The sequence below is a fragment of the Anopheles cruzii genome, chromosome 3, assembly GCF_943734635.1.
Source record: "Anopheles cruzii chromosome 3, idAnoCruzAS_RS32_06, whole genome shotgun sequence".
NCBI classification, from domain to species: domain Eukaryota; kingdom Metazoa; phylum Arthropoda; class Insecta; order Diptera; family Culicidae; genus Anopheles; species Anopheles cruzii.
In genome coordinates, this window is record NC_069145.1 from 26,163,339 (window position 1) to 26,285,490 (window position 122,152).

Below are 122,152 nucleotides of genomic sequence, written 5' to 3' on the forward strand. Positions count from 1 at the left end.
AGCCATCATAAAGCCAGCACTGAGCAGTGCGGCCACCGGTACAGTAACTACCCAGGCGTACACGATGTTACGGAACAAACCCCAGTCGACGGCCTTTTGCTGTGCGGTGACTGCATGATGCGGTGTAGTTTTTGTCGTCGGCCGAGCGTTTGCCTGGCCCACGAACACGACCGAACCGACCTTGCAATGGGTGGTCGAGATGGGTAGACCGATCTTGGACGCAATGAGCACGGTCAGGGCGGCACCAATTTCGATGGTAAAACCACTGAACGAAAAAAACTACTGATAAAAAATTTTCCCGCATAAAAAGAACCGTTTCAAGTCTACTTACGTTGAGGGAGTGATTTTGGTGAGATCATTGCCGATCGTTTCGATCACGCGGCGGCCCCACAGCCAAAGACCGACGGAAATACCCACTCCGCCGTACAACAGAATCAACAACGGCGTTTCGGACTTCTGCAGCACCGAACCCTCGCGGTAGATCATGAACAGTGCTATCAGGGGTCCAATGGCATTGCTGGAATGTGAGGGACGGAACGGAAGCACACCTTCGTATGAGAACCAACAAAAAGAAAAACACTCCCATAAACAGTGATCTCTCAACGTACCTAACATCGTTTCCACCGTGAGCAAAGCTACCGAAGGTTGCCGTAAGTACTTGCAGAAAAGAAAACAGTGCCGACACATCTTCCGGCTCTTCCTCGGTCACCTTGCGCATCCGGTTGTCTTCTTCCGAGCCTTCCTTCCCCCCGATCAGTGGCACTTTACTCGAATTGGGTGACAGCGTCGCACTGATCAGCGGGTGCTCGAGACCAGCGGCAGCTTCAATCTTGCACAGATCCTTCTTGATGTCGTTCCCGGTACCGCTCATTAGCATACTCTGGGGCACTAGCGTGTAGTCGGTGAGCGGAAGCGCGCCGTCGCTCTTCGGACTGGCCGTCGTTTTTCCGTTCTGAAGTGCAATCATAGCCGGCTGCGATTGCTCTCTGTGAAGATGTAAAATTTGCCATTAGAAAACCATGTCGGCCATCAACCTAACAGGATCGCACATACTTTAGCGCTCCGTTGCTCAGCTGGCCCGAGTCTGGCGATTTCGGTGATACTGTCGTGCTGTTGCGGTGGTCAAAGTACGTGCTAAGGTGGAAGCGCCCGTTCCCGTTGAACGATTGATACTCGTCGATAAAGTTCAAGCTGGTCACCGTAAGATCCGTGTTGTCTAGACTTGTTTTGTCTTGGGCGCTCAGTAGGCTGTTAGCTCTCTTCACAAAATCTGGATTGAAGCGGTACGGTCCGCCAGCGCCAACGGTGGGTGACAGATCGCTGGATAGCTTCTTCATCAGCCCATTCTGGGTTCCGCCCAGCTGCTGTGAGGACAGCGAAACCAGTTCCGTGGTTTCGGTGATCGCCGGCAGCGGTTTGCTGTCACCCGTTACCAGCGACAACGGACGCTTCGGCCGACGAGGGCTGCCGTTCGATGAGGAATCGCCGTCAGAGTCACCCAGGGTAAACTCTGTCCTCTGTGTCCCGGCGCCACCATTGAGAATCTTGCGCCTTTGCCAGGGCACTATAAACATCTGGACAAGCACTGCCACGACAGTTCCGACCGTTAGGCTCACGGTAAGCGCTACCCACACCGGGATGCCATCCATATTCAGCACTGCAATCGATAATTGGTTGCGTTTTGTGTTTGTTCTGCGTGAGTGTTAACCGCGGCAGAGAGCGCGGGCGCACCCCACCAATGCTTACGTTTCGGTCCGTCGTGCACGATACTAAAAACATTCACAGCCAGGGTCGCACCGTAGAACAGGGGCAATGAGAGGAGACCGGCCCGAAGCGGGTTCTTCGCGTGGAGGATAAACTTGCGGATGGCCCAAAAGAGCAGCACACTGACCAGGCCACTGAGTACGGGCGAAATGAACCAGGAGCCGATGATCGTGAGCAGCGTGTTCCATTTGAGGCCTTGTGTGCCGCGCGCAACCAGGCTGAAACCGATCGTGGAGCCGACGATGCTGTGCGTACCGGAGATGGGCATCTTTAGGAATGTGGCCACCAGCAGCCACAGGGCCGAGCTACCGAGCGCCGACAGGCAACCGAGCATCAGCTCTACCTCGCTGCCTTTGTACATTTCGACTTCCAGGATACCTTTTCGCATCGTATCGGACACCTTGTAGCCTACGGAACGGGGAAAAAGCGGTTAAACTGCCGGTTCCCTGACGTTTCATGCTGAGGCCTGACTACTCACCTATTAGCACCGCGCCGGACACTTCGCATACCGTTGCCAGCCAGCAAGCTTTGTGTAAGGTGAGCACACCGGACCCGACGCTGGTACCAAACGAGTTGGCGACATCGTTCGCTCCGATTCCGAATGCGAGCACGAACGCGATCACAAATCCGAGGATCACGATCCACAGGATGTCCGGTGCAAATGGATCCATTTTGGTTGTTTTTGCTATCTCAGCAGAGAACAGATGTTCTAGTCTTGGACGTCGCGAATTATTGGAAGATCGACTGGGATCCGGCCAAGCAGATCACCGCGTACGAACGCGGTAAAGTGAGAAAGTGAAGGCAGGAGAGGAACAGGGAGTGTTTGTTGGCTAGGCTGGGCGACTCACCAGAGCGAGAGAAAGAGATACAGAGCGAGAGAGAGACACACAGGAAGTAGTGCTACTTAAGATGCTAAACTAATGCTTTAAGAGACAAACAGAAATTGTCCTTCAATAAATACTCGTCCTTTGGGTCAACCGAAACAACGCAAGGGGCACGCTTTGAGATGTGAATGTGTGCTTTCGTTTGGAACAGAAAAAGAAAACTTTCCCCTTTCTTCAAATATACGAGCCAAACGAACTAGAGTAAGCCAAACTTGAACTTGAATGCCTGCTTCAAGGATGCTGCTGCTGCGCGGGTTTGCAGGTGCACTGCAACGTAATATTAGCTCTCGGTGTTTGCATTCGCCAAAGCAATACCCAAAAACGAAACGAAACCTTCAGTTTGCTCTCCAGCTACGCGAACATACGCCGACACGCAGGACCCTCAGAAGGAAGGCTCTACCAGGGACTCGAACAAAATGCGTAAACTAACCACGTGTCAACCGTGGCTGCTGACGGGTAACAATCTCAACGATTACACCACAAACGCGGACACACAGACACACGTTTACCAAGCTGTCGGTGTGTGGTGTTCGCTCAACTTTAGTACTAAAATTATTAAGTATGTATGGTAGTGCCTAATACTAGTTGATGTACTTGAGATAATCTACCAGAGGGGAGTAGTTAAGTGTCGGAATCGAGGAGACGGTTGGTTTGTCAAACAAAACAGTGTTCGGTGGAGTTAGGGCAATTTAAGTTTTGTATGTTTTTCCCAAAACAGGAAATTAAGTAAGGAAGCTCAAACAAATCGATTCCTAGTATCACACAGTATCACAATGAACCAGATTGTGTTCTTTTTTTATGGGTACAGAAACAGAACAAGGATTTGAATGATTTTGTGATTAGAAACCAACAGATTGGGCAACAATTGAGTGGAACGCTTCGGACTAGAGTGACCGAGGCCGAGTGAAAACGGAAAAGAGTGTAGGTGGGGAAAAAACCAAAAACAAAGAACGAAGATATTGTACTTAAAAAACGTTAAAATTAGTAAATTCTATTCAATGACCACCGACAAACGCGAGGATGGACACGACAGCGTTTACTAACTAGCGTTTTAATTTGACAATATCGGGTAAGCAGAGCTTCGTGAAAACAGCCATCGTTTCGGTAAGCGGTTGTGGGGCGGCTGGTAGTCGATGGTGCTTGCGCGCCAAGGACTATGCGACGCGTCGTGTGCGAAGAGCGTAACCTGAAAGGCCTGCGCGACAGATAGGCCTTAGATAGGCCGAGAGGGATAGGACTCCCTGCTTCTGGTTGGACGGTGCGCTGCTGGCAGCAACCTGGAAACACTTTTCTGACGCCTTACTCTTATGGACCCAGGGTATCTTAGAGCACCGCTCCTCTGCTACTCTCGTCGGCAATGGAAGGAAGGAAGTTGGGAATCAAAACAAGAGGATGTTGGAAATGGCTAACGGCTTTCTTCACTACTTCACGTTGCCTTGGGCGTCAAACGATCAACAGAACCGAAGCGAAGCGTTGCGACCCATCCGGGACACTGCTGAATACGACTGGAGGCCGCTTCTTTTGCTCATTATCTGAAAGTAAATTCGGGCAAAAGGGGGGAAACATTTGAAATTATTTATCTATCCTCGGACACTTTTATAAATCACGACACACTCGAACGTCAGTTATTTTTGTGCACTCGATCATTCGGTGGCGGCCCCATGCAACTTTTACCCACCCGTGGAACTTAAATATAGACGTTGGCGCATAGGTAACCACCGTAAAGGGACAGATGCATCCGGTTTTGCTCGGTAGCAGCCCATAAACAGCACAAAGAAACCGAATCACACCACCAGAGACATATTAATCCCCTATTAGCATGTTACCATTAGCTGCCGGCCGGCTGCTGGCCATTTCAGTTTTCGTCACTCCTTCATGCCGATGTGTTGCTGAAGGTGTTGTTGCCCATTTATCTTCATCGCCGGCAGAAGCACGCTCTGGCTGAAGAAGAAAACTGAACTACCGCGCACTTGCAACATCCGGTACACCCGCAGAGCAGCTGTTGCACCAGGGCAGGGTGGTGCATCGCACTCGACGGACCATGACACGAGGAGCTCTGCTCTGAAGGTCAAGTTCAAAATGGAAATTATAGGAAGCGCGTTGGCGCGATCGGCACGGACAACTATCGTGGAACCCATTTTCCTTCCATATTCTCAACGACTGTCACTTCCTCAGGAGAGGCAATGAGGCAGGAGAGGGTTCTCTTCGTGCTTATTCTTTGTTCCATTCTGAGATTTCGAGAAATTTCCAGAAACGAGTGCAAAGTTTCCAATGGCTCGGAGAGAGGTCAAGGCTTAACACTCTCTTGAGACTATAGAACGATCCGGATCCGATCGAATTGCTCTTCCGTGACGTCCTCAGCGATGGACTGAACTTGAAGAAGCGTTGATCGTTGTCGAAGTCTAATGAAAAAAAAAGGCAATCAGAAGAGGACCAACTGCCGCAACAACGGCGTCAATGTGCGTGAATTTGCCGCGTCCTTGCCGCGGTGTGTTGGTGATCGCGATCGCCGTTTCTTAAAATATCCCTCATGCGGCCCTTTTTTGCGCACATTTGACCTTTCTACACACGCGATCACTTTCGATGATCTACGGCGGTCGGCGGCGACGATCAAGAAGATCCTTCGGTCGCCTGACGGACAGCAGAAGCCACTTAGAAGCCAGTGAGAGTACCACCGCTCCCAATGTGCCAGAGCTTCTCTGCTATCAGTCGACTGATTACTACCGACCTTCGACTGAGGCAAGAATATTTTGCAAATGCACTTAATTAAAAACTGATAGGTGCTCAGTCCATTCGACTATCGATCGCAACTCTGCTGCGCACATTCATGGACTCGCGGCTGTGTTAACATTTGTTTACTAACATGCTTGCGTAATACAACTTCTTCGCTACTGAGATAATTCCTTCGCCATTTCGGGACTTTGTTTTTGCCTCTTGTAATTTGTTTTGATTGTCTGTCCCAACAAACGCAATCCATATGCAATGCACGGTCCCAAAATAAAACGCGTACCGTGATGTTATTCCCAAATTTGGCCAAACAAGATAGCGATGGCGATTCGAACGCTGCCGTCGGAGCGGCGTTGAAGTCCGCCAATCAGTGCCACTAATGGGTTCGTATTGAAACTGTCTGTCCGCTACGATGAAATTTATCTGACCTTCTGACTAGGCCCCGTCCATAAACCTATTTCTGGTTTATGATTCGAACATATATCACTTTTGTAGAGGGTCTTTGGTTTGGTTATTGCTTTGCGATTCTCGATTGATGTTACTCGACCATCTGTACAGCCCCGTTTGGTTAGTTTAATTTCCTTCTGAATAAAAAAACACATTCTGCGAAACCGGCAGCCAACAACAGCTGACCGATCCGTGATGTTTAGATCAAAATAAATAATATCCTTCAACAACATCAACCAGAACGCGGGAGTATTCAAGCATTTCAAAGACACCCTCGAGAGAAGCGGTTTTTTTAAATATATGACCTGAATACAAAGAATGTCCACATTTCGTAGGAACTGCAGAAGCATAACACGAAACGCGCGAGCAAATTTGCTTCCGGGAAACACTTTTAGTTCAACCCTTTGCCGTTGCTCTTGCGTTTCGTTTTCTCTCCGCTGTTTCTTTTCTTTTTTTGGAGGGCGAAACAAAAATAAAACGGAAACTCGAATCGGCGCGGCACCTGGTCATCTTGCGAGCATACGCACACAACGCAGCCAACAACTCCATACTTTTGCGAATTCATGCTTTGGGCGTCTATTTTGCACACGTTTTGGGTCAATGTGGATTATTCGCACCCCGATCTCTCTGTGTGTGGCGTGTTAAGAGAGAGTTGAGGTTCTTCGAGCATCCGTCTGTCTGAAACACTCAACCGCCAGTCGGTTGAACCTTCATGTCATTTCGGACCCACCGAAAAAAAAGTTGTTTGAATATACACGCGAAACGCGATCTTCACTTCCTGTCTTTCGGCCAAATCCGGTTTGACTCAAACCTCACTCTCTCCGACGGCGCCCTACAGGGCTTATAACAAACATTTGGTAACAGATAGACACTCTCCTGATTTTAATAGCTGTCCTTGTCCTGCCTAGTGAATGTCCAACGGAAGCAACATAAGCTTACCAGGCTCGGAGTTTAGCATTTAGCACCCTTGACGGTAAATTCTAGATAGGCAATAAAAGAACGAGTAGACGGTCAAACTACTACGGTGTTCACTTCTTGCCAATCCACCACAGCATCCGACGATCGCGGATCAAGCAAAGAAATTAAAAAAAAACGTAAAACACTGAAGATTCGTTTCATTACCCTCACACCAGTCGGTCACGCTTCTTGGTGTGGCTTCTTCTGTTTACTCTACCTCTTCGCGTATCCGCCACACGATCGCTACAACCTTCCTCTAACGTTCCGCCGATCGGCAGAGGCCGAACAGAACACGGCTAGACGCGACTGCGGGTTATGATGACTATTTTAAGAAACAGTTCTTATCATACGCAGCCGCGCCCGAGGCCGTCTTGGCGTTAATGAAGCTTCTGCCGTGTCACGCGATAGACGGTGCGCTTTCACTACGCTCTGACACCGACACCCAGTGCTCACTGTCTCTTTGGCAGTGTTATTGTTGTCAATTATTTCGCAGACAAAATTCGCGCCTTTGCAGCTTTCTCGGCATTCCCGGGGAATGGGTTAGCATGAGCATGTTTGTGAGCATATGTTTTATGTCGGATCCAGGACAGACCAGGACACCAGTATGGGCTGATAGAATGAACCCACCTCCCTACACGGTCGTCTGGCATCCGTGCATCGGTCACCGGTGGAGACAAAGTTTTGATCATGACATGGTTCTCCCGTTGACACGTCCGTCATCGGATGCCATGAATGTTGTCGTACTCCGTGACCAAGAGGATAACTGTCGTAGAGACAACGGCAGAAGCGACTCTCGTCGTACGGACCATGTAATGACCGTGACCGACTGGCGGTTTCCTATTAAACAACCTGAGATGACGTCAATAGTATTGGACGTTCGTTCCAGATACAGAGATCCCATTTCATCGGTAGGATCACAAGTGCATGTCTTCGAAGAGACCGGATGTCTATCACGGTTTCGTTCGTTTTCTGCACTGCAGCAGCAACCACTTGTCCAATCCCGCACTGTGAAATACTATACAGTAGGCCACCAGACAACTTGCAAATTAACCGTTGAGCTCATCTTCAACAACAGTTGGCGCCACTACCCGCGTAACGAGATTGATGCGGGGTCAAGGATGGATGGACACTAAATTTCATTCGTTTGTTACATTGCCGGGGAGACTTAAGGCTCAAATCAAGGATCTTCTACCTTATGGATTCGGTATACCTACCAATATCGTGATGTCTCAACGACAACGGATAACACCAATCGGTCGGTTCAGAAGGAGAGACCTTCAATCAGCACAGAGCATGCTGGTCATATAGTGGTGCAAAAAATACAAAGTCAAAATGTTCGTATCGCACACAACGTGGTACAGCTGTAACAAAAAAGCAAAGCCTGCTGTACTACGAGAAAACGTGTTAAAGTAAACACCTGAAGGATTCAAGTTTTGTTTTCTTTGCATCTGTCAAACACACCTCATTCCAATCAACTGCCGATAACTGCGTGTCACAGATTTGTTTGTCCTCGTGCCGAAAGTGTGCTAATCAGCCGAGCTACGGGACAGCAGTGTTGACGGGTGGGATAGATATCTTTCATAATTAGTGCCAATATTGTAGCCTAGTTTATGCAGCTATTGGCTGGAACTGGAACTGGAGTGAAACCAACCAGCAATCTTGGACTCCTGTGGACAATCTGAAGTGTAGTTATCGATGGGCAGACGGGCATGTCGGTTCTCAAGAAATCTCCACAAAAAATATTCGATCGCATTTCCAATTAGCTAGATGAATGTGCGTTTTTTCGGTCTATTGGAATCACACATCGCCATTGGCGGAACCGAGTTCGATTTGGAGCACGTTTTTGGTGCGGTGTTCCCGGAATAACGTTGCTTCTTATCGGAGGCAAACATCGAAGATACCGATATCGGGGAGAGATATCGACGAGATATCGAAAACAGGGGCATCGTAATCGAGCCGCAGCCGGAGTGTGACCATATCAAACACGCAGGACACCACTGCGTGAGTATTACCATACCGTGGCAGGGATTTTACGCGGACGTCATTACAATCGCAGTTATCGCGCAATGACTGCACATTAAAACATCAAACGTGCATGACTGCACGACATCTGTCGCCTAATGCGCGGCTCAGATGAACGGGACCCCGACCATGATTCATTATCGATTTATTTGTTACCAATATTTATCTGCACGCCCGTGTTCCGTGCAGCCCACAACGTGCTGTGATCGTTTAAAGGGTTTCAACTCCCTGCCCATGTTTGGGCAGGGTGGTCAGCGTGAGATACGACGGCGATAAGCCTGTAGGGGGATCCCCTCTCTCTCTCAACACTTCAACAAACTTCCTGTATTTGCCCTCGAAACCGGAGGCGGATCTCGGAGCAACTTGTGGCGTGCCCCCCGGATCAGTGTTGGCGATAACGGGGCGCTACCAGCAGTCTGCGACCGTGGACTGACATCAGCATTGTTCAAGTCTTTAGGGTGTCCCGTTCTGCGTGTGGCGCGCGGGCAGTGCCATGGCACGAATGCAAATGTAAACCAAGATCAAGACCAGATTCCAGCCAACCAACCGGTCACAACATCCCAACGAGTACCGCGGCGCAGAACGAACCGAACAGGTTTAGTAGGGTCTGCCCTAGTCAGTCCTGACCGCCCTTCAATCGTGTGCAAATTGATTACCTCCCAACGTGGGCTCAACAGCGAACTCTCCCTCCGATCGCTATATATCAAGAAACACTTTCTACGTCGCGTTTTCAAGGTTACGCGCCCAGTAGTAGCGATACCGGACCGCCTAAGGTAAGAATGGGCCACAGTGGGTTCGCTCTGTCGCCAGGATGGAACAGGAACAAGTTCAGCTTTTCGTACTCGGGAGGTACGCGGCAGTATACCATTATCTACTGTCAGTCGAGTCAGACGAAAAGAATTTTGCAACGCAACCCAGCCGTGTGTTGCGGTCATCTTGGCCACTGGTGGTGCTTGCACCAAACTGACTATTGGACGTGGACTTATGACTGGCCCTAATGCTGGTTCCCAGAAGAGTTTGCCACACTTCGACAGGATTTGGTGACGGGAGAGCCGGAAGTTTATTTTGCAATTTAGATTCAGTTACGATTAATCCTAAGACTGTTAGCTTGACGAAGAACAAGAGATTCAACGATGGGTTTTGAATAATGAGATGGACACTGCTTGATAGCTCGTAATGGCAAAATAAATTTCAATCGGTCATTACGCTCATCACCGCCAAAAATATACACCCCTTGGCGGTACATAATAAAGTAACACACCACCCGAACATCAGTAGGGGCGCCAAATAACCCCCCCAAATAATCTCTCGTGGTTCATATAGTTAAGCGTAATACGATAAATCAGTATCAAGCGGTCGGTATATCACGGCGACAGCGAAACGGGTCGGCAAGGTAGTGCAAAACGAGTCCACCGAGTCCAAATTACGCTGAAACAGCCGCCCAAAAATGAGCCAAGGCGCGGCGCGACGGCCAGAGCGCGGTCAGTTGGCGCAGAACCTGTGGCGCGCTCCTGTTGCGCTCGCGGCAGCTGAACATGACACGGCAATTGAAGGCACGAAGGGTCACGAATGTGCCCCGCACCCGGCCACACCACCACCGGCCGACCGGCCCATGCCATGAGACAGTTCGAATTTCCGCTTTCTTCCCGAATTTTTCGGGTCAACCCCGTTTCGAGCGTTGGCGGACGGACACGAGAGAGCGTGGGTTAGCCGTGGGGAAGAAGCCGCGGTTTCACGCGACATTCGCGTGATTGATGGACGCAACGCGAACAACCCAATCGGCGCACTGGCAGACTGTTTTTCTTGGGAGCTTCGGTTTAATTGCAAACCCAACGCCGGGCCGGGTGAATGTGCTAACTGAAGCGTTTTGCGTCAGCGGTGTCACCCGGCGTGGCGAAGCATTAGAAGCGGAAAAGTCGCCCGTTGTCGGGTCGTTTTTGAAGTTCTGAAGTTTCGTTTTGCTGCTGCTGGCCAGGAAATTGTCCGTTGGTTTGGGTGCTTCCGTCGGGAAGGCACGCCTATCTAGCGGGTGATTTTCCCTAGCCCCGAGCGGGTGATTTTCCATTGCAATCGGGCGAACAAAATGTGTTAATTGTAATCACAAGTAAGTTAGTAAGTAGTAATCACAAAGCACCACAGATCGGCCGACGCCTGGGAGTCGGATCCGTTTTCATTAAACGGAGAGCGGAAAAAAGGGACCGCCAAGCCACCGAGAGGCGGCACATGTTTACGAAACCGTGAAACATTATCACATGCCGGCTCGTGATAATGAACACCGAGAAAAAAAAGCGAGGCAGCACATGTCGTGCACTATCTCTTTCGCTTCCCGTCGTCATCTTGCGCCTGTCGTTACGGGAGAACATGTCAATGAGCGTTGTCCAACAACCGCATGTCGCCGAGTTCTAAGGCCAGCAACTGCCACAAGAACAAACATCCCGGAAACCCCCGGAATCTCATCCCAATCGCGCCCACGATCGCGTGTCACTACCGATCAGCACTGTGTCGCACTTTTTCATTATGTTTATGCAACAACCACGCCATTGTAACCACAACAATTGAGGGTGACTTCAGAACGACCCATCCGGCGGGTGGCATCATCAACAAAATGACATCCGTCATCCAATGCACCCCGCGTGTGTGTGGTTTTTCACTATTGGGCAGCCGAGTGGCGGTTAATAGTTCGTTCACGTCAATCGCGCTCTATTGCGCCATTGTCGTCGCCACCCGGGTGATCGCTAGCCGCAGGCAGGCTGGAAGAAGAATTGCCTCCAGATCGAGCAGATGCAATCGAGATTGCTTTCGATTCACAAGCAGCGCTCCCGGAACGTGCCCCCCTATTCCGCGAGATAAGGTGGTGCCGTCCCGCCTAACGATCGGCACTTAATTCGGTGTACGGTTTCCAGTTTACGTTTCGTGATACACTTCACTGATCCGAAGCGATCGTTTCGACTGTTGCGAAACACTCAGCAACTCGCCCCGAAAACAGCCAACATTATTTGCGTGTTTTCTTTTCTGCGTCTCTGTGTGAGTGTGGCTCGCGAATTTTTTTGCCACATGGCCGGGTACGCGTCACGTACCTTCGCGCCAAAGAGTGCCAAATAGAGTGGGCCACAAAAAATATACAAAAACCTAGCGCACGTCAGCTTACGCCGTAAGGCGCAAGTGACACGCACTTACAGCGAGAAACCACGTGCGCGCGCGTCTCGCCACCGTCATGCGTATTTTGGGAGGCCATTCGGAAGAGCAGCCCACGCACAACCGGCATCTGGCGGGTGGCACAACAGTAGTAGTAGTAGCAGCAGCAGCGGCACGTTCGTTCGCTTACACAACCCGAGGATCTCGAAGGACCGGGAGCTCGAATGATCACTGACTTTGCACCACAAAGCGGAATCGGCACCGAAGGCCGGTTTAGTCCAAACCCTAGACAGAAGCCGACTAAAGTGAGACACTTACGCGATAGGAACGCTGCGCTGGATCCCGGGACGAATCGTGTCACAGAACACAGAGAGTCGAACAACACGTGCAACACGCGATCGGTAAGCACTTCGCTGTCTGCTGATGCGCGTCCGGCTTCGAAGCGTACTCGCGGCCGTTTGCGTCGAGATAACTTTGTAGTAGCTGCTTGATGCTGCGGCCGTTACCCGCTCTAATCTATCAGCGCCACCGTGGAAGACTGAGTTATTCGAGCAGTGTATTTTTGGTTTTATTTAAGAATCTGCTCGACTCCTGACGGGTCCCTCGCGGCCGCGTGTGCAAGCGTACTCCCCCCGCACACCGTCCCACATGTCATGTCGGTCGTAACGGCACAACGGGGCCCACGGACTTGTCTCGTGCGCGCTACACACGCGAAGGCGCGAGTCCGACCGGGAGTGTTGGTGGTATAACCGACCGCACCCGGCCGGTGTGTGTGTTTGTGTGTCGGTCGGCTCGGGGCCAAAAGCCGGTTGAGTGTGCGCGATGGCGCCGCGTAAGCGAATCGCGCAGTCGCGCACCTCCCAAAGACCGGCGGCAAATAAAGCGAAAGCGAGAAAAAAGATTGGCACCGTCGTGGCGCACTTAAAGAAGTAAGACGCGAGACCACGGTAGAACAACGGACGACGGACGGACGGACGGACGGCAAGGTTCACCGCATTTTTTTGGCGGAACACAAAGATGGGTAGCGCGCGCGAGAGAGAGCGAGTGAGAGGATCGTCGTCTCGGGTGCCCTCTTTTACAACTCCACCAGCCCGCTCTGTAGGCCTCCGAAACGTGGCCCAGACGCGCACCGACAGCCTTTCAAGCAGCCGAAGTTGGAAGCTGTTTATGAGCGACGCATCGACGCGGTGTCGCCACCACCACCCGCAGCCAACGGCACAAATATTTGCCGACATACGCAACAACCGTATTCCGCCCGCCCGCGTGCAGCGCAAACCCTTGAGCTCGGGGAGCTTAGCTAATCCACGGCGATCCCGTGCAGCTCGCTCTCACTGAACCGGCCCACGGATGACATCCACCGGTAGCGGAAGTAGGCTGACCGACCGCGGGAGCGGCTGTGAGAGAAAGATCCTGGCCATGGGCCGCACACTCGGCTCAAGAGCAGAGCTCACGTGCGGCTCACATGCTAGCGGAGGGGACCGTTGGACCAGGCCAAAGAGCGCGTTAGGCGGGAAGATACGAAGGTTCGCCGCCCCACACACACACACACAGCACATATCGCGAATTGGCTGCGTCAGCCCGGCGTGAATCATAAACCGGTGCGACCGCGAGGGATGTACAGCAGCCCGTTAGGCGGGCCTCAACTACCTAATAATGATGGCTAACGACCGCATGATATCCCATTTCGAAAATTCCCGGAGTTATAGAACATTTCGTTCTTGCTCACAATTCTTGCATTCTTCTGTTCAATTTTCGTTTAAATTCTTGCTTGAAAGAACGGAAGAATTAGGATTAATAGTTTAGAGGATCACTATTTCATTTCCTTATTCAAAGTTATTCATTCAAAGTCGTACGAGAAAGAGTTACCCTAAGAATCAGACACTGGCGACAATTAATTATAGAAACCGAAAAAACCGAATTAATAAAAATGTATCAAATGAAATAAAAAAACAAAAAAAAACAATTAAAATAAAAAATGCGTCACAAGGTAAAAAGGACATAAGAAACATGACCAAGCATTTTGGTCAATCCATTAAAGATAATGAAAAATGAAGAAAACTATAATAAATTTAAAGAAATGTTGCTTGCTTACATTACGCCCACAGTTTTCAGAAAGAGAATCAAATTATCAACAAACGACGGTTACACGTGCATACACGTTTGCCTGGCTCGTCGAGCTGGAAGAGAGCATGACAGGGTGGAACAGGTTAAGTACTCTAGTGTGCACCCCGTCAACAATTCGAACATTAGCTTCAACATAGACCTACGATGACACGGCAGAATCGCTATTCGAAACAATCACCCATCGTGGCAATTATCACTGTGGACGGTGATCACTGAGTCCGACGGGCCCGACAGCAAAACAGTGATCAACAATCAAACACTGCAACGGGCGCAATCACTCGATGCAACGTGCCAATCAAATGGTGCAACAAGATTTCATGACTGTGTCATGCACGAGAAGCAAAACAGATCCACCTCGCGCCTCGCCGAAAGTAAATAGACAGAAATTGTATTCACATTTCTACTTGGAAAGATATACCGCAAAACCTTGGCATTTATTTCCTGGTCCCCCGTTGGCAAAGCAAAAGAAAATCAGCCTCCAACTCAATTGACGTCCATTATCGTTCATTAGCGGAGACAAAAACGGTCGCAAATGAATTGTGCCAATAAAGCGCGCGAACTGATCGCGATCTGCGCGCGGACCAGACGCTTACGAACGCCGCTAAATTTAGACCGCCGCCGATCGGCCGGACGCTATTTTGTGTGTTGCTAACGACTCCTTCACCGCACGCAATTCAATGCCAGCAATGGTGGCGGCGTTCAACTGACAGCCCGTGTCCAATGACACGGTGATGGAGAAGGAAATAGATGCGAGAACAACGAACTCAGGCGGCTAAGGCTCACACGGCCTGATCTCACTTTTGGTTATGGGGGGGGGCTGACGTGAAGTAGATTGTTTGAGATTCAAACGGTTGAATTATGGTGCTCAAAATGGATTTGGGTCGAAAAAAAAGGAATACTAAAACGATGTGTTTACCAGCGCTCCCCCCAATGTCGACTTTGATCCGAAGCCACTTGCCAGCTTCGATCGCTTGCAGCAATTGGCAGTGTGTCGGATGCTGTCAATTCCCCGAAGACTGCCGAACGGCCGGACACGGCAACTTCGTCCCCGTCACGTTTCGGTCGCGTTTGTTGGCCGCGGAACGTGCGGCTAAAAATATGACACCCCATCAACGGGAGGGGGCATCGGCCAACCGAACATTCCGCCGGTCGCAACCAACCAAAGATCGGACACTTTAATCGATCAGTGCGCCCCGGCGTCCCAATTAGTTGGAATTGAATCACCGCACGAGCGGCCGACGGCCGGTACACTTACTGTAGAGGACCCCCCCCGTTGACAGATGTCGATATGATGCCACTTGAGTTCCCGCGAAAACGAAAATGACAGAGTAAACACACGACACTGCCTCCTTTCTTTCGCTCTGACTTTGTCTTTCGGTAGACCGGTTCCAATGCACGTGGCCGTCACCGGAGATAGTGGTTTTCGAGTGCCGTGAGCCATGTCCGATAGTCCGACACGCGAATTGTAAACAAAAATTTGCCACTCTCGCTATAATTTTTTTTTAAAGATCGACCACCAATCAATGTAGAGGATATCGCTGAGGCTGCATGAGTCGGCATAAAAGGTGCTCTTCGGAGTGAGTTTCAGGCCGGGCCGGGTGACGAAACTGTTCACCATTTTGTAAACCAAACCACAGAAACATTCATGATCACCTCGCACGACCATGACAGAAAGTTCACTTCGCACGTTCCAACATCGAACACCAAACATGTTGTAGGCAGGACTTGCGAAAAAGATCGACGATTGAGTTCATCGTAAGATAGAGCCTAGTCTTGCCATATCAAGAATAACTATAAATAGAACTGCAAAATTGCGTGCAAGCTTAAATAAACATCTAATCGGTAAATATTGGATTTTTTTCATTTAATTACGATCCTTTTTGAAATGATTGTCGCAAATCTGGTGGCTAATACTGATTTTTTTCTCTAACAATCATTTCAGTACTTTGGATAAATAAATAATAATTATTCAATAGCTTCGTTGAATCAAGAATGTTGTCAGAAAGAGCTCCAGGAATTTCAATTTGAAATGTCCGAAGATCGTGGCTCGTCTCGTGACTTTAAACCTGTTGTTTTGAAGCGATTTTAACACATCATCTTCGATAGCGCTGAAGCTAAAACGATTGGGGATTGCAATAAACACCCCACTTCGTACCATTTCGCACCTCCACAGATAACCGAGACTCGAGCCCCTCGGTAAAATCCCAAGTCACCACTGCGGCCGCCGATTGCACGATACATGTTTGGTCGCCTTTGCTGATCCGTCGGTCGGGTCTCGCCCATTCACGGAACTAGTCGCTCCATTTGAGTGACTTGGTTGAGACATTTCACAACTTTATCGAAAAATGCGCCAACTAAGCGAGCCTCCAGCCCCAATCCAGCGTGTACCGTCGTAGTCCGCAGCGCACCTCCGAGCTCACCGGTGAGGCATTCAACTCTAGACTTTACCCTGTGCTAGCGCAGCACCCCTCGGCACTTGCCACCACGGCTACATGATTACAGCCCGGCTAGCAACGGGCGCAAGAACTCTTAGCCGCCGGCCGAGCGCGATCACCGTCACACAGACTATGCCACCAAGGCGGGGGGTCTTATCAACGACCCGCACCCGAGCGCCGACTGTACCACCACCAACCGCGACGTCTTCCGTTTGACATGGCCGGCCGGTCGCCGATACCATAAAGTCAGTTGAAGGTTGTCCGCTACGCGCGGGAATCCATCGCCGCACACAGCATGACGTCGCGATGGGAAGGCACCAACCGGTGCCAAGTTACATCAGCCACGACGAGCCGCGAGCCTCCACGAAAGCATCACTTTCCATGGCGTTTACTATCAACACACACAGATAAGCGGCGAGGGCAGATGTGAAATCAGCTTTGGAGATTTCAACTCGCTGCGCGAAAACCAGTATCACCTCCCTTCTGCGGGAAGACAGCCGGCCCGGCCCGCCCGTGAAGGTCACAGCTTCGCCGAGGTTCATCCGAGTTCGCAGAAGTCGGTGGTCCGCAGATGACGCGTGGGGCACTCCGCGCGCCAGTGTCGTAATCTGCGTGCGTGACCACCATCCACGCGCCAATTCCACTCGCACGGATCACGTGCGGTATGCGTGCGTCAGCCCAGCGTACGCTCGGCGGCACCAGCACACCGAAAGAGCGTGGCCACGATCGGACACTTGCTCCCGCGTCCGGTTGCCGATGGTATGCGGATCGCGGATGGTCGCGTCGGTTCTCTATCCTATGAATGAATGAGTGGTTTCGATTATCGGTGAATGGTTAGTTCACGTTTCGGAAGCAAACGAAGCGTGAAGCGGTTCGTAGCCGTATCATATCTCGTGATGCGGCCGACGGCTTCGGGATGTTCGCAATCGCGATAGAGCCTCCGATTCAATCTTTGGACCAATTATCGTTTTATTTCACTCTACTTCTTTTACTTCTTGTTATTTGTGTGTGGTCGCATATTTACAATGTTGTAAAGAAAACATTCTTTAATATAATAGAACATTTAAATATTATCTTCATAAAATATTTCATGAACACTTTTCCTTTCTCATCTCAAAGGCGTAATTACGATTGTTCGCGTTTTCCTCGAAGTGTCTTGTTTGTTGTGTTTTACGTCAATAAAAAAAAAATTCCAATTGTGTAATTAATTTTTTATTTTCCGTTTAATGAGTTACGGATGGCTGAACCATTTAATTGTCCTACGTTTAGCTCAGCCCCGCCGTTCTCGTTTTCGAACGAGGAAAAAGCGCTAGCACACAGCACATTACAGTGCGATCCGAGCGATTTGATGGCAATTTATGATTCATGAGGCAATTTGTTCCCATTTCAGACCGGGCATTCCCGTCATGCCGTTTGGCAAGCCGGAATCATTCACCAAAATATCGGTGCAGGATTCTTCCACTGGCAACGAGAGGCCCATCAGCAGCAGAGCTTTCCGTCCGCAGATGTGTCCATCGGCATAACCGTATCTTGTTCACCGCAAGGAGAAGGAAGCACGGTCCGACATTTATGGGACAGGCAAGTGCCAAACCTTCACTCACCAGTAATCAAATACCGATCCGTCATCTGGGCGTGGAGGCGATCCGCCGAATGAGTTGTGGTTGCTCGAGCTTGTCGACACCACCTCCGCCAATGTGGCCATGAATATCAGTCGGAGCCGCCGGAGGGTCGAACAGTTTTTTTGTTTTCACGTGTTGTGACGAATATCGAAAGCCCGTAAAACGGTGAACTGATTAGGTATCACAAAATAAGGGCTGTAACCGAATAGCTTCCTTACGCGTCCTTCAATGTGCTGCTTTGTGGCAGAGTAACGGCTGCAAGACATCATTAAGAACCTCACATGCTACGAAGCCAAGTGTAACAGCAAAAAGAGAAGAGCACGGATCAGTGAAGATTCTCGGGAAAGGAGTGCAAAATTTACTCTAGTCGCGATTTGGCATACATTGTTTCACATACATTGTTGTGAGATCTTTAAGATTATCTTCGTTCGGAGTGCAAAAGGTTGTTGCACTTATAATCTAAAACAAGAGTGCATATAATAAACGCTATCTTATGTTTGTTCCTTAAAGAAGAATGATCTTTTGATCCTCATACTCCCCAAATTCATCTTGACCATTAATTACATCATGCATCCAAAGCAGTATCCGTCAGAGCGATTCTTATCGGGCCTCACTCGTGACAGTTGTTAGACTTTAAGGTTTATATTAAAAGCCCTGTTTTGTTATGTTGTTAGATGAAAATTGTTTACCATATAGAATAAATTCGTAATAATCCTACAAACCATCTCTTAGTATCACACTGTTGCTAAGTCTTATCAACAAGTAATGCTGACGAAATGCATCAATTCGTATTGGGTGTGATTAAGCATTGGTTGACGATAGAAGATTGCAGTATCATTACTCATTCAAGTGTAAAAAAGCACGATTGTGAGTTGCAACTCAACACGTGCAATCTATCGTGGGTTGCCACAAATCTGCGTCTCCTTTTATTACTGCATTGTGTCAAATATCAACATGCGTCATAGGCAATCTCAGGTGATCAGAACGATTACGAATCAGAGCTTCGGAAAATGATGTACATATGTTGTAAAGATTTCACAAAAAAAAACCGTGAATCACTGATGATTGCAGTATAAATAGCACGGCAGTCCGTTGCCAAATGCATTCCTGGAACTGTGCGACGTTTTGATGATTGCTCTCAACCGGACAAAAACAGGTGACATTCCATTCGCGCTCGCCACTTAGATATGTCATCGCATTGCAATGTGAATTTACAAACATTACGGGACGTCTTTTTGCTGCACTTTATCTGCGCGGGTGCAGCGAAATTCTCGAACTTGTAACCGCCAACCGAGCAATCGTGAAGGAGGCGGAGCTCTCGGACCATCCAGCATCGGCAGAAATGAAATGATTCGAAACCTTCACCCGTTAGACATCGGACACAGGTTGCTGGACATTCATTCTGTCGCTTCTTCGAACACGACTTTTCACCGTCCTTCGCGGGGATAGCATTTTCAACCTTCGGCGAGAGGGAACCCAGAAAACGCGGCCATCGAGTGGCAATCACCATCCATCACGCGAATGACAACGATCTCGGCGAGCAAAGCAAACTTTCTAGGAGAATGAAAATGTTCAATTTTCAACCGAACCCAGCACCATCACGGTGGTGGTGCATGTTCGATTTACGGAACAGTTCCCCAACTTCGCTCCAACAGCGCTTTCCATCCTCCAACCTTGACCGTACACGGACACGGTTCTAAATTTAAAAACTCCTCGGGCACCCCACTGGCCTAGAAACGGCCAATAACGCTCGGATGGGTGGATTCCGATTTTTTCCACCCAGGTCAGCCGATGTTGTGCCCCGGATTGACACGGTTCTCGTCGCCCTTCCGGAGCACGATGATGACTTCCTTTACCGGACAAAATTAATCATAGCCGAGTAGAAAGAGAGAGACAGAAAAGAGGGTACGCTGCAGCATCCGAAGAACCTTTTCAAGAGAAAGTATTTTCCAAACACATTAACCTCCGCGGGTTTTGAACCACGGGCGAACTTGAACCTCAGCTGAGTGGCGTTCATGGCCCAAGATCATGAATCATGAGACCATGACGTCTGTCACGCCCGTTGAAGGTGGTCCTCGAATGCTCGGCTTGGTTAATGCGTTTCTTGCTAGAACGATGCACAATCAAACCGTTAATTCAAAGTAAATGCAGTCGTATGCACTGAAACGGGGCTCCCCGCTGATCCGCGGGGCACTGTGGATAATGGAGGCAGCAGGATAATTAAATACAGCTCAACACATACAACCTTCGGGCAAATATTATTGTTTGTCTTACACACAGTCATTCGACCGATCTCGACTTAGGACGACTTAGCACGGGAGGTCGGCTCGGAAGTTGAATCAAGAATGATGCATTGCAATGCGCCTTCAGGGGCGAAGGAGATATGCGATTCGTATCATAAACCGGGTGGTGCTTGCTCACCTTGTCGGCCCGGCCGGCCGGCCGATTATTGTTATCGTTTCAGGTATTGGATCTGGTGCGAGCTGAGAGAGTTGGGCGACTATTTGAAAGTGCAGCTAGTGTTACATGAGGAAGGAGTAAAAACATTCATCCTCATTCCAAGCATTTCAACAGTAACAGTGTTTACCAGTGTTGGCCACAGTAAAAGCGGTGCCGCGTGGACCTCACTACCGGATGCAGAATGTGACCGGGGGCCCGGGGCATTTGACAACCGGGCCCCACGCGCACTCATTAATCATGTAGACACCACCTTTCAGCAAGTTTATTCCCAGCCGATGTTGAGGGACCGATAAATTTATTGCTCCTGGTCAACATTGGCCCCCGATAACCGGATCGACGACACGCCCTGTCGGGTGGCGTGACGAAAACGGGCCACACGTTGCCTTGGATCTTGCGAGCCGTAAGACGTGGTGGTCGACAGCCACGGTCCGCAGGTCGCATTTCCTAAACCCTATCTCTATCCATCCAATTGTTTACAGCTTTATAGACTGTAGTCACGAAGTGCCAATGGATTAAAGCATAAAACAGGGACAGACCAACAGAAAATACATCGTCCAGCTCCAGTGGAAGATTAACTCACTTAGACGTTCGATATGCTAAGGACCTGATGAATTGTTTAAGTTCGATAAACCTATAAACAATCGCTAGGCGTTAGGAAGTACAATTATTCAAGCGTTCCGACGATTTTAACATTTTTGCCGTAATCAACACGCGCTAGCTGTGTTAACGTACAAGTTTTAAATATTAAACCCGTCACTTGAAAGCAACACCATAAACGTTGCATAAATTTTGCCAGGTTTTTAAAAACGAAATTCATGTCCGTGGTCTCAAATTCTAAATTATGCCCCATAAACATTGGTCGTAAAAGTAAAAGAAATCATTCTCGGCAAAGCGATATTTATGACACGACTACTGCAGAATGTTGAACTAAAATCCGCCTCACTGTAGGCGCAGCAACAGAAGCAGAAGCAGCAGCAGCAGCAGCAGCAGCAGCAGCAGCAGCAGAACCCCCACTGAACTCAGCGGGGTTTTACAGCAAATTAAAGAGCTAATTCATAATCACTTTGGACAGTGCGCCACTTCGCCTAATCAGCTTTCAGACAGGCGACGATGTCGTCCTTAACGAACTCCCTCTTTTTTGTTGTATTTCACAGAATTTAACCAAACCCGCGTATCCGATCCCTCGATTGGGCTTGTAAAATATGAGCCCAATCTCGGGATCGGTTTATTTCTTCTGCTCAATGACATCAAACCTTTCCCACTACACAGTAATACACTCCTCTCGTTCGCAACACAACTCGTGCACGAACCCAGCAAAACATGGAACAGCCCAGACACGAACTAAAAGAACATCTTAAAAGCTTCTGCGTCAGCCAGCGCGAGCCGTCCAATCGTCGAGGAAACGGTCGAACAACGGGCGCCGGGATAAATGCCAAAAATTCCCCAGTTTCAGAAATAAATCACCATGCGACCCTCGTCTACGTTCGGTGCCCGAAGCGAGCACCAATATCCGTTTACGGCGTGCGTAGGTTGCAGAAAGCAGCATCACATTTTTTTGCACCTCAACCAATCGGTGGTGGCAGATTTGCGCATTTAACGTAATTGAAACGACTCCTGCACGCCGACACTTCGAGGAAAGAGGATCCCACTGAATACCGATAGCTTTTTGCATGAAATTTGCACACATCGTGGTCGGGCGTGGGTCTTCAAGTGTCGAGTATGGACGCCGACAATACTTCGCCCATTTCATTAGCAAAGTTAGGAGGCACACAAGTTTATGCTTCAACTTTTCGCAAACAACTTGCAAATAGCCCCTCGACGAAGGAGGGTGTTCCGATCAACGAAAAAAATAAGGGCTGCATGAGTTACGCTGGACCAGTTTAAGGGGATACCAAGTAAAACGATGATTTATGTTGATCTAGCGAAACGTTATACTTATCCATATTTGCAAGTTCACCATTGACTAACAAGTTCGGCCTTGATAACACAGTTACGAAGCACCGCCGGAGTTCAGCGCTATTACAATAGTCAATTAATGAATTTGCAAAATTCACGTGCTTAAATCAACACTTCCGGGCATGAATACTAACCCACGGAATAAAATTTCCTGAGCCCTGCCCTGACGATGCGAATCATCGATGCCACTGCCACAAATTGATGATGCATAAATTAAAACTTCACAAAACTAAGCGAACCAAGGCTCTTGGCGAGATTGAGAGTGAAATTTTCATCTCCAGTGCCCTAATACTTTAATGGAACCGCGCCTCGAGGAATATCTGCTAAATGTTACGGAGCCATTTTGCAAACAATAATTACCACTTAACATAAAAATCATAAGAACGCCAGGTTATTACAATTGCCATAATCTATGGATAGGATTCTTTAAAATAGGGTGTATTTAAAATATGAAAATTAATTAATAAACGCCAAAAGCGCCATCGAAGGTCGTGTGTACTAGCTCGAGAACTGACTTCTTCGGTCCTTGGCTGGCTTCGCCTTCACTGCTTTTGTAATCACTGGAAGTGCAGCTCCTCCATAGAGAACCTTTTATGTCTGCTGTACATTAGAAAAGCAAGAATGGCAGATGCTCTACACGGCACTCTACGTCTAAAACACCTCACCGAAGCACTGATGGACTTGGAGATGCTACATCAATTACCTTTACCGGAGTGAGTGCTCGACGAAACGCTGAAGGCGGCCAACGGATAAACGAGCAAAGAAAGCACGCGGATCACGTGGCAAGCGTCTGTTAAAGTGTCATTTCACGGACCACAAGAGCGGCGACAGTATTGTGAAAAATAAATAAAGTTTTCTATTGAAAACCATCCACCCAGGCTTCCGTTTTCTGGATACATCGAGCCCGACGAACGATCTTTCCAGCGCAATGGAGAAAGCGAAAAATGTAGCACACCACCGACGGGTGATTGTCAATTTATCGTCACGTTTCGTGCCACCAACCGCGAAGGAATGTGATCCGTACCGGTCAATTGACACACCGACACTCGGGTTAACCTTTAGCCCTTGCTGTCGAGACGATGCTCTTCCGTGGTTGGGACAGCAGCGGGCACGTTATTGTTTCATGTTTTTTCTTGTTTAGATTTTAAATAACACACTTTCAAGTGCTTCGAAAAATATATGATAGGTCTTCCTGTCAACGATGGCACATTTTTTCCGAAGTCCGTGCCGTGCGATCTGAGAGTGAAAACTCTAACGGAAACGATCCAGGAAAGTCTTATAGAATAACAGTTCACCGGTTAGCTTAACAGTGCGAAAGGCACCTTGGCCATTTTCGCTGCTCGTAATATCTGGATGCAAAAACTTTTTCAATTGTGCAAAACAGGCAATTGCCAGTAAGCGTTGAAGTGCTTCTGGTGAATAATAACGCCGATTGTAACCGCACAGATAAACAATGGTTATCTAGGAAGTATTTAGAAAGCAAGAAGAAACAAACACTCCTAAAGCACTTCTTCGCGCACTTCGGGCGAGCAACAAGCAAACAACTTCAACCTTGTGGCTCAAATGCTTGGGTCGGTTTATCGGATTTATGATGAAAATTAGACAAAATCCACCCCTCACGGATATGCCAGCCAGGCCGCCAACAAGAGCCGGAACACCAGACTCGTAATGGCCACCCAACAACAAGGTTATACCGCTCACCTTTACGCGTGAAATATTCTAACAATTCGTGCTCGCGCGGAAACTGTTGGCTCCGGTTCGAAAGCACACGGCCAATATTGCAGTAACAAATTGCACCGTTGGAGCTCCATATTGATTTGGTGTCCCGTGCTGGAGCATTCATGGAAATAAAGTACGGTTTTGTGAAATCGTAAAAAAAAAAAAATCATTTTCTCTATTATCACGTTATGCTATCGATCAACGTGTATGCAAAAAATCGGCCGCATTATCAGCATCGATTAATAGCTTAAAAATGGATAGAATACCATCTCCAGCTACCAGCAGAATACTGAAGGTCAGCCAAGGTAAAAAAGATTGCTGGTAGCTCGGATTACAAGCGTTACAAAAAGTTCCGGCCGCCGGTGTGGAACAGATTCCAGAGAATTAAATATTTATGCCAGCTTTTAGCTGATGGCCAAGTATGATGGACTGACTTTGCTCATTAATATGTAAGCAGCCCGCAGAGGAATCATCTCGAAAAAAACGCTATCCATCCGATCGGCCAATGCAACGTGCGCAACACCGATGTTACCGGTTTTAGCATCAACCGGAGAAGCGAAATGGTCAATGAGTGATAGCATAATAAATATCAAAATTGGCTTAATCTACCTGCAATCATTCGTCGGACTTAAAGGCAGCCATTTAGACTTTCGCCCTTTTACAGGCGGATATGCAGTCGGCAAACAACAACTTAATTTTACTATATAAGTATATGCTCTCGTACAAAATATCGGACAGATAAACCTAAATACGTAAAAGCTATTTTAATCATCATGAGCATAAGGAACGAATTAATGAATTTAGGAACCAATCTTCAAATTTACGTTCGACAAACTTATTTAACCTTTCGCCAACTGTAAAAGTCAATTTCGAACGAAGATAACGTCGAAAGTATCATGCAAACCACAAACTCCAATGGCAAACCAAGCCTAGGGCGCTTTACGACAGAAGAAAAACACCGATAACGAACGAAGCTGAATTTCATTATTCAATCCGGAAATTCTTTACAGGAATTTGCTGTGTCTAACAATGTGCATTGACCCGCTACAGCTACATGTTATTATTTGCCCGAACTGTCGCACGGTCGAGTCGTTGTTCGCAGCCGACACCGTCGATGGACCGTCATGTCACCGTCAAACACACAGCTGCTGGAAAAAAGGCGGATTGAATGTTTTTGATGCTTTCTATGCCCCACCCCACCAGCATCCACGAAGTGCCTGGCGAATATTTAGTTTTCAGATCGAAACGTGGGTGTTTGGGAGCGATAATCGATTGCGACATGATTTCGTCTCGTTTTCACCAAATCCAAGAAGTATCCAAACACGATGAAAATTATGCTAAAATAATAATTTGAAAGTTTCAAGAAAAAGGTTATTAACTCAGAAACCCACAACCAGCGGTAAATCGTTGCTGTTGTGTCTGAACGATTGTTGCGGTAAACCTCCAATTTTATGCAACTTGATGCTGGACGCCAGTAACTTTTAATGCATAAATAACTTTACTTAAAATGAGGCAGATGTCAGGCTTAAATTAGTATATCAATTTCTTCTGCGCACTCACCTGGAAATAAACAAAAAGAAAAACATCGTGAGATATGAAACGGTAAAAGAGTTATAAAAGTCTGCAAACAAAAACGCATCAGTTCTATTCTACATTAAATTCCCGGACACGTTTTATAGAATTCAATTAATAATAGAGGGACTATTCAATCTATTCCTAACGATGTGGTGCCAAAAATGGGCCCGTCACGTGATCATGTGGTTGTTGATATCAAATTATACGTTTGTTGTGTAAGGTCCCGTACTTCAGTTCGCACCTGAGTGTGCTTACAAAAAGGTGAAAGAAAGGGATGAAAGTCAAGCAACGGTCCTTAGTGCACTTGAGTGGTCCCGAAATATCACAAGCCTCGTATACAAGCTCTTCTTGACGCGCCTCACAAGCATCAACTGATCTCATCCGGCGCTCAGCTAGAGCAAGGTCCATTATGAAATACCCTTCTGGAACCAAGACCCGACGTCACCCATCATAATCATGTTTCTGTGCGGTGCGTGTATGCCACTATCCTTTTACTAGCTTTCTCTCTCTCTCTCTGTTCGCGTTGTCAATACAGCAAATATTAGCCTGATGCAAATGACGTTCGTGACAGTGTGTAAAAAAAAAAAAACAGGAAACGGTGTGAAATTATGGCAAATCTTGGGCACGTCGACATTCTCGAATCTCCGTGCGGAAAGCCCAAAACCTGAAAGCGAGTACTACACATCTTGTTCTTTTTGGGCCGGCTGCTTCAAAAATGCCAACGAATCTCAGCACATGGCGACACCAGATGATGATATGTAGCCGCATTAGACGACGTTAGACCGGCCGCTGCTGCCGGAGTATCCTTGACGCAAACAAAACCCTCCAGGCAAGGCAAGGAGCCGTGCACTCTCCGCTTGATGGGTGTGCCATAACCGATTGTATTCGCGGCCAGCGATGCCGACCGGCGAGCGGCTTCCCATATCCTGTCCAACGTCGCTGGCAGCGAGCAAAAAGCGACGTCGCCAACATCATCCATCACCTGCCAACCATTCGGCATCCGAATGGTATCAGGTAGTGTCGGTGAATAGGTTGGCGGCGACGCGCGTGGACATTTGCCGGATCGGCCGGAGGAAAGTTTTGCCTCTATTAATAGCCGCCGAACCGCACCGCAATCTCGCCCATACGCCCGTTCGTCAAAAGCCTTTCGGCGAGAAACCCGTTCGTTACAAGGTGCTAAGCAACGAGGACATTATTAGCTGGGGCCTCCCTGTTTCCCAATGCACGCCGCGCCACCGGCCAGCGACAAATAGCGGCGAATGGGAGCCACATTTCAATCGCTGCATCGCTGACGCAGTGAAGGCCATTCGTCGCTGGAAGGATTCAATCGAGGTTTTTCGTATTAGCCGATGCCGAACCAAATTACCGTTTCATCATTCGCTGCGAAGAAAATGGCTAACGACCACTGCCAGAGGATGACGGGTTTCGGTTGGTTGCCTGGTGTCCTTGAGTTGGTAAAATTGTTACCAAAGCCAATGGACGTTAATTGACGACGAAGGTGGAGCTTAAGAAACGAAGGCACATACCATATATCCGGCTGAAGTGGTTTTGGAAGTGGTTGCTGCTGCGGTTGGGTGTTTAATGTACCACTTCCGTCTCGTGCCGCGTAGCGCAGCCTTCGCTTCGGGGATGCTTCGCAACGACAGCAACCATATCTTCTTCCTCCATTCCCGGATAGTGAGTGTCTAGCTTCGTTTGTTCTCTCTACCGATCGCTCAGAGCATTGCTTACGTTGCAGCGTACTTCCAAGGCGACTTCGCATGATAGTGGTTGCTCCGGTTATAACCATCACGGCGTGGACACTTGCGTCACATGTGGACGTTGCCTGCGTACCGAAGGTCACCGCCTTAAGGTGGCTGTCCGCGGATTTTGTGCAATTTGAACTGCGCCAACGGGAAGCTTTTTGTGGGGAAATGACCACACAGAACTCTTGGGGAAGAGGGTTGAAACTGGCCGAACAATGTCTAAGGTATGTGATTATGTTAACGATAGTACTTGAACTACTAAACGTTTAATGCATCTTCGTTGTGATGAATGGTTTTTAATTCATTTGATTTTAATTCATTTGTTAATTATTTACAAGCTTTCCTCCAACATCATGCTAAAATATTTAGGTTTTGTTAAAAACTAAGGTGGTGGTTGGTGAGCATTTGCCAGTCTTTAGTACATCAGAAACTTCCCTAACTTAGCATATCGATTGTCTGTGGTTTCGAATGTCACGAAAGACGCTTACGATGCAATACATCATTCCGATTTTATTAAGAGAACAGAGCGCGAGGAAAAGAGAATGAGCAAAATAGTAGCAAATTGTGCCCTGAAGACGAGTGACAGGCTTCGTTTTATTTCTGACCTAGTCAAGAACCTGCCCCTTTTTTGCTCGGGAATACATATCTTTCTCGTTGATGCAACTGCATCGCACGATGCGACAGTGAATTTGTTCATGTTGCACCACCTTTCAATCAAAACCTGGATGATGCAGGTACGTTATTGAAGCGCTACTGCCATATGGAATGGCTCCTTCCAACATTAAGTTTTTGTCGTTGGAATTTCATGTGACGTAGGAAATTTGAAGCACACAAATTCGGAGCGTCTATTGGGTGAGGATTCTTCTGTGGCCAGAGTCTTACACTTGCTGGGAAGGGGAAGAACTAAGGATGTGAATGCCAAGAGTTCTCTCATTCACTCAGCACTATTCAAGTCTATTCCTGAGGGAAATTCACTTTGGACCGGATATGTAAATCGAGAGAATTATAGAGCGACACAGTGCTGACCTTTACCCATCGGGTTCGGATCCAAGGTACACTGGGTGAGGTTATTACCATGCGATGCGAGCAAACTATTGTCGATAGCTCGGGGTTCTTGCTTTACCAGGGCACACATCTCATAGCCACATATCAGTTGGACGAATGGCTCCTTCAGCAGAACGTCCGTATCGCACGCATAACTTATTGCAAACTTCGTTCATTAAATTTCTCGAAGCCCGGCGGTCGCCCCGGAGAACCGTTCCACACGTACGCGCACATGCGCCGGATAGATAAAATTTTCGCTAGATGGATATCGTAAGAAATTGTGCAGTCAATGATTAATGCGATTGGAAGCGCAATGCAAGGCATAGTGACATTCCTCGATTTTCACACAAGAAACGGCAATTCCATCAGACGTTTACTTATTTATTTAGCTTTAATTCAATCCTAAAACTTTCTTCTCCAAAAGTCTATGATTAAACACGAACTTCAAATTGGTTGCCTTGTAATTTTATATAAATTATTACTAACAATATTAAAGAACAGCTAAATTCAATGTTTCGCAATTAAAGAGCGATATCATGGGCAGTAAAAGGTACACCTCACCTAACCACCATTAAGCAGGAAGGCCGTACGACACCATTCCCGGCTGTAAAAGATTCTCGATATGGCTCTATCGTAAAACACAACATCTAATCAAAAAACCACCTCGCCTTCGATACGGTGGTTGCTTCTGCTCGAGGAACCTCAAGTGCCCAACAATTAATTTATGAGCCATAAAACTTGAGCTTTGATTTGCTTCCTGAGCATTTCGCGCCACATACACAAGACTTCTACCAGAAAGAGGTGACCACGTCGTCGACGTATCTGCGCCATTGAACCATGTATCGCGAGAAACCAATTCCCAAGCCAACGGCATTAATTACCGAGCCAATCTTTGGCGGGGAAAGCTAACGAGACGTCTGGCCACCACCAATTTATGGCTGATTATCGGCGCGCTCGCATCAGAAATCGCAACGAGCATCGAACCGAACGACGGTGATCGATTTGATACGCTGCCAATACCCGGCGGCGTTGAGAGCAAAGGACCATGAAATTGTAAATCATTTTTTGAGTAGCGCGACTTTTCGAACGAATCGACAAATCGATCAGATCGGAGATTTCGGACTACGGTAAAGCCATCGTTTAACACGTCCGCAAAAGATTGTCGGCTAGCACAGTACAAGGCGTGTTCCGGTTTGAGGATCCGATTGGTTTTAAGAGAGCAATTAGCATTCATCAGCATCAATTAGCGCCCCGGTTGGCTCGGGCTAGCTAAACATCTTGTCAAGGTGGACACAACCTAGAACTGAACGTTTGCACACATTATTATTTAACGATGCGACTACAATGTTAGCTTGTACTAAACCTTGCGGCGGTCGATGAAGAATGATCATGGGAGGAATGCTGCTCTGTTCGTCCTCGATGCGCAGTGCGATTCAATGTCGTAGAAGCGGAGATTTAAGTTGAGAAGTTTAAAGTGTTCCCTTCGTCAAAGCGAAGTAGCGGAAATGCCACCATCAGGGCCAATCACCAGGAAAACACGCATCGCCGGGCATCGGTTTCAAAGTGAATGTTGAAACAAATGTTAACGCTGTTGATGCATATCATTCCCCCCGGGGCCAGGAAAGGACATTTTGCCTCTGCATCGACATGAAGAAGACCCTCGGTGATGAATGTGCATCGTGCGCGCCTCTTTCGAATAGGGAAAATGAAGCTCACAAGCAATCGTGGTCCGGAATCGATGCTCTAGAAAATTACTTCACGGCCAAGACGAACCCGATGTTGAAGAACACATCACATGTCTCAACATCCCATCCAGGGAGTGGGAATTCGCATCGCTCTGCTCCGGTACAAACGATTGCCGACATTCAGGGGACATAAAATGGACCACCAACGCACGGCAGCTTCCCCAGCGTCCACTACCACACAGACACAAACATTTTTTGCTCAAATCTACTCCTTTCGATTAATCTTATCAGAAAGCACTCTAATTGCAAAGCACGTCAACGACGCGTTGGAGTGGCAGACGTCGTGAGCTCCAAGCACGCATCTACTGCACGCTACGTCGGTGGGTTTTTCTGTTTCTGATTTAGTTTGAAATGGTTTGGTTGGTTGCAAAAGGATAAGGCTGACAAAACTAGCGGCATCGGTTGCCAACGTGTGTGCTAACATTGTGCTGGGAAGCTGTGTTTCATTCGATTCAGGTTATTGGGGATTGCAGTTGGGTATTAGAGACATAACCCCGATCTGCAGTACGTGCATTCGCCATCGCATGACACGTCCCTTCGAATCGTTGGAAACTGAATGTTTTTGTCGAAATCCCCGTTCGCGTGTGACGGCAACCGAACGCAGCTGCAGCACGTGGCTGACCCTATTCCACATCCAGTGCGCCAGTGTGGAGCATATTTCACTCTGCTCCAAGCCGCGGCAGCCCACGCGTACTGCAGGCAAACGCTAAGGCCAATACAAACGAACTTCCACTTTCCACAGACACCGAATGCGGAAAAGGAGCAAGGCGAAGCATTCAACATCGGCTGGCCGTATATCCAGCGGTAAGTGAACCGAAAGCTAGACGCAGTACGGGTTGCAGCCGCAGTTCGGTGGCAAATCCTGTCCGCGTAGGCTTCAGAGCAGGAAACGGATTTCGCTGAAGCGACTCCAATCTGTGTTAATTGTGTTGGCAAACCGGTATCGTGCACATGCTCAGCCTGCTACAGATCCACCTGGGGACCGTTGCCCTTGACCTCGGCATTACACAGACCCTAGCTTTATGCTGCCCGTAACCCGGGGCGATGCTGCGTTGGCAACCGAATCCCGCAAAAGTCATCAACAACGTCTGTGGCATACATTTTTATACAGCCACCGTTAATCCAGTTGGAAGAGTTTGTCCACTGTCCAACGAAGGTCCATCGAACAACGCATCAAAGCACCAGCACTAATGAAAACTCGAAAACGAAATAATATATTTAAAACAAACTTCAACAGTACTTCAATTCCAATGAAGCAATTCAAACGTCAATGAATTATGTGCAATTTTTCGAGTAGCGTAACGACACCGGCAACATTATGTTATTTTCAACCTGTTTTTTCATGTTGAGTTCAAGTTCAAAACGCCCACCCTGTCTGTACGGTTCCGCAGCACGCGTGAATCCAAAGGTCACAGACTGAAGTATTCATTTTCCATTGGTAACAGCTCTCTTTCTCTCTTTTTCCAACATTCAACAACTTCACAATAACGAAAGAGTTTCAAATTAAAAAACATGAGCGAACTTGAATTCGTAGAACTCACTTATTAATAAATAACATTCCTTACGCCGACGTTTCGTGTGAAATGTTGCATGAAAAAAGGATGCAAAGTTCATGAAGCCTCTCATGTTGCTGGTTACGCAGAAGAAAAACATTCGTCCCTTTTGAATGGATGATTTTTCCAAGTCAACAACTTTTTCCTATCGAAAAACCTTCATTTGCAATGCTGAAAAAGAATCCGATTCATCGTGAAATATGCAGTGCCCACACTCGTATGTTTCAAATCTTTTCCAAGAGCATCACACTGTCAAAAACTGTTATCGGTTGATATGGCGCCAAAGTGTGAGAGAAGTGGAAACATAATTGCTATTCGTATATCAGGAACTGGACGCCGCCGAATGCGTTGTCGGAGAACCATGAATGTGAGTTTGTTTCAATGTTGATCCTCTTAAGACTTAATTTTTGTAAAAATTGGTAAAATGGGACGTTTTTAAAAAGGTTTGAAGTTTCCTTTAATAAATCGAACGATCAATAAACTGAATAACACTGAAGGGTTGTGCCAACGAAAGTTCCCCAGGAGGAAAGGTGCCTCCGTAACAGTACCTGTGGTTTCGTTGTTACGCTCAAATGGACGTAATCACACGTCACATCGTGGAACTATGGAATGGCGGAGATCGGAAAGGATTTGTTTACAACTTGGCACACGGCACACGTGCGGGCTCTATTCCCTCGCCCCGCAGACTACCGAGCGCCACCTGGCGTCTCCATCGAGGAGAAGTTTCCCATTACGCCCCGTCAATAACGGTGGATCGAAAGCCACCCGTGGTTCATTGCTTGGCTCCCCTGGCTACCAAAGTCTGCTGAGTGCTGTCTGTTCAAATTTCACGCCTCATTTAGCCAAATACTCATCGCAACGATCGCAAATTAATAGCAAATCCAAATCCGGTAAGCCACGGAATTGTTTCACAACCTAACGGTGCGAAAACAGCTACACAAACATTGATACGATGATATCGTTGTACATTAAAAAAAAACGTTTCTTTTATTCCTTTATCATTACACTAATTCGGCAATTGATTATTTGGGATCCCTTGCTGCACTGGTCGCGTGCATTATCCGGTTTTAACTTTCAAGGACATAGCATTATTAATCGAACTTGGAGATCGGCCAGGCAATTAATTCGGACGACTTTTTTCCCGGCTCTGTTTTGACAGCACACCCCGCCCAAACGGCCATCAGTGGGCACGTGTTCAATTCCGTGACGGGCCGAGATATTCGAACGAAATTTGAGTAAGTGTCGAAATTAGCCAAAAAATGTCCGACAATCCGACCGAGCAATGGGGTGGTTAATTTCGCAGTTAACATAGCCAACACGCTTTCGGGTGCCAGTCCGGTAGTTGCGGGTAATTTTTTTTTTTCGTGGACGTTGGTTGGTCGATTCCGCGTCCGTTTCGATGGATGGCGAAATCGAATCCACGAGCACTTAATGTTAATCACCGCAGAGCCATCATTTGAGGTGTGGAACAAAGACTGTTTTTGAATTTTGTTTGAAGTCTGTTTTGAATGTTGAAAATGCTTTCCTTTCTGCGGTGCTGCCCCAAACGACGGCGATTATCGCGCTTCTTATAATAAGATTGTATCTTAAGTTCATGACTGACAAGCGACGAATTGTCCTCTGTTCTGCTGGCCATGAACAAATCTACTCCAAGTGTAAAACAGTTGCGTTCGTCCTGAACTCTAGCATTTGCTCACGTGGCCGTAATGTTTCACGTTCTGTACCGATTGTAAGAATATCTGTTTTCGCGTGCCGTCTTTGGTAGAAAATGGCTATTCTGCCCCGTACGTGTGGCTCGTGTTTTCCCCAGAGGGATGTATTTTTACTGCAAAATGTTGGCTCCGCCAAGCACACGGCTATTTCTGGTCGCCTAATTAAGTGACCACCTCACCGACGACAACGATGACGGGCGGAAGTTTGGCTTTTTTCCGTTTCTCGGACAGTAGCATTATTTATTGCCGGCATGGTCCTCGCATTGTCCGTGTCTACTACATCCGATGCGATGTGATTGGACCCCAGTTCGTATGAGCGGCCTTGCTGCAATGAATTTCAGTAATTAAGGTGTGCTGTCGGGATTGGCGTCGCAAGTCGTTCGCCGTATAGGAGAGTAACGAGCAACGAATTTGTTTTTAAGACGAATTTATTTCGAACCGAAGGATCGGTAAATAGACTGATATCACGAAATGGAACTATCATAAAATGATATTACACTACTCGAAATACCTTCAAATTCACCCCAAAACTCCGTCATAAAGCCCAGCCGTTCCCGGAACCACCAGTTGCGTTGACCGAAAAGCCGGAAAAGCCCCGACAACCATTATCGACATTATGTTGACTCACGTGTCTTCTGTCGGAGGAGCAAAGGATACCCTCTTCGGCACCCGGCTCCCTTCGGGTGGAAAATCCAAACATTCACGAATCGTTTTCAACCCCCCCAAAAAAAGGGCCAATGACGCAAATGCCATTGCGTCATTTCAGAATCCAGGCTTTCTAGTTCCGAGCGTAGGCAGAAGGAAAACCCAACAATGACCAGAAGGCAATCGTTTCGAAAACTCAACGATAAAATTTTTACTTCCATTTTCATTGCGCGACCACCTCAATTACGAACGAGCGGAAACGGAAAAGTGAATCATCGTGCCAACCGATTATGAGTGCCGGTTGAAGAAATTATCGAAATTCGTGCCGCGTCTTCGGCAGTTTGTTTGGTCGTTGGAGACCGGTAACCGATGAAAATGCGGTTGACCCCTGCAACAGACATTTCATAGGGTCCCATTAAATCCCAACCCTTGTTTGGTTGAGCAACTCGCGCGAATGGGCCCTAAATAGTTATCGTATCATGTTGGATCTTTTTCGGTTCATTAAACGGTGCTCCCTTGCGCTCGCAGTCTAATTTTCACCAGTTGCGTAATGTTGGGTGCGTTTTCAGACAGTTTGCTGGAAAATTTGTTGCCATTCAGCGTTTGGCGTTGGGTGTGCTGCAATGAGACGAGGAAGGTACACCCAGAACATGTCAACCGGAACAACGGTTTTTCGTGGCGAAACAGGAAACATTTTGTGGCCTTCAACGGTGAGCAAAAACAACAACGTCAAACGTCAAATAAGTGTATCACCGCAAGAAACTCACCGAGCGAAAGAGAGAGAGAGAGAGAGAGACACGCTGTGGTGCGTGCTGGAAACGTGCGGCACTAGCAACGTGCGCCTACTCGCTTGTTGCCGTTTATCAAAACCACAAGAGAACCTTGTGCAACTTTCTCAAAACTTTCACCCCTCTGTGCCGCCGGAAGCAGGACAAGTGAAGCCATCATCTGTACCGATAAGAAAATACACCCAAAAGAGCATACGTCTAACATGTCCGGAAAATGCATACCGAGAACACGGTCGTGCATCGACAGCTGTTGTCAAACCGTCAAGGTTCACTGTTCCCTGACACTTTCATGGGCATATTCGGCATTTTGGCCCCAATAACTGCATCTTAAACTCGAAACCATCGGAACATCAGATCGTAGAAGGTACCTTTAGTTCGTCCCGGATAGCGGACAATGGTACTGCTTCCGTCGGATTGTTGCGTTTTATCGATTGGGCAATAATCAGCTCGCTGTATCTAATTAGTTTGAACAAACATTGGCCGGGTACGGGATTAACAGCCTAATTCCACGGCGGACGTCGGCAACAGAGCCGACACCAGAGAACCAAGTCGCGTGGCAGCGCGTGGGTTTCAATCCACGCCGACACGCTGTTCTAACCTCTACCACATCGGGCGAACGTTTTTGGTGGGAAACTCGAGGGGCAAGGGCGAGGACATTAGAATTTTCACGTTTCGCATGCGTTTGCGTGCATCATTGGTGACTGACCTTAATCCCGGGGCTGGAAGCGTTGCACATCAAACGTGGCGAGTCCGGGCTGTTGTGCGAAGCACACTTTTCGCACTGCAATTGACCCCGCTGGCAGCGACACTCACACGCGGCACACAACACACGCGTCAAAACCGAGCACACAGCAGCAACGCAGCAACTGTGGTACACGCGGTCCGCAAAATGCACGCCAAACGAGGCTCCCGAAATGCTGCACTGCACCGGACCGATGGATTCGTCTGGGCTAACCGGCGCCAGCCCCGGGTGCTGCTGCCAGTGGTTGCCGGGGAAGGTTTCCGGACGAAGATTTGCCGTTCGATCGATTGCCCACCGTTCCGTCGGCGGCACCGCGTGTGTGTGTGAGTGTTGCGTATGCACCGTTGCTGGATATTATCGGACGAACCTGGTCGTGCTTTTCTCTCCCGCGGACAGAGCCAGATACAACGCGCACACCACGAACACCACGAATAACGAGCACCGAAAAACGCAAAAACGGCACACGGTTCTCCGGGGTCCCCGGACCGCGAGACCAAACAACACAAAACGGCGGCGGTGATCGGAAAAATGACGGCGAAAAGCGCGATGATCTCGCCACGCGACTTTGGGTCGCTCACGCGTCGCTTCGGCCAATCGCCACTCACTTGCCAAGGATCCTGACAGCCGAAGGACGCAGTGCGCCCTTGTGCGAATTGTGCAATGTTTCCCAAAACAAACTGGTTGCGTCGCTAAGCGGAAGCGGGTAGTCCGATGAATGTAAACGAATAAAAATACGTTTGAAAACATGCCAAAGTTGGACACAAATTGTGTTTCATCAAAATATTATGTTCAAATATTTGCTGTATAACCGACATTAACCACACACTGTGCCCACCGTGAGCGACCGAAGGATCTCACGCACTGCTAACAACCTCGCACACCTTCGCTTGAAGAACTCTTGGTCAGCGATGAGCGCCTTCAACTGTCAAACTCGCCTTGTTTACGACAGCCACTGCAAGCTGCATTAAAAAATAACCTGGTGCCGAATAATTCGGTACAGTTTCGTTGAATGAAATAAAGTTTCAAAAAACCGCAGGCGGACACAATGAGTGAAGGGGATAAAACCATGTACGGCACGACGCTCTCGCTGGAATCGATGAAGGTAATTGCCGAAAGCATCGGCGTCGGCAGCCTACCGGATGACGCTGCCAAGGAGCTGGCGGACGACGTTTCATTCAAGCTGAAGCAGATCGTGCAGGATGCGGCCAAGTTTATGCACCATGCCAAGCGGGCAAAACTCTCCATCGCCGACATTGACCACTCGCTGAAGGTGCGCAACATCGAGCCACAGTATGGGTTCGTGAACCCGGACTTCGTTCCATTCCGCTTTGCTTCGGGCGGCGGCCGAGAGCTACACTTCGTGGAGGAAAAAGAAGTCGATCTAACGGACGTCGTGCAGGGAGCGCCACCGAAAATTCCGCTCGAAACGACGTTGCGCGCTCACTGGCTAGCGGTGGACGGGGTGCAGCCGACGGTGCCCGAAAATCCGCCTCCCCTGTCGAAGGACGTACAGGCACTCGATTCGGTCAATCCGGCGCACAAACTGGATAAGACGCACCTTAAGGACACGACTGGCAAGCCGGCCATCAGCAAAACGCACAAACTGAAGAACGTTGAAACGGTGCAGGTGAAGCAGTTGGCCACACACGAGTTGTCCGTCGAGCAGCAGCTCTACTACAAAGAGATTACGGAAGCTTGCGTCGGTTCCGATGAGGCACGCCGTGCTGAGGCCCTTACCTCACTGTCCTGCGATCCGGGATTGCACGAGATGCTGCCCCGTATGTGCACCTTCATCGCGGAGGGTGTGAAGGTAAACGTGGTGCAGAACAACCTGGCGCTGCTGATCTACTTGATGCGAATGGTTCGCGCCTTGCTGGACAATCCCGCGCTCTATCTGGAGAAATACGTATGTAACGCCCTTTTTGTCCCTTACTCTCCGTTGATAGCCAGTTCATAAATCCTTGTTCACGTTTTAGCTGCACGAACTCATTCCCTGTGTGTCCACGTGTATCGTATCGCGTCAACTGTGTATGAGGCCGGAAATCGACAACCATTGGGCGTTGCGTGACTTCGCAGCCCGGTTGATGGCGCAGATTTGCAAAAACTTCAACACCTCCACCAACAACCTGCAGACGCGCGTGACACGCCTTTTCAGCGCAGCGCTGCAAAGCGACAAAACGCCCCTCTCGTCGATGTACGGCGCGCTCGAGGGTTTGTCCGAACTGGGCACGGAAGTGATCAAGGTGTTCGTTGTCCCTCGGTTGCGCTTCATATCCGAGCGGGTCGAGGTGCTACTGCAGGGCACGACAACCATCAGCAACACGGACAAGATCGCCGCCGGTCACATACGGGCGATGCTACAAAAGGCCGTTCCCCCGGTTTTGAAGACGCTCCGTAACCCACCGGATCTGGTGGAAGAGTATAAGCGCGATTACGGGTGCTTGGGGCCGACCTTCCACCAGGGCGTCGTGAAGGCTCGTTCCGCGTCCCCGTCCGGTACGAGTGCACCACCAACAACGGCAACAGGCGCACCACAAGCGACACCCTCATCAGCATCTTCTGGTTCTGGTGGCGGAGGCACGATGGCCGCAGTTTCGTCACTTTCGTCCTCGGTGCCAACGTCGGTGGTTATTACGGGCGCCGTGTCACGACCACAAACCCCGCAAATAGTGTCCGCATCGAAAACCATAGCCGCTACATCCTCCATCCAGCGCCAACAGCCGTCGCAAGGCATTGGGTCAACAATGGTCACTGCTTCTGCTCCATCCTTACAGCAGCAGCCGCAAAAGTTTGTCATCGTTCCGCAGCGCACCAAAAGTCCATCTCCATCGCAGGGTAAGTAGTGTTTGGGGCTGACATCCTCCGTCTACCAAATTCGGCACATATTTGGTTCACAAAAAGTACAATCCCACGCCAATTCCCTTTCCACCTCTGGGGACGTTTGCTCACGAGTAGACGAATTTGTAGGCATCATCCAGCGACCGGCCGGCAGTGGACAATCATCCTCAAGCAACGTCATCCACGCGCTACCAACGAACGCCACCGTCAAGCTGGAACCGTCAAGCGTCGTCGTTGGTCCGAACAGTGTGGCAAACGCTCCCACCGCCAACCACCAGAAGGTGCTCATCATAAACCCACCACAGACCGGTGGCGTAACGACCGCCAATCTTCCCCAAAAGCCAACGTACGTTTCCGGCAGTGTGGCACCGGCTGGCAACGTCAGTGGTCCTAGCTCGTCGGGACTGATGGAACCGAAACCGGAACTGGATGATCTCTCGCACTTAGCTTAACGTCGTTAGCGCACGCGTTGTCGTTGGGAGCAACCAAGAACGAACTAAACGAAGCAGAATTAGACCAACGCCAATCGAAAGACAATCGATGTTCATGTATAGGGCTATAATTGCATTAACTAATATATATTTGACTTATTTTCTTTGCCGCAGCATATCGCCGCCAACCGTTGTTTCATTTTGTTGTGCTAAACTATCTGGACGTAAAAAGGTTGAAATTGTTCCGCTCGCTCGGTGTGTACTTTCGGTTTGTCTTTTTGCTTTTGTTACTGTCGCTGAGGTTGTACCTTATCCGATATTTTAGTACCGTATATGAAATGTTAAGCTTTGCCGTCGGGGCTTCCTATCATATGTGTTGAAACGCGCGAACCACGAGCTCCGTCTCTCTCGCTGCTGGCCGCATTTTGGTCGATGAGATATAGTTCGCTTTGCGTAGCGAAAAATGTGAGCAAGCCGTTAAATACATTTTTAAGGGTTTTGTTTTCTAAATAGACATTACTACAACCGTATTAGTAGGGGAAAAGGAATAGTTTTGATATAGTAGTGTCCTCTACAGCGGGAGAGCGTAAAAAACCGTTGAATGATATCGTTCGAAAGCTAGAAAAGGTTGGATTAAAAAGAGTTCACGACTAAACAGCCGATCGATTGTAACGTAAGCGTAGAAAGAGTCTTGTTGGTGGAAGGAAGAGAAGATGTGTATAGGTTAGCGAATCAGCGTTCGGTGCGGTCAATTTAGCCGCGTGATATCGAAAAGATGCGAATGTTGGTTGCGCTGGTGTCCCAATGGAAGTAGCGCGATGGTGAAACCGTTTCCTCGTTGATGCGAAACTTGCCCGTAACTGCGACAAAAAACAAGGGAGCCGGAGTAAATATCAGACAGGTTAACCGGTGTTTTCCCAACAACTTACTCAACAGCTGTAGAAAGTCGTTCAGCGTTTCCTGATTGCGCTCGGTGCACGCCAGCACGAACTTGCACCGATTGTTCGACAGACAGAAGATGTAGTTGAGCGTCGACAGGAGGGCCGGAAAGAGCGCATGGTCGTACACGATGTCGGCCGCCACGATCACGTCCGGTTCGATGAGCTGTGCCAGGTTCGAGGCACTCACACACTGCCAATCGAGCTCCATCACGCCCACCAACGAGTTGCCACTGTCCAGCAGCAAACTGACGAGCGGGTTGTCGCAGTCCACATTGGCCGCGTTGGGGAAATTTAGTAGCACATTTTCCCGCAGCGTTCCTAGCACCGACGCGTGACAGTCCGACATTACGATGATGGACGGTTCGTAGCACTTGGCCAGATAGATACCAACCAGTCCAACGCCACAGCCGAGCTCGAGAATGTTGCGCCCGTGATAGTCATCGCGATTGTTACAAATGTGCTCGCAGAGCGCTTTCGCCGCCTGCCAACTGCAGAGACCGGTCGTACCATCGGAAACGAACGCGCCCGATTCCTTCAGCGAGATGACACCCTGCCCCTGGGGCAGTTCGTAGTGCTTGTAGCTCAACCCGATCGACGGGTCATCGAGCGGAAGGTCGGTAGCCGAAGGTGACTGGAGCATCGCACAATACCGTTCGTACATTCGATCGTGATGCTCAACGTTCATGCTGGTCAGCTCACCGATTAGTCGCTTAAGGAAAGCCACCTGATACGCTGTGTTCAGTGGGTAGCGCACCACCAGCGGATGATCGATCGTCGCGTCCAGGAGTCGTTCCTGTGACTCCCAAGTAAGATCCTTCAACAGCTCCTGGTGACAGGACACGTTACAACCACGTGGTCGGGAGGGGAAGGGGCAAAAATTAAAACAGGAACACAGAAAGGAGCGAAAAATAAACTTAAAAGGGCGTATCTTGTCTAAGGCGACAAACACACTAAACTAGAGGCACACCCGACCGGGCGGGCTAGTCGTTATTACGCGTTGTTCTCTTTCGACCGCTCACTGGAAGGACCTCGGTACGCTACTCACATTCCACTGGATCGCTCGGACCGGAGTGCAGCAAAGGAATTGCCTGGCCACTGCTTGGATCTGACGGTCCACCGTCGATGAGGATGGTTCCGCTACGTCTGCTAATGATGGATCTACCGCTACTATGCGCTCTGCCGTTTTCATTATTCTATTTTTCGCCTTACTCCGTCCGCTTTCCTACTGCACACCATCGTCCTTGGGTGTCTCGCCGATTTGTTTATGACTGTTACGGTTGCACACCGCGTCGTGCATGATGCCGCCAAACCGGGTGGGCGATTTAATCGATCAGCTAAAGGGTACTGCCGACGGCGGTGGCGGTGGCAACAAACAGCAGCAGGCAACGCTGCAAGTCGCACCCGATGCAATCAGCTCTACTGGCCCACGGGGTGTCTCTGTGTGGGATTCTGGTTTTTTGCCCGAGTGTCGAAGTTTGTTGTGAATTTTTCCTGCGACAAAACGACAAATATCATGCGGTTATTTTTAATTCGGCTTTGCGAATAATAAATCCTGTTGCCGTTCCACCTCCGGCATGCAAACGCGGAAGGTTATTCCTCACGATATTTGCACGTCGTTGTCAAAATTGAACTTAATTAATGTCCCCCACAGGTTTGCTCTTTCGTGGATTTGATTTATCGTTTCGTCGCTTGAACTACAGGAAAATTGGACGCTTGGGTGACGATTGTATTTTTTCGGAATGAATGAAAAGCAAAATAAAAATCCTTACCACCCAACAGGCGTACTGGTGCGGCTGGTCGTCCGTCAATCTTGTTCGGTCTACGGCGGTTGGCGCACTATTTCGTTGGCGTGTGGCTGGTCTTTGTCCTTTTTGGCGAGTCGCTTTTCACTGCAGCCGTGGTGCGCACCGCACCACGCACCTCTTCGCAGCTCAGGACCGCGTGCCCCGGGGTCCTCGTGCACGAGCAGACAACAACACAAAAACTTTTCCCCGGGGAAGGATGGATTTCCGCGCGCGCCGAACTTTTCCTAACAATTTTTTCTCTCGCTCGGACCAAGGGAGCCGCACGGTTCGGAAAAGGGGGGTCAAGAGACTGGAGTTCACCATGTGGGGAGCGCGAAACAAAAACATTTCGGTGCTTTGACAGTCGCTTGCGTGACGCAGAAATTCATTGCGTGAATCGTTGTTTACGCAATGGATTTCAAATGTTTTGAATCGTCTCGTTGCCATTGGAGATTATTATTACTATTTTTTTAACGTATCCTTAAAAAAAATGGCGATTGGACGGTGAACAAGGTTGACGAAGCATGGAAAATGGTCATTACTATTTTCTGATTGACAATTTCTACTGTGACAAATCACCAAAATGGCGGCGTGCTTGTTAATTTCGTGCGAATAATAAAGTAGTAAAATAATTGATTTGGTCGATTTTCGTATGGATTCGGAAAACCGTGGCCGAGAATCGTATATGGGTCAAGGTATATCTAGCGAAAAGATAGAAGGTATAACGTTGAACGTTACGGCTCTTAAGTTTGAGAACTTTTAAGTTTGGTGCACACATGCTATGCTTCTATAAGGTTCTAAGAAACACTTTCCTATTCTGCCGCTCAGGTGTTTAAGGTGGTCTTTTGGTTTGAATAGAACGAAATGGGTCTTTTTTAAGCTAAGAACCACCTGTTACCGAAGGCGTTACGCTGCTCCGGCACATCCCATTGTCTAGTAACCTTGGGCACCAAACGTCAGCTGTGTTGATCCGCAGCCTACTTCGAATATTATCGCTCCTTCACATTCACAGTTTGTCAGAAACCTCCCAAGGCTCGAGTCGCTCGAATTGTGTGTGTGTTTGGTACGTTTTGTTGTGCGTGAAGCGGTTTAGTCTTTTTCTCTTTTGTAACTTGTTTCGTCGATAAATCGTCGCGTTTTTCACGCCTAATTCGTGCTATTTAGGAGACAACAGTTTAGTGGCCGCGCACTGAAGTATCTGCCTTCGCTAACTGCGAACTAAGACTCACTGTTCCTGCCGTGTTTTCTTTTCGTATTGCATTCGCTGCCTGCCCATCGGAATATTGCCCTTTCGATTGATCTTCGCGGGTCCGAGCCGCGGGACATCACCGTCGTTCGGTGCAGCGTTTAATTTTCCTTCGTTGCGTTAAATTCGAAGCATTCTTTCCCTTAGCAGCAGAATTGTAACCCGTGGTGGTCGGTGGCCTTTCGATCGATCGGATCGATCCGGCCCGTTGTGTTTAATTTTTCGTTGGCGTGTGACGTGTGACGTCCACTTTCTCATTTGCACCCCGTCATCTCGTTCACTCTCTTACGCTGTCCTTTTCCTTGCTTTCTTTTGCCGTGTTGTGTGGTCCTGTTTTTGCAGTGTGAGCAATTGTGTACGCAGTGTTATCCTTCAGGTGTTTGCCTGCGACAACGAAGTACCTTAACGACCTGATACGAACCGGCAGCAGAGGAGGTGAGTACTCGAGCCCCTGGCACGACCTGGCGCCAATCTGTTGGTGACTCATCATGTAAACGTTAAACCACCGTATGTGGCGTCGACCGACCCCCCTGACGTTGTGTTGTGGCGCCGGAGTTGTTTGTTTCATCGTTCCGCATTAAGATGTCACTCGAAAGACGGACACGAAAGATGGAGCGTAATCGAGTTCGGTCGCTTTTAATTGGTAGGTCATCGGGTGGGCACCGTGGGTTTCACGGTGGGCCGAGCGCCATACGTGCTAATTTCTCGAAATAGCCCTCCCTCCCGGCGCGCTTCCGGCGCGGAGAAGGCCACACGGAATCAATTAAGACGATGACACGCCTTCAAGGGGGTGAGCGGACTAGCGAACGTACACGTACGATCGTCTCTTGGATGCGATCTTTCGTTGGAAAGTGAGGCGAATTGCAGCAGAATGAACCGTTTCTAGTCAACCGACTTCCATAATAATTCAAATTCAATGTTTTATCAAGGCTTAGAAACAGATAGGAACGCTAAGTGGATAGTTTCCATATTAGATCACTAAAGAGTTTTTGTCTCATAAATGTTTGATGTTTTTATAAAATGTAGTCCTAGATGCTGAAGTAAACGCGATCTGCTCGCGCTTCGTAGTTGAGGATCTCATCAATCATGGTACACCAGAGCAATCATAATGCTCCCACACAAAATTTTATCTTTCTTTTCTTCACCACACCACGCACATACACAGACGTGCGACCCACGTCAGGCGGAACCACGACGAGAACACACTCGAAAGTAGAAAAAGGGTCAACACGATCAAGCCGTTGCAGCCGAAAGGTCGAGCATACGGAAGACGGTGTGGTCGAGTTCTGCTTTTATGTTGACTTTGCTGTTGTACACTGCGGCGCATCGCTGCTGCCGGAACCCACCTTGGCGGGATGGTGTCCGATAACCGGCGGCTCATAAGACCCCCTGGGAGGGCGGGCAGCACATGATCAGCATGATTGCATGGTTGCATACAGGACCACGAACAGGTTCTCACTCACCGCCGCAAGACAAAGGGACTGTTCCGCTCGCCAAGAAAAAGAAAAAAAAGCTGACCTTCAACATCGGTCAGCACATGAGCGTTCTGGCACCAAACGGAACCCGAGCCGACGGCACCTCGGAGTGAAGACGTTTGGGAACCGGACCGGACTCCCGGGGGGGCCACTGCATGATCATCATTCTCGTCAGCTCTCGGACCGTTCTGAGAATTCGCTTTCGAAACCGATTATGTTCCATGCTCTCTCGTGGAGAACGCTCGAGGAAACACAATGAAAGCTCACCATCATCATCATCATCATCACAATCTTCTTACAAAACATCCGGCTTTTGGCAAGGAGAGATATTTTTGGTACCGCTACTCCTGTTGGCCGTTCTGCCGCATGTCGGGCGGTGAGACGATGCTTTATGAAATGCCGTTTTGTGGCAAATGCCCGAATGAAAAAGGCCGCATTTCGGAGAAAGAAGATTTTCTGCCCCTCCCCCCCGCGGGGACCAGAAGAAGAAAAGGCGGACGAAATCGATTTCCTGCCTGCCATTTGGTCGGTGGGAATTTGGAACCGAACGTCCGCATTCGTTCGGCGGGACAAATTTCGTCGGAAAGGAGAATCGTAAGGTAGCATAAAAAATCAAAACGTTAGGGTGCGGAGCTAACCAAACTGCTGTGACTGACCGCTAACAGCCGCGGATCGGTGTCAATGGTAATCCAATTTCCTATATTTTTCCCATGTTTGTGCAACACTAGCCTCCGCCTGCGTAAACTAGTTAACGGTCGCCATGTGAGCAGACGGAGACGGAGAACTAAGATATCCGGCAGCATCGTCGCAGCCGTATCGAAAAGAGAAATGGTAAAGCCGCGGAAAAACAAAAAACAAAACACCGAACACCGCACCGGCGGAGAAGTATCTTGAGAAACGCGGGCAGATAACCGAAAAAATGGAAGCGATCTCCTCGATGGAGCCGGCGAACAAAAGAGCTCCGTATCACCGTCTTTAGGTGGCGTTTCTCGCGCATCGGGCTCGCGCACGAAGGCATGGCCCGCTGGCCTGCACTACAACCTAGCCTAATGGCCCTTGATCCAGTTTCCTAGTGCTTCTTTGTTTTGTGTTTCCTTGCTTCGGTGTGCTTGTTTGTTTTCATTGTTGTCGATGACTGATGTTTCCAGCGTCTTTTCTTCAGCCGTCCCAGCCACCAACGCACGCACATGATGCCCCGGAGAAGCACCACTTGCCCGAGTCGTGGCGGTGCTTCAGCTCGGTCCCGCTCTATCTCGGCGGCCGTCGCTAACGGGCGAATAAGCCGCCAAAGAGCGAGCCCTCTAATCAGTAGCACTTGAAATTATCATATCGTTAGCAAAATGTGCCATATAAATGCCTCCGGTTTCGTCTTCGCCACCGCGATGATGGCCACTTGAGTCGGTCGTCGAAAGGCCTGCGTTGCTACTCCGCCGTGTGGTTACCATACAGCTTGAGAGAGGTCTCATTGCTGTTTTTGCCCTTCCTGCAGGGTTTCCATGACGGCGCTGGCCCACGGTTTCGTTGCCCTGATATGAATAATGGAACAGGCCCCCAGTTCCCAAACCTTCTTCGACTTGGCTTCCAGTTCGTTGTATAACGTTCATAAAAAGTCGTCCCGTACAGTATCATTAAAATTCTTAGTAAAATGTCTTATCAAATTGGTAGGTCACAGCATTGCAATTGCTTTCCAAATGTTACGTGAAATTTGTTTTATGTTGTACAGTAAGCAGTCGTAAACCTAGAAGTAGTGGGGCTGAAGAATGAATCTGTGTTAGATAATACCCTCGCTTCTCTTTATCAAAGGATTGTTGGGCTTGGAACGTCAAGACACGGCGCTAACGGTCCTATCTTAAACGGCGACCGTGGGCCACCTACATTTTATCTTTGTGACGTTTTTTTTTTTCGTGAGAAACAAAGAGCCGTTATTTGAACCCAGTAAAGAATCCGACCCTATGCTTATCATAAACCTTCAGCATTGGCTGCAGCAAAATGCGCTTTCCGCTTTTAGTCATTGTATCGTGCTCGGCAGTCGGCTTGAATCTCCTATTGGCGGGCTCCCATTCTCGCACAATTTATTCTAATTTCTGCGTTTTTTTGCCATTCGCTTTTCAAAAAACCCAAATGTGACTGGCCACGCTCGGTGGCAAATGGCATTAGTTGGTCACACTCGATCGACCACCGTTCGATCGTAAACGGTTTCTGTTGGCATTTTTAATTGCCGCAAATGGGTTGCCGGTGTTGAATTCTGGGAGTTCCAGTTCAGCTCGGAAGGTTATTTGTGGCCGAGACACACAAGTGGTCAGTATCCGAATTCGGGTGGCTAATTTCTGTTTTCGACCATACGGACGGTTCTAAGGCCGCACCCCCCGACCATGGTCGGTTCCGAGACGGGGAGGGCATTTGCTGGTGATGATTACCGAGCAGGTTTTCCTGGGTCAGTTTAAGGTTCTTTTTTTTTCTTTGCGCCGGTTCGATTTTCCTTTCGGTTTCGCTTTTGTTTTGGCCGCTGCTCGGTTCCGCGGCAATGAATGTGCGTTATTTTATAAGTTACGAATCACGTTCGTTGAAGGTGTTATGGAAATGTGGCTCTACTATTGGTCCATAGCTTGGCCGGATTTGGCGCTTGTGGTAATTGATTCCATTCGGATCGAATTACACCTAACGATGGGCTGTAGATAATTAAGTCCAATTTAGTTCTAGGGTCGGCACGTGTGTGTGTTCTTGACGGAGGTTAGACAAACAGTTGCTCGGAACGTCCGGCAGAGAATATAATTTACACCAAATCAATCCGTTTATTGAAGGAAAAATGCAGTTTCATGTAATTGCTCGCTTGATTGCAATTAAGCCAAAATGTTTTTAAATTGAAAGTGATTTGGGGTTTGTTTACTGCTTATTAATGCCAGCGATTAGGTGTTTAAAAAGCAAAAGACCACCTTAGTGCTGAATTTAAAGTGGTTTGTTTGTAGCGAAATTTTAAATGTTGTTTTTGTTTCGCTGGCACCCCGAAAGCCTCTAGAGTCCGTACCGAGATCTCTCTTTCCGACTAAATTGTGTTAGATAACAAAGGTAATACTCCATTCTGCGCACTATCGTTAACCTCTCGATTATTGAGCGAAAGTTTCGTAACTAAGCACCGATCACCAGCACGCGCGGCGGGGCCACGCTCCTAAAACATGACGAAAATGCACTTTTACCGCCGCACTCTATCGAACCGGGCGTTACGCTCGGGGTGATCGGTGCGCAATTCGACACAATTCACATTTCTCTGGAAATTACAGCCCTGACCTCACCTTTCCCGGTCGGCCAAAGGGGGGCGCGATTTTGAGATTGAAGTTGAGATACCAAATTGGCCAACCGGTACCGCCCGCGCGCACGCCCGCGATCGCCGACGTGCTAAACGTCCCCTTTGGCGGCCCGCGGGGAGAAGCGATAAAAGTAGGGCCAGCGGCCATGACTGGTACACCCCCTTTCCCCACCCCAACGTCTTAGATTCCGACCGATTCCGCTGCCCTCTCGTGACCACTAGCGTGCGGCCTAGTGGCCGCAGAAAACAAAAACCTTTCGCTACTTTCACGCACGCAACCGTTACGCAAAGCGATTATTTCGCTTCGGGTGGGCGGTTGATGGGGCGGGCGGATCTGAAGAAAGGTCTAAATAATGTTATCTTAAAATTGGCAGCCTGTGCCTGGAGGGTGGGGACTGCTGTGTGCCGGCTCTTGCGCATAACACGTTGGGCTATTTGGTAATATTTGGGTATTATGATCTTTCTTCTTGCCCTGCAATCCGCTGTTTGCTTTAAATTTAATTTTCTGTTTCTTTTTTAATATTTTGAAGTAATTTATTTTTTATCTTCTTTTGTGTAAATTAATTTTTGAGTGCACAGAGTAAATGGGCAATTTTATTTTTTTAATGTTACAGTTTGCCGTTACGTTGGGAAAGGATATCTTCGGACAAATGAAAGTCTCGAACATGAGTTCGAAATGTCAGTTGCACGTTACATTGTATCGGTTATTGTTTATAGTTCACCATTGGCTTGAACTGAAGGTTGGCAGTCGGCTTGAGCATCGCGAACTCGGATCGCTACTGCCGCGCCCTCCCGAACAAGTGGCGTACTGGGTGGATGGCCAAAGGTCTATTAAACGTTAGGCCTGTGTAGCGGCGGTCGACGGCATCCGGACAAAGTGGATTCGGCGAGGGTCCACTTTCACAAACGGCAGCCTGTTTATGGTCCGGCCGTTGTTTTGGTTTGATCCATCTTGAGCGGCGGAATGAGTCGAGCGAGCCGCAAAGTGGATGCGGTGGATGTTGCCAGCAAACCACTTTTTGCGGGCTGGACACTTGACGCACCCTCGGTCGATGGACTCGGTGGAGGGATCCCTTCGGTGTGATCGGTTTATCCTTTGCGGGGCTGGCCCTCGTTGGTGGGGCAGCCGACCGCCCGAGGCACGGATGTGAAGTATCATTTCCATCTTCTCTCGGCTGCTGAACCTGCTCGCGAGCGTAAATGTTTACCCTTTTCGATGGTTTACACGTTCCAAACTGAAGTGCCTTAATAGCTTACAGTGGCCTCTCGCGTTTTCGTGATTCCCAACTCCAACCGGTGTTTGGCTAGTTGTTCGGTAAACGAATCAGTGTATTGTGTCAATGGGGGGCTTCGTGCGAATTCGAGTTTTCAGTTTGCGTGCAGCAATCGACTTTTCCGCTTGGCAGAAAAATATTAGTTTTTCTAACCATGCTTTCATCTTAAATTATGTTACTGAAATTGTTATTCCAATTTCAGTCTTTGCAGTACTCCAGTCAGGTCAAAGCACACCGCCGTTAGAGTTGTCTCTCCAAGGTCTTATAAACTATCAAATTGCCCTAATTAAATACAATACTAGCCTTACTTTGAGAGCACGCGCTGTTGAGTAGAGCGCGCTGTTGAACCAGTCTAGGCCGTATCCTGTCGCCCAGGCTTATCTGCAGCGCTCACTTTCAGACGGGATCGTATCACTAACCGCGATAAAAACTATTTGCACCCAGCCCCACGATATATCTTCAGTTCCGTTCTGTTCGGAGAAAGTTGCGACAAACTGCGTGTCGCTATTTGTACCGTTGTGGACGTTCTGGCATTACTCACGGGCTGTTATAAACATATACACGAAATCGGCATCCACTAATCTGCGTCATCTCTCTCTCTTTCGCTTTTGTTTCAGACATTTTCTGCTGTTTACCGAGACGAATCTGGCCTCTCGCGGCGAGTACGGTTCCAAAACCCCTGAAATCTCCCCGCATCAACGGGGTTGCACCATAACGCGAAGAACCGTGGAATCGAACCGGCCGCGTCCATCCGTGTCGTCGTGTTGGCTGTGTCGAAATTAAAGTTGATGTTGGCTAATCCCGTATTCGGTAAGTCCGTCCAGTTCCCGGTTTGCAGGAAGCGGTTTGTTGTGGTGCGCGGAGTTCGTCGGTCCGGTCCGGCAGAAGCAGTTGGCGCTCGGCCAGTGCCAGTGCTGTCGTTAGTCAGTTCATTAGCGATGGGAATTGATTGATTCGATCTCACCGGACGGCGGACAGTCCCGACCGTCGGGCGAGCGATAAGCGAGGGTCGGTCCAGATGGTTGCAAACTAAACCTCCGTAAGCCGGATCGTGCTGCTCGGCTAGATTTGACTCCGGGATCGTTGATTAGCCATAATTGGACCGTGGATCGCCTAGCGATCTTTCGTCGACGGTCGGTTGGAATAAATTTAAGGCCCGAAGATTAAAATTAATCGTGGCGCGAAGGCAGGTTGGCCGAGCCCCGTACGTGCATTCACGAGACGGGTACGGGTACGGGCTTATGTTTATAGATTAAATTTGGCCAACGGAGAAACGTCTGAATTTAACTGATCCGAAAAATTTGGGCATTTCACAGCCACCTCCCGTTACGGCGTGCTGCTCAGTGGAAAGGAGCACTAAAGAAGGAGCATATCAAAAAGCCCAATTAAGGTGCGTCGGTCCGCGGGCCCCGCGGGACCCGCAGTATCGAATTGAAAGACCCACGCCGCGCACCGGTCGCTTGCGACGAGCAAACGAACGGTATCATTAAGGCACGGATCTGTCACGGATCTCTCTTTTTTTCTGTGTTTTAGCTTGTGCAGGGAAAACTCACTGCCTTCGGGTGTGGCCGCCGCCGCCCTGTGTCTGCCTGCCTTGCTTGCAGTGCAAATTGTTGCGCGATGCGCGCGCGGCTCAACTTTCGCTGCACCAACAACTGCCGGCGCGCGATGTTTTATGCTTTTTAGTGCGGTTACGACAATGCTTGCATGCTGCAACGGAACACGACGGAACAGCCGTCTGATGATGATCGCGATGACGCCGTGTAAATGTTAAAGTAAACAAAACACAACACCGGGCGCGCCGCGTGATCATGTAAGCAAAGTCTCTGCATTCGTATTCGTGGGCCTCCTGCTGGCTGGCCCCCCAAACTAAAGAAAGCGTTAAATTTCGCTGACCAAAAAATTGATTAACGGCAAATAAATGAGTGAAACTGACCGTCGCAGCTTCTTCGTTTGCAGCTTTGGCTGCGCGCGTGGTGTTGTCGCTGGCATGGCAGATGGCCACTTTTATGCTAGGGATACCATTTCTCCGCACCTATTTTCGGGTTGAATCCAAGATTAGGCCTTCTTTTTTGTAATATGTTCGCCTTTAAGTACAACCAAATTGGACAATATTATTTCACATCGCAAACCATCGCGCCCGCGACCGCGATGGTTGATTGTAACGTAATAAAAGTGCTGTAATAAAAGTTGGTGGAATTAAAACTGCAAATTACATAATGCGTCCACCACACCCACACACACACACACACAGACACTCATCTCACCGGGGCCGGTCCCCGGTTGCTGCTGCACGGCAAAGGGTAATTTAAATTACATTAGAAAAGTAAAGCCATCCACCGCCGCGTGGTGGCGTGCTCTGCTCCGGAAAGCCACCCGAGAAAACGGGGTCCGGAGAGATGTAACACGCGCGTGCACGCGCCTTGCCTCATTAACCCTGTCCCGGGCCCCGCTGGTTAGTGTGCTTAGTGATCGTTTATTAGCGCTCGGGTGCCGGCGGAGTACAGTGGTGGGTCCGGTGCCTTGGTCATCGGCTTGGACAGCACCGTCTTGGGCGAGAGTGGTGCAATGATGCTGCATAATAATGGCCGCGGCATGCGCCTGCAGTCGCTGCTGAACGTTAGTGGTGGTGGTTGTTGTTGCTGCGTTAGACAGGAAATGATCAACCGGGCACGGGTCCGAGTCCGAGGTCGCTAGCACGGCATTGGCTTTTTAGAAAGTTCCTGTCCCGACCGTCCTTTCCACGCGCGGGAATAAGGCTTGGTCGCTGTCGCTCTCGCATACAGAGTGACACATTGCCGGTAGACGACCTGGCTGGACTGGTGGAGGGTAAGTTACTGGAATCGTTGAAAACAATCTTCCAAGTTGAACCACCAGATTAGGCCACTTTTAGCCGAAAACGGATTAAATAAAGTTACTAGAACAGATAATACCTAATATTATTAAAGAAATAAATATCTGGAATGAAACTCTCTGTGGTCGCTCTATTCTGTCGGAGTTCCATTCTTCCATTCCACGCACTTATCGCTCACGTTGCGCTCAAAGCGCTCCAAATCTCGGCGCTTAGGTCTCCAAAAGCTTAGCGGCCGGCCGGTTCCTACCATGCGAGGTTTTGAGCGGTGGCTTAGGCACCGATCGCGCGGAAGAAAGGCATAAAAGTGAAAAGAAAGTAAGCAAAGCCGGTTCGCCGGTTGAAGTCCCGGGGCCGGGCGGGGAAAAGGTGATCGACAGAATGAAGAAAGTCCTCCTGGCAACCCGTTCGCCGTCGGGCCCAGCGGTAGCCCGAGTGCGACTTTTTAATGCTCCGATGTTGCTGCGGGCGGTCACATCATTCCGCGTGAGACATTGTGACTTTCCGGCCACTAGCCAGTGATGTTGCCATGTCGTCAACATAAAGCGTTTCGGGCAGATCGATTGTGGGAGCGCCTGACAAGCGTTGCCACGGGAGAGGCTCCCTTTGGGTGGGTTTTGTTAAATCTCACTTCGATCGCGAGTTGTAGAAATTGTCTAGCAAACGGCGCAGTCCGCAGCGCTCCTGCGAGGAGGTGCAAACAAGGGCCTCAGTGTACTGCAGCAGCCTTCCGGCGGTAGGTCGGTCAGAGTTTTCGAGATTTATGAGATAGTTTGACAGGTAGCGCGCTCAGAGGCCGCAGCAGCGTGGCGTTTGTTCGTTTCGGATTCGTGCACGTGCAGCCGCCGCCGGACGAATGGAATTGCTTTTCCCAATGGCCAAGGCTCCAGCTGCTGCTGGTGCTGCTGCGGTGGCGGCGAACGCCGACGAGAACGGTAACGCTAACGGCACCAACAAAAAAAAACCCACTAGAAATCAATGATCTGCTGCGCTGAAGACAAGGTGCAGCTCCCGCGGTGGCCGGTTGGTGGCCGCGCACCGCAACAATCCGGGTGCCGTTTCTAATGTTTAGTGTTGTTTTTACTGTTTGCTGGGCTCCGCTTTTTTGCTGTACGATTTTATGCGCCCCTATGCTGGCTGGCTGGTGTGTGGCGCGCGGGGTGGTGCGCACGTGATGGATCCCAGCGCTTTTGGGGGCAACACAAAAAGGTGCGGCTGCGATCGTTTCTCCACGACCGTTTTCGCTTTCCGCCGAGGCGGAAAGCGCTGCTCGATGGTTGTTTCGTGAAGTGAATGGAAGTTGTGGGTCTTTTCTGCCCCCCCTATGCTACGATGCTAGAGATAGCGGCCGAGGAGAAGCCGGGTTGAACATTGCCATTGCCGAAATGGATGCAATCTGGCCCAGCCCAGATGACGAATGATTGATTTCAAGTGACTTTGTGGTGATAGATTTTCAATGTTCCACAAACATTCCATAGTTCCAACACACACTCCTACTTTAATTGCCTTCTCCAGAGACCTAGACGAGGTCTTGGTGGCCGTGAAAGAAAGCGGTGCAGAGAATAAAAGTAAACTCTTCGAAGACCCGCTGCACTCTTCTAGGCGCACTTTCGCTTCCGAAGGCGTGCGCCGGCGGAAGTGTGGAAAATTGATTTTCCACCGGGGCTCGGTCACAAACAAGTTTCAAACCGATGGAGGGCCGGATGTTGTTGTCGACGACCGTATCGGCTGGCGCAGTGGCGCAGTGACGCTATCACGTAATCGATTACGGAGGCTCAATTAATCAGTTTAATTAATTAATTTACCACCCGTCTCAGGCAGCGGCAATCAGTCGGCCGGCGAAACGGGACGGGGGACACATTAGAAGTGGTTCAGCGGGGGACTTGAAATGGCAAAGCGACGAGAGCGACCGATAGAGCGAGAGTGGAGCCAGCGTTTGGGAGGAAGTGTCCAGGAAAGCACTTTTATGCCGTTGTCACTCTGCGACTCGGATGATGAGGAAATTTCCATTTATAACGAATGCATTTTCGCTTTTTTCGATACAAGGCGGCAAGCATCATTAGGCCAGGGCCCCCCGCCGGTGGTCATTAAATTATGAAATACGGTATGCTCCCGAAGAAGATGGTGCAATTTGAATGACGAGCCTGGTGGAGATTTATAGAAATCCAACATTTAGTTTGTTTGGTGTTAGGTAATAGGCCCTTTAACTTTTCCTGCCACTTAATCTTTCTTTATGAAACATCTCTCTATAATTTGTTGAGTAAAATTATGCTTGAATAAAATATTTAAAATAAGCTACAAAGTGTTAAATAATACACATACCTAAATCTAACCTCAATAGTAGACCCAACGGGTGGTTCCCAACGTTGTTGCTTCTATCGTTGCGGTGCACCTGCGACGTGCTCCGTTAACAGCCGGCCGCCCGCCGCCGTGTGCCCGCTTGTGTCTTGGTGCGCGACAATTTATGTTTATAAGAATAACACCGAACCTCCATAAATCGGATAAATCACGTCCATTGAAGCGACTGCCGACACCGCATCAGGTACGTGTTTGGCACGACGCTGCTCTCTACTATTTTTTGAGCCCACCTTGAGTAACATCAACCGTGCGCCGTCGAGTGCACGAGTGAATCCCAAGCCACGGCCCCTCTGTATGACGGGGCCGAATTGCTGCTCCGTTACCCACCGCCAGGTGCCCTGGCGGGGTGACGGTTTAGAAGTGCGCAACCAGACAACCAAGACACGGCGGGGTAATTCTTCGCGATGGAGGATCACATTTCGTGTGCTGATCCGATCGCTGCCGCGCTGCTGTGAGATGGTTCTGCCCGTTAGCCAGGGGGTTTACAAAGTACGACCAAGAGCGGCGATTGGTAAGGATTCTCGGAGACGTTCGTTAGGCTTCCCACGGGACGCCTGGATTGGTGGAATGTGAATATTCTCTTCATTACTCACTACTACTACGGGATTCCCCTTCTGATTTGTTGCCCTTTTTTCGAACTCCCGTACCGGAGTTTCGAGATTACCGGTCACAAAACCAGAATCACCGGGGCGGGAGCCCTCAAGGCAGTCGTACAAGTGCGCTGGTCAAAACACCGCAAAGATCCGCGAGGAAGGAATAAAGGTTTCTTTAAGATTATCGCCTGGACACCGAAACCCCCGGAGCGGAGAACCAAGGGCGGGAAACCCCAGTTCGCGTCTAGGTGTGTCGACCGAATCGATCCGAACCGTGCGGAGCGCTGCAATTGCAGCAAAGTTTTATTTTTAACACGACCGGTCCACGGTGTCCAAGGTGACGCCTGATGCGGTGAACCGGAGGTAACAGGAGAGCATACGAAAGAAAACACGGTCGTTTACTATTTTTGGACAGAATTACTCCTCAAAATAGGAATTCCGTCTGCAAAGTGACTCTATTGTTCGTCAACGGGATACGAGGTCGGTGAGTGCTGTCGTGAGGCGAAGAGTTGCTTTAAAAAGTGCGATGGTACACGTGCCAGGCCGGAATTGAATACCCGGCGTACGGCACAGATTGGAATGCTTGGTAATCTTATTCATAAAAAGTAAATCGGTGTCCGATCGATGTTGGCCAAATCAACATACTAGCGGACCTGGCCCATTATTTTAGTATTCGATAAAAGAATATCTGTTGGGTGCACTTTTGCTTTCATTTCCAAAAATCACCCTTAACGCGCTTTCGTACTGGAAATATAGCCAATAATAATATCCTCATTATAAATAAATAGCAGAGTAAGCATATTGGATGCCCAAAAAGGAAAACTGAAGCATAAAATCTGGAAGTCACTGATGGAAGTGAGCGACAATTCGTCGCGACAAAAGGGCAAACGACACGGATCAACGCGCGATCCTCAACGGCTCCCCTGCTACCATATTATCTGGTGTTAACGATCAGCAAATTTGAAAGTTATCAGTTGATTAATGATGCCGGTAAATCACACAACACACCCCACGCCGTGGTTGCCAACTCCCGACTTGCCGCCAACGAGGCAGGCGCTCGGCGCGGCACACTTAACAGGAACTTCCCACAAGCCCACCGTGGAAACGTGCTGTTCTGGATCGTCGCGTCGAAACGATGATTTGTGGCGAGCAACATGCCTCGTTTCGCAAACACACCGGGCGCGCGGGGACACACCACCGTAACCGTGTCACCGCGAACCGAACCGCGGTGGTCAAGGGTCTGCCCCCTTCGTTCCGGCCGTGTCGAGACCGTGCCGAAACCGGTTATCCGGTTTTCGACCGTTTCCAAGAATCGGGTCGCACCACACTGAAGCCACCGAGGGAGGTCTCTCTGTTCAGCTCGTCGGTGCAGTTACCTAGAATACGAAAGGGCTGTCTGCAAGAACGATGTGTGCGGTGCACGGCACACAAGGAGTGGCCCCCCACTTCTTCATCGGCCGATCTTCTCTGACCTCCTGTGGGACACTGTGTGTGTGTGTTGGCCTCTCGTCCTTCGGGAGGCTGCGAAAGTCTTCATCTTAATCTCGTTAGCGTGGTCCGCCGCCATCGTGTAAACCAGTTTGCTGACCTGATTCTCGGCCCTCTGCCGGTGAGGACTCTGCTTCAATCGGCGCTCTCGGGCGGAGGAAGGTCTTTCGAACATGACACGCCGGCTTGGTGGCCCCCTTCCCGGTTGCTCTCGTCGACCGGGTCGTCGGAATTACCTCTCGGGTTGGATCTGCTTTCTGCAGCCGCGCGCGGCCGGCGCGGAGTAATTTGATGCGAAGGACCGTAATCGCTGATTTCCGCCATGACCTCTTTTCCGGCACCGGTGTGTCGGTGTTCTGGTTTTCTCCGGGGTTGGGAACCGCGCTTTCAGAAACCAATCATTATGCTGCGCTCGGTACGGTTAAGTGCATTTAATAACGCCCGCTCGCGATATCAATCAAAAAAGGGGTTCTCGGCGGTGAAGGCTATGCTTGCGCTGAGGGCGCAGCCGATAAATGGGGTACACGAACGCCTGGACGTCCGTCCAGATCTAGGTAACATCCACGATCCAGTCTCCCCTGTTTACGGGGCCTGGGTTTCGTTTTCGTTTCGTGCAAAATATTCCCCTGGGTTTGCTGGGTCCCTAGGGTGGCCACAAAACCTCAATCCGCTGGCAGCAGCGTGTTGCGTCTTACGTTGCCGCCGGTCGATTGCGCAAGCCGCCTGCACACACGCACCCGTCGCACAAACCTCCGCTCCACGGACTATCGCGGCCAAGGCTTTGCGCTGCGCCGCCATGTGTCGTGTTTATTGGTTTTCGACCACGGCGGCCTGGGCGTGCTGTGAGCATATACGTCCCTTCATCTGTCCCGTCGCGGCGGTGCAGTAATTGCACGTGGCGACCACACGACGTTGGCCGGTCCGATGTGTTTGCCGGAGAGCAATGACCACGCGGGGCGTGTTGGATGCCCGTCGTCGTCAGCGATCATTAGAGGTGTTTAGTGTCGTGGGAATGTTGGGACGCTGGTCCCCCCGAACCGGTGTGTCCGCCGAAAGGGCGTGCCGTGACCCATGACGCACTAATGCTAATGTTGTTACGAGGCTACCCATGGGAGCGCTCGGGAGACAAGAGCGCGCTCGGGCCCGCGTGTGTGCGCGCGCAAAGACAATTTATGTCTCAATCCCGAAATCCTCTCGGGGAAGATAAAAGCGACGCCGCGGCCGATGGGAAAAGTTTAATTCATGTTCAACGTATTACGAGCTTTACGACACGCGTTGGGTAATGGTCGTGCTTTTGGTGGCCGTGCAACTCTTTTCCAACGATTGCCCCTGGCCAAAGTGATAGGTCGCACGGGGTGTTTATTGCCGTGCCCGTCGTGACCCCGCTCAAACTCACTCGATCATCGATCAAGCGTGACGCGCGCGCACCTTATTTGTTGCCGCCGCCATCGCCAGCAGCGCGCGCAGAAGAGAGTGTGGCGTATGTATCGATGGCCTCGGCCGCTGGCGTGGGGGCCATTTCAAGATTCTTATTAAGTCACCTCGAAAGTCGCCGATCTTTTGAAGGTATCACGCCAAATTCAATTGCGACCCTCGCTCGGATCGGGTGGCCACTTTCGATCCTTTGAATCGGCCCGCGCGTCGTTGAAACGCGTTCTGCATCTCTGCAATTTGCATACTCAAGGGGACGGGGACGGGGACAGCGGGGGGGACACACGGGATGGTTGGGACCGGGTCGGGTACTTCATTATCCAATTTCATCTCGGCGCAACGAGACGATGTTGGCAGTGCGCTTGAAAAACCGTCCGCCCCGAGGCCAACCGGTGTCCGAGAAACGTGTTCTGATGTGGTCAGCGCGGTGGTGTGCATTGGGGGGGGGACATGAGGGGGGTCCTTCGTAGCAGCATCTCCGTTGTGGCGTCAAAAATCAATTGACGCGCCATGTCGGGCTAGTAACCCCGGGGCGCGCTAGTCCCCGGGTTCGTCGCTTGCCGTAGCGCCGCCGCGTTGAAGTTCTTTCTATTCGCGAAGTCTCGGCGAAGCAAACCAACTGTTGAAAGCATTCTTTTTTCGCTCTTTCGTTCACTCTCCTTCCCGTGGAGTGTCCGAAGGCTGTTGATTGGTGCGGTTTTTTTGGGCTTCGTTTGAGAGGTCGATGGACGCATTTGGGGCGCTTGTTTTCTTCAGCATCATCCCATTCTTGGGGGCCTCGTGAGACGTGCGGCGGTTGGTGTCAATCCAGCTCCAGCTAAGCCCTCCAATGCTCTGCTCAAAGCACCCCTTTTCCCATCCCGCGTTGGGTCTTTTTGCAGCAGCACCACTGGCGGTGCCATGATTTCTGCCTTGCGGTGTCTGCTGTATGAGTCATCAGCTAGAGCCCGCACGGCCCGATGTGAACTAACCACCACGGCCGCTAACCGGCGGTCAGGGGAGAGTAGGTCGTCGTCTTTGTATCCCTTATATTTGTGTGTTTATTTATGCTGTCTGTCTTTCCGCGACGGGCGCCGCGCGTGTGGTGCTCCCCACGCCAGCGAAAGGTGGCGTTTTGTGTTTTGTTTCGCCGTTTCTTTGCCGGTCTTATTCTACTGCTTTCGGGGCTACTCTAGTCTCTCAGTCAGTGCTGCTTCATTATTTTGTACTTTGGTGCGCAGTGTCTTTTCTTCGCACCTTACAACGCACCGCGCTGTTTCTGTTCCGCGTTGGAAGTCCGCCCCGCCTTCTGGTAGACCTGGGAGTGTTTTTCCCGAACGCTGCGGTCACTCGGGCGGCACTTTCTATGATGTACGATTTGTGTACATTACCATATTTATCATACTTTGTCATTGTGTCCGCGCGTGTGGCTGTTCACGCAACGCAAAACCACCCGGTCCCACGTGTGCGCGAGACATTTTAATGTTTCTCTCTAATATGCGTTAAATTATGCTGCCAACGCCATTTACACCCCGCTCACATTGGGGCTCCGTTCCATTGTGGCAAACACCACCACCGACCGTACGAGAAGCCTTACCGTACGATTTTGTAGACCGCAAACGAGTGAAGCTCCACACGCTGGCCCAAAAAACCATTACCATCCGAGCAGAGTGTGTGCCCTGCGGTTGGTAACGCACTGGCGTCAGAGACGATGTGTCATTAAATTATGGCGTTTTCATTTAAAACTTTCACGCTCCGCCGTCGTGTGTCGTCGTGGTGCCAGGTGCTCCGCAGGTTATTACCGGCGGTGTGGCGAAAGCGTGGCATTACACACTTTGACCGCAATTATCATAGTTCCCCGGGCTCCTCGGGGCTGGAAAATGGTGGTCGACAAGTTGGTTTTCAATTTGCCTCCGGTGGTGCGGTAAGTGTGATTGAAAAACTTGATGGCGTGTAACGCAATGGCAGTTGCGCTGTGGACACTGGACAACTGATTCGTGCTGAAATACCTGAAACATTCTGCTAAAGATGTCTTTTTACTCTTCATGAATGAGCTGTGCAGGTCATACTTTTCTTCAATGGAAATAATACTTTTCTTCAATGGGCCTTATCTTTATGGCTAGTAAATCGTAAAGCAGTCAACACGAGTCAAATGGTGTTCAGTAAAATGTTGAGCCTGGACTATAACAAGCAGAAAGTTTATGCAGCAATTTGCTATTATTATAATCGATCGAATGAATGTTCAAGTGGAAGTTTCCTGATGATGATCTAAATGATCCAAATGATTAATGATTCTGAATGTGGCACGATTCACACCAATTGGTTTGACAAATGAGAGCACCGTGATGAACAGAAAAGACTCTCGAGAGCTTTACGAAGAATTCAAAGAAACTGTCTCCTATATATAGTCCTCCTACACAAGTCTTGGATCTCGGTCAAACCAAAAAGCCCCCCGAAGGTCCATTCACCAGAACAGATGCTCTGTTGCACAGTTTAGTTCAGGCCTACTCTGATGATTGGGCAGCCAAAGGTAGCCAACGGTAGAACCTTAACGATCTCTTTCCCAAAAGCAACCGTGGTGGTGCGATGCGATGAGAACCAGTGCCTACTATTGCTGCTGGTGCTGTAATTAAGCACACCGAGCTGCCGCGAGCCGTGCCTAATGACACCACCGCTGGAACATAAAAGTGGCCGCAACTCGAAGGGCTCAATGAAAGGGTTCTTTTTCAGAGCCCGTTGGCGGCGTCAGCAACCTTGTGAATGGTGCGACGTGCCACAGAATTTTCGGTAGTTTATTGCTCAATAAATCATACCATTAATCGGAGGAGTCGCAACTGTGAGAAGCATCCCCCTGGGGGAGATTTTGGGAGAGTAGGGAGCCGCAATAGAATGGGCAAATTAGCACACGATGGCACCCACGCATCCCTGACTTCCGGCAACCGGCAACGGGGGCGTTATTCTGGCAAACAGTAGTGTCTGGTTCTGCTGGATCGATGAGAAACACGATGCGATTGTTCTTCAGTGAAAGATCTCTCCCGCTGCCCCTGTGATTAGCCTCTAATGGGACAGCCTCGGTGAGGTCGGATTTCTTTTGTACTCCCGGCCCCGACATAACAAAGTTCACTGACACCGTCGTCCGGTGTCCGTGCGCTGAAGTGGCGCTCTCCAAGATGAGGCAATAAGGGGCGTGTGTCGTCGCCGTATGCTAATGGCGCCCGAGGCGCCATCTGGTGGACACAGCAAAAACCATGGCATAATAAATGAAGTGCCGTGCCCCGTGCCGTGCGTGCCGTCAGTTCCACACAGTGGCCATTGAGCTTCTGCGGGAGTACTAACGCTACTTTCTCCATTAAGTGGCCATCGTGGCCGTTGTGTTAAGATAACACCGCGCCCGGCCGTGTTGTTGACCGCCGACGATCCCTGGGAAAAGCTGCCCAACAACAACCACAGCGTATGCGAGGGATGATGGCCCACTGGAGTCGTGGTTCGTTCTTGTTTCGCGCTTTTCTCACTTTCAACGACGTCGTCGGCCATCATCATCGTCGCGTTGCTCCCGGGTTCCCGGGTCGATCCGCCTAGATCCTAGGGCAGCTAGGCCCTCCTAGAGCCGGGCCGTGCCAATCGCACCGCACGCACGGCACTTTCTACGTGCCACAGTTTGTGTGTATGGTAATAAAGTAATTAATTTAATGATTGTTTCCGTCTCCGGGTGCGCCGTGTTGCGGCCCCCGGTTGGACGCTGCGTGACGTTGTTGGCACGGCCATTATCAAATGTGTTGCGGACGTTGCGGGGTGACGATTTCACTTCTTCCCCGTCAGCGTCGTCACCCTTTGCTGTGGCAATAACTGTTGTCCCTGTCCCGGGCTACGAGGCGTGATTGAAAGTCAATTGGTGCTGGCTGGTGAGGCAATTTCAAGCCTTTCTTCGTCAGATCGTTTTTTTTTATTAACAAGCACAACAAGCGGACGACCGCAACGGATGCCTAAATAATAGCAATAATAATAAAGCAACCGCGCCTTGTTGGGACTCTCCGCTGCGTTGTTGTGGAAGCAAGTTGTTTTTGGCAAGGTGTGTACCGCTCCGTCCGTCCGTCAGTAGTGACACGGTTTTCGGGACATTTAATAAAGCATCAGCATTGCCTTTTCGGGCACGCTCTGTGTTTCGTTTTTTTTTTGGTGGGATGTGCTGGTTCCGTTTGTCGATGATGATGGTGGGGACCGTTCAGGCTCTTCGAACAGACTGATGGCCAAACTTCTGCGTGCGATCGGTTTCGGCTCTGCGGCAAATGGGTGAAACTAAAGACCGTGGAACCAAGGTTGGCGAATTGAACCTAAATTGTTATTCTACTTTCCGTCGTTCGAACTCCTCTGTTACGTTACTTTTTAAATGCTCATTCGAGAACAACAAAACAAGTTAAACACTTGTTTCGATCAGTGCCAAATATAAAGTCCATCCTTGGCCATTAACAAATAATACTTTAGTGTTTCCAATAATTAAACTTGTGTACAAAAACGTACCCTGGTCAAAAGGAGTAACCTTGTCCAGCTTAAAGCTAAACCAGTTCAATGATGATGAACAGCACCCACAGCACAGAACACGTACCATAATGTCCATTGTAATTTTTATTCTGAATCCGCATGTCTTAGTCTATCCATCTTCAGGTGAAAGGCCACCGCCCCCGACGGCTTGTCATTGACTGAGGCGATTGAGCTGAAAAGGAGGTTACGAGTGATGGTTTGGGTTTGAATAATTCGATTTTTGAAAGTAACCTCCCTGCCGCCGGAAGAGCCAGTAGACCTTGACATGCGCTGCCCCTTGGCGTGGCGGGGAATAATGTCGAGAGGTCGGTGTGGCCGGCTCGTTTATTAGATTGCAGAAATTTCTCGCTCTCTTCGGCGCTCATTTTTATGCAACGCACGTGTGGGCAGTGGAGCGGCACTCGCGTTCGATGCTGCGTCGCGTCTGTGGGTCAGCGGTCAGTTAATTGTCCAGCACACTTTTCCTCGAAGCGACCGAACGTCCGCCCGGGTGTGCGCAGTGTAGGCCAAATCTTATCGTCAATCGGCCGCTACTCGGGTGCCACGAGAGATTGCCAATCTGCATGTGCGCTGTGGGGTTGCGCATCTGCGAACAAGATTTACCAGAAACACCCGTTCTCCGAATGGGGGGCGATCGTCCGCGTGTGTCGTCCGCGTGCGGCCATGCAATTAATTTTTACCGTTTTAAATTGTTAATCGATCGTGTGCTGGCTCGGCAAACCGGGCGTTGCCAGCAGGTTTGCGGAGCTGGGCAAGAGACTTAGATGATGGCGATGGCGGATTAGTATTGCTGGATGGCCCGGATGCAACTATTTAAGCTTCCACGATCGTCCACAAGCGATCGTCGTGCGTTGTTCCGTGAAGGAGCCGAAAGTTTTCCCAATTTTCTCCACAAATTATAAAAACGGTTGGCTACAGAAATCAGACAAACGAAAGTTTTCCAATATTTCCACCAACGCCTTGAATGGTTGAGCAAACTTGAGAAGAGCGAGAACTGAACGACAAGCAGTTGAACAGACCAACAACTTAATTTGGGATTAGAAGAAGATGCTGTCGCTGGTAGGCTAACATTCGTTCTGTACAGTAATACTCTAACGCGTCACATAATCACAACAGGGTCTCGTTGTACGCAGCATAACTTCAGCTTCTCTGTGTCTCTCGCCTAGCCATGGTTCGTAAAACATTACAGCATCCTGCCAAACGCCACAAACCGATTTATCCTTCGATCTTTATTGGCACCATATTTGGCTGAAAACCATTACTCCATCAGCGGCGCGGCGACTAGACGTTGCTGGATGGACTACACAGAACTCGTTTCCCACTTCCGGTTCCGGTGGTTCGGCTTTTGGTCCGGCTCCACGTGAGCCGAGGTCGATATCCATAAATGGATCTCGATCGTGCCGTGATTGGTGGTGACCGGTAAGGGCAATACGGAAGATCTTTGCTCCATCGATGGTGGTGTGGTGATGACGGAGTAAAGATAACGATCCGACTTCCGACGGAGATTCGACCCCATGCGCCGCGCAGTGTCTCTATTTGGAAGTTCGAAGTCTGGCTCTTAACAGGGGATCGCCCGGGGATCGCAGTTCCTTGTTGCAACAGAAGTAATAATAATCTCACTGATGGCCGCCACCGAGACGTAGTAATGAGTTAGCGCCACGTCCCGGACGTGCGCTTCGTGGGGCTAATACGAGAAGAAAACGAGCGCCATAAAGCAACACGCCGGGTCCATGTTTTCATTTCTCCCTCTCTCTTTCGGGCCGGCACGACCTTTCCTAGCCTTGGCGCAACTTGGCCGCGTCCTGTCGAGTGATTTTTTGTGATTTTTTTCTGTCGGTGCCGCTGGAAATCTCCATTTGTCGCGGCTGGTGAAGGTGAATAAACACTAACAAGCCGTCCGGCAAGCGCCCTAGCAAACTGGGCCTGGGCTGGGCCGGGGCTGGTCTGTACGCCCTTTTTAGCCACTGTCAGCAGGGCAGCAACGGATAATGATTCGAAATGAGCGCGCAAAACGCCGCACTAACATGTGGTGGAAAGTAAGGGAGGGTCGCGTTCGACAAAAAAAAGAAACAACACCCCACACGGCCCCCAACATGGGCCGCCGAGGTGGGTCGCAGGTCCCCGCTTATGTTGCCCCGGCGTGCGGCTCTTTGGCTCTTGCAGACGACGAACCCTGACGGACGGATAACACGACGCACGACGAAGCGACGAACCTTCGTCGGCTGTCTGTGTGAGTGTGTCTAGCCGAGTGTGGCGATTACGTTGTTGTTTGTCGTCGCACGTTGTTGACCAGCCGCGAGTAGAGGAACCGAGCATACGGTGGTAGGGTGGAGAGTTGGGTTGGACCGGCACGCATCGGTGCGTCCCAAACAACGGAGCAGCGCGCGTCACTCAAACATCCGCGGAGTCAGTGTTTCCCGAGAGCCCTACCGGACCGGACGCGTCCGTTCATACTTCCCGCACGCCAAACCAACAGTTTGTTGTCCGCTAGCGAACCAGTGTCCGCACGGTCCAAAGTAAACCGTCACGATTGAAACCTTAGCTTCCCGCGCCGTGAAGTTCGTGATACTAATTCGGTGCGGTTTCGATTTCTTCGCAGATAACCTAGCATGTCCGAACGTCGTGGAACGAAGGCACTAGAACTATGGTGCCGCCGGGTCGTCGATGGCTACAAGGATGTCAAGGTCACTAACATGAGCACCTCCTGGCGGGACGGTCTTGCATTCTGTGCCCTCATCCACTACTTCCGGCCGGATTTGATGTAAGTATTTGTGCGCCGGCCCACGGTCCTTTCCCTTGCATTCCTACACCAATACACTACACACACACCATAGAGAGAGGGAGAGAGAGAGACACACACCAACCCTAAGGGCAGTCCCATTAACAAACCTGACGCCACACACTACTCCGTACACTCTGTGATATTTCGCGCTTTTCGTACACGCCAACTACTAACGCTTTCTCTAATCGAATCCCTGCTTCCGGTGGCTTCCGGTGGACATTCTTAAAAAAAAAAAACAGAAACCAAATCTGATCCAAACTCCATCAACTACCAGCACCTCTCACACAGCTATCGTTTAGCTACTAAAGCGTGTGTTGTGGCCACACACTCTCTAGTAAGTATCCAGAAGTTCCCCACGGGAACGCGTGTGCTTTCGTTTGCCCGTGTGTGTGTGTTTTCGTTTGGCTTTAGTAGTTTTGTGTGGTGTTTTTCATGTCAGCCTCATTAGCTAGAGTTTTGGACATTGTTTAGTAGTGCGTGTGTGTGTGGGTCTATGGCTTGGATGGCTTAAGGACGTTGAATGTGAGCCAATGGTATGATTCGGTGAGGTTTTTGATAAAAGAAATCTTCACTTTCTTTGACATTATTGTGTCAGACCGTTGTTGCCAACCGTATGTATCGGCGCGGAAGTGCACGAGAGAAGGAATTAATCGCCCAGCACCGTCCATCAAACCCAGCCACACGGGCGTGGCCGTACATTGGCGCACGTAATTCTGGAATCGGTTATGTGTGATCGGTTCCCGCGCATCGGCACCGCGTCTGCATACGAATGAGTTCTGAGCGCAACGGTCGTTTTGGGTTTGAATTCAAAAAGAAAGTGCGGCCGTTTGATGAGCCACTGTTTAGCATTCCATTCATTGCGCTGTTGAGGCGGGTCCGAACAAGGCCCTAAGACGTTTATAGTTCCATCCAACCGTTTGCTCGACGCTTGTTGAGACTGTAGTTTCCAAGCGAGTAACCTGCCTTTAGAACCCCGTCGTCTCATATCATTCGTGATCATCGTTATCACTGCACCCGTCACTCACCAGCACCTGGCATATCCTTCTTAACATACCCGCATCGTTCGTTAGTCGCTTTTTGGCACCCCTTTGCTAACGTTTCATCCATCTCCATATCGTGCATCACACGCGGCATATAGTGACTTCGCGAGCCTCAGCAAGGACAACGTGTACTACAACAATGAACTAGCGTTCACGATCGCGGAGCAACGTCTCGGCATCCCGTCGCTGCTGGATCCGGCCGATATGGTCAAGTACGAGGTACCGGATCGATTCTCAATCCTCACCTACCTGTCGCAGTACTACCGAGTGTTCAGCAATCAAGGTAAGTCCACGGTGTGCTGTCCGGGCCCCCGATCATAACCGCCACCATCTTGTGGCACGGAGTGCAGCTGCACAAAGTGCAGTGCGGTTTCAATTGGAGTTGGATTTAACTGAATAGTTGTTGACACCGTCACATTCTAGCCGGTCTTGGCCGGGCCTTAGAGTGCAGCGGCGATTGTGCGGGGCCCCGGCTAAACGGCATTTGCAATGTGCATAAAGGGCCATAAAACCAGGTGTGTCTAACAATTAACGATCGCTGCCGCGGATTTGACAGTTTTGATCGACCGCTACGGCTGCTGAATGCTTGACCGATCGCTGTGCACTGATATAGCTTGCTTGTGTTGCACCACACGACCTTCGGTGGCCAATTCTTCGAACAGCACTCGCGACGGAGCTCGCGACCGTTGGTACTGTTTCATTTTGAATACTCAACTGCGCACAACCAATTTTGATATTTTTACGTAGACAATTAATTTTTTAAAATAATTTTTGGCGTCCTTTCGAAAGGAATCTTTCAATCCCTGTTTTGTTGATTCCAAAACACACCTCATTGGACCCTATTTTCTGGACAAAGACTTTCGAACTGCCGACTTCCGAATTAATCGCAACAATCAGTTCCTAGGCGCCCGTAGCAAGAGTATCGATCCAGAACCAATAACCGAAAGTAGCACAGGCTCACCGATTTATCGTCCCACCGAGGAGCCTTCACATAACATTGATTAAAAAAGTTTCCTTCTCTCTCTCTCTCGCTCTCTTTCTCTCTCTTTCTCTCTTCCTTTGCTGGCTCGCGCTGAAGAACCCGCCACAAGCAAGAAGGCCTCCGATAAGGACACCAAGCCCGACGATCTGAGCTCAAAGGTAAGCGCGGAATAATGGATGGTCCATAAATTGACCGGTCCCGGCCAGGGGCACGGCCGCGGATGCCCTTCGTAAGGTGGTGGGTTGGAGTTGGGTTTCTTGGAGTGGAGGCTCCACTCTGGTCTGGTGATGGCAAAGGTCACGCTTTATCCAACCGCGAACACCCTGCTGCCGCCGTCCGATAATCGATCGCCGACGTCGTCCCCGTAGGTGTTGCACCAAACGTTGTCCCCCCTCGTTGCTGGGCTAACAAATCCCCGGAAATTATTTACCGGCATGTAATTCCGTTTTCGCTAACAAATCTTTCTCTTTCCCAAAGCCCTGGCCCCCGGTGGCCTATCTTTCTTCCTAATTCCCCACCCAATGCGACCCAAACGGGACGCCACACCGTCTGTGGGAACGCAACCGAAACAAAAAAAATTGGCTGCACAAATCTCACCGTTAACAAGCGCGCGCCTGTGTGTATGGGTTCCTGTGTCGTCGTCGTTGTCTTATGTGCATGTGCTTACCTGTCCGCCGTCGGTCGGTCGGTCCATAATATCATCATTAACATAATCTCATCGCATGGGCGGCGGTGTGGGCTCTTCTTTGGCCGCAGCCGGCAACTCTCGGCACCTCGGATGGAGCTCGGTTTTCTAGGTTAAGCGCCCGACCGTACGTTCGGGGAGCGTTTTGCAAAATATGCCTCCCTTCTCGGAAAGCAAACGGGGAGAAGGAATACCTCCCAATCCATGGAACGAATGAAATGTATAGTAATGATAGCAAATTATATGAAGTTCCAGCATCATCTGTGTTGCGTGTGCCGCGTGCGCATGGGCCTGGTGGGCATGCATTTCATGTCGAATGCTTTTTACTACAAGCCACCATCTGGCGCAACGCTCCCTTCCGACACCGTATCAATTTCCAACGAGGGAAAAACAGCCACCCACCCAGTCCGCGACAATTTTCCCAACTCCCCCAGCGCCAATGGCGACCATTTTTTGTGTTGTCTGACGGCCCTCCCGGCGATCTGCATCACTCCATTGTTTGGGACGGCGGGGGATGGAAGCAGAAACAAACACGCCGTGGATATGCGGTTGTATTGGCCATTGGATCCGGTCATAAGAGATGACCGGCCCTCCCCATCGGGATGCACCGGGATGCATCAAAAGCGGGTCATTTCCGGCTTTTGTTCCGTTCTGCTGCCCGCAAAATGGGCCGGTGTGTTGGGTTTTTTTTCGTTAGTGTGCCTGCCCCCAGATCATTAAGATCAAACACCTAATGGTCGGTCCGGCGTGAAGCAGCTCAGTGCACACAAAAACACATGCCTGGTTGTTGGCTTGTTGTGTGTTCGAATCGTCGGTTACGATCGAGTGTTGTCAAACCAAACTGTTTCCGCCTTAATCGTGGGCCGGAAGTACGCATCGAACGCATACCTTCCGATTGCCATTTCTCTTCGGACGATCGGGAAAATCTATTGTTCAAATAGGGCGCGCCCCATTTTGTTGGGGAGAGTTTCCGTTGCACTCGTGCGCTTCGCGTCCGCTAGCTCACGTTGCACGCTGGACGCATGTTGGACAACATGTTGTTGCGCCACTCGAAAGGTGTGTCTGGTGAGCTTGATTTTGTTTATTTTTGCCTCATGCCGAATGGTTCGAAACGAAAGCGAATGAGATGGGCTCAGGTTTCGAGCAATAAGCTGGGCACGGGTTTTACGAGTAATGTGTCAAATTTGACACATTAGTTCGTATCATTTTTTCGCGTTGCACGCGATGGATGGACATTTCCGGATGTGTGGCTTTCACCTCCGTTTACGGTGGTGCCTTATGTATAGGGTCCAGTTTTGTTCCCCGTTGTTTACACGTTGCCCGTTCCGTGTTCATGTGTAATTGCGCAAAACATTATCAAAAAAGTCATTTTTTCGGATCTGGTCCTACATGAAGGGATGAATGGTGGTGCATGTCGAACGACATCCCGTCAGTTCGTTGACATCAAGAGAAGAAGGTACACGACATAAGAATAACACGCAACGTGTTCAAATAAAACGCGCCCAGGCGTCATGTTGGTTGGTAAACAGTTTGCTACACCAAGGGACAGCCTACCAGGGCCTAAGCAATGCGGACTGCCGTCTGTTGGATCAGCTGTGGCCAACATAGAAGAAAGTACAACATTGTTGCCACTGACACGTTGAAGCGTTGCACTCTGCGATCGTGTACGCGATAAGAGTCTCTTTCCGAGGGATCGCGTTGCATCCGCCTGAAACGCCAGTCACAGCGTGGTTTTTGTAGCGTCTTGTTCGCGACTTTAGTTAGAAGTGCGTGCGCTAATCATTTGTAAGAGAATTTGTAACTAACTCATAGTGAATATTTAGTTGTCCGCGGTGTTTTACGACTAACACCTTACTAATCTCACGCGTGTGGTTTAACGTTATTGGCTGCTCCGTTCCGAACGGAGCTGCTGCCGCATGGTAGTGATCGGTCGTGATCAACCAGCAAGTAGCAGTTTGCTCACCGTGTGTTTTTCTTCTTTCTCTTTTTTCTCTTTTCATCTTTCTCACTATTTTCTCTCTAAAATTGTCCAAATATCATAAATTTAAAACTCGATGCGGAATGTGTGGAAAAAAAACAATAATGTGAATCACACACTGGTGCGGTGCGCGATTGGTCCTGCAGGACGATAGCAACAGCTTGGATATAGTCGGACAGTATAAGCCAGAAATCTTCTGCTAGCCACCGCGCCGGCAGAGGATGCGCCAGTGCCACTACAAGTTAGCAGCAGCAACAGTAACAACAATAGATATACGGTGTACTGATCGACGCGCGTGCGAAGCAGCGGAACCAAAAAGGCCTACGAACAACAACTACTAGCAGAGCGCCGGGGCCGAGCCGCCGAGCACCGCCGGAGAAAAGCTACGCCGGAGGATAACGAGAGGAATTGTGTCAATTATAGGGCACGTTGCCTGCACCGAAGAAGGACATTGGAGCACAGAGCGGCGAATCTCTCACTTGTGGCGGCAGTCTTTTGTGCCGGCTCGTTAAATGTAGATGATTTTTTCTCGATTAATATCGCGCAGCACGGTGCAGCCACCACGAGAATCGAACAAACCGACAACAATCAATACCAAAACAGAGCATAAATCTCTCCGCAGTTGCGCGCGCGTGTGTATATGATAGTTACTTGTGTGTGTTTTTTTTCTCTCAAGTTTTTTTGTAAAACCATAGATTTATAAGAGTGTGTTAGAAGAGATCGTATATTATTGCTGGCCCAGATTGTTGGCGTGTCGGGGCCGGTACACGTTGGAGCAGTAGTACATACAGTGGCTCCTAGACCACGTTGGCGCGCCCGTTACGTTCACTAAAATAAATCAGTAAACCGGCCGTCCCGAATAATTCGAATCAAGCGCTGTTGCGCAACGTACGCAAAGGAAAATATCTTCCATACTCAAGCCATACTCAATCTTCCGGCTGGCCGGCCGGCCGCGCATCGTGCCGTAGAGAAAGCGACAAACTTTTGCGCAACCATCACAAACCAGCAGCGCCCCGTTTCGGAACTCATTCTCGTTCAGGTAATAATTCATGCGCAGCTAAAACATCCAGCCAGCGGCAGCTTGAGGGGTGTACTACTACTGTTCAGCCTTGCTTTTCGCCACCGGCACGGGCCGAATCAATTCACTGATTCGACAATCGACTCCGGCAAAGCATATTAAACCCCATACTTCGCCCAAAAAATGGGGGAATTTCCCGTTTTCGCGCTGCTTGCGCTGCATAATAAAAAGTCAATAAAATAATTAAAGATTGGGCACTTTTCCATTGGTGATTAGAGTTGTAGAGTTTCTTTTCGCGCCGCCATCGCGCCCGTTGCAGCTGATACACGCGCGCACGCACACACGGCCAGTTTCGCCACTGGGCCAGCGGCAATTAATCAATGCATAGTACTCATTTAGTGCTTCGATGCTTCATCTAACTTTCGTCGGCTGTTGTCTAGCTGTAACGTTGTTGGCGTCACGTCTTTGTGCGACTAACTTTTCGATTGATGCGCATAACTATCATTTTGGCTTTTTTTCGTGTCCGTCTGCCGTCCGTGTATGCTCTCATTTAATGCTTTTACCACCCCACCACGTACTTTGTGTGTCTTTCTATTGCTTGTTATGTTAAATGTTTTTCAGTTCACGGAAAAGAAAATCCTTCTCGAAAGGATGGAAATTGTGACACACTCACAGTCCGTTGAGCCGTTGGCGTTGTCGCTTTAAATTGGGTTTTAGTTTATTGGGGCCACTTTTGAACTTTACATTTTCAAACGATCCAACGTAAAGCTGAAATCGTGTACCGCCTCGCGCTGCATTAGTTAACCGCTGTGCCGCTCTGCTGAAACCAAACACTAATGCGTGCGCTTTTACTAATCGACAGATGGCAAACAACATACCGGCCTTTGTGGGCGTTCCCAAGCGTGCTACCTGTGCCCGGTGTAGTAATCCCATTTTTCTGGCGGAACGGATCAGCTTCGGTGCGAAGAGTTACCACCGCTCGTGCCTAAAATGTGCCCGCTGCGGCACTCAGCTGACGGTGGGCAGCTTCTACGAGACGGAAACGGATGGCGAATACTGTTGCGAAACGTGCCCGGACGAGGAGATTCAGCTCGAGATCAAGCGACGCAAATCGTCCGCCTCGTCGTCGTCCGACGGTAGCCACCACTCGTCGGGGTCGGGCGCAGCACCGGTCGTACCGCTCGTGGGATTGCCGCGTACCATCCGCAGCAGCAAACTGCTCGATCGTATATCGTTCTTCGAGTCGGCCCCCCTGAGCGATGAGGAGAAGACGTCGAACCTCGAGCGGAAGGCAAAGATGAGTAGCTTCCTGAAGGGAACACTCGATGAATCGGATCGCAAGCTGCCAGACTCGCCGGTGGTGCTGCAGGAACCGAATGGCAAACCGGACACGGAAGAAGACCGAAGACAAGATGACGTCCCACCGGATCTGCCGACAACGGCCCCACCGGCGGCGGGGGATGAAGCGAACGCTGAAAGCAAGGCATCCTCGACGGAACCTCCTGTCCCGGCGGAAGATTCCGAGAGCATTGAAGATCAGTTCGAGAAGATCGTACAAGATCTCGGGAACGACGAGCTGTCCGGCGATACAACCAACCGTTTACCACAAACCGAGATTGCACAACGGCAATTGGACAGCGCAAGCGTTGAGCAGGAGGAATCACCACGAAATCATAACTCAGAACTGAGAAACGTGTCTGAGCTTACAGATGCCCAGAAAGAAGTTGATGAGTCCGAGATTATGATAGTTGTAGAAGATGCCGATGACAAGACGCCAGAAGTGGTGCTTGATGAAGCTGCACCAGACAAGCAAGCCACTGTCGTTGAGTCACATGAACCGAGCAATCTCAAAACGGAAGAGCCCACGGTAGTTGGTGAAGTTTCAAAGACTGCCATCGTTGCTCTTCGCACCACGGCTAGCGAGGAAACTGAGCCTTCGGCCCCCGCGGTCCCAGTTAGTGAGGTTCCTTCTGAAGTATTGGTGGAAAGTGAAACGAAATGTAATGTGCCTGACGAAAAGGAAAGTACTGAACCTGAACCTGAAGAAGCAGCGAACAGCAGTAGAACGGAACAGGAACCTGAAGTGCCTGAGGAAGAAGATGTTTGTGAAGGCCACGAGGAGGTGGTGGGGCGAAAACTATCAACTTCGGACGCTGCGGAAACTCCAACGGAATCAAAATCCGTCGCAGAGCACGACAAGGCGGAACCTACCGAGGAATCCACCACATCGCAGCAACCGGAGGAAAGTGCTTTGAAGAATGAAGAATTGTATCCATCGGATCTAAATCCGTTCGGCGATGAGGATGAGAATGGCGCAAAGATCGTTGCGCTGCCGGGAACTCCAACGATGAAACCCGCCCCGTCCGTGCGTCGCGTAAGCACAAATCCTTTCGGGAGCGAAGATGAGGACGACGATGCACAGCAACCGCAGTCATCACCGTCGTCGAAACCACCACGACCGCCACCGCCGAAGGTGAAGTCGACCGCCGCCGTGAATTCTACACCCGTTCCGGTGAATCCTTTCGACGAGGATGACGATGATGCAGGGACGACGGAACAGGAAGCCGAAATAGTGCCAGTGGTGTCGAAACCCTCGCCCCGCCGAACGCCAGTTCCCACGCCACGGAAACCGGGCCATGCGTACAACGACTCGATCAGCTCGCAGGACAATTCGCTGATGTCGAGCAGCAGGCTGAGCAGTTCGAATGTTTCGCTAGCCTCCAGCATGGACAGTGGCCCATCCTCGATGACGGTGCCTCGGCGCCGAAAGTCGAAGGCACCGAACGTTCCCGTGCCAAAGCCATCGGGTGAAGGCGCTCTCACTGCTGTCGGTGGTGCCATAATCACCTCCAGTATCGCTAACAAGGGAACGCTAACGACGCCGCGTAAGAAGCGAAATGCACCGGCACCTCCTCCTGCGTTCACGTCGACCCCTAAGCCAGAGCAGGCGTCCCAGCAAACACCAGCCAGCCAACGATTACTCACTCTCGATGCCAGTTTGATCGGTAACGATCGCCCCGAGGCATCCGAATCGATGAGCCGCGCGACAAGCAACGAGTCCGTCGTCTACCGGCGGCTGATTGTTCCGTTGGCTCTGGATGACGATGGGTCGGAGGCGCCACTAGATGATAGCACAACAACGGCCAGCGTCACCAGCGAGCGGCAGTGGGAAAAGATGAAAGACAACAAGGAAGCCCAGAACCGGAACCGCCAATCGCAGAGCTCGCCGATCGGTGAGGGTAACGGCTTCGGTAACGGTCTGTCCGTTCTGGCCAACAAGTCCTCGCAGGGAAAGTGGAAAAGGCGCAAAGGGCCGGCACCGGCGCTACCGATGGCACTGCCACTGCCCGAGCGTAAGCCCATTAAAATGTTACCCCTGAAGGAGATACACCAGGAGCTTCAAATCATCGAAACGCAGCAGCAGGGCCTCGAGAAGCAGGGCATTGTGCTGGAGAAGATGATCCGGGAGCGGTGTGAGGGCGTCGAGGCGGACATAGACCTCGACATACGGTTGCAGGTGAACTCGAAGGAAGTGGAAGATTTGATCATGCAGCTTTTTGAGCTGGTGAACGAGAAGAATGAATTGTTCAGGCGCCAGGCGGAGCTAATGTACTTGTGAGTATCGGTTTTGGGTCATAAGAGGGTTGGGTTTTGGGTCGACTCACATACTTTCCATTACTTACGCATTTAGACGGCGGATGCATCGACTGGAGCAAGAGCAAGCCGATTTGGAGTACGAAATTAGACTGCTGATGGCGCAACCGGAGCGTAACAAGACCGATTCGGATAAGGAGAAAGAGGAAGCATTGATTGCCCGATTAGTTGAGGTACGAATGGTTTAGTACGCATTGACTGACGCCCCAATGACTCACGGGAACTGTTTTCTTTTTTCTACAGATTGTTCAAATGCGTAATGAAGTCGTTGAATGTCTGGAGATGGATCGTATTCGTGAAGCAGAAGAAGACTTGGTAATAACCCCGCGCTGTTCGGTGCTTCCAATTATTGGCTATTCACACATTGTGCCTTCCGTTGCAGTCAATTAAGCAGAGCATCGAAGAACGAGCGGCTAGCCAACAGTCAAAGCATGGTAAAAAAGACTCCACGGCCTGCACCGCTACCACGTTGCCGCTCACGGACTCGGAGAAGCAGGATTCAACGGTGAAGCTTTCGAAGAAGGAGAAAAAGAAGTTGAAGGAAGCGAAAAAGTTGGTGAAATCGAAAAAAATCGACTCAGAGAAGGTGAGTGGACACGTCGGCGAACGGGATATAGTCCAACAATCTAATCACTTGTTATTCTGTGGCTTGTTTGTGTGGTTTTCCTTTCAGGATGCCGATGAAACGGAGAGCGGTTCGACCAAGGAGAAGAAAAAGAAGAGAAAATTCCTCTTTTAAACAAACAGCCCGCCGTAAAACGTCGAGTCGAGCCGAGCCGAGCAGCCGCCACAACACATTCCCTTGGGCGTAAACCAGTGCTCTGTCCGTCCATCGTTGCCAGATGCGCTAACGAAAGCATGGTTATTGTTTTTAATAGACATACAGTAGGGACTTCTTCTGAAGAAGTATCATGTATAGAGCTCAGCCGGAGAAGTAGAAATTGATCGTCGTTCAAATGAATTTCAGAGAAACCTTTAATAATTCTCGTATTGTCGCTACGCTACGCTCCCGCACGGTGACTCTAGTTGTTAAACTCATTTCAATTATCGCATTTAAATCATCGTTGTTTCATACCGTTGTTGGCAGCACGCATACACCCACTGGACATTTGGTCCAGCCAGTCCACCATTGTAATCGTTACGTTACTGTTCATTTGCCAATCAACCCACGTCGGGAGTAGTTCCTTCGCAGTTGGTCGTGTTCCGACCGGCTCTCGTTGTGTGTGTTGAGATTTACCGGTTGCACTTAGCAGTTGTTACGCTAATCGTAGTGGTTTGTTGAACGACCAACAGAGGTTACAAGCAAAGTGCACTTTCGAATGGAAGGCATGTGAATAGAAATATATTGGGAATGAATATTTTTTGTCAAGTAAGATACGAAATAAATTGATAATAGAGCTTATAGATTATAGCAGACTTACCGATGCAGAAAACCATGTTCCATTCTTTTGGCTGATGACACCGGGTTTGAAACGTTTTCTTCTTCGAACAGACACGGATCAAACGAGTGGATTTCTAACAAATATACACATCAGGATTTATTGAGAACGATAATGCGATTGCTATCGATCGGAATAACAGCTTCAACATCATTTCTTGCAGTGTAGGTCGATCTGCACAATTCCCCACAAAGGGTTTGCACCAATCCGTGCCATTGATATACCAACCGAATCTAATTCGTCGTTGAGTAAAACACCTCACTACCGCCAGTGGCATTAGGTACGCGTTTTCCATCACCTGCCGCTCGTCAATGTCCTTTTGCTATGGTTGCGCCTGTCTACTAATCAACAAAAACCCAACCGCAGCGCACCGGTGGCTATAGCTAGAAAATACTATCCAGAAACACTAAGAGCAGTAGTAGAGTTCAATGTTCCCTCTTCCAGCGGCTACCATAGGACGACCACCTTCAGTCAATGTACGATAATTGTTGTCTCGTTTCGAACGGTCTAACCGCACACGACAATAAGATAAATCGTCTAAAAAGCTCTAGTTTGAACCAATTTTCTGAAAAAATCAATACAAAACTGGAAAAGATTCACCAGCTTCGGAAGCGCCGGTTTATCGTTTTTCGCGATCGGGATGCCGTATTCTACTCCGTACGCTCCCGTAGAGCCTCTCATATCGATTTTAGTTTGATTATGTTGTTCTTCGTTTTTTGTCATTTTATACGGTAGTCAATGTTTTATCATGTTTTTTTTTGTCTTTCGTTACCCGTCCATTCGCTGCCGTGTAAGTTATACATCTAGATTAACAATTAGTCACTATATGATATCGTTGCTGCTGCCCCGCTACACACAAGTTCCGGTGGCCGTTACATTAATATACCTATTTGTCTGTTACGCACGATAAAGAGAGAGTTGGTAGGTTGGAAAACAATTCGCGTTTCTTCGTCTCCGGTACATGACCGTACCATTCGAACAAGTACCACCAACACCTAGAACATGTTATTGTTTACTTGCATTATACTGTAATATTATTATTATGGGGGTTCTCTTTAACGTTTAGTAGAATTTTGTAAGAAAATTCGGTTCGCACCGCTGCTCGGTACTGTCAACATCCTATAGTTTAACTACTCCCATTTTATAGCTCTATTCCTTGTGTTCTTTTCTTCCATTTCACTAGACACTTATGGTAACCGTCAATATTTTACTCCAAAAGGTTCCTTCATTCCACGGGATAGTTTCTCCGATTCTAAACGTTGATAAGAGAAAGTATTTTCCATTGTTTTGCAGCAGTAGTCTGCATTGTAGCATCATGTGGAGCTTTTGTTCGTAGAGAGCGGCAAAGATAGCAAAAAATAATTTTGTTCCATGCTCTGCGTTTATCTCTTGCTACTAACAACACATGAAAATTATACAATGGAAGCGAAAAGGGTTCATTTTCGTTGACTAACTGACGGTAGCATAAATCCGCTTGAGTATTGAATAGTTGTGTCCATCAAAACCGAAAGCCCGTCACTTGGTACGGTCTTCTATATTGCTAGCTGCTCCATCTATGCACTACGCACTAGTTTCATTATTTGATCATTTTGAGTCCCTCGAAATGGTTGTAGTGGTTGTGGTTCGAAATCTTTCGCTTCTTCCGCCGTCCACCGTCATTGGGCGTTTCCTGTGACGGCAACCCTGCACAGGGTACGTGGTGGCAGCATCGTGCTTACTTTATGGGTGCTTCTTCGAACACTGTGCTTAACATGTAACGTATTGCCATCCCACGTTTAAGTCCTTCCGCTCCCTGTGACTCAACCCGATTGCTTCTTCTACGAAACTTTTGCTGACAGTGACAGTTTTGGCGTTCAACTATACCTGCTTCAGCTCTCCTTTTGACTATATACGGCGTTAACAAGTATTCAACAGTGACCGTTAGTGGTTGCTGGCAATGACGCCCTGTAATGACGACGTAAATGTTTTCTCAAACGACAACAGCCTCACAGTGGCCGCTACGCTAGAGTTTGGTTGAGTTTTTGTTAGTAAATTCCAATTTTGCGTAGCCGCCAACGTTGCTGATCCGCGTCGGGACGTCTGGTACGTTATCTACCTTACTTTAAGCTAACGAATTGTGTCAAAACCTACACTTTGGGAGTCAAAATCAGGAAGGCACATAAGTGTGGACACGTGGGAACTTTAACGCATTGCTCGATCCACCTCCGCCCTGTCTCGGCCTTGCTATCGTGCTCTGGCGCTCTCATTGTCTCTTTGTCGCTTCCATATAACACTTTTCATTTCTTGATCGATTTAGAATATAGTTTGTGCCTTCCGTAGTAACATTTTCTCAAACTTAACCATTCCCTTCACCTTCAATTCCTCCAACGTTTGTCGCCCCTGTTTCTCTTACTGCTCGTCCAAGGAAGTAACCGATATGGTGGCGAAAGAAACGGGCTTTGTTGGACCCCACACAAACGCTGGCTGCCGAGTACTAAACCTAATTTAACCGCTACCTCCGATATAACGATATAGTGACTAGATATGCCCCCGTTGGCGCCGTTGTGGTCGCTACGATGTGTCGCCCATCGTCAACGTTTCACTAATTTCACGATGGATGGGTTAGAGTGTGTGTGCTCTAGGGTGTCCCTTGGGCGCTGCGTTTCGTCAAATTCGTTTGTAAATGAAGTGGCTCATATGATCGTGTTCTGGAAGCGGTTGCGGGACCCTGCTAAACGTGGTTAACGATAACCCGGAATCGTGCCTCGTCCTCCAAGGACTCAGGTCGGATCACGGCGCCGTTCTCAGTACGAGAGGCCCTGCTTGGTCACCGTGTACCAGGTCTTCACTTTGACCAGGGTCGGTGTGGTGGCGTCCGAGTTGGGTGTCGTCGGCTGCAGCTCGGTCGGTCGTTGGCTGCAGCAGGATGTGGGTGACATCGGCGATGAGATCGTGGCAATGCGAGTGACCGGCTGATGCGGAAGAACGTGATGGTGTTGATGGGAAGACTTCGTCGACAGGGAAGCCGCCGATAGCTGGCTCAGGTAGGACCCATTGCACGGTGGCAGCGCAAGTGAGAGTGTCTGGGGCTTTGGCCGCGCTGGCCCCGCCGCAGTCGAACTGGAAGGTGCTGATAGGCCCACCGGATGGCAACAGGGCCCCGGGGCAAACCGCAGGTTCGTCAGGTGCAGCGGCTGAAGCGGCTGGTACGTATCGAGCGGAATGTGGTAGTGCTTGCCGAGCGGCTGCGGTGCTGGCTGCTGGCTGTGCTGCTGGCTGTGCTGCTGGACTGCGGAGACCTGAGCCTGCTGCTGACTGCTGTTATTATGATGGTAGTGATTGTGATGGCGGCCGACGGTCGTTTTCGCTCGCCCGTTGGCCATTATCGATTGCTTGGCCGCGCGGGACGCCCGGTGGGCCTTGGAGGAGTTGGCCGTAGTTTTCGAGGATGTAGGCTCCATTGGTGTCGTGTTCGCCGCCGTCGTCATCGTCGTCTGCGTCGGTGGTTTCGAGCTTCCGGTTGCTTCCGTTGCCGGTCCGTTCGATGTGTCGGATTTCAGTACTTCGATTGCGTCGGCGAATCGTGTCACACGCGAGAGAAAGAGAGAGAGAGAGGGAGAGGCACGAGAAAACAGCACAAAATTTCAGTGAAATTTAAATTCAACCACCAGCGTGGCCCATGAGGAGGACCCGGCTTGTTCCGGATGGGTCGTGTTTCTTTCGGTACCACGCGAAGCAGCGTGGACTTTCGGAATTGTGGCTAGCGGGTTTTCGAGGACAGAGAGCTTTCAGTATTCCACATTCGGCCGGCTGTCCGTAATGGGTGAACCGTTTTTCACAATTTGGAGTCGGGTTTTTGGAGGCAACGTTTCCCCATACACCAAGTTTACGACCAGATGTGCGGCGGTTCTAGTGCCAGGTCGAAAACAAACCCGAGAAACGGTCAACCTCTGTGCTTGAGCCAGGCTCGACTAACGTTTTGTCGACCATCGTTGTGATGAATAAAATAATATTATAAATTAAAATTAAAGAAATGATACCTAATGCTACGCCATCATGGGCTTCTTCGATAGGTTGTCGAATGATCTGTGATCAGTGATTGGATAAATTTTATATTTTCCTTCGACGCCCCTCCTAGATGATGACTTGCGTAGGAAAACCATTTTAAAATTCAAATAACTCGACAGGGTGTATTCAAACACTTCGAAAAAATATTAATAAAAAACGTTTCCTCATATCCATCTGTCGTAAATTCAAATGCCGTAAATTCAAAACCCTACGCTGCGCGACTTGAAGAATATTGCTACTCATAAAAACGCCTGCAAGGTATGCAATAAGGCCGTCTTCCGTTCTGTGCGCTTCCCTGTGACTTCTGCAGGTCGGTAATCTCTCGTCTCCCTTTCAAAACGGCGTTGAAGGTCCAATATTAAGAAATGAAAATTCAACACAATCCAATTGTAATAAACTCTTTTTCGCTTTTGTACTGAATTTATTATGAAATAAAAATATCAACATAAATTTATAAATTCTCTGGCGTTGTAACAAATTGTAATAACGGAACGGAAACCTTATTTACAGTAAGCCACACCATGGCCAAAACCCACAGTTCCCCGGGTCTCCCTCCTTGCCGGCGTAACGTTCGTTGTCCGCACTACTTACTTGCCGTCAGCACGCTGCTATCGTTCGAATATTCGGTTCCGGTGCGCGCTGCTGCGGGCCGATCCGCTCCTTCCGATCCATCGTCACTGGCCCCGCCACCGTCCGGTCCGTGCTGCCTTTGCAGCACACCATCCGGTAGCGAGTGCAGCTTCTCCAGCGGTCATATGGTCGAGTCGAACACACCCATCGAGCTGGAGATGAGCTGGTCCTTCCGGCAGCAGTCCAGAAACTCTTCGATCGTTATCACTCCGTCACGGTTGGTGTCCATTTTCTGGTACCAAGAGCGATGCAGTGAGCGGATGCCCGTGGAAAGCAGATAATTTCAGGCACAACCGCAGTGTAAGATACGCAGTCCTTACCGGTCTCCCCGCCGCAGGAGCAACCATCGTACTGACCTGGAAGATTGTGTCCACCTTGCTCTTAATGTTCACCTCGTCGCTGCCGCCGTCGTCACGGGCACCCATCAGCTCGTAGATGGCGGTCACGATGTCGGTCATCTCTTCGCGCGTAATCTTTCCGTCGTGATTGATGTCGTACAGTGAGAAGGTCCAGCACAACTTCTCCTCCAGCGTGCCGCGCGACAGTATCGACAGGCCTTGCACAAAGTTCTGCAAATGAATGATGGAAACGAGCGTGTATGCGATCCATCTTGCTTTGCGGTCCGGTTCTGGCCACCTGCGGCTTACCTCGAAACTAAGAATGCCCGTATGCTCCTTGTCCAGGGTGTTGAACACGTAGTGTGCATACAGTCCCGTATTGGCTGCGAAATCAGTAAACAAACCGTGGAGGAACAAAGAGTTTTCAGTTTCATTATTGAAGTTCCGCAGAATCTGTCATCTAATTTCAAACAAAAATTTCATAGTAGGAATTACAATTATTGGAGATCTGATTGAGGTTTTTTGTGAGAGTTACAACAAAACGGTATACTAGAAATATGCAGAAATATGATTAAATTTATGGACTTAGATTGCAAATTTTCTCTGGTATACATGGTACTCTCAAACAATAATGTTAGTATGGTTTCGCGTACTATAAAAAGCAACGATTTCGCATCACTGTGAAGGATTCCATCGAATATCAAATGGAGCATGAATTAATATTTTAAAGCTCAAGCGATGAAGTTACGAAAAGATCGATGTACAACGTTTTCAACCGAGCTGATGTATCATTCTTAAAGCTGCAGTTTTACTGACAATCTATAATATTCAGTGAATGCACTAAAGCTTCTTATAATGTTTCGTTATTTCCGCAAAAATAATCCACTTCCGGGTCGTGCAAATAATAAAAGCAAGTTTTTCATTGCTCCAGAACAACTTACGCTCCGGTGCCGCACCGGGTACCGGGTATTACACGCCCTGAACCGGAATGTAGCGTTTCATTCTTTGTTCAAAGGAATTTTTCATTTCATTTTTCATTCCACTTTTCATTTCCGAGTCATCTCCGCTGTTGAGCGTTTTGCGAAACGGAACACCGTTTCGCTCGGCGAAACAGTGCAACGGTTCATGCGTCGAGATCGATGGATGATCATCGTTAATGGCAGGAGTAATAAAACCGTTTGATCATGACGGTACTGCATAAAGCGCTCCGGACGTGGAACCCGAGCTGATGCGTCGGCTCACAAATAAATTACCTTCCGATAAACAATTATCGTTCGCTGCAGTTGTGCGGAAAGTAATTTGTGTTTGCGAAAAATTGCAAACGACGGGAGAGAAATGATTGGTTTTTTCAATTATCAACGGATTTTAAATTGACAAACCAAACTTCTTCAAGATCGTTCACAATTACATCTCTCTTGATGCAGTATTATTTGTGCATGTTCGAACTAATCAATATGTCCTAAAGTCTTTATTCAAAGCCATAATCTGTTCTCTTTTGTGGCATGAATACATTTCAACCCTTTTCGAGTCCCTATTTACTTGCTTACACCCGAGGGTGACCAAACTATTGCGTAAGTACTAAACGAAGCGGTCATCCTTTTCGGCTTGGGTCCGATGGTAGAAAAGTTTCTAATTGGAATCGAATGGCTCAGTAAACCACAGTCGTAGCTTCTACCAAAAGCTTCAATCGTTTTACCAGAAACTGCAGCAGCCATCATCAATCACGTCTTGTGACTCGTGAAAAGAATTATTTAAAACTCGATCTCCACCCAACAGAGTTGATTTTCATTACGGTGGCTAAATGGTGGGAACTGTGGAACTGCCTGCAATCAGTCATTTATACTTCCATTCATCGTATTTATTGATTTCGTGCTATTCATCGCGCTCGAGTTTCTGGTGCTGGCCGGCTCGGTGCAACATTGACTTCCGCGATAGTAACCTAGAGGACTTCGGTTTGGGCTGCGGGAACGTGCGGTGAACTCTGTAAATGGCGTGACTCCGTTTTTGCAAGTCGTAATCTTTGGCGTTGTGCCAATTCGCCCGTCGTTTTTTTTGTATAACACAAAAGTCAAACTTATCCAACTGCTCGCTCGCTTTGCATGGAGAAAATTTAGCATTAAGTATCGCGTTGGATAGGGTTGTTTTTTGTTAAATGCTTTTTAAACTTTTTACACCACAATCGGCCACCGTGCTGCACTGAGTGCTGACTCAGCTCGGTTGAGCTGGAGGGATTGTTTTTTGTTCTTTTGCTTCTCCTTCGAAAATAACTTCCATGCGGTGTGCATGCCCAAAAATAACGAGCAAATGCGAAGAATGTGAAAATCAAAGGAACGCCACGCTCCCGAAATGCGATGTTTCGTGTTCTGTAGCCCTCAAACGGACGGTTTGGGAGCATACAACGTTGATGATTTTCATTTCAATGGACTCGCAACATCATGGCAAGTCACTCGTCGTTTCAAGGGTCGAAGGGTTTGCTGTTAGTGCCTACGGCAACATTGACATACATTTAGGAGCATATCGCTTCTCGATGTGCAGCAAAAAAGGATACAATGTGTTCCGTGTCGAGCGTTCGAGTAGTTCTTTTTGCCTTAGAAGAAACGAAGCTTTAGTTTTTTTGCTTGAAATGCCTTGAACATCTTTTGGAAATAGCATCTTATGGAAAGCCTTCACGAACTTCATGATTTATTCGAAAAGTTATGCGTAAAAGATATTGTGATTTGTACTTCGTATACTTCGTGATTTTGTAAAATTACGATCTTACCACCACGTTTCACTATGCAACATAATCTTTATGTATGTTATGACAGCTTGCGGTGCTTCTCCGGCGAAGCGAACAAACTTAAAACTCATTTGTTTCACCACTGAACGACATTCCGCTGGCGTTGTATTTATTTTGTGATTCAACCAAGAAAACCAGGTTCTTTTCTCCTTGCATGGGTCGCCCCAAGAGAAGCTTAAGTTCCGTAAACTTTGTCCGACCTGCACTGCCGTGGCGACCACTTCTTTCTCAAGTGGCTGGCTGGTACTTCAAACAACCAGTCCTGCCAGCCCACACCGAACCAACGGAAATGAATCGCAAGTACCTTGCAGCAGTCTGAACGGTGCGTCACACCGTTCACTATCATTGCAACTGAACCCTCCACGACATCGTCCCATAAATATTGGCATGTTTTTTTCAGTGTTTTGATGAAACGCTGCATCCGAGCTTTTGCGTCCACAAAGTGTGGCAATCCCTTTTCAATGACTATTGCCAGGAGGATTGCTGGCCCGCCAAAAAATATGTCTCCTTTCCTGCGGACGAGTGAGTTGAAAACTTCAGCGATTCCGCATTCCGCGCACGTACATTTATGATGGATCTACTGCGACGATGAGGCTGTCAAAAGTATCTCGGAATAAAACGTAGATTGATCATCGTCCCATTAATGATTTGGACTCATTCGGCGAAAACTTGAGATGAACTGGTTGGCGAAAAATGTCACTTTTATGTGATTCGCGGAACAACATAATTTACCAATTACATATATTAAATGTCGCTCACGATCAATGTTTGGCCATGCTTTGTTCACGTCCATGTTTGCACTATTAACCAACTGACTTTGCACGGCATTCAGAAACGTAATTCGGATTCCCCATGTGAGTTTTCTATTTTGGCATTCGTTGCAAACAATTTTTGGCAATTTCTACATTTCTTCGTAACTCGTCAAATATACGAAGCCTCGTCCGATGCTCCGCAGAGAACATTGTGCTCGTGGTTGTGACCATGCCGTACAGCGTTTCTACGAAACACGGTTCAAGAAAGTTTTGCCCAAGAATGTTCCTATAAAACCATCATTCGAACAACTTCTCCGAACCACGCTGCTCGGGACGCTGAGCGGCTGGGTCTTTGATCGTACCGTTGGCGGCTCCCGTCAGTTAACTGTCGTTTGAGTTATTTTGTTCAAGTAATTTCTATTATTGGCGCCTCGCTGCCCTAGGGAACAGGAATCGGCGAATGCTGGGATAGGGGCCGAACTTTTCCTTTATTTGTTTTCCGTTTCCCTTATTGGTTCTTTCGTTCGAGTGAAACGAATAGTCCGGTAACGTTGGCAACGGATGATGTCAAATAACTGCCAAAGTGTAGTGAGTAGAACGACCGTGGAATGTAGTGTTCAATGTGTTGGCGATTTTTTGAAGCGATCGTTTCGAACAAAATTTTAAATTCGCGTTATTAGTGTGCAAATTTACAACCTAACTTAAGCTGGAATGAAAACAATGAACAAACTTTCGATCGTCTCCACTGTGTGCTTACCTCCTTGGGGGAAGAATTGTGAGTAGATAAATTTAAACGTTTCCTCTCGGATGATGCCGGCAGGACACTCTGCCTTAAAGCCACGATAGATGCGCTTGATTTCCGCCTCGGTGAAACGGGTTGCCTCGCAGAGGGCCGCTATCGATTCCGGTCGGTACTTCGGCGGGGACACGATCTCTTCCAGCTCACAGTCTAGATATGTAGACGTAAACAACATGGAACCACATTAATACAATCCGACTGAGATGCTTTGGGGGGTTCTTATTTTACTACGATCCCCTCAATCCCAGTAATGAACGAAAGGGAGGACAACCAATGTTTTGAGTAGTCTTTTAATTGCACGCAAAAGTGATGAAAGCGACAAAGAACCTAAACTAATCTAAACTACTTGAAGTACTTAAGAGAAAACGTTTTTGTCCTGTTGTTTCATAAATACCATTACTCTGAACTCCTGAAGGTGTCGAGAGAAATAAAGCTCAAGCGCCAAGTGCATACCGGTACCTTCTGTGGACGTTTACCGCGAACCTTAGATCCCCTAGTGGAACCGTTTGCTGTATCGGGGCGTAGAGCTTCGAAGTGGTGGAATGTTTGTCCGAGGGGGGCGAGCCAACCAGTCGAAGGTGGTTTTCACTTTGCAAGGTAGCCTTACTGGCAAAAGTTGCAAAGTTGCTTTCCCGTTGTTCGGCGTCGCTGGGCAAAAGGCGACCCTAGCATTATCTAGGTCCAGTTCGGTAAGTCTACAGTCACCGAGGCTACCAAGGACCTCAACCTCTCTACCGGGTGTGTTATCCTTTTCGTTTGCGAACACGTACCGTATACAAATCATAAACTGCGATACTTTGTCAGTGTAAGTACCTCGGAAGCAAAAAGTCGTGGCCGGAGTTTACGCACAAGCACACCAAGCAGGCTCGGTAGAGATTGACGCACTCTGGCCTGCGGTTTATTTCGTTCACACGGAGCAGTCTGGCCTGTGTTGAAATATGGTCAAACGTTTCTCCTTGGTCAAGCTGTCTCGTGTGAGACAAGTTAATTTGGATCCATCCTGCAGGTCCGGTACGGTATGGCGTTGATGATACCCTTTGTCAGAGCCCAAATAAGCATATTTAACGATGTTAGTTTTTCTTTTATAGTTTTTGCTACAGATTTTTGCTTTGCATTGCAATATAAAAACGTTTCGAAAGTGTTAAGGTTAATAAAATGATGTTAATCAAAATAGAAAAAGAGTTACACCGTAACTACATTGATGCTAGAAACATGTCATGCCAACAACATGAATAACAAAAAACCCAAGCAAATGTAAAACGACATCGTTTCATTTTATTTACGATGCTGGCAAGAAACGGTACCATGTCGTAATATCTGAGCAGACAGCCGCCCAAGATGCCGCCGGGATAGTGTCTTAAATTGACAAATGAAAAATTAACCTACACTCGACATGTACTACCTCCGGAGACCCCTGCGGTAGGTAAATCCAGCCGCACGAAAGGATCACGCAACGTCCACGGTTGCCGTTGCTACTGTTGCTGCTGCTGCTGCTGCTGCTAATAGAACAATGTACCTATTGCGGCGTATAGGACCTTTGGTCCTGCGACCCACACCAGACAGAGCTCCTCCGTTGCTGATGACAAATGTTTTTTTCCAAGCTGTGCAAGAAATCCTGAGCCTTGTAACGAGTAACGAGCCATGCTTTTACGCTTTTATGCTTTCTGCTAGTGTTCGCTTTTTTCATCTCCGGTTTACTGCAGCCCACAGCTACAACATGCCCGAGCACGTTACTTCCCTCCCGGCTAGTGAGTTATGAGGGAGCATCGACAATCAACATTATCTCCGGAACGTCTAGCCACGGAGCGGCTGTAGAACAACGGTACGGAGCGGTTGGCTCCTTCGTACACCGTAAACACATAGAAGTTCTCTTTTTTTTTTGTGCCTCCCCCCAAAAACATGTTGGGGTGTATCTGTGCCTGGGTCGCCCAGCGTTCGGTGCGTTGGTCGGTGTTAATGGTTTTAATGGCGTTCCTTCCGTTCTGCTACTGCTGCAGCACAGCGAAACTGAAGTACTGTGGCGTTTGCAAATTAGGAACAAGATTTCTGTCGTTCCTGTTTCCGTCGTTCCATGCATCCGTTACAGTAAGCCGATTTGTTTTCGGCACAAAACAAAAGAAACAAGCATTCCGAAAGAACGGTCATGAAGACGATCGTTGACTGTCTTTCGTCGCTGAACTCATAAAATGAATAAATTAAATTTTTTGAAGTACGACGCTTGACAGGAGATCGCTAGAAATATGTCTAGTGGCCGCTCCGCTGATTGTTTCTGATGCCAATAAGAATTCCTTGTCTTCCGCTTTCACCGCACATTCTGGACACCGTCCCCCGGTGGCCACCAGTAGCGGCCAGTGAAAAAGTGATCAAAAGTAAACTGTCACCATAATTTCAACCGAGACGTAATTAGTGCGCCATTCGCGTTTCGATGAGTTCGCGTTTCACTGTGTGGGGCTTTTGTAAGAGCAGCCCTCCGCAGCGAAAGCCCCAAAAAGAAAGCAAAAACGACCGGCCAAAAAACCAGCTCAACTCTGGTCGCTCGGCTGCGGATAGTTGGCAGGAGCATCTTAGCTTGGAAAGATGCGGGCTCCATTTTTTGCGCCAACAAGACATTTTGGGCTGCGTTTCGTGAGCCCCAAGCAGAAGCCCAAAGAACCGAGCCTCTTTGGGCTTTTTTACCGCCAAACGAAAACGAAGCGGCCACCCGGTCACGACAGCACAATGGAATGGTGAGCTGATGTAATTATGAGGGCACATCTCACTTACAACATTTGGTGGTTTCAAATCGCCTTGCGGGTACCAAAAATTTCGTTATCGTTATCGTTGAATTCCATAACAAGTTTCGGATTGGGACACTCGAAATTATACTGTTCAAGCTTAGTTTGGCTTACGTAAATTGGAAACCAAGGCCACACAGACCCTACCATCGTGTGCAACATTGCAGATTAAACCGTGCTATTAAGTTTAGAAGTCGTCATCAATGTATTGAAAGCTTCGAAAAGTAGTTTTCATCCCGCCGCAAATCCTTCTTATGGGTAGCATCTGCACGGAACATAAACTGAATATAATTTCCTTTTCAACTCTGCGTTCGTACCGCTAAGCAGAGCTCGAGATGATGGAGAACGGGCCTCTTTTTCATCCTTAATGACGGGCAGAATCGTGCGTATAGGAAATCTTTGCGATATTCTGAAACTAAACTTTGCCTGCCCAGAATTCAATTTCTTTCGGTTTGGCTTGTAGCCGAGCCGGGATGACGGCTGAAATTTTTGAAGTGTTGTTCCGTCGTGCCAAGTTTCGTAATTTTCATTCTGACTCGAGATTTTCCTCCCGTTGATCGATGATACCAGCTGGCAGGTGAAACAAGACTGAAGGGACACGCGAGCTGAAGTTCAACGACGCTCGTTGCTTGAAATAATTTCTGAATCGAGTTGCACTTAATTAACCTGATAAAGTTAAGCATCTTTGCGAGGCATCTTCAAGGGGGCTCTTTGACGACCTTACTGAGGTTCAGGAGCCAACTCACAAATGAGCACTGCGGAATGATACGTAGCCCAAACTTAATAAAACAGTGTCTCCTTCATTCAGAGCGAATATTGAAATAATTGGATTCGGAGCCACGGCAAATGTTATCCAGTCGTTGCCAGTAAGCGGGAGTGCTTCGAAAGTTTTAATTCAATTAGCGAATGAAGCATGTATTGAACTCCACCAGAGCTTTACTATTGACACAAACACAAAATTGAACAAAAGCAAATGTAAAGGATTTGACATTTCATGCAAAATGCGTTCTTCTTTGTGGTGTACATCACCGATAAAACGATTTAACCACACGGTTCTGATTAAAAAGTTGTGTGGTTCCCAATGTTCCCGTTTTTGTTTTTTTTATAATTTTTTTTATTTATTCAGTCCGTCAAACTAGTTATGCAATTATGTGGAAAACCAATATTTCAATTCACGATCGGTTGGGCCTCTTTAATTGGTTTTCCCGCATGCGAATCGATATTGTACCAACTTGTACCGTCATATAACGTAACTTTTGATCAATTACGTAGAATCGATGTTTACGGCTAGCCTCAAACAAATTGACAAATTGATTGATTTCGAAAATGCATGAACTGCACGCCACTAGCCACATCAAATATGCTCATCCTCGCACAGATTGCTGGAGCAGATGCGATTCCACGGATGTCCTTCCATTCTCGTAATTCTACGGAATACGGAATTTGATTGAGAAAATCCCAATGATGGATATGTTAGCTCCGAATTCAAATAAAAAAGCGAACTTCTATTGACGCACAGATAAAAAAGTCGACGAAAACCATGTTTTTTTGTTTTTCTTCAATTCCGTCGGCTCCTGATAAAATAGGACTACCATTCCCGAGCCAATCCGGGCTTTCGGCGGCGAATCTCGAAGACGGAACCCCGTAAGTAAGTTTGCACCGTGCCATGGGCGACCAGGCGCCTCCATGTGGATGTCGATGGTTTCAGCAAGAAATTGGGTTCCCGGTCCCGGTTAGTTATTTGAATTTCCACTCGCCCCGCCGGTTCGGGCCGAAAGATGATTTGGAAGGTGGCCGGGAATGAAATCGTCCTTTTTGCCGAGATAGAAAGCATCGAGGGAGAGCTAAAATCTAATTTCACCATCCGTTCCATTAAACCCATGTGACATCCTCGAGGGAAAGATTATTTTGACCGTCCGTTGTCCAGTTGTTTCTTCATTTTGCATCCTCTGGCACCCTACGGTGGCGGGCCCAGAACAGATGCTTGCCATCGGCGAGCCGGTTTAGGCGGCAGCATTGGAAGGGCCAGCATAATACCGAGACCAAAGAGACATTAGCAGCGTACAGGCGTTTATTTTACTGCTTCCCAAAGTAAATATTATTCGTCCTTGTACCGAACAGATGACCGGCCATCTTCTTCCGGGTAATTGATGAGATTGCTCGGATACTACCACAGAGTGGATACTGGGCTAATTTCGTGTAATTGTATCTACATCCTTGTAATCGGTTGGTCGCTGGCTGGCTTCGGTCCAGCAGCTTATTTGCCCACGGGAAGACAAATTACCGAACACCATTATCGGGGGTTAATTATGTCTAATGATGGCAGAGCACAAAATTTTATTTTCTTGCTGGAACTGGCACATTGATCGATTATGTTTTCGGAACAATCATGAAAAATGCTGCATAAATATTCTATTTTAAAGTAATAAATGCTCATAACAACGACTTACGAACATAGAAAATGTCCTCAGTTTCGTGTTAGTTCTATTTTACGAGCCAACGAATCGTTTATTCAATTTTAGTGTTGTAAATTGTTCATATAAATAATAAGATAACTAAAGAAATAATTATAAATTTCCAACATGTAAATAAAGTACCTTGAATTTATTATTCAAAACTTTACAAACAACTTTATAGTTTGGTCAAATCTATCAGTCCATAATAAGCTTCCATAAATGCACCGAAATATCTCCAGCAGTGGAACTTATGGAAAACGTAAGCCGGTGTAATAACTTGCATAAGGCCCCACTGAAATCTCTGTGTGTTAATAATATGTTTGGTACATCCCCGCCAGCGTCCCACATTTTGGAGGATTTGGGCTTTTCGATGTCAAATCCCCTTCAAGTCCCTCGGTCAAACACTGAGCTGCTGAGTTGAGTAAAAAACAAAAGTGAAGTAATCCCATTTTGCTATTCAATCAGTCTAGAAATTACTGTACATAAATTCAACACACTGTACACACAATAGCATCCTCCGCCGGGTGGACCGGAACCTAATCCCGCTGACGAACGGAAACCTAACGTGCTGCTGACTGCTGTTGCTGCACCCCCCACAACAACCCACCAAACATATACCACCGCGTGAAGTGGTGTGTCATCATCGTCATCATCAACAGCCTCAATCAAACCACTGCCCACCCCTACCAGCATCCCACACGGGTGCCACTGTTCCGCTCGAATCCGATCTCGACCCAAATCACTGTCGGTCTGCCGGTCCGTGTTAGCTGTAACACGTGTACACCTCCTATTTCGTCTATTTGCTGTTCGTGCCGGTGAATGAGGCAAAATTTAAATAATAAATTAACAATCCATCTGTACAGGTGTGAAAAGCGTTGCCACAGCACACGGTTCCACTCCTTCACGCGCATTGTTGTGTTTTTTACGATGCCGTGTTGGTGGGTGGGACCTGAAAATATCAACCCCGACGACCCACCTAATCCCGGGCTGCACCCAGCCAAGCGAACCTTTTTCCGATTCGATTCGTGACCACCAAACAACGATCGCGTTCGATTGGTAACCGATATTTGATTACCATTTACGGCTAACGATAATCTCCGTTGACGGTGCCCATTTGGAGCAACTGTCAATTGCCCGTTGGCGAGCTTTGTCGTTCGCCGATTAGGACCGGCGTCGACCGGCTGATTCCGTGGCAACATTGTGCCCTTGCTCGAGCTGAGAATCAAACGGTGGCAGCAAGTTTATGTTTGCCACAAAGTGTTCGATTTCGGTTCGTTTATCTTTCACTCGTTAGTGGCTGTGTGGAGTTTATTCCGGGTAACGGCGAAGAACTCGATAAATGCAGCCACCAGCCATCGTGTGTACGTTGCCGTTGTGAAAATATACAATTTACTTCACTTCATTTAAGTGTATATCGTACGCTTCTTAACGGCGGGTGAGCTTCGTGAAGAAAATGAAATAAAAATACCCTGGTGCCAGGCAACTCCCGGCTGCGAGAAGATAAATAACGTTTTCCGTTTTCAAATTCCCATTTCTGTGTTTTCCATCAAAATCCTGGTTCGACGTTCCTCACTTCTTCCGATCCGGTTATGTTGTGTGTGCTCTGTTAGGTAGCCCCCACCTGCGACTGCTCTGACTCCGGGAGAGCTCCAACTCAGGACGCACGAAGGTTGTACAAACAAGCAATGCCAAATTTTTACGGCAAACATGGGAAATACAAAGCCACGACCGACCGGCCGACGGCCAAACGGCCCGTGCTGGACCGTTTCGTGTAAAAATCATTGGATACATGGACGCCAGCGGCCGGCATGTGGCCGACACATTCTACTGCCCACATGTTACTGAACCCTACGGTGACCTCTTTGGTCGTTTTGAGAAAAAGCCAACACGCGAAACCGGTAAATTGGCGGGCCTCCCACCACCAGGAAGGGGGCAGACACGGAGGAACAGACGAGGGTCGCTCGTTGCACGTACTCCATAAAACGGACCATTTATGTTTGCTTTTCTTAGTCCAACTCTTCGTTTCGACTCTCACTGTCACGGGCTTAACGTTGTAACGGAACTGGGGATTGACACCAGACGGCCGGCCGGAATCTTCAACGGCTCCGTATGAAGCGAAGGGACAATTGATACAGACCACAGCGCAGTGACAAAATTAATCACTTTGTGAGCCATCGAATAGTTGTCGAAATGTTCACCCACCGTAACCTGGCAATCTTCGTACCGAAACGGCATTGAATGATCGCTTTTAATCCGTATCAACACGTTCCGGCATTCACGCTGTCTAAGAAATAATATTTGATAAAATGAACCGTGCGACTTACTAAGTGACTGTGTTGGCCATTAAAAAGTTACGCTCATATGCCTGAGCACTGGAAACCCATTAACGTGTGGCTTTTAAAAGCCGCCGTTCTTGGCGTTCACCTGTACTGCTTCACGTGCGATGCCCACCGAAGGTTTATGGGTCTTCCGTCCGTCCGATATGAAGTATCGAAACCGATGGATTTTTATTTTGTTTGCACTGCGCTAAAACGACTCAACTTATATGGGTTGGTTCGTATTCCTCAGAGAGACCGTTTGCTAATCGAGCGTGGCAAGTTGGGCAGCGTGGTGAAAAAAATGTCAGACCGTAAAATTCTCCATTTGAGATTAAAATGATTCACGGATGGACGAGCAATAGAGGACGATTAAAATCCTGGCTGACGCTCAATGGGTGTATGTTTGGGTTAGCCATTTTTGTGTGCTTGCAATGTGATTGCGATTGGGTATGAAGTGCATATTCTTGTTTGGCACAAATAAACGACACATTTTATAATCTGCACGGAACAAACTTTACGTTATGTCAACGATTGTTGTGGTTGCGCTGCGCTTCACTCGAAAGTTTACCACTAAAAAATTGTCCTATTTAAAAAAAAATGCGCTGCGTGCGATACGTAATACCTGACACCATTTTTACCTCGTTTGCTCAACTGCGAATGCAACAATCTGGTGGAAAACCAGGCGCCTCCATTGCCATCGCTTTGCGGGCAATCAAAATATTTTGTTACCAAGTTTTCAATCAGATTTCAAAACATATTTTCTTAGCAAAAGTGCAAAGCCGAGCACCGGAGGCCAAAGAGTTTCATATTTATCTTGCATAAAAACCAACCAACAGTGGCGCGCATGGTAAAACTTGTTCTTCTGCTCACTCCCTTTGTAGCCGGGTCTCTGGACCTCTGAAGGCAATCAAGCGTTTTATGACATTTTCAGGTTGGTCAACCGAAAGCAAATGCCAACCATTGAATTGGAAAGGTCAGGCGAGAAGTGCTGCTCTAGTGGCCCGAATGGTCTGTTGGTTGATTATGTTGCTAGTTCACTTGGTCCCTTTTTTATTTTGCTCTATCTGAAGCTCCTCGAATACCTTGAAATGAAGCGTGTGACCCATCAGACCCCGCAGCGAGCCACGTGGCTCCCTGACCACAGCTTCGGTGTTTGGGAGAAAGTAATTATCGTCGTGGTTACAATGGTGACACTCTAATGGTGCCTGCGGTTGTTGGTGGAGAAAATCGTTACGTTTTCCACCCATTTTACCACCACCACTGGCCAATCGTTTGGCCTCCAATCTACGATGCAAAAGTCTAAGCCCGAAGTCCGTAACTTGTCCCCCCGAAAAACAACGAAAGTTTGTGCTGCGTTCCAAACAGCTTCGGGTTTGTTTTGTTTCGAGTTGGACCGTTATCTCCGTGAAACTAATTACCGCAAGATTCGTCCGCGTCGGCGGAGCCGGAAGCGGTAAAAAGCGCAAACATTCTGCTCCCTGTGTGTGTGTGTGTGTGTGTGTGTGTGTGTGTTATAAATGCTACGATGCCATAAGATAAATACCACTCTTCGAGCTGAACTTGGCCCCCATCCAGGCGGTGCGCAGGTAGGCCAGGACCCGCCGGCACAAGGGCCGCTGCTTGTGCGACAGATACTTGGACACATCGTTCTCCAGCTCCTTGTGTTTGAAGTGTGCGAGGAAGTCGTCGATGGTGCAGATCGAGCTTTCGAGGTTGGTGGGGCGCGACAGGCTGAGGGCCGAAGCGGTGTTCACCATCACGCCGCCCGTGATGGACGGTGTCGTGACGGTCGACTCCTCGAGGTGTGGTCCTGCCATTCTCGGTACACTCACTAGACGCGGGGCGGCCAGCTAACGTCGCCGAGGTCACACTTAGTTCACACACACACTCGACACACTCTAAAGCACGGCACAACACAACTTCAGCATGGCGCGAAGGTACGTTTGACGGCCCGGTACATCACAGACCAGCAATTCCTAGCGTAGGCACTCCAGTTACAACCGAGAGGTTTTGTATTCGGCGTTTTGCGGCGTTTCTTTTACTGTACACGGCGTAACGGAACACGATTAGCATGAAATGTGGAACACAATTTTCGGGGTCAAGAAGATACGCATTCAACACTTCTATGAAAACGATTTCCAAACGACTGGCCGCTCGATGGGCACGGTGCACGGATTTTATACAACAGCACCAACACGGCCAACACCCAATCACACACCTGTCTGCCGACCTACGATTCGAATGACCCACCGAATAAACCACCATAACAAATCGGTTGGGCGTTAATCATACTCCCATCACGTTGTGTTCCATCTGCACCGCCGACGAAGTCGACAAAGTCTCTACTTTCGGTTTGGGGAATACGAAACAAATCTGTCGGCCATAAGGTGTGGCGAGTGGCGTGGTTTAGAATTTACATTTTTACCCGTTCATTAATGAAATGCTCAGAGGTACCTACGGTGGAATGGCATCACATTGGCCTCGTGTGAACGTCGGTGGGTAGCCTGGTTCGGGCTGCACCCTAACCTATTTGTTTTGATTTTAATACTTCAAAAATCTGGCCAACCCTCGGTTGCGTGACTACGCTACGGTTCCCTTATGAATTCACGGCTGCACCGCTTTCTGCTGCGTAGCACCATCCGAAACCGACGTCAGGGTCGTAAATAATAATACTTCCCACAGTCGCACCGACCGACGGCTGGGTTTGGATTTCACTCAACGCCGCCTCCAGGTTCGCTAAGTGCGCGCGGTACTTGCAGCGTAATGTAGTACAGCGTATTACTGTCCATTAGCGGTGTACTTTAGTAACTGCACACGTTAAGAAAATTTCATTCACACTCCACGCGATTCGGTTACCGGAGTGCGAACGCGGAGCACGAACCTTTTTTGGGAGTGAATCCGCAAAATCTGCTCCGCGGTGTGTGATAAAATCGAACGGAAGTGCACGAAGAAAGGGCGAGAAAGAGAGAGCGGAGCTAGTGAGATATCTTGAACGCCATTTCGGCGAAGCGCAACGAAGTGTGAAAGTCCTGATCCTCGGGGCGATTCTGATAGTGCACAGTAGTGGGTGTTGATGGTTTCGTTTGGGGTGATTTAATTGTTATTTATGGTGCACCGCCACGAACGCGCGGGCCCGGGAGCAAAATAGGTCAAACGGAGCATCAGTTTGAGCGCCTAACGTATCCTTTACTTCACAAGGAAAGCAAACTGTGGGCGGTGCTGATTATTTATTCGGTTTATCGTTCCGTTCTGCCAAATCGCTTTAATTCCATGTGTCAAGAAGTAGATGAATGTAATTTTTCAAACTTTTCTAACCTCAAACAAACTGTAATGATTTTTTGTGTTTTGTGTGGTGCATCATGAAATCATTCTAATTTCCTATCTGGGTGTTATGCGTCGTTTATATAATTATGTGCATAAAAAAAGACCAGATTTGTGGAGAGACAATTCTAGGCTTTCGCTTCACGAGGAAGTTTTTGTATCACATTTTTGTGATCATTCCGGGGTCATTTTGACGCAAATCCAACCCAAATCTTTCTGCAACCACAGTATTCGTCTGGCTTGGCAGCATCTTACTTCTGGCCATTCGCTAAGCTCAACAGACCGATCCGAGAACACCTTTCAATAGTCGAGATAAAAGCGGAAACGAAGAGTGTGTTGAAGGCCATTTCTAAGAAGCACTCGAAAACCGATGGAGACTCAAGATGGATGGAGCTGCAGTAGGAACAACCGACGCACTCAAGTAATTTCAGATGTGTATTTTAAAAGTAAGGCAAAACAATCGATCAATCATTTTTTGAGGCGTACAAGAAACAGTAAAACGGTTCAGTTTGCGCCGAACATGAATGTGTAGGACGAGAAAATTATTACATCTTGAGTATTAAAGTTTTCAAAAAAATCATCATAACTCATCCCTTCAGAGATGGCCATTTGGTGGATGACTGATGGATCGATGGAGCATCGGAGCTTCATCGTTTGCTGCTAATTCCCCTTCTAATGAACCACTAGCAATGGCCACAATGTGTAGAAATTATCAATAAAACCTCCTCCACAAAACAAGCATAAAATCCAACAGAGTCAGGAAAAAAAGCAGACGCCAAGCCCATTAAGCAAACTCATACGAGTTGAATGAAGTGCTAAATGGAATTAGCAAACGGTCGGACGGTTTCGTTAATGCCATAAACCCCTCTCTCCCACCCGACCCTCCGCGAAGGGGGCTGCTCCGGTCAAGGCAACAGGAAGTTCACCCTCAATCCGGTTTTTCGGTGCTTTCACGCTTTAATCCGATTTAAATCGCAGTTTTACGCAAACCGAACGCACCATTAGCTGGCGAGCTCGGGCGGCTCCCGTTTGGAGAAGAGCAAACCAAACGAAAAAAGAAAAACGGTTTATCACAAATTTTCCGACTTCGGCGATCCCAGCCCGGCCAGTTCGCATGAGGGGACCACATTTTTCCACTTGACGGCCGTGGGCCGCTGATGCAGCGGGCAGCCGGAACGGAGTGTGGCATTAAATCAAACCAAATTAAAATCGCTTTCCGGAACCGCCGCTGTGGCAACGGCCGGGGTTCCTTTCAAAGAGGCCCTATTTAACTTCACCATCCTTGTTTCTTAATTTTACTTACACCACGCGCCGTAATATCTATTTCCGAATGGTAGCATTAGGCAATGGGGGCCCTTACTTCCGTTTATTTACCAAACGAAGGCACAAATAAAAAAGAAGTGAGCAACAGATTCGCGGGCAATATTTAATGTTTTGTACAACAGGAACCATCCGCGGAACCAGGGACGTGCTTCGTGGATCGAAAACTCGATAATCCCGTCCCCTAAACCTGCGCCCAAATTCCTTGATCGAAAAGATCGAAGGGCACATCAATTTTATCGTCGCTCCAGTTTAGCCAAATGTCCGCTTCGGCGATTTCGCGTTCGCAAAAATTATCACGCACCTTCGGCCGGGTGGTGCGTCCACTGTGGCCGGATGACTTAATCGAGGCAATAAAACAAGCCCAAAAATTGGTCGTAAACTCGATCGTGCCACCTTATCGTGAGGCACACCGTGCGCGCCACGTGCTGGCGGAAGCTTAATCACCCGACACATAATGTAGCACCGAAAATAAGAACCACCTCATCTAAAGCTTTCATTTTTTATCGTTGCGGGCCGGAAATAGAAACGGCTTTTTGGTGGCGCACCGAAATGAAGCCATCACGTCCGCGCGGTAATCGCTTTTCGACTCCAAACCAAACGCCGACCGTCTATCTATTGTTTTCTATTCGCTCTCTTTTTACGGTTTGCGAGGCTTTAGTTGAACCCCGAGCACGGCCGGTTGTTTCACAGCACCGTTTATTGCCCATCAGCGAAACACACGTATAGAGCCCCGTATGGGAAGATGTATGCTAATGCTTTGCCGGTGCCGGGCCCCGGCCTTCATTGTTCGCATATCGCACGGTTGACACCGAATGAAAACAGCGCTCCACGACCTTTGTAAACCAGAAAATGTCACTGAAAATGGGCACGAAAAAAGCGGCGGCTTGGGCATAGAAATTTCACCAAGCCCCCGATCGGGCCAATGAAATGGAGGCGCATGGTGCCCGCGGTAAGGGTTGGCCATCGGGGTGCGGTCGTCACGTCATCCATTCCAGGGAAACGAATCGGGAACACCTGGAACGGTTTCACGGTGGGTTTTTCTTTTATTAATACACATTTTATCCAGCGTAACCGCGAGCAATTCATTTCCCATACTTTGATTGTTGGTTTTTTTCATACTTTTATGCTGCGTGCCGGCAACATGGGCGTCACTGCTCGCTGATGCCACCACACATCGTCCGGCGGACCGATCGTCGTCGATCGTCGACGCTCGCCAAAAACATATCGTTCGTTCGGGGTTGGAGGATGAAATTTCTATTAAAATTCAAAACTCCTGATTGCTGGCACGCTCCGGGCCCGAGGCCCCAGCAGCAACCGCGAGTTGCTTACGTTGTGCTTGCCGATTGTTTACCATCTTCCGCTTTTAGATTTTACTTTCTTCCTTTCCACGTTCCATGAGCCACTCTCTGGAGGCACACACTTCATGAAAGTCAATCAAGTACTTCGGTTCGGTTCGGGACGTGGGGCGAAAACTGGAGTAAACTTGCTTATGCCAACATAGCACACGGGCGAACCGCAGCCAACCCCCAAACCGGTTCCAATCTCTCGTGCAAATTTCGTTCGATAATTTGCTGCTTGACTCGTGAACTTGCTACTTTCTTTTTCGGGCACTTTCCGGAAAGGGGCAATCGCAAGGGATTGGGTCAATGGTTGCTGACGTGAAGGACCATTAATTTGCATTTCATTGCTCGATTATTGGCATTTGGCGTTCAATAATTTTTGCAACAATTACTCAACTCTGGTGCTTACTCTTGTGCGGTACACCATTATCATTTTGTGACCCTTTTTTCCCTTCAGCCTTAACGGCTTTGTGGGAATGTTTTTGTTTCTTGTGCGAAACAAACTTTTGTTGTCGTGACAAAGAACACTTTTGTAGCCGTGTGCGTACCGACAATTATACGACAAATGTTCCCGTACACGGTCCCGAGATGAACGAGCGAGCGAAAAGAAACGAGCAATTAATTTACATAACAATGATTCGATGGTTTTCCCAATTTTCCTCTTTTCCACGCAAAAAAGGAATAAAAGTACTCTACCCATGTTTTCGGCCATGCGCTGCTTGTCGACTGCAGTTTCTCGTTTCGGGAGTGCTTTTGTCCGGCGCACAAAATGACTACCAAAAGTCCGCCATCTCCTGCTGCCAGTGCCCGCGGCCGAGCGAAGGACGGTCGCCTTAGCCGAAATTGTTGACATTTCAACCCTCGGCGGCAACCCGTGCCAGTTTGCCCGTGCCCGTCTGCCGGCACTTCAATTTCATTTCGTGAAATATGTTGTCGCCCCTTTTGGCCCCCAACGAATTCCACAACCGGCCTGCGGATGGTGCACTCGGCCCGGCACGAAGAAGAAGAAGAAGATGTTGCTTACATCGGACCCAACACACGGAGTCTGCCGCCAGCAACCAGCGCTTGCCTGCCAGCTTCGCGGACGGTGGTTCCGTTCCGTGCAGTCGGCAACTTCATCGAACCGGAGCGCCATTTGGGTCGGCCGGGTGCTTAATGTTGCCAACAAAGTTCGCAACAGGCCGCCGATCGAACGGAAGCCGGCCGGAGCGCATTGATTTGACTTCCGACTTCCGAACGAGGCTGCTTACATCAATACGACGACACGAAGGACGTGCTCCTTCGGATGGTGTATTTATTTGAGGAAATCCCTACATATTTGGCTTTGGCCCCACTTCTTCGATTGGGCAAATGTTTGCTTTCGGTTTGGGTTTGGTTCAATTTTATTAACTGCTACGTTCGCTGCATAGACGTTCCTTTCACGCGGCAACATGTTGTGGTAGTGAGCATAACGTAGAACGTGATGTTTAATGGCCACCATGAAGTGTTTATGCTGCAGAACTGGTTCCGTGAGTAATCGAGTCTGGCATAGTCGAAGATCAGGTTTCACAGAGGGCACGATGATAGGGGATACTTTGAGCCGCAGACCGAAACATTACTAATTAAAGTTTGTTACAAGGCCGGGAAAAAGGTGAAGGAAAATTTCCCAAATTTTTTTATGACAGACCCTTGTAATGCGATGACTTTTATATAAAAAATGAGTCTGTGTGAGTGAGCCCTTAGCAGCTAATTCAACTACTAATTTTAAATACTAATAATGTTGCTTCAACTACGAAAACGAGCGACGGAGCGAGCGATTGTTTGCACTGTTGTTTGTTGTACAATTAAACTAGTTATATTAGCTCGGCAAAAGCTTAATTTTATTTTTTTGGCGAGTAAAAAGTCTGGCAATCGTTATGTTTATAATTAATGCGTACGTCCTTACCCGTCCAAATACTTTAATTCCGGAAAAGTAAATCGACCCAATCATCTACTCGGTTACTTTCCTATTGCTTTTCACTAATTTGTGTGGGGGCGGGGGTCCCGAGTGGCTGGCCAGCAAACCCAAATTCGCTCCCTGTTATCCGTAACACTTTTTACAGCACTCGCCACCTTCAACACGGTCGTTTTATTACACTTCCAGTCGGAGGTGAAGTTATGGCCACTATTTACTACACCCGGCCACATTGACGGCTTCAAGGTGTGGTGCTGTGGTGTATAAATAAAAATAATCGATGAAATTTAATTAGATTAAAGCACAACCCACTTGCTTGCTGTTCCTGCTGCTGTGTAGGGTCTCCACTTTTTGCATATTTATTGCTCGCTCCTTTCGTGTTCGCCATTCTTGCGCACCCCTTTTGCGCGCGCAAGGAATGCGTGCCTTTACGAGCATAAAAATCAACCATAAACACAGCGCCTGCCCAACGGCCTCTTTTCGGGGCCGAAACAAAGATCCCCGATACCTAATCGGGCGTGCGAATTAGCTGCCGACAACGGAATTTATCTCTGGTGATACGATGACCTGCCGACGGATCATCAACATCTTTCGCGACAAATCTATCAACTTGCGTGACATTGCACGGGCCACACCATGAGTTTGCATGTCGCCGACGCCCGCGGATATGCTTAAGCTGTCGGATAATGTTAAACGAAGGTACACTTCTCACTCAGCATGGGTGTGGCCAGTACGCGCCCCGTTCATTAGCGTGCAACAATTGTGAAGGTCGCTGCAGGCTGTCAGCGAAAGCCTCCCCAGTAAGGCTGGTGTTTCTGCGATGCTTTGGGCCAAACCACGGGCACACGGTCTAGTCACGGAAGATGGGCTGGGTCGGTCACTAATTCGAGGTTCGCCTGTATGTTTGTAATATTATGATTGATTGGACAGCCGACCGCGATAAGGGCACGATTTCATTTCAGCGACACGCCGATCCGACCGGCCCGGAGCGAGGGTTGAAATAGGATATTTTACTTTCTTACTTTCAACATAATCACCCCCCTTCGGGCGGCAGGGCGACGTGCGCCCGCGGTGGTCTGATCGCGTGTGGTCAGCATAAAAACAGAACACAATGGGTGCCGAGCGGCGCGATCCTGATGGTGCTTCGGTTCGCTTCTTCCATGTTACAATTATGTATAAGTGGACTTGAAATGGAGGCTAAACGGTGCAATTTGCCCGAGGGCGAAGCCAAAGGCTCGATTCTCTCTCGATTTTCGGTCCATTTACTTGCTCATGGTTATGGGCGCGCTTCACGGCCGACCAGCATGCATGGCCGGCGCTGCGCAGGGCGTACTTATTGAAATTAAAATTAAATTACAAATCGAATGCAAAATTTCGTGCCAATATTTTGTGATCCTCAGGCTCACGCTATAGAATATGTAGACCAATCCTGAAGGCGAATAAACAACTCAAAATTATGTCACAAACCCGTTTCGTGCCAGATTTCATTTCTTTGCACCGAACGCGAAGCCAACCAACAGATGAAAGTGTTAAGCCAAACGCCCGATAACATCTGCAAAGCTTCAGATTTTATGCTAACGCGTGCTCTTTATGACCGTGCGTCCTGCCGACCAGCCCGGCTATGATGCTTATTTCTAATTTAATCAACCAATCTGCCGGTGGCAAATTTCATTTCACACTCAGGTGCGCCCAGCTCCCAGATGCTATCTATATTGCATTTTTTTATGGACACTTTCGAATCAGCAATCAAGAAGACGATGAAGAAGCGGAAAAGGCACACACAGACACCCCGATAAGACAATGTGCCAGCACCAAGCCTACGTACCGTTCGTGAGTGCCGGCATAAAATGGTACCACACTTGCAGGACACACACACTCGGTGTGGCTCGGAACGTTTATCCGACTCGAACCTCGCCGAGCTTTCCACACGAGCAGCCGACGGACGAGGTGCGAAAAGGCGAACAAATAGATAGCAGAAAACAATAGGAACCTTGTGGCCCCCGGAGCGCACGGTTCTTGAGGCACCGCAAAACCAAAACTCTTTCGAACTACCGGCAGGGTACGTAATAAAGAGTTGTTGGATCAACTGTAATATTGGTTCTGGGAGTGTTGGAGTCGTTCACTGGCTAACGTGCTGAAAAGCTCAGCCGAAGCCACCTAAAGAGAGCATCTAGCTGGAAAAGTGCTAACCACCGCACTTTAAAGAATGCGGTGGCCCTTTTCATTTTTGAGGGCAAAAGGCAAACGAATAAATGTTAAAAACTTGCCCCTAGGTGCCAACCGTCTTACAGAATGCCGGTGACACACACCCAGACGCGCACACAGCTAGTATCGGTCATTCAACTGTATCTTAGAATCACACCTTGGCCCAGGGCGGGCGTTTCATAAGAATGTGGCCCCTACTCGGCTGTAAGAAAAAAGGAAAAATCCCTCCCTCGATGAAGGCGTAGTCTTGCGGTTTTGTGCTGAAAAGTCACACACCAGGCACCGACAGCGCTTGGTAGTAGCGATTCACGGCTGCCGGTAGAAAGACGCTTGCCACATGTCCTGCTTCTGGTTCTGGTGGGTGACACTGGTGGGCGTCGCTTTATGGGGAAAGTTTCGCGAAAAAAGTTTACACAGGCTTTCCAATGGGTTCTGTAATAATTAAATATTGTTATGATTTATTAGTGAACTGTCAATTAGGCTTATTTGACTATAATCGCTGTTTTGTGCTTTTGATAAAAATGATCTACAGTTGCATTCTACGTACTGAAAGTGGGACCAATCGCACGTCGCAGTCGCACCTACATTCATTGTCAGCGCTGTATTTTGCGGGGGGAATTTGGGATTGTTTCCGCTCGACTGCAAACGTACCCGGAGCACCAGAGAACCCACACGGTACGCGGTCCCTGTAGCTAGCAACCGAATGCCGAGGGCGATTAAAAGGCGATGGTCGATGTTCAGTTGGAGAACCATTCAACCCTGGCCTACCGCCGGGCCCGCAAGCAGCATTCGAAGGATCTGAAGTGTGTAGCACCGTGCAGCATTAGTTCGCCCTCTGCGAAGGTGTCTGACCCGTCGCATCGCGTCGCGTTGGTCTTTTGACCATCTTCGGTCCCGCTGGCTGGCTGGCGGCAGCACAAAAGTTTCCCAACCCACGACCCCGTGGGTGTGGGATAAGCGCCTTATGGGCGCTGTGCCAGTGAATTTCTATGGCACGAGCTTAGTAAGGCTCCGGTGGTGAGATAAAGGACGCCACCGTCGGATACCCGAACCGATCGGCGGAGGAGGCAGCCCACACTAGAGGTTTGAGCGGCGTTCGGACGCAAAAATGTGCCCGCTCGAGGCGTCGAAAAGATGCGAAAATGGAAAATGGCCAGCGGCGCACGTTGCACTCGTCTGTTTGCATGGGGCGCCCCGTTGGGCGTTGGAATCCAAAGTTATTCTCCCCAAGTCCCAGATCGAGAGGGTGGGAGAATTGGTCTTTCTTGGAAACAGGGACTGCACCACATAAAACTCCCGGTCCGGAGTACAGCACGTCACGGAGCCATCCGATCCCGTTTGGGGCATTTTGAATTTCTTCAAATATTTCGCATCCACTGTCGAGGATGTGGCTTCAAGGCTTGCTGGCAGCCTCACCACCGGAAGTGGGAGTGGGAAACACAAAGAAAGCGTTTTTAAGGACCCGTTCTTGTGCGGTCTACGTCGGTGCAAAGCCGGAGTGCATCCCGATGGGAGGGATGCACACAAAACTTATTCTCGCTGCATCCATATGGTTTCGAGAAATTCATAACTTCCGCTCGGGACTGATGGAAGTGATCCACGAAGCGGAGTTTGGAACTATCGTACTCTGAAAAAGCACCATTTTAATATGCAAGGGCCGCCATAAAAAGAAAACAAACACTTCGTGACTAACTTTTTTTTTGTTTTTGCTTTAAGAAATTACAAGTAACCTAGTTGCAAAAAACCGTGTGCCAAAAAAGCCGTAAATTTTCGCACCTTTTCCTTATAATTAAATGCCCAATACGGAACCGGTAATCTGCACATTAATCATCAAACGTAGCCAACGCTCGATGCAAATCATCGATAAACCCGAACTGGGGGGAAAAAAGAATAACCATTCCTCCGCACGGTATTCGCGTGAAAATCATTTAACGATGCACAATTCCCTGCGCGACTTTACGATTGATTTATGATCCGTCCCGTGCCCGACCGCAAGCAGCGCCACCGGGGGACCCACGGGCTGGGCCAATCATGTGCGGTGCCCGTTTGCGTCTGCCGATGCTTCGACGTGTTCCCCGGGAGCATGATTTATGATGCGAGGTCATACGCCGCACGTACGTACGCAGCCGAAAATTGATGATTATCATCCGAGCCGAGCTAATTATTCAATTCGCGCCCAACTCCCCCGGTGCGGCGTGGCCGACGGGCCGGACGTGCCAAAGATTAAATTGTACCGCTTTGGAACCTTTCTGTCACTCGATAAAGCATGTGCGCGCGCGCGCGACCGCGCTTCGTGACGAAAAGGATCCCGGAATGGTCCCGAAACTGGTGATTAAAATAGGGGAACGGTTGGGCTCACTCGAGCGCTGGACAAAAATGAACGCTCCTTCTCGGTGGCTGGGTTGCTTGCTTAAAGCTACCTTCCACAAGTCCCGTCCCAACGGCATAGGTCTTCCCATGCACGCACACACACACACAGGAAGAGGTCCGTGCACGTTATGACGCCCGCAAGGATAGTGGCGCTGGTGGCAATTTGAATTATTCATGCCATCGAGTTTGATGGGCCGCTTACGCTTACACACCAGCCTAGCGGCCCAGAAACTGCTCCGTTGGCGGTTGTTCCATGTCAACAGCTGACATTAAAAGGAGCTAAATGTGATGTTAACCTCACCATCGTCGTCGTCGTCGTCGTCGCCGTCGCCGTCGGGCCTGCCAAGCACTTGCTTTTCAATCTGCTTCCCACCACGTGACGTGACACTCGACGCTGGGACCCGCGTAAACGCTGCTGACTGTGCATCCAATTTTCTACTGGAGTTGCTGACTGTGTAATGTGATATACATTGTTGGTGCGGGAGCTTGCTTTTAATGAAATCGGGGTCACGTTACGTCGGGGCACGTCACGTCAATCTTTGCTGTTGATCTTTCGTCGTACAGCTTAACACATTTTTTCAACAATAAGTAATAGGCGAACATAAGTGATCGGAATGCCAGAGGCAGTGTCATTAGCTACTCAACTCCACTACTTTACCATAGAGGCTCGCCGGCTTGTCATGTTTAAAATTAATTCACGTTAAGCCCTTAATTGGCCGGTGTTTTGGAAAATATGGTATCGGGATTTGCTCAATTTTTCAAAAGCAGAATTAAATGGTTTTTAAAGTTACTACTTCATAGGGATCCAATTTGCTTCGTTCAACTTTAGCCTCACGCGCTTCATACTTTCATCGCATGACGTGTTGGTTGCCTCGTGCGAACGGGACCGTGCCGTGTGGCGTGGAGTAGCCACTTCCCATACGGCTTGACCAGCATCTCGTCATAATCCTTTCCTTCCCATTAGCGGCACGGCACGGGCTTAATGAGAAGGAAAAGCCAACGCTGGCAAGGAAAGATTGATAAGGGTTGTGGGCTCGTCTGCCGCGCAGTGCCGACGGGCAACTTGCAGAACTTCGAGGTGAATCGCGTGCTCAACCTGTAGTCCCCGGAGGGGGTCCATCGCTTCCCTCGGCTCTTCTCGGCAACGGTCCGCCAACGTTGCTCGAGAAGAACTTTCCATGTCGGGGCCCGTGTTTGGTCAGCTTCGGCCCATCCCGCCCGAGGCTGGAGGCTGCTTTACATTAGCCAAGTTTGTGAGGATTTCAAACGAGCTGGGATTAGCCTGGATTCTCCGGTACCCGGTACCCAGCCAGACCCCGGCCAGCTGGCAAAGGACGCCACACAAGGGGTCAACAGTGCCGGAAGCGGTCCGAAAGAATGTGCGTTTGCACGGTCGATTGCATTGTAAACATGGCAGACCCCACATGGGAGGCTGCCGTCTCCGAGGTGGTGCTGTTTCCGTTCGACGTGTTCTCACTCTTCCGGTCTTCACCCTCTTCACCCGGTGCCCCAATGTCACTTTCTCCGCGTCGAATCTCAGCCAAAGGAGCGACCCACTATTACGTGATGGCGTGCACCGGTGGACGGCCTCTTCGGCGAGCGAATGAAACCGATATGCCGGTGCGTCAGAAATCGATACCGATTCCGTAGGTAAGGACTGTGGTAAGGAAAAGATAAGAAGCACTAAGACGAAGCAGAAGAAGAACGAATAATTTATTAGCCGGCGCTGGACGTGCCATTCGCATGATGGCGTGCTTTCGGCACAGAATTGGTCCGTCCGAGATTACCTACGACGCCAGCGGACGGAGCCTCTACGCTGGATCCGCGTTGGCGCTGCAGCCCACAAAACAATTCCCGCAAGAAAGCCGGACCGGCGAGCCAGGAGATAATGATACCGTACGCCAATGACTAACGCGCAATGTACGCTAACGGAGCGCCAGGGATCTTGGGATTGAGATAGATTGAGGCACTAAAGCGAGGGGATTTATGGGAAGCAGTGATGAACCGAATCGAAGACGTACGTGCGTAAGCGGGTGAAAGTTGTAGCACCGAAATTGAAGATGATTTTCGGAACACCAAAGTGTGGCCATAAATATGGAATGCATCTGGCACGTAAAAATATAAATAGCAAAATTGTGAGGTTCAAATTGTTCAGGGTGTGTGTGTGTGTATGTATGTGGTGAAGCGATAATTGAACTAACCAACAACACCATATGGAATAGAACATTGCCGACGGACATCAAACAAATAGCCCAAATGGGTGTTTGTCCAGTTCCATCTGTTTCTATAATAAGCTTAAATATCCATCAGCGCGGACGATCAAAACACCAATACACCATATCCAACAGGGTCCTCCCAAGGTTAAGCTACGTTGAGCACATGTTTAGAAGCGGATTACATCCGGTACTTTTTTCTGTGGAGTATAGGAGGACCTAGTTGGTCCCAAACAACGCACAAAATCACACAAGCTACGGTGGGTGTAAATACTTTCATTCACTTTTCGCTCGCTCTCTTTGAAAAAATGCCATCCTTTTCCTCGTTTTTTGTCGCTTTGCAGCCTAAATCCAACGCAAACAAGCGCCACTGGCCCAGCTGGGACGATGAACGGGCAAAGCCCAAAACAAAGCAAAACATCATCAAATATGTTGTGCAGCATCGATGCCGTTCGTCCTGGCCGTCGCGACTCCCCACAATATTCCTGCGATGGCGCAAAATCGTTCCACGAATTATTAGCAATCGCCGCGTCCGCACGCTCCGATGGCCCCCTTGCGCGGTGCCAGAAGCCAATAAGCGGACCGGAATAAGTGGAATCTCGGCAGCGCGCGGAAATTCGAATGAATATGGGTACGATAGAAAGCCGGAAAATTGTCAACCGTCGTCGTTGGCATTCAATGAGATGAACGAACACGGAACTGAAGGCGGAGCAGATGCCGTCGGATCCGGCCCGATGATACTCTCGGGCCAAGTTGACGAGAATCAACTCCGGGGACAACATTTATCATCCGGAAACCGAAAAAAAAACGCACGTCGTTTGCCGCCGAAAAACTAGGACAGTTCACCGCCCGTTTTTCGTACTAAAGATGATTCGAACGAATCTTTGTTTTCGTATTACGCCTCACACCGTGTTTGGAGTTACAGCAAAAAATGCCACCGTTTCTATTCTGCAGAAATGAGTATTTAAATATTATCATCCTTTAATAGCGTATAGTTTGAAGTTATTTTCTTCAAATGCACGAACTTAATACACTTCTGGCCATTAGTATTTATTCGTCTCTAACCCCAAGAAAGCACTGAACTTAAAACGAGCAGTCGGTATTGTCAAATGAACATACTCAACCCAAATTAGCTACTGACCGACTGTTTGTCACCTTTAATCCAGACTAGAGCACAATAGGCTTAAAGGGAAAAAGTAAGACTTTACCGTTTAATGTTTCATACTGGGTGTACTAAATCTTTCATTTTCTGTTCGAACCTCCAAAAATATACCTTCGGGTGTGTTTCTATGCAAATGAACCCAACCTTGTTCCATTAAAAGCGCTGGCACACCTCAGCCTGAAATCTACGGTCCACTCTGTTTCATTCTTTCAAAGTGGAACCTTTTCCGTGGGTCGCATAACTAATGTAGCCCAAAGGAAACGGTCGATTTTGCTACCGAATGCCGAAATGTATCTTTTGAAGGTTAACCGCTTGTAAGATTTTTACTCATGCAAACGTAATTAGTGAACGACCCTTAGGGAACGCGGAGTTCAAAAGATGCCCGAGCGCTGAGCCACTCTTGAGGATCCGTCACCATTCCAAATTCGTCATCGTGTGCCATTTGTGCAACGATATCATCAGCTTAACTGCTATTGCTGGAAACCGACCGGTGTACTTCCCGCCGGGCTATCAGCTTCGTTAGTGCCAAGAACATGATACACTCGGGGCGCATCTAGCATGGCATCCAACGCGTTTCCGTGTCAAGGAATTACAAATTGAATTTGTTGAAAATATTTGTACAATGTATTGGGTTGCCTGCCAACGCTGGCTGGGTGCAGAGAACGCTCGTCACTGCAGCTGTTGGATGTATTTCCATCCTGAAACGACACGCAAACGAGAAGTGCCGAGAAGATGCTTTCATCGTACTATTTGTGGCAGAATTTTCATCGCCACGGGCCGGCTACGGGGCTCCAGGCTTCGGGGCTCCGTTGGATTTATTATCAAAAGAACCGGGTCCTGCTCTAGCGTTTCGACGATCATTGAAAGCCTTGTTCGACACTTTTAGGTACTAGGAATAAGGATGGAATATTCAAGTTTGAAATACTTTACTACTTTAAAAAACAAGCACGTCTATCTAAAACTGTTATAGTCACAAACCGGTCGTCGAGTTAAACATTACGTTCCATTTCCGCAGCATATGGTAATTTATGTTGATTTCGAAAAGTGAAAAGGGTTTCGTTCCGTGTTGATGATGCCTAGGGCTGTGCAGTTTGCTATTACCTTTGATGCTAATTGTCCGATTGTCTTTGATGCTGACTTCACCGGAAACCCATTCAATTTCGTACCGCAGTTTAAAGGTACACCACATGCTCATCTACCGTACAGAACACGGTTATTGGAAGTGCACCGAGCAGTCAGGCAAGTGCCCAATGGCAAATAACGATCACTTTACCTCGTTTCGGTGCTTCTCCAAACGTACGGAACGAATGGTGTCTGGTTCGTCAAATATTCATTTTGGCCCTATCATTCATCAATTTCAATACGTTCAACTGGAGCGTTCAAGCACCCATTCTTTCAGCTAAATCGAGCAAAACCGTATTGGAAGATTTAGATTTGACACAAAAGCAACAGCAGCTGCTGCCACAATGGCAGCTGCAGCGAATGAAAGCAGATAGAGTCAGGAAAATGTCAACACGAAATCAGTCTTTAGTGAAAAGTTTAACGATATACGAGTTGACACATCGTTTCGTTCCTCCTGGTTCCCTTAGTGGGACAGTTAGAACACGCCATGAGCAGCAGACAACCAACGGAACGGAAAAGTGTCTCGCTGCGATCAGGGAGCGCAACAAAAGGATATCGCGCCGGAAACGGGATCATGTCGAAATGGTGTGTTTCAATGACTGCACTTCTAGCAACAGCAGTTGAAGCCCACGGTGCTGCTCGTCATGGAAGCGGTGCGGCTGTTGGCTGAAATAAAAGTATCATCTAAAGCGTAACAATGCTTTCAAACCGCATGCAATTTTACGCTCGAATGTGTATGTGTCTGCTTCGGTCCGTCCTGTAAGCGAACGTACGGGCAGTGCTGCTTGCTTCCGGCACCGATCGGAGAAAACAGGGACCAACCGTCGGGGGAAAATGACGGCGATTTGTTCCACAAGAATATCGCTCATGGTTGATGGACTTTTACAGCAGCAAATGAAAAGGGGTCGACTTTATCCTACTTTATCCCCTTGCGCTGCTGATAGATACTAATGGTCTCCCCGTCAGCGAGAAGCCTGCGAGTGGTAGTACAACTTTATTCGTACACACCGCACGTTGCTGCTGCTGCTGAAACCCCTGCTGAGAATTTGCCAAATTACAGTGCAACGATGACGCTGGCAACGGTGGTGTGGAAACTCCTATTGCATTCCATCACTGTTCGTACCGTCAGCAGGATTCGAGTCGAGTCGTTGCGGCTTATTTCGTGTACAAAATCTTGACAACGCATCTAATCTTCCGATGGTCCCCACACGGCATTATACGTTTAATTTATCCACTCGAATGAAATGAATAATTTAAACTTTGAACTGAACTGAGAGGAAGGATTTATAAGACATGCTGCTTGATCATAACTGTAAAGCTTATTATTTTGCAACACAAGCCCCATTAAAGCGCCTGCTCTTCAATGAACGTTTGTACGCACATCTTGACCTCCTTTCATTCACAAACACGCACCACATTAGCCCGGGTGCGTGCTGGCGATGAAAGAAAGAGCTTATCATTCAACCGATCGATGCGTTCGCTTCACCAGATGTGGGATTTATTAATAAAAATAGGAAGGATGTTAGCAAAGCGACACCCGGCCCCAGTTCCAGCGATTGAACACGAACAAACAAACACGAACCGGAAGGAAACAGATTTGTTCCAGCCGCTTCCGCATAACCAAAGCATATCCTTGGCCCACGAAACACCAAGAATGGCTGACGATGGTTTTGGGATGGCGCATTCTAGCGGAGTTGCTGGCGGAGTTGCTAAAGAAGATGTCCTTAAGTGCGTGCGTTGCTACAAACGTTCTGGAAGACGGTGAATGAGCGTTCTTTCTGCACCTCGCCAAGACACGGAGCAACCGACACCATCATTCACGCCATCCATGGCCGTGGCAGGACGGATCGAACTCGGTCGCCACTATCGACGGCCGGCTTCGGTCGGTCGGCGGGCGAGGGAGCCCAGCACCGGCTTACTGGAGCGTTACATAATGCGCCTTTAAGCGAAGAAAGCGAATCAGCGTGATCGGCACGATTTTTTGTTTTTCCCTGTGTTTGGAAAATCGTGCCGTAAACGTAGCACCTTTTTTTCCTGGCATTCTCTCCGCCGTGCGTACTTTAAGGCCCTCTTTGGTGGAGGCGGCTTTCATGTTCATGTGGCACTAGATAAAAAGCGAAGCCAATGTTGGGAAGATGGATGGAAACGCATCATTTCGCCATTGGCATCGACAGGATGGTACCCAGCGCCTATTTTTTGGTAACGTACGGAGAAGCCAGCATCCGGAAAATGAAGTCTCTTTGCACGAGACAGCATATGCACTGTGCGCTCCGAAAACCCTTATGGTACTTATCACGAATGTGCCCCTGGAACTGGAATCGCTGGAATCGGATTACGAATTGGGTTGTGGTTTGTAAACCTAAACCGGCCCTCTAATTGCAGGCGAACTGGCGTTGGGTGATGTTTATCAGCAATCAATGCAATGAGCGCTTTGGAGAGTGAATTCTGGCTGCGATTACACGAGCGAGCTTTGTGAGTGGGATACACTGCACTACGCTCACCGTACGTGGAACTACCAAGACTAAGAAGCGTCGCGAATTTAGCGGACACGCTAACCGTAGTCACCGTCACCGCTGCCGGTTGGTATTTGTTCGAGCCCACCGCCGAGTCCTGTGTGTTGCACTCGAGCACTGAATCCCCTGGTGGACATTCGTCACTAGGGAGCACTGATAAACCGAAAACCAAACGCTTCACTCACACTCTACCTGGGAAGCCCTTCCGAGTGCGTTCGAAAGTGTTAAACTAATTTTGGCGACACTTCGATCCGTACGGCCATCGACCGTATTCGGAGGTCCAATCTGGCGTAGCGGGCTTCTAAAAACGCGGAAGCCACAACAACGAAAGCACCGGGTACTGGCTACGGATGGTGGCACCAGAACACCCACACAGACACACTCGGTAATTTCGGGGGGCGCGAAAGCACGAGAACGCTACCGCCACGATCGACCGTCCTCGCAACACTGACGACGCCTTCGATTCGCCTTCGGTTGTGACGAACGCCGTGGCTGATAAAGATGCAACATCTGACAATTAACATATGATCCCGAACCAGTCTCGCGCCACGCTCGGCCTTCGGTCGCCAACGATGACGCTGCCACGAGTGGCGCTCTTTTGCTTATGAAAAGCGTTTGCTCCGGAAACCGGTCTCAGAGAGAGTTTCCTTCGCGAGGGAGAGCGAGAGCGAGAGGACCAGTCGCTCCCGGCAGTCTTAGTGTCGAGTCGGCGCAAAGTCGGCCCAAAAAGAGTTCGTACAACGGTCAACATGGGCACGGCGTGATTTTCAATGCCAACTTTGAACACACACGCTATGGTAACCGAACGCTCCGAGCGTGCCACGTCTGCTGATGGCTGTAGTAGTAGTAGTCCAGTAAATCGGTTCAAATCGGTTCAGAACCGGGTGAAGAGCGAACATGAAACGATCGTCCCGCAAAAGTTTAAGGATGTAGTACGAGTTTCGTGATGAATGGAAGTACAAATTACTTCGCACGTAAGCAAACGTTTGTGTAAAGCAGAAATCCATCAGCTCGCCCTTACTACTTTCTTTCACCGTTCATTAGGACGGTGTTCCTTAGCTGTTCTGGTATACTAAAACGATTGCGTAATGCCGCAAATTGTGGTATTTCTGAGCGGCACCTGGCGCCTCCATAGAAGCACAATTCTTTTCATGCTACGATGCACCATGCGTCTCCATCGCTATCAAATTTGTTGAATACAACAAAATGTAACGAAAGAAAGACTAAAAATTAAGCTATGAAGAAATACGGTCTCCATAGGAATTGAAACAATGACCAAAAATGTGTTAAGAATTTTAATAGGCGATATGTAGAAGATCGCAAGATCTATCTACCCTGTTGAAACTGGGAATCATATTTCAAAACACCAAACTTTCCCAGCGAAACGGTGGCCCCATTTGCTAGTGCTTGGTACACAAAACCCCATCATGGTTAATCTGTACGGGGTTCATATTTTCTAGCGACCATCAGTCTTTACTGGGGAGCATGTTTCACGCTTATAGGGTGTTGAAGCAACAATTGCTTGATAAATGTCGTACATCAAATGAACTGTGATAAAACGAACAGATCTGTAAGTATGAAAACATTCATAGTCGCTAGTAAACCACTCCTTATGGAAAGATTAATAAAACAAAGTAAAAAAAAATTTAACCGTAGACTGTGCTTGAAATGTACTTAACAAACTAAATTATACACCATCCGCACATTGTAATTGTTTATCATAATAACAAAATTCAACATATTCTCACAATAATCACCCTGTGGCAGTATGTACAGTCGAGAGAAGAAAAAACCTTCCCGCGCACTCGTGGTCGATATCTCATGGGTACCGAACACATGTTCTGGGTAACGTGTTGGTGAAGTTCCTCCGTTACCGGTGCGTGAACCGTTGGAAACATGATTCAGTTAAATATAAACACAACTTCGGACCGGTGCACTGCTGGTCACGGATGGACTGTTTGCTAGATAAATACGGAAGCGAGCGCGTAAAGCCGATCCGATCGGCCATTCCCGGCGGCCGGAACACGTAGAAGCACAGCAAAAATGAGCACTACGATTGAGGGGTCGAGCTTCCTGCACGCCACGACCGGGAAGTGAACATTAACGTTGTGCCAGTGGCCCATATGTATGTCACGGTTTTGGGGGACGCTGGGAGAAAAGCAAAACAATACAGTGCCAAGGGACGGGAAGTTCGTGGAATTAGCCATTCATAAAAACAACATCCACTACCGGTCCGCAATTGGTGTGGCGTGGGCCAATATTAAGTGCGTACAAATTAAGCCATCGAAACACCCGAACACGTACCAACGCAGCGCCGTCCGAAGTGATCACTTGTGGCAGGACGCAACATAAATATTTTATTACACGATGCAGAAGTTTGGCAGATGTAACCAAGGAAGGTTTTTGTCTCGTGAATTCACGCTCTTTTATTATGATTGAACAATTATTATGAGAATACTCATTAGCGCACCTAATGATTGGAAAACTATGTTTAAAAATGCATACACAATCAGGATCAATTCGATGTGGCTTTTTGTACGGCGACAGAAAGCCATTGAGTCTATTGGAACCAAACCGCAATTCGTCAGGGATGCACCATGCCAGAAACGGGATGCGCTCGTTGTAATCGCGGAAGGTAAATATTTACACCAGAGCCACGCTGTCAACAGTCGCGAGAATGTATCTACTCGGAACACGGTCGGTCGCTACGAACCGTGAAGATGTCGAGAGCGAAACTCAAACCCCAAATTGAGTCATCTTGCGCAGTAAGACGGCATAAACCGGGAACGCTTTACTAACGTTGACGACCCTTGAGCAGACGCATTTCTCATTGCCATTTTCGGTCGGTTGGCCGACCTAGAAATATGCCTGGGAATTCGTTGTCGCAAACACGTCTGACATATTGTTAAACAATTTGGCGCTGATGCACGAAATCACTTATTGTCATCTTTAGAATGTAGAAATAGTGTTTATTTGAATAATTAGACTGCGCAACTTATTAAATGAAACTGCACATGCTCAATCAATTTATATTTATTTGAAAATAGTGTCTGCGGTCCTTTCTTTCGAATCGTTTCGAATTCAATTGACGGACACGGTACACGCTTTCTTGGCAAACACAACCACCATCCGAACCGAATCACCAGCTGTTGGCCGTAAATTATTAAATTTCTCACCACCACCATCAAGTCGGTTCTAGAGCGCCACTGCAGGGCACTAGGACTGCAATCACTACACAATACTTTGTGTACACCGCCCGTCGCCAGTTGCGCCAGGAGCAATGGGAAGCGTAAAAAAATGGGTTGTCAACTTGATCGATGAGCGAAACGGATTCATCTCACGCCAGTTGCCGAGGTGTGAGTAGTTCGCCATTTGGGACCACCACCGTATGCCGGCCGTGCGATGTTCAGCATGCCGCAAACACAGTGTCACCCGCAACACTCAGCAAGGACGGGAGCACAGAAATGTGAACATGAATCGTGCACGATGCGATTTCTGTCGAGCCACAAGCACAGCGTGGTTGCATCCCGAACGTGGGGAGTAAAAAAGGAACAAGATCCTTAAAAATGTCACGTTTGCCAAAAGAGCTAAATTAGGTATTTGCCAGTAGTCGGTGGTGTTCGCGGTGCCCGTATTCACCCATTCACTCGCGGCGGAGCGTAAGGATTGCGAGTGAAAAATTGATCCCGTAAGCCATCATCTAACAGCTTACTCGTTCCGTTGCTTTAAGCCTCCGGACGGAATGTGGCCACGTAGTGCAGGCGTGTGAAAAATTTGAAACCACTCTTCTAAAGTGTTCACCAACGCGTGACCAAAATGTCGGAAAATGGAGCACCTCGTACGGCTGGCTGGCGGCTATCGGTGACGACAACCGGGACCCCACCGTTGGGGTTTAAATTTTTGGCATACGCATTAAGGTCAAAACCGGTGACCGAAAAAGTTTTGAGGACATTGAAAGTTTTTGACAATTAAAGTTTTTCTATTTTTCGATACTGCCATTGAGGGTGTGGATTAATTCCGAGCATTGCCAGCGCACAATCACAAGAACCGTTTAGCACGGTATTGTATCTTAATTCCTCAAGATCGCGCGCAAGTGCAATGCAAATGTAGTCTATGAATAATTCAGCAGCAACTTTTGACAGTTCAGTCTTTCGTAGATTCTTATGGCCATTCGCGAGGGGATGCGGATCCGCTTGATGCGGTCGCTCATTAAATATTCACGGTTATGAATGCTAGCGATAAACACACTCACCGGCCATAAATCAAACGTTCAGCGGTCAACCAGGTTTGAGCTCGTGTTAACGAGCTGGCACGGATTTTAGCCACAAGTTTTTGCAGATAAACAACATTTTTTCATTATCACCATTGTGCCATGTATTTAGCATGATCCGCAGGTAAAGAAAAACGAATCATTAACATAAAACTCATTGTAAACTTGTGCCACGCGTCGAAATAAGGCCAGCACTCTTTCAAAATTCATAGAATATTTTATGTCACACCAATTGGGCCTGTAACGTATCCTACCGAAACTTTGGTTCCTAATACGACGTGACAGCTTACGACCGAATTTGAAGCGATACATTGCGTTGGGAAGAACAAAATGTCGCTTGCCTAATCTGCCGTAGCACACTGTTTGTCAACACGAATTGTTTTTTGTCTTAACTGACCGATTGTATGGTTTTCGTGTGAATGTTTCTTTTATTAGTGAGCATCAACAGATTTCGAAATATTAAACGACACCGTGACACAACGCAACCGTGAAACACAAAACCAGTCAAAACTGGCATCCCATTGTGTCACGTTAACAAGGTGACAAGAAAATTTATCACTTTAGCTGTTGGCGTATGCGTACATGTTTTTCGTGGGTTGCACCATTTTCTGTCTCATCTTCGAAACGGAGTATAAATTTAGCAAACTATGCTGAATATGTAGAGCATGAAAACTGTAGTTTTGATTAGCCATCCCATTTTCGAAAAAGATACCATAAATATCCGTGCAAACACCGACAGAATCCCATTCCCAGAATATGTACTTACACTCGTAGTTGCCCTCCTGGTCCTGATCGTCCGCATCCTTCTGTTCGTCCATTCTGTCTGCAAAGCGTAACAAACACGGTAGGTAAGGTAAGCAACCGCGAAGCGAGCTTCGATCGCGATCCGTTTGGCGTTTGATCGTTGCCGAGCGATAACGCATACTGACCACCGCGGCAGCATCGGCACAGCAGACAGTCTCGCAGGCAGGACGACGTCGGGGACGGTGGAGATGCGGCGGCGGCCGCAGCTGCTGCCGCGGCCGCGGCCGCCGAGAACTTGGCATTCCGTTGTTTCGATCGCTGGTAATTTAAATGATGCCACTGCTGATGCTGCGGCTGTTGGTATTGGTGGTAATGGTCTTGTTGCTGCGTGTGCGATCGGACAGCTGACGCCGGCGTCGAGCGCCTCCGACCGCACTGGGAGCCGGTGCCGAGCGTCCGGTACTCGGGCCCACCCTGTTCATCGCACTCCGCGTGAGCACCGGCGGCGGAACTGGCGGAACCCTTGCAGTGCCGGCCACTTGGCTCGAGTGACCCCACGAAGGTGCCGGACGACGAGCTGCCGCTGCTGTCATCCGGCTCGACCGGGATGGCCGTGAATCCGTGCGAAGACCAGCGCATCAGTGCAATGTCCGTTACGGTTGCTGGCAGCTGCGACTGGTGACCGTCGGCACTGACCGTGCTGTTGCTACGATGGCCTCGATTCACGAGCTGCATCGTCGCACAACGCCACACCAATCCCTAAGGACAGACTCTCATCAACACACACACACACACACACAGACACAGACACTCTAGGCGGCGCACCAAACGGCACTGAGTCGCACTGCCATCTCAACGATCCTTGGGACGTTCTGCTTATGGTCGGCTGTTGTTTATTGTTTCGGCACCAACGGACCCACGCATCACTCGCAAGTGCCTAGTGCCTACTCTCCACTCTCGGGCGGTGCGTATCGAACCCGCGATGTCCGTTTGTCGAATGATCTGCGCAAATCGCTGCTCGAGCTACTTCGACGGATGATGGCAGCCGCAAAGGAAAAAAAAATCCTATAACACTACGAAACGTTGTAACCGACACTCAATCCGAACACCGAGGTGACGGTGAAGACGCACTCTGCGCTGTCGAGCTGCTACGGCCGGCTACGGAACGATGGCGACCGACGACGGGGACGGATTGTTGTTATTAGTCAGGGCTGGGAGCGATTTTTATTCGCCCTCGCCCCGATAGCGCTTGGTTTATTATTGGATGGCGTCCAAAAATAAACACTTCGGTGTGCCACGGACCAGACCAGTGTCGTGGCGCCCACCGCGAACTGGAAGAGAGTTCACCATCAATCCTTATCCTTTCGCCGGCCTTAGAAGGAAGTGCACTGAAGTAAATGAAATAAAAACTCCATTGATCATGCGGAAGAACGAGGAATACGAAATGTGCAACCTTATCGCGCTATTCGTGAGCGCGTTAGGAAGCAGTTAATAAACGAAGCATCAAGGGCGATGTGCTTGGCACCGGAAGTTGATTACGTTACCCTTGCCCTGTGTACGATTCCGGCAAATCACTTCCCATGGGATTAAGATCTATATAAAACTGTTGCTTTAAATGACACACAGCAACATTGTAACCACGTAGTAGTAATGGGTTTGGTAAAAACGTCCGCCTGTTCAATCGAAGTTTGCACACGCTTCGGCTGACCCTGACGCTATGAACTCGGCAAAATGCTGGTTTTCGCGCTGCGGTCGATTCCGTTTCAGTTTCCTAAACTTCTACAAATCAATTTATCCACCGACACTGACACTCCGCTCTAAACAACGTGTACCCCTGCCAGCTGCAGGACCGCGCCACTGGCCAAGAACCGGGGCCAATAGCACGCACGGCGAAATTGACACTGAAACAGATTCCTCCACCGTATCGTGCAATGTGCACGAAACGAGCGAGCCAGCTGCCAATGGCTTCCCGCTGATTTCTGGTTGCGCCTATATGGCCAGTCAGGGATACGATATTCGCATTCAAAATTAAAGAGAGAGGGAGAAACACACGCTCCCGATGCAAAAACCGTCAGCCGAGTGGCTATTAGTGGTCGGCCAGAGATGGTGGGTTTCTTTTTTTGTCCATTCCCAAAACCACTCGCAAGAGTTTTCCATACGCCAGCTAGCCAGCCAGCCAGCCAGTCATCCTTACCCCTACCGGCTTACGTGGGTAATTAATGGCTGTGACAGATCTTGCGACTCTGCCAAACAGGCGGCGTCCGTCGACAAATTGTGGTACGGCTTGGACTGGTCCACCGGTCAAGCAATGCCGGCTAGCCAGGCAAACTGAATGGAATGGATGGTTGGTCCGGATGTTTGACAACTTCCATTGCGATTTATTACCCGCAAGCACTGAGGGATCGGAAGTGAAGTGCACCGCAAACCATTTGAGACCCTTGAAGCGATACGTCCACATTTGACAGATAGGGTCCATTTGTCGAACCGACATCTTGATTTGGAGTCGATAATTCAATCGCTCGATCCGGACGTCTCTTGAAAGGCCAAATCCTGACCAACTTTCTCATCGATTCCACTTTACAGCTGGTGGATTGCAGCACAAATGGCACAATGGGACTGTTACATCCTAACGGTATTTATTCAAATTTGTTGTCGCTTCCACAGTACGGTTCTTTTAACGGCAGCATCGATGAACCCCGTGCAACAGAACAGTTGGTTGCGTTCAAGCAAAATGATAGACGTAAATGTTGTAAAAGTAATGGTGTCATATTCAACTCGCTTCCGCCAACAGTAATGCCAAGATGTTAAGTAAGGGTGTAAGCGAGTTTTACTCAAGAGAAGAAAAGTGAAAAAACAGGAAAAAAAACCGAAGGTTTTTCTGGCGTCTGGCGCGGCTTCGTTTGCTGGCACCATCACGCCCAATGGCGTCCGTTGGCCGGCGGACACATGACTGGTGGGTAACATAATCTCCCGTCAGCAAGTGGCGCAAGGTCAAGTGCTGTTTTCTTTAACACTAAGTGCGCGTTCTTCGGATTTTTGCCAGCGTAGTGTACAGATTTCGAACCGAATCCGTGCGGTTTCTATTATTTCACTTACAACGGGCACGAGCACCGAGCGTAGCCGTACGCACACGGTCACGGTCGTCCGAACCATACTCCATGGCTTTCCGGCTGCCCTCGGCCAGGGTCAGAGTCATGGTACCGATATTGGATTAAATCGTCGTGACAGACGGCCCCGCCAGCTAGGTGGCGAAATAGTCACCATCCAAAAACAGCTCCCAGTCACACCGGAGCAACAGCCATGCCCATGGTTTCGTTGCCCTTGAGGGGCGATCGTTTCCCATCTTCACCGTGGCGATCAAGGGAAACGACATTTTTTCCCGTAAATAAACCAAACCAGACACAAATGGCCTGTGGCCTGGCGTTACAGAAAAGCATCATCATCCCCGTCTAATTGGCTTTAGTGGCCGACTAGCGTTTTGTGAAAATGGCGACGAGTTAATTCATAAGATCATTTTAGTAACGTTGGAGAATTGGCCTTTTTGTGTTTGCGGTAGCAACCCGTAACCGGGCACGGAGGGGAACCGATGGAGACACTCTTACCACGCACAGACCCCACCACTAATACGGTTGTGCACCATGTGGTTCTGAGTGGGTGTCTGAACCATGCGCGGATTCAGAAATATAAAGTTCACAAATTTTTCAATACGCTATAAATATATCACACTAACTGCTCCGCACACTGAAACCGCTCTCGTGGACCCTACACCCGCTTCCTTTTCCTCCTCCCGCGGGTAGTTGGGAGTGGACTGTAGTGGGCGGTGCGGCGGCCACCCGAAATGGTGAGCCTATAACGTGCAGTGATTATTGCTCCCATTACACTTTTTTCTTCCTCCTCCGACTTCTATCATCACTTTTCCTACACGGGGCACTGGCCTGCGGGTGGATTACTGGGCCGACACTGTTATTTATCCATTTGTTTGCTTTTTTAGCTCTGTGTGCTTCTCAAGTTCATCGTCGTTATAAGACGCAGTGTGGGGTCTGCTATGAGTGTCGATCGCCGACGATGTCGGTGATCCCACCAGACCCCTGTGGCGGTCAAGTTTTGATACTTCATAATTTATGTCGAATATCTGGTGGCCTCCGGGTGCGTCCGATTAAAATTTTCATCGATGAAATCACGTGGGAACGGGTATTTAATGGTTCGCCGGAAACCCTGGACGTCGCGGAGCGGTGAGGCACACAGCGACTGGCAACCAGTACGCCAGATGCAGAAAATACGTTCCATCTCCTTACGTCTCGCTGGTGGTGTCCAGAACGCGCTCAACGATCGTCCATTGCGTTTACTTCGACCTACCGCACAGATCACCACCAACACACACCGCGAAAGCAGTCACGTGCCCAACGGTGCCGATTGACCGTTTCCGGAGATCTCTCGCCTCGGAACCGGAGGAAACAAACCCGGACAGGGAGGCCGGTCTGGTTCCGCCAAGAGATTCCCAACCGACGATCGACAAATTTAAGGCGCACACTTTTTGCTTCGCAAGTTTGACCACGCGCGAGTCAGCCGTGCGTGGCCGAGGAAAAACAAACACCAAGCACCGACAGCGGCAAAGTCTGAACGCGACCAACTCCCGCTATGTACTGGCTCGGGGAGCGCACAATACGGCTTACCGACTGGGGCGGTGTGAAAAAATAGACCACGCAAGTGGGGACGGCGAAGACGGATCCGCGAAGATCATTCGTCTTCCGCCGTCGACGTGTGCAGCACGCACTGAACATTCGGCCCAACGGTATGCAACGAGCGATTAAGAACTAAATTTACCTAACTCTCGA

At 48.9% G+C, this 122,152-nt stretch overlaps 6 protein-coding genes across 9 annotated transcripts in view; 2 read left to right on the forward strand and 4 right to left on the reverse strand.

The window, feature by feature from the left end:
• LOC128275158 (sodium-dependent phosphate transporter 1-A) overlaps nt 1-3,857 on the reverse strand; it is a 7,597-nt gene extending 3,740 nt beyond the window's left edge. Inside the window, exons 1-7 of one of the 2 annotated variants that reach the window (XM_053013565.1) lie at nt 2,243-2,370; nt 2,143-2,172; nt 1,747-2,009; nt 1,054-1,657; nt 609-986; nt 332-517; nt 1-265 (exon numbers count right to left, since the gene is read on the reverse strand). The exon at nt 1-265 is cut by the window's left edge and continues 3,740 nt beyond it. In XM_053013565.1, the coding sequence (XP_052869525.1) occupies nt 1-265; nt 332-517; nt 609-986; nt 1,054-1,657; nt 1,747-2,009; nt 2,143-2,172; nt 2,243-2,271 (1,755 nt within the window). In that variant the 5' untranslated portion in view covers nt 2,272-2,370. Of the gene's footprint in view, nt 266-331; nt 518-608; nt 987-1,053; nt 1,658-1,746; nt 2,173-2,242 lie in introns of both variants that reach the window. The other variant, XM_053013564.1, reaches the window with a different exon arrangement.
• Nucleotides 3,858-36,843: 32,986 nt separating this feature from the next.
• On the forward strand, nt 36,844-39,234 carry LOC128275323 (transcription initiation factor TFIID subunit 6). The gene is made up of 3 exons (XM_053013788.1): nt 36,844-37,704; nt 37,775-38,633; nt 38,754-39,234. The coding sequence occupies exons 1-3, from the start codon at nt 36,844-36,846 to the stop codon at nt 39,086-39,088; spliced, it is 2,055 nt and encodes a 684-aa protein (XP_052869748.1). The 3' UTR covers nt 39,089-39,234.
• On the reverse strand, nt 39,194-42,045 carry LOC128275324 (protein-lysine N-methyltransferase EEF2KMT). The gene is made up of 4 exons (XM_053013789.1): nt 41,778-42,045; nt 41,054-41,499; nt 39,997-40,834; nt 39,194-39,927 (listed from the first exon to the last, which is right to left on the reverse strand). Exons 2-4 carry the CDS (start codon nt 41,195-41,197, stop codon nt 39,821-39,823), a joined length of 1,089 nt encoding a protein of 362 aa, XP_052869749.1. The 5' UTR covers nt 41,198-41,499; nt 41,778-42,045; the 3' UTR covers nt 39,194-39,820.
• A 764-nt stretch (nt 42,046-42,809) lies between these two features.
• Nucleotides 42,810-75,861, forward strand: LOC128275336 (MICAL-like protein 1). 3 transcript variants are annotated; one of them, XM_053013803.1, is made up of 11 exons: nt 42,810-42,855; nt 43,381-43,473; nt 49,709-49,901; nt 64,930-65,091; nt 66,251-66,435; nt 67,231-67,292; nt 71,678-74,430; nt 74,507-74,642; nt 74,713-74,784; nt 74,852-75,055; nt 75,143-75,861. In XM_053013803.1, exons 4-11 carry the CDS (start codon nt 64,940-64,942, stop codon nt 75,206-75,208), a joined length of 3,630 nt encoding a protein of 1,209 aa, XP_052869763.1. In that variant the 5' UTR covers nt 42,810-42,855; nt 43,381-43,473; nt 49,709-49,901; nt 64,930-64,939; the 3' UTR covers nt 75,209-75,861. The 3 variants fall into 3 exon arrangements, with proteins under 3 accessions (XP_052869763.1, XP_052869764.1, XP_052869765.1); XM_053013804.1 differs by lacking the exons at nt 42,810-42,855; nt 43,381-43,473; nt 49,709-49,901 and adding an exon at nt 64,822-64,846; XM_053013805.1 differs by lacking the exons at nt 42,810-42,855; nt 43,381-43,473; nt 49,709-49,901 and adding an exon at nt 65,352-65,446 and having other exon boundaries at nt 65,050-65,091.
• A 2,612-nt stretch (nt 75,862-78,473) lies between these two features.
• LOC128275423 (uncharacterized) lies at nt 78,474-79,441 on the reverse strand. Its single transcript, XM_053013915.1, has one exon. It carries the CDS (start codon nt 79,373-79,375, stop codon nt 78,692-78,694), a length of 684 nt encoding a protein of 227 aa, XP_052869875.1. The 5' UTR covers nt 79,376-79,441; the 3' UTR covers nt 78,474-78,691.
• Nucleotides 79,442-80,355: 914 nt separating this feature from the next.
• Nucleotides 80,356-118,214, reverse strand: LOC128275422 (Kv channel-interacting protein 4-like). The gene is made up of 6 exons (XM_053013914.1): nt 117,499-118,214; nt 117,340-117,392; nt 85,212-85,403; nt 81,233-81,306; nt 80,942-81,154; nt 80,356-80,817 (listed from the first exon to the last, which is right to left on the reverse strand). The coding sequence occupies exons 1-6, from the start codon at nt 118,050-118,052 to the stop codon at nt 80,707-80,709; spliced, it is 1,197 nt and encodes a 398-aa protein (XP_052869874.1). The 5' UTR covers nt 118,053-118,214; the 3' UTR covers nt 80,356-80,706.
• Between the last annotated feature and the right edge of the window lie 3,938 nt (nt 118,215-122,152).

Excerpts from the sequence above, each read along its gene's own strand:
- LOC128275423 (XM_053013915.1), bottom strand. The coding sequence starts at position 79,375 with ATGACGACGGCGGCGAACACGACACCAATGGAGCCTACATCCTCGAAA.
- LOC128275324 (XM_053013789.1), bottom strand. The coding sequence starts at position 41,197 with ATGAAAACGGCAGAGCGCATAGTAGCGGTAGATCCATCATTAGCAGAC. Across the intron at positions 40,835-41,053 it reads TCCGAGCGATCCAGTGGAAT|GAGCTGTTGAAGGATCTTAC; the intron begins GTGAGTAGCGTA and ends TCCTGTCACCAG. Across the intron at positions 39,928-39,996 it reads CGACTTTCTACAGCTGTTGA|TTACGGGCAAGTTTCGCATC; the intron begins GTAAGTTGTTGG and ends TTTTTGTCGCAG.
- LOC128275323 (XM_053013788.1), top strand. The coding sequence starts at position 36,844 with ATGAGTGAAGGGGATAAAACCATGTACGGCACGACGCTCTCGCTGGAA. Across the intron at positions 37,705-37,774 it reads CGCTCTATCTGGAGAAATAC|CTGCACGAACTCATTCCCTG; the intron begins GTATGTAACGCC and ends TTCACGTTTTAG. Across the intron at positions 38,634-38,753 it reads AAGTCCATCTCCATCGCAGG|ACGAATTTGTAGGCATCATC; the intron begins GTAAGTAGTGTT and ends GCTCACGAGTAG.
- LOC128275336 (XM_053013803.1), top strand. The coding sequence starts at position 64,940 with ATGTCCGAACGTCGTGGAACGAAGGCACTAGAACTATGGTGCCGCCGG. Across the intron at positions 65,092-66,250 it reads TACTTCCGGCCGGATTTGAT|TGACTTCGCGAGCCTCAGCA; the intron begins GTAAGTATTTGT and ends CGCGGCATATAG. Across the intron at positions 74,431-74,506 it reads CAGGCGGAGCTAATGTACTT|ACGGCGGATGCATCGACTGG; the intron begins GTGAGTATCGGT and ends TTACGCATTTAG.
- LOC128275422 (XM_053013914.1), bottom strand. The coding sequence starts at position 118,052 with ATGCAGCTCGTGAATCGAGGCCATCGTAGCAACAGCACGGTCAGTGCC. Across the intron at positions 117,393-117,498 it reads CGATGCTGCCGCGGTGGTCA|AATGGACGAACAGAAGGATG; the intron begins GTATGCGTTATC and ends CTTTGCAGACAG. Across the intron at positions 81,307-85,211 it reads ACAATTCTTCCCCCAAGGAG|CCAATACGGGACTGTATGCA; the intron begins GTAAGCACACAG and ends CTGATTTCGCAG.